Source organism: Budorcas taxicolor, chromosome 3 (assembly GCF_023091745.1).
Source record: "Budorcas taxicolor isolate Tak-1 chromosome 3, Takin1.1, whole genome shotgun sequence".
Lineage (NCBI taxonomy): Eukaryota > Metazoa > Chordata > Mammalia > Artiodactyla > Bovidae > Budorcas > Budorcas taxicolor.
This window is the reverse complement of record NC_068912.1, coordinates 79,663,617-79,792,584: the sequence shown is the minus strand read 5'-3', so window position 1 is coordinate 79,792,584 and position 128,968 is coordinate 79,663,617. Positions and strand designations below refer to the sequence as shown.

At 37.9% G+C, this 128,968-nt stretch overlaps 1 protein-coding gene and 1 pseudogene across 1 annotated transcript; both read left to right on the top strand.

The window, feature by feature from the left end:
• The first annotated feature begins 5,929 nt into the window (after positions 1 to 5,929).
• Positions 5,930 to 6,095, top strand: LOC128045911 (uncharacterized; annotated as a pseudogene).
• An 8,756-nt stretch (positions 6,096 to 14,851) lies between these two features.
• LEPR (leptin receptor) lies at positions 14,852 to 90,469 on the top strand. The gene is made up of 18 exons (XM_052637728.1): positions 14,852 to 14,891; positions 19,416 to 19,745; positions 21,870 to 21,993; positions 40,180 to 40,388; positions 45,853 to 45,998; positions 50,794 to 50,938; positions 57,285 to 57,575; positions 57,736 to 57,853; positions 60,701 to 60,900; positions 65,274 to 65,422; positions 66,508 to 66,667; positions 66,785 to 66,867; positions 70,611 to 70,827; positions 72,528 to 72,710; positions 74,119 to 74,214; positions 76,019 to 76,121; positions 76,972 to 77,047; positions 89,642 to 90,469. The coding sequence occupies exons 1-18, from the start codon at positions 14,852 to 14,854 to the stop codon at positions 90,467 to 90,469; spliced, it is 3,498 nt and encodes a 1,165-aa protein (XP_052493688.1).
• Positions 90,470 to 128,968: the final 38,499 nt, after the last annotated feature.

Below are 128,968 nucleotides of genomic sequence, written 5' to 3'. Positions count from 1 at the left end.
CTTCTCCTCCTGCCTTCAATCTTTCCCAGTATCAGGGTCTTTTCCAATGAGTCAGTTCTTCACATCAGGTGGCCAAAGAATTGGAGTTTCAGCCTCAGAATCAGTCCTTCCAATGAATATTCAGGACTGATTTCCTTTAGGATGGACTGGTTGGATCTCCTTGCAGTCCAAGGGACTCTCAAGAGTCTTCTCCAACACCACAGTTCAAGAGCATCAGTTCTTTGGCGCTCAGCTTTCCTTATAGTCCAGCTCTCACATCTATACATGACTACTGGAAAAACCATAGCTTTGACTAGACAGATCTTTGTCAGCAAAGTAATGTCTCTGCTTTTTATGTGCTATCTAGGTTAGTCATAGCTTTTCTTTCAAGGAGCAAGCGTCTTTAAATTTAGTGGCTGCAGTCATGTCTGCAGTGATTTTGGAGCCCAGGAATATAAAGTCTTTCTCTGTTTCCATGGTCTCCCCATCTATTTGCCATGAAGTGGTGGGACCAGATGCCATGGTCTTAGTTTGATTGTCTTGATTACTGTAGCTCTGAAGCAAAGTTTGAAATCAGAAGTGAATCCTCTAACTTTATTCTTTTTTTTCAATATTGTTTTAGCTATTCACTTGTGAATACATATGGATTTTAGAATCAGCTTGTCAATGTCGATACAAAATGTCACTATAAATTTGAAGGGATTATATTGAATCAAATTCAGAAGTATTGCCATCTCAATAAAAGTTCTTTCAGTCTATGAACATGGGGTGTTTTTCCATTTATTTAGGTATTCTTTAATTTATTTCAGTGATGTTTTATAGTATTCATTGTATAAATAATTGCACTTCTTTTGTTGAAAATGTTCTTAAGTATTTAATTCTTTCTGATGCTATAGGAAATGAAATTGTCTTTTAATTTTATCTCAGATTGTTCATTGCTAATGCACAAAAATAGAAATGATTTTTGTGTATTGATTTTGTATTCTGCAACCTTGCTGAACATATACAGAAATAGCAAGGATCTAACAGAAGCAGAAGAAGTTAAGAAAAGGTGGCAAGAATACACAGAAGAACTACACAGAAAAGGTCTTAATGATCTGAACAACATGATGGTGTAGTCACTCACCTAGAACCAGATATCCTGGAGTCTGAAGTCAAGTGGGCATTAGGAAGCATTACTGTGAACAAAGCTAGTGGAAGTGATGGAATTCTAAATGAGCTCTTTAAAATTCTAAAAGATGATGCTGTTAAAATGCTACACTCAGTATGTTAACAAATTGGAAAACTCAGCAGAGACCACAGAACTGGAAAAAGTCAGTTTTCATTCTAGTCTCAAAGAAGGGCAATGCCAAAGAATGTTCAGACTGTTGCACAATTGCACTCATTTCACATGCTAGCAAGGTAATGCTCAAAATCTTTCAAGCTGAGCTTCAGCAGTACATGAACCAAGAACTTACAGATGTACAAGCTGGATTTAGAAAAGACAAAGGAACCAGAGATCAAATTGCCAACATCTGTTGGATTATAGAAAAAGCAACGGAATTCCAGAAAAACATCTACATCTACTTCATGAACTACCTTATAGCCTTTGACTGTATGGATCACAACAAACTGGAAAATTCTGAAAGGGATGGGAATACCAGACCACCTGACCTGCCTCCTGAGAAATCTGTATGCAGGTCAAGAAGAAACAGAACTGGACATGGAAAAATGGACTGTTTCAAAATTGGGAAAGGTATATGTCAAGGCTGCATATTGTCACCCTGCTTATTTAGCTTACATGCAGAGTACCTCATATGAAATGCTGGGCTGGATGAATCACAAACTGAAATTAGGATTGCAAGGAGAACTATCGACAGTCTCAGATAGGCAAGTGATACCATTCTAATGGCAGAAAGTGAAGAGGAACTAAAGATCCTCTTGATGAGGGTGAAAGAGGAGAGTGAAAAAGCTGGTTTAAAACTCTACATTCAAAATACTAGGATTGTGGCATCTGGTCCCATCACTTCATGGCAAATAGATGGCAAAAAAGGAGATGCAGTGAGAGATTTTATTTTCTTGGGCTCCAGAATCACTGCAAATGGTAACTGCAGCTATGAAATAAAAGACAGTTGCTCTTTGGAAGAAAAGGTATGACAAATCTAGACAGTATATTATCAGCGTAGACATTACTTTTCAACAAAGATCCATCTAGTCAAAGCTATGGTTTTTCCAGTAGTCGTGTATGGATGTGAGAGTTGGACCATAAAGAAGACTGAGCGCTGAAGAATTGATGCTTTTGAATTATGGTGCTGGAGAAGACTCTTGAGAGTTCCCTGGACAGCAGATAGATCAAACCAGTCAATCCTAAAGGGAATCAACCCTGAATATTCACTGGAAGGACTGGTACTGAAGCTGCAGAACATTGGCCACCTGATGCCAAGAGCCAACTCATTGGAAAAGACCCTGATGCTGGGATAGATTGAGGGCAGGAAGTGAAGGGGCGACAAAGGATGAGTTGGTTTGATGACTCAATGGACATAAGTTTGAACAAACTCTGGGAAATAGTGAAGGACAAGAAGCCTAGAATGCTGTAATTCCTGGGGTTGCAAATAGTCAGACATGACTTAATGACTGAACAACAGAAATATTTTTTTGTGTGTGTGAATTCCTTAGTATTTTCTATGTGCAAGATCATGTCTTTTGAGAATAAAGATAGTTTTATTCTCTCTTTATAATTTAGTTGTTTTCTATTTCTTTTTCTTGCTCAATTGCCCTAGCTGAAACCTTGAATTGAATAGAAAGTGCAGGTGAATAACGTTATCTGATCCTGTTCACTTAGCAGGGAAGCAACCAGTCTTTTACCGTTAAGTATGATGTTAGCCGGGGCTTCCTTGGTGGTTGAGTGGTAAAGAATCTGCCTGCCAAGCAGGAGAAGTGGGTTCTATCCCTGGGTCAGGAAGATCCCTTAGAGAAAGAAATGGCAACCCACTCCAGTATTCTTGCCTGGGAAATTCCGTGGACAGAAGAGCCTGGTAGGCTACAGCCCAGGGGTTGCAAAGAGTTGAACATGACTTAGTTACTAAGCAACAGCAACAATAATGATGTTAACTACGGGTTATTCATATGCAGCTTTATCAAGCTGGAGAAGTTCTATGTCCTGTTGAATGTTTTTTGTCATGAAATCGCATTGGAATTTGTCAAATGCTTTTGCTATTGACTTGTCATGTCTTTTATTCTATTATTATGATTGATCGAACATTGATTTTCATATTTTAAATGAAACTTGCATTCCTGAGGTAAATCATATTTGATTACAGTGTATAATCCTTTTTATACATTGGAGGGTTTGGTTTGCTAGTATTTTTTACATCTATATTCATAAGAGATATTGGTCTGTAGTTTCTTTTATTGTGATGTCTTTGTCTAGTTTTGGTGTCAGAGTAATACTGGCCTCATATAAGAAGTTGGGAAGTGTTTAAAATACTTAGTATTATGTTTTTCACCAGCAATCTTGCTAAATTTTGTAACTAAGTTTAACAATTTACATATAGATACTTTGGGATTGTCCATTTTTATTGTCATTTGTGAATAATGGCAATTTTGTTTCTTTCTTTATAATCCTTTATCTTTTCCTACTTCTCTTTGTGCCTTGCTTAGGACCTCAGGTATAATGTTGTTTTGAAGTGCTCACAGAATAAATCATTTCACATTAAGAATGATGTTTCTTTCTGACTTTGAATTTTTCTCTCAATACTGCTTTATCTGCATGAAATTAACTTTTGAGATGCTTTTTTCATTATCATAAGTTTAAAATTTGATTATATCTTTTTTTGCCCTGTAGATTACCAAAAACAATTTTTATTGTCCTAATATATGGCCTTTGTGTAGTTATATTTTTGTTATTTTTTTCCTGCCTTAACTGTGGACAGAGAATGTGGTTTGTATCTGTGATTTTAGTCTTTGGATTTGTTTGTAATTTGCCTTATGTCTTTGTATGTGGTCAGTTTTTGTAAACACCCCACTGGTGATTAGAAATAATGTGCCATCTACAGTTGGAGGAGCTGAGTTCAATGTATGCCAAATTTGTTAATGTTTTGTTCCAGTGTCATTTGTTAATGCTATTTCAGTCTTAAATATCCTCACGTATTTATGTTTGCTGTTCTATTTTTTTGTTGCTATATATCAGTTGATATAAATTTTTTTTATCAGTTCAAATGCATGCACTTAAAAACTTAACTTTAGCACACAATCATTTTATTGTTTAGTCGCTAAGACTTGTCTGAGTCTTTTGCGACCCCATGGACTGTAGCCTGCCAGACTCCTCTGTACATAAGATTTCCCAGGTAAGAATACTGGAGTGGATTGCCATTTCATTCCCCATCTATTCATTCTTTAAGGAGAAAGTATTAAAAATTTCTACCATATGTATGGATATCTGTTGTTTTCCTTGCGGTACTCTGAGTTTTCACCGTATATCAATGTACTTTGAAGCTACATTGTAATAAGCATATGTTATTTTGAAGTTATACTATATGTATGCATTTAAAATTATTATATATTCCTGCTGAATGGAAACTTTAATTTGCAGTGATTCTCTTCACTTATATTTCTGTTTCTATAGGGTATTATTAAGGAGATGTTTTAAAATACATATTTATGTGTTTAACAACCTTTTTCAGTAGTTCTGACTTATTATTATCCTCATGCTTCCTGTTGGCTTTCAAATGAAAACCAGAAATATCCACTCTTGTAACTCTTAAATCCATATTTCTGAGCTTAAACATGTGATGAATGCCATTGTAACATTTTAAAGTGAGATTTCGTGTTTGTGAGACATATCAGACACAGAAATGCTGAATCTGTAGTAAAACATCAATGTCAAATTTAAGTGCTATGGACCCATAAGTTTAAAATCTTTTCCAGAATGCGAACACTCAATATGTCTAAGGTAGGCTATGTGAAATTTTTGTGGATATTGATTCTCACTGAATGAAAGTCAGCAAGTCACTTGTTATTTCATAGAACTGCTAGGCTAGATTCACCCCACTTATACAATTTTATGGTACCAAGAAAATGTCTTCTGAAGTGAATACAGGCCACTGTCAGTTAGTGTGGGACAGTATTTGCTTGGCTTTGGTGTCTTTAGGAGGTCTAGTTGACTGGGTTAAAGCTATGACTCTGCTTAGCATAGCATGGAGACTTGCTGAGGAGAGAATAGAGTTATGGGAACCATTGTCTGTGGACTATGGATGGTCTTTAAGGAGAGAGTCACACATGTGAGAACTATTTTAGTGAAAATTCCTAGTACCTGTGGTGGTGATGGTTTTAGTTCCTAAGTCATGTCTGACTCTTTTGTGACCCCATAAACTGTAGCCCATCAGTCTTCTCTGTCCATGGGATTTCCCAGGCAAGAATACTGGAATGGGTTGCCATTTCTTTCTCCAGGGAATTTTCCTGACCCAGGGATCAAACCCACATCTCCTGCATTGCAGGCAGATTCTTTACCGCTGAGCCACCAGGGAAACCCCTTCTGGTACCTATCAGTTCGGTCTCTCAGTTGTGTCCTACTGCTTTCAACCCCATGGACTGCAGCACGCCAGGCTTCCCTGTCCGTCACCAACTCCCAGAGCTTGCCCAAACTCATGTCCATCGAGTTGGTGATGCCATCCAAACATCTCATCCTCTGTCATCCCCATCTCCTCCTGCCTTCAATCTTTCCTAGCATCAAGGTCTTTTCCAAAGAGTCAGTTCTTCTCATCAGGTGGCCAAAGTATTGCACTTTCAGCTTCAGCATCAGTCCTTTCAGTGAATTTTCAGGACTGATTTTCTTTAGGATGGACTGGTTTGATCTCCTTGCAGTCCAAGGGACTCTCAAGAGTCTCCTCCAATACCACAGTTCAAAAGCATCCATTCTTGGGTGCTCAGCTTTCTTTATAGTCCAACTGTTACATCCATACATGACTACTGGATTGCTTCTTGGCCTTTTGGCTAAGATCAAGTGTAGTATCTGGTACCTATGGACCTCTTTAATTCAAACTAGGGTAATATGGACTAGTAAATAAAAATGACCCAGCTGGAGACACTCTAAAGGGGCATTGTGGCATTGATATTAATTTTAGTCTTTGCCAATTAGAAAATCCAGAAATAGCACATACCTAAAAATCTGTATATATATATGTGTGTGTGTGTGTGTATAATAGTGAGACAGATACAGAGAAAAGGAGGAGGGGAGGGAATGAAGAGAAGAGAAAGAGAGTAACTGACTCTACTCTTGAGCTAATAATTTCTATAAAGCTTATGGAAATATATAAGTGCTCTATCTGTTTATGCTAGATAATAGCTAAAGATGTGAGCCAAGTACAGATTCTCAGGAGCATCTATAATAGTATTATAATAGGCTTTAAAAATGTGAACTCATGTTCAAGAACAGCTGTTACCAAATAGCTATTTAGTGAAGGCATAGGACAACGTAGTTTTTCTCACAATTATGTTTTTTCATTTTACTTTAACTAGCAGCTGTCATTTGGGTGTCTCAACCTAGAAGATAATCAAACAATTGGATTTCTGTATGCACCAACAATATTTCTGAACCAAACTGGTTTCAGCATGAAGGAGATGAAAGAGAAAAAATAGTACACACAAATGTGTGTGTATGTGTTTATGCATAAATGCATAGAGAAAACATACTGATACATAATAATAAGCATAATAAGCACATACATAATAAGCACCTGATAATTGTAGTTGCTGTTAGGAGTGGGCTGCTGTGTCTTCCTCCAGGGTATCTTCTTGACCCAGGGATCAAACCCACATCTCTTAAGTCTCCTGCATTGACATATGGGTTCTTTACCACTAGCACCACCTGGGAAGCCCAGTTATATTGTTATCTGTTAGGATTATGACTACCCAGGAGGTAGTTGAGTATTTCTCTAATGACTGTATTTTATAGTAATACTGTTGGTTAGAGGTCTGCTCTGGGGAAGAGAAGCTTCTCACACAGGACAAACAGTATGTAAAAATGTTCTTTCTATAAAAAGTAGTCATCTGGGAAAATGGTTTCTTGGTCTTTTGACTAATACTATTCTGAACTTGCAAATCCGTTCTTACACAAGAGTTCCTATTGTCTTTTACCCATACCTTTGGCTGAACTTTGTTTTAACTTTTCAAAGGTTCTATAGGAAAACCTTTTTTAAAAATGATACTTATGATATGCTTCATATTTTTCCTCATTCTTCAAAGGGCAGTTAAATCCTCCTCTCTGGAATCTGTTATGAATTATCCTATTAAGGGTAATCTTCAGTTTCTACTAATGACCACTCTTTATGGTTGTAATTCTTTAAATCTAAGACATCTATTTCTGCTTTATTGGCTATGCCAAAGCCTTTGACTGTGTGGATCACAATAAACTGTGGAAAATTCTGAGAGAGATGGGAATACCAGAGCACCTGACCTGCCTCTTGAGAAATCTGTATGCAGGTCAGGAAGCAACATTTAGAACTGGACATGGAACAACAGACTGGTTCCAAATAGGAAAAGGAGTACGTCAAGGCTGTATATTGTCACCCTGCTTATTTAACGTCTCTGCAGAGTACATCATGAGAAATGTTGAACTGGAAGCAACACAAGCTGGAATCAAGATTGCCGGGAGAAATATCAATAACCTCATATATGAAGATGACACCACCCTTATGGCAGAAAGTGAAGAGGAACTAAAAAGCCTCCTGATGAAAGTGAAAGAGGAGAGTGAAAAAGTTGGCTTCAAGCTCAACATTCAGAAAATGAAGATCATGGCATCCAGTCCCATCACTTCATGGGAAATAGATGAGGAACCAGTGGAAACAGTGTCAGACTTTATTTTTTGGGGCTCCAAAATCACCGCAGATGGTGACTGCAGCCATGAAATTAAAAGACACTTACTCCTTGGAAGAAAAGTTATAACCAACCTAGATAGCATATTCAAAAGCAGAGACATTACTTTGCCGACTAAGATCCATCTAGTCAAGGCTATGGTTTTTCCTGTGGTCATATATGGATGTGAGAGTTGGACTGTGAAGAAAGCTGAGCACCGAAGAATTGACGCTTTTGACCTGTGGTGTTGGAGAAGACTCTTGAGAGTCCCTTGGACTGCAAGGAGATCCAACCAGTCCATTCTGAAGGAGATCAGCCCTGGGATTTCTTTGGAAGGACTGATGCTAAAGCTGAAACTCCAGTACTTTGGCCACCTCATGCAAAGAGTTGACTCATTGGAAAAGACTCTGATGCTGGGAGGGATTGGGGGCAGGAGGAGAAGGGGACAACAGAGGATGAGATGGCTGGATGGCATCACTGACTCAATGGATGTGAGTCTGAGTGAACTCCGGGAGGTGGTGATGGACAGGGAGGCCTGGCGTGCTGCAATTCATGGGGTCGCAAAGAGTCGGACACGACTGAGCGACTCAACTGAACTGAACTGAAGACATCGTGGATTTTTAAGATATACCACCATTTTTGTACAGCTAAGAAAGGAAAAACTCTGCCTATTTATTTTACAATGCTTTCTTATCATTTAGAATTTTAGTTTTATACCTACGGAAAGAACTTATTTACAATTATTTAGATAAAAATTTTTGTTTATATCATACCACTTTCATAAGGAAAATAAAAGTCAAAGAAATCCATTAAGGAATTCTTTTTCATATTCAGAATTTGGTTTTTTTGAGTCGCTTTTCAACTCAGTGTTGTTGATGTCAGTGTTTTCTTAAATGGTACCATTCCCTGGATTATCAAGACTATTTGTGATGTTGAACTTCATAAAAGAGTGATTCACCATGGTTTCTGAGATTTTCTGTTTGTCCATTTGAAAATTTTATGCTGACTCTATTTTGATCCTAGTAAAAGACGTCCACAAAAAGTTTTCAGACAATACTCAGGGCTCATATTCCTTCCTTACACAAAAGGTTTTTAAATAGTCTGTTGACTGAAATATTGGTGGCTAAAAATTGTCTAGTCTGTCATTAGGAAAGTGCTCCAGTTTGTATGTATGCAATCAGTGACAACTAGATCACAGCTGCTACCAAGCCATAAGTTATAAGATGACATTGATTTTAGCAAAGATCCTGCTGTGAGAGATGTTAAAATATTGTGAATCTTGGAAGAAATATGACACTACTCTTTCCCTTTGTATTTCTTGGAATTCAACTAATATTCCACATCTGTGAACCTTTAATTAGTTCCTAGGACTTTGTTAGTAGCTATTTTATTTGAAAACCAATAGCACCTTTTAATTTAATTAAAAAGACAATAAGTTTGCATGAAAATAATCCATGCACAAGTTACAGAAACTTACTGTAATAAAGCACAGCAGTCCCTTACCCCACTCCCTTCACTTTGTTATTCCTTGTTTTGAGAACAACTGACTTGAACCATTTTTGGTTTTAATTTTCCTTTGGCTGACTCTGTAAGGCTAAATAATATGCTTATACTGATGTTTTTTCTTTTCATTTATAACCTTTAAATAGATACCATGGTTGAGTTCAGTTCAGTTCAGTCACTCAGTCGTGTCCGACTCTTTGCGACCCCATGAATCACAGCATGCCAGGCCTCCCTGTCCATCACCAACTCCCAGAGTTCACTCAGACTCACATCCATTGAGTCAGTGATGCCATCCAGCCATCTCATCCTCTGTCGTCCCCTTCTCCTCCTGCCCCCAATCCCTCCCAGCATCAGAGTCTTTTCCAGTGAGTCAACTCTTTGCATGAGGTGGCCAAAGTACTGGAGTTTCAGCTTTAGCATCAGTCCTTCCAAAGAAATCCCAGGGCTGATCTCCTTCAGAATGGACTGGTTGGATCTCCTTGCAGTCCAAGGGACTCTCAAGAGTCTTCTCCAACACCACAGTTCAAAAGCATCAATTCTTCGGCGCTCAGCCTTCTTCACAGTCCGAATCTCACATCCTTACATGACCACAGGAAAAACCATAGCCTTGACTAGACGGACCTTAGTTGGCAAAGTAATGTCTCTGCTTTTGAATATGCTTTCTAGGTTGGTCATAACTTTCCTTCCAAGGAGTAAGTGTCTTTTAATTTCATGGCTGAAGTCACCATCTGCAGTGATTTTGGAGCCCCAAAAAATAAAGTCTGACACTGTTTCCCCATCTATTTCCCATGAAGTGATGGGACTGGATGCCATGATCTTCATTTTCTGAATGTTGAGCTTGAAGCCAACTTTTTCACTCTCCTCTTTCACTTTCATCAGGAGGCTTTTTAGTTCCTCTTCACTTTCTGCCATAAGGGTGGTGTCATCTTCATATATGAGGTTATTGATATTTCTCCCGGCAATCTTGATTCCAGCTTGTGTTGCTTCCAGTCCAGCGTTTCTCATGATGTACTCTGCATATAAGTTAAATAAGCAGGGTGACAATATACAGCCTTGACGTACTCCTTTTCCTATTTGGAACCAGTCTGTTGTTCCATGTCCAGTTCTAAATGTTGCTTCCTGACCTGCATACAGGTTTCTCAAGAGGCAGGTCAGGTGGTCTGGTATTCCCATCTCTTGCAGAATTTTCCACAGTTTATTGTGATCCACACAGTCAAAGGCTTTGGCATAGTCAATAAAGCAGAAATAAATGTTTTTCTGGAACTCTCTTGCTTTTTCCATGATCCAGCGGATGTTGGCAATTGGATCTCTGGTTCCTCTGCCTTTTCTAAAACCAGCTTGAACATCAGGAAGTTCACGGTTCACGTATTGCTGAAGCCTGGCTTGGAGAATTTTGGGCATTACTTTACTAGCATGTGAGATGAGTGCAATTGTGCAGTTGTTTGAGCATTCTTTGGCGTTGCCTTTCTTTGGGATTGGAATGAAAACTGACCTTTTCCAGTCCTGTGGCCACTGCTGAGTTTTCCAAATTTGCTGACATATTGAGGGCAGCACTTTCATAGCATCATCTTTCAGGATTTGAAATAGCTCAACTGGAATTCCATCACCTCCACTAGCTTTGTTCGTAGTGATGCTTTCTAAGGCCCACCTGACTGCACATTCCAGGATGTCTGGCTCTAGGTGAGTGATCACACCATCATGATTATCTGGGTCGTGCAGATCTGTTTTGTACAGTTCTTCTGTGTATTCTTGCCACCTTTTCTTAATATCTTCTGCTTCTGTTAGGTCCATACCATTTCTGTCCTTTATCGAGCCCATCTTTGCATGAAATATTCCCTTGGTATCTCTAATTTTCTTGAAGAGATCTCTAGTCTTTCCCATTCTGTTCTTTTCCTCTATTTCTTTGCATTGATCGCTGAGGAAGGCTTTCTTATCTCTTCTTGCTATTCTTTGGAACTCTGCATTCAGATGCTTATATCTTTCCTTTTCTCCTTTGCTTTTCACCTCTCTTCTTTTCATAGCTGTTTGTAAGGCCTCCCCAGACAGCCATTTTGCTTTTTTGCATTTCCTTTCCATGGGGATGGTCTTGATCCCTGTCTCCCGTACAATGTCACGAACCTCATTCCATAGTTCATCAGGCACTCTGTCTATCAGATCTAGTCCCTTAAATCTATTTCTCACTTCCACTGTATAATCATAAGGGATTTCATTTAGATCGTACCTGAATGGCCTAGTGGTTTTCCCTACTTTCTTCAATTTAAGTCTGAATTTGTTAATAAGGAGTTCATGATCTGAGCCACAGTCAGCTCCTGGTCTTGTTTTTGTTGACTGTATAGAGCTTCTCCATCTTTGGCTGCAATGAATATAATACCATGGTAGGAAGGAATTTATCTTAATAATTTCACCTTTCTCTCTCTCTCCTCCATTATAATTATATTAATTTTCTGACATCTTTTATTGGTTACGTTTAAATTCCACAATCTTTTTTTGTTTCATTCACTATAGATAGTTTCTCTTGACTCCTTACTTCAAGATGTTGGGCTATTTCCACCCTTTGCCTTCTCACCATGTGTCTTTTTATAATTATACCACCCCAATTTTTTTGTACTACTACAATTTTGACAACTGTACAGTGAGAATATTGATGATATATATGTTTAATATTTGTAATTAAGTCTTTCATTTGTGTCTATTGATTAGGCCAAAAAGTTGAAAAATCAATAAATAGCAGCATTAACTCTTTTAGAACTTTGTAAATTCTACTCATCACAGAACCAAGAAGAGTCCTAGAATCATGTTTTGCTCAATATGACTCCAAAGCCACCCAATGGAGACTATTCCTAGAATCAAGGTTAAACGGATCTTCCTTCTTTCAAATGGATTAATTCCAGCATTTGCTTAAAAGTGTGCCATATTTTATTTCAGTTAATATTTAGATCAGGACTTTTTATAAAGCTCTTTTCCAGCTAACTTATTTTTTTCTTCTGGAAGATTTATGAGTCTTATTTATTAATTCTTAATTTTCAGTGTTTTACTCATTCTCTTTATTTTTTGGAATCTATTCCATTCTCATTTTGAAGTCTATTTTGAACTCATATTCTTATTTGGACTAGTGGCTTCAATTTTAGATTGTGACTTTCTTTTTTCCCTTATGTAATTCTGATTTCTTGTTTTATTTTCCAATTTTTGCAGCTTCAGAATCGTGGTATGTTTTGAGTTGCCTTCCTTTATCCTGGCCTTTTCCTTTCAGGGGTCACCTGTACTCCATCTGCTATCTGGACAGGTCATTCTCAAGATTGCAGAGCCATCAACTGGCTGGTAGTCAAGCTTTTCAGGATCCTGAATCCCCAGTCCTTTCCTGGTTTACTCCTCATTTTGTTGGCATACATCATAAAGTTACTTCTGAGAAAGAGATTCACAGGATGTAAATTTTCTAAGTCATTTTGTTATTTAAAATTTATTTGTTTTGTTTGTATACTTTCCTGATTGGCTAATAGAATTTTAAACTGCAAATAATTTTCCATCAGTCATTACTAGATAGCTTTCTGTAATTCAGTGTTTTGAGATGCAACATTTGTTTTAATTAGATTCTCATTGCTTTGGTTATTTTTTTCTTCTCTGGAAGCTCTTCTTTTCTCTTCTGCAATTTTTAAATGATACGTTTAGAAATGGATGTTTGTTTTCCATTCTTTTTCCTTGGAATTTGCTGGGTTTTTTTTTTTTTCTAGTTTAAAGACTTAAGTCCCATCAGTTCTGGGAAATTTTCTTATATTATTTCACTTTTTATTTTCTCTTTAGTCTGTTTTTCTGGAAATGCTATTGGTTGGTTATGAATCACTTGATCTTATTCCCTACTCCCCACCTTGGGGAGGAATTAATTATGCAAATGTGTTTAAATAAAAAGTGGTTGTCTTATGTAAGGAAGAACAATCTGATCTGTTTGGTCACTTAACTCAGTGATTCAGTTGAATTAAAGTGAGTCAGATCAATTATTGGACTGAATTACTTAGTCACTAGTCAGCTCAGTCAAAACACTTAGTCTAGTGATATGTGTATTTGCAGCATACCCTGATTATGAAATTTCCTTTATGTTTATTCTGTGAGACAATGTTGTATCAGAAAGAGGTAGCATAAAAAAAGCTGGGAGAACTTTGTACACATTTAATACCATTAGATAATAAAGATGCCACACTGAATTGGTTTCTAGAAATCCTTAAGATATACATTGTGGGATCAAGTGTGTAAAGAACCAAAATTCTGGTGAAAACAAACAGATTTACCAGACTACAAAATGGTCGTACTCACCCATCTTTTTCCTAAGAGTCATTTAATTTGTGAACTAAACAAGCATGTTTTTCTGTTTGCTTGTCACGTGCTATCAGTTCTCAGATACAACTTACAAGACATGTTTCTCACTTAATACTTTATAATATTCTTTGTGATCAAGCTGTGATTTCTGTTTTAAACTAAAGCCTCTCAGAATCATAAGCAGCTCTGAAAGGGATTGTAGGGATGGTCCTTCAGTCTGATGAGGAAGCTGAGATCAAGAATACTGACGTCCAAAGTCTTACACCTGGTTAATCAAAAGAGCCTCAATTGGCATCCAAGACTTCTGATACCTAATTCACGGCTTTTTACCTCAGATTAATTTTCATGTAGTGAACTGAATCCCAAATATGAGATAATAAAAAAGACTGAAACACCAAAAGCCTTTAATGTTTCCTTATAAATCTAAGCTAAATATGTTTAAATTACACTCTCATTCGATTTCATGACATAGTAGTAAAAATAATCTTATTCGTGGTATATTTCAAATTGGATAGAATTCATGGGAAAGTTTGTCTCTGAAGTCATCCCTATCATCTGCATATATGAAGCCATCAAACTCTCCTTCAGTTACCGATATCTTGCTAATGTGAATATTGTGTGTGAGCTAAGTCACTTCAGTCGTGCCCGACTCTGCAACAGGGGTTTCCAAAACCATATTGCCAAAATTTCTCTTCATTGGAAATAAATAGACAGTTCATTACCTATACTGTAATCATTCAACTTTGTGGTATCATAATAAAGATAAAGACTTTAGGAAATGAAAGGAATTTAAGAATTGAGCACACACACACACACAAATGAAGAGTGTGATATTTATGATGTTAGGTCAGCTGTACATATTTAATTGGCATTGTAAGCTTTTTTGGTTTAGTTAAATATTCAGTCTCATCTATGATACCTGTCCTGGTTTGTCATGTCATGAAGGAACATTGCCATTTTTTTGATTAAGCCATATATGAATGTACTGCTTATGTTTTAACGGTAAAATAGCATGTGCATAGGAATGAACCTATAACTTACTATTTTACATTCATGTTAAATGCTGATACTGATCCAGAGTATTATTATCAGATTACAATTTGAAGAATTCTTAGTTTTAATCCTTTTCCTTTTATATTTTCCCATAGATGGCTTGTGTATATGTCATTTTTAAAAATTTGTGTGTGTACTGGTTTTAGATTTACTGTTTTTTAGGTGTACTTCTCTGAAGATGATTTGTCAAAAATTCTGTGTGGCTTTGTTACATTGGGGTAAGTTATTTGCTTTTAAAATGTCTATATATGAGGTAGAGATTTTACCCTTAGAGATGTTGTTACATTTATTGGCTGACTAAATTTCCCATTTCCAGTTAGGAATTCTCTTGCCCTTGATTAAAAATGCAAATCAAACAAAAATGGAAGTGTGAAAATGAAAACTCTTCCCAACCTCCTGGAAACAATATGATGGATATCCTTCCAGAAACATACCCTCCCCCAACCACACACACACACAGTCATATCTGCAGTCGCAAAAATAGAATTGGTTTGTCTATTCTGTATTTTTCTTTTTCCTGCTTAACAGTTTTCCAGTTTATCCTCATAACTTTTCTTGTTAGTGTTCATTAATATACTTATTTAATAATTGCATAACAATGAACTTTATGAATGTACCTTACGTTATAAACTTATTTGAACAATTCCCATTGTTAGACATTTCTTTTTCTGTAATAAATTATGCTACATTGAAATTCATATACATACGTCTTTGTGTATTTGGGAGAGTATTTCTATAGATTAGTTTCTGAAGAGGAAATTTCTATGTTGAGTAGTAAATACAAGTTTGAATTTGATAGGTACTGTGAAATCTCCTCCAAGCTCTTTGCCTTTTGCAGTCCAACATGAGTATGTAAGTGGTAGCTCAGTCAGTAAAGAATCTGCCTGCAATGCAGAAGGCCCAGGTTCGATCCCTGGGTCGTGAAGATCCCTGGAGAAGGGAATGGCTACCCACTCCAATATTTTTGCCTGGAGAATTCCATGGACAGAGGAGCCTGGTGGGCCACAGTCCATGGGGTCACAGAGTCGGACATGACTGATTAACACACATTTGATTGCATTCCTGCCAAAGATACGCATTATCATTCCTTTACTTGGAAATAAGGTATAATGACATTTAAATATTTTGATTTTATTTAGCAAATGTAGCATTATTAAATTACAAATATGTATATATCAGATGATTGTCAAAATTTTAATTCTATCTAGGACTGGTTTACTTGGTGATAATATTTAAAATAAATGGCTATCATATAGAATAACAGATTTATTCTAAAATGGAAAAGAAATGTCATTTAAATGGTATTCCCCATTATGATTCTGGTAAACAATGACAAGATAATGTTATAAGGGGATATTATCAAGGGATTGTGTATGCCTTGGGAATTCCCACCTTGACTACCACGAGATTATATTCAAAAATTAAATGTATACTAGTCTTCCTCTTACTTATTGCAGGAATATCCTGGAGAGAAAGCATTCTTTTAAGATCTTGTGTTTTAACTTTCTGTGAAACATAACAGGCTTCTGTTTGAAAGTGGTCACACAATACCAGTAACTTTTGAGTATATAGATATGGTTTTCTCAGGTCCACTTATACTTGGATTTTTTAAAAACAGTGAATACCATGGTACTGCATGGTCCAAGGTTAGTTGAATCTGCAGATGCAGAGAAGTTGTGTATACAGAGGAACTGTGTATAGGGAGGGACAACTACAAGTTAAATGCAAATTTTCCACTGCTTAGAGGGTCAATGGCCTGAACCCGTGCATTGTACTATTCTCAATGGTTTCTTACAGCATTCTAGAAATATTTTGATTTTTTTAAAACTCAAATCATCTAATTTAGATTGTGTTCCAAGTCTTTGAAATTAAAGTCAGGCTGTCTTTAAGAAAACCCCCTTTTTTCCCCCTAGCAACCATTACCTGTGTATCAATTGGTTCTGAGCATCTCTTTGGTTACTGTAGTCTTTAAAGGTGCCCTGAGAAGCTTTCTTATGACTCTTCTATCTTGCACATGCTATTGTTTGTCATTGTAGCCATCTATATAGCTACAGAAAATATCCAGGATAATTCCACTGTTACAGAATTCAGAAAAACTGGACCACAAAGGACTATCAAAGAAAGATAACACCCTCTCTTATATTTTCTAATTTTTATTAGGTTCCATGGTAATGTTTTACATTGGATTTTCGAACGGTTTGTGGTTTGGTCAAGTTTTGTGAATCAGAAGGTGTCTGGGGCCTTAATGTATAACATATGACAATACATATCATATGATAACATAAACTTATGCCTTCAGATGAATATTCTGGACTCCTTGCCATTTAGGGTTCATTTTTGGGGAAAGAAATATCATTTGCAAAGGAAGCATGTAAACAAAATAGAATCATCTTTTAATTAAGCTGATTCAGTAGTTACCATGTGACATTCATTATTACATTTTAATTTTCAAATACTTTGAGGTTTTTAGGCTAATTTCAGTTTAGTCAACTGAATCTTCCATGTGCAGCTAGAGAATATAATGTTTTTAATTAGCATTTATTGTTTTGTAAAATGAAAGAAACACCCTAATTTCTTTTTAGTGAGAAGTTCTAATTTCAGAAACATATTTTAGAAGGATTGAGTCCAAAGCATCACAATTGCAGTGATGATTCACTTTTGATGATGTTCAGTTCAGTTCAGTTCAGTCGCTTAGTCGTGTCCGAGTCTTTGCAACCCCATGAATTGCAGTACGCCAGGCCTCCCTGTTCATCACCAACTCCTGGAGTTCACTCAGACTCACTTCCATCGAGTCAGTGATGCCATCCAGCCATCTCATCCTCTGGCGTCCCCTCCTCCTCCTGCCCCCAATCCCTCCCAGCACCAGAGTCTTTTCCAATGAGTCAACCCTTCGCCTGAGGTGGCCAAAGTAGTGGAGTTTCAGCTTTAGCATCAGTCCTTCCAAAGAAATCCCAGGGCTGATCTCTTTGAGAATGGACTGGTTGGATCTCCTTGCAGTCCAAGGGACTCTCAAGAGTCTTCTGCAACACCACAGTTCAAAAGCATCAATTCTTCGGTGCTCAGCCTTCTTGACAGTCCAACTCTCACATCCATACATGACCACTGGAAAAACCATAGCCTTGACTAGATGGACCTTTATTGGCAAAGTAATGTCTCTGCTTTTCGATATGCTCTCTAGGTTGGTCATAAGTTTTCTTCCAAGGAGTAAGCGTCTTTTAATTTCATGGCTGCAATCACCATCTGCAGTGATTTTGAAGCCCCCAAAAATAAAGTCTGACACTGTTTCCACTGTTTCCCCATCTATTTGCCATGAAGTGGTGGGACCACATGCCATGATCTTAGTTTTCTGAATGTTGAGCTTGAAGCCAACTTTTTTACTCTCCTCTTTTTCACTTTCATCAAGAGGCTCTTTAGTTCTTCTTCACTTTCTGCCATAAGGGTGGTGTCATCTGTGTATCTGAGGTGATTGATATTTGTCCCGGCAATCTTGATTCCAGCTTGTGTTTCTTCCAGTTCAGCGTTTCTCATGATGTACTCTGCATATAAGTTAAATAAGCAGGGTGACAATATACAGCCTTGACGTACTCTTTTTCATATTTGGAACCAGTCTTTTGATGATGTTATGATACCTAATTGTTCAGTGTGGGAAAAATAAAATTAGTTCATGATAGTCATTTTTGCCTTAATTTTTATATCTGATACATATTTCTATTAATATTTATAGAATGCTCTAGAAACCAAAGTAAGAATCATTACTTGTGTATTTAAATATTTTTACATGTATTACTTTTGTAATTTAGAATAGCACTTTTGTGAACTGATTTTAATAATTTCTGTTTTCTTACATTTTAACATTTACCATAATCCTTCAAAGGTCTCACTCTATAGACTCCATGCAAAATTCTTAGAATTCTCATTCTGCATTGCTTTGTATATGAGGCAACACAATTGTTGGATGATTAGAATAACTTGTAAAAGAAAGAATTATGGAGAATTAATTATTTTATTTTCAAACAATTATTTAAAAAACAAGTATCACTTTTAAGGTTTTCTGGAAGGGTACAGGTTTATAAAATTGTTCTTAATTTTATGGGTGAGTGATACATTATCTTTAATCAGCAGTGAATGTTTCCTGTAAGAAGTCTGTCATTGTTCATCAATTATTAGAGGCTACTAAGGACATATCTTAATGATATTGTATATCTGGATAATCATAGGCATATTCAGGAAATCATCCAGCTGTTCTGATGTTGAAGACAAACCCTTTGTAAAATCATTCACTGAAAGTAGTGTTAACATTTTGGCATTATTCTCCTTAAGAAATATTAAAACATCACTTTAATGTTTGCTTATATAATTGCACATCCAGATGCCATTATGGTGGAAGTCCGTTAGAGTAATTTATTTATTTATTTATTTTTGGAAAAGGAAATTTAATTTAGCTGTAATTTACTTTCATTAAAATATAATTATGAGTTGTTAGATTAATAGGGTAAATTAAGTGTGAATTTCCCAAAAGGGTTGCTAAAGAGTCAGGTTATCTCCCCAAATAAATGTACCCTCTTAAGTATAACACATGGTTCAATGGAAGCACAGAGTTATGCATTAGGCACTGATTGAGCACTTAGAAAGTTTAATAATAACTTTTGAATACTGCATCATTTAATCTTAGATACTTCCTATTGATATCTTAATCAAAATGATTAATTGCTTTTTTCTGTGTCTTTTGAATGTCCTAACAGAATTTATTTATGTAACAACTGCATTTAACTTGGCATATCCAATTACTCCCTGGAAATTCAAGTTGTCTTGCATGCCATCAAATACAACATATGACTTCCTCTTTCCTCCTGGAATCTCAAAGAACACTTCAAATTTGAATGGACGTTCTGAGGCAGTTGTTGAAACTAAGCTGAATTCAAGTGGTAACTACTTATCTAACTTGTCATCAAGAACAACTTTCCACTGTTGCTTTTGGAGCGAGGAAGATAAAAACTGCTCTGTATATGCAGATGACATTGAAGGGAAGGCATTTGTTATAACAGTAAATTCTTTAGTTTTTCAACAAACAGGTAAGTATTTTAATGTTCCAAGCATTAGTTGTTACTTAACTATATTGGATAAAATATTTTCATTCTCTGAAACTTGTGTGAAATAGATGTCTCTGGATGTGATTCTGAGCAAATATTACCATTTTATATTAGTGATAAAATTAGGATTATCATATGACCAAACTAATAAGTCCCCAATTATTTTATGTCCCACGAAAATAAAAATGTAAATGGGGAATTTTTTAACCTTAAAATATATTTTTATAGTCTTCTAAATTTGCTTTAAAATAAAAAAGTATATCTTATTCTTTTTAAATAGATAAAATATCAAATGGTTGATAATCCTGTTGAATTAATTAAATTCTAAAACAAGGAATCTCAGTAGCCAATGCATATATTTTAAATCACTTTTTTTTTTGTTGTTTAAATGTAATGCATACTGAATGTATCTAGTGTAATTAATAATTTTACATCTGGAAATATAAACAACAAAATAATCTCCAAGCCTTCTGGAAGAGCTAAATAGAACAGAGACAATTGACTTAGCACCATAAACATCTGTAATATGAAAATAAAGGCATATATCAATATAGTACTCCTGTGTAGGGTTCATCATAATTTCTCAACCTCAAAATTTTTTACATTGTGGGCCAGGTAATTCTCGGTTATGGGGACTGGTTTGTGCGTTATACCAGTGACTCAGTGGTAAAGAATCCACCCACAGTGCAGGAGACACAGGAGCCAAGGATTTGATCCCTGGGTGGGGAAGATGCCCTGGAGAAGGAAATGACAACCGACTCCAGTGTTCTTGCCTGGAGAATCCCAGGGACAGAGGAGCCAGGAGGTCTACAGTCCATAGTGTCACAAAGAGTCGGGCATAACCAAGCTGCTAAGCTCAAGCACAGGATGTTTAGAAGCATCCCTGGCTTCTACCCAGTTGATGCCTGTAACACTCACTCAGCAGTTGTGACAATCAAAACGGATCTCCAGACTTTGCCACATGTCCCTTGTAGTGCCAAAGCACCACTGATTAGAGGGAAGAAATAGTTTGTTGAGATCAGGTTAGGAGTAAGGGTAAAGCATAACTGTGCAATAAGATCAGAGTTTTAAAACAAGTTAGAAGTAATACTTCCTAGTGTCTCTGTCTTTAGGCATTTAATTTTAAATGAAGCACTTTTTTTAATTTGTAAGGGAGCTTGACTTTACCATTCCAATGATTGTTGGATATATTAAGAATGGACTTAAAATGTGAAGGTCCTTGTGATTAGCCTTGAAATGATCAAAAAATGTTTTGCACTTTTTTCAGTTATCAAGTGAAATGATTATGATGCTGCAGATTTTAATTCATGTATAAATAAGGGCTATTAACTAGTTAGTTTAGTGAGTTTAACTTTGTGTAACTAAAGTTACTAGGTTAAGTGGTGGTTACTGAGGATTTCCATGTAATTTTCTGCCACATGGGCTATTTACTTCATAAGGCTCAATCTATGCAAAGTCACTACTAGCTAGAAATTCTCCAAATGGGAAAACATGTTAGTATTGCTTAAGATACTTTTGGTGTTGTATTAAATTAGTCATAATTTTTAGTTGTTGCTGTGCCTGCTTTCTAAATTATAAATCACCAATAGTTTATCATTATCAGGTGAATTTTTCAGTATACAGTGAAATATACTCTCATTATTTGTATGTGGGGCCTATAGTATTGTAATAACAAAAATTTAAGATATGCATCTTATTGGTGATTCCAGTGTGAATCACCATGCTTTACTGCTAAAGCAGACATAGAAATGCTACACTAAATTTGCTGTACTTTGATAGTTCATGTTCTCTTGTCTCTTGGAAAGTGAGGATGAACTGAACTAGGTGAGTTTTGGGGTCTTCTGTCCTACATAAGTGGTTCAAGATTTAAAAAAATTGGAGAAACAATAATTGAATTTAATTCTCTTACTTTATGAAGAAGGAAACTGAAGGCCAAAGGGACTAAATGGGCACAGACATATGACCAATTAGAGCTTGTTCTTTTTCTCTCAGAATGGACAGTGGTAGTTGTATCAGAACACTGGTAAATTTAATTTAGCCCTTCTCTTTCATTGGGCTGTTCAGAATGTTTTTTTTCAGATTTAATTTAGTTTATTTTTAATTCAGGTGCACACTGGAACATACAGTGCTGGATGAAAGAGGACTTGAAATTATTCATCTGTTATATTGAGTCATTATTTAAGAATCCTTTCAAGAATTATGACCTTAAGGTCCATCTTTTATATGTTCTGTAAGTACCAAATAAATAAATGTAGACATTCCCATGACACAGTTTTTTTTCTGAAATACAAGAGCGTGCATGTACAGAAGTAGATTATGAAAGCTCTCCTATCCCTGTAGTTCCTTTTATATCAGTGTGCATTTCTGTATTTTTTGTATGACTTTCTCCTCTATTAGGTTTTCTCTTTTCTCCTCATATTGGTTCAGGTAGCAAGACATTATAGATATGGATGGACATATATTTGCAAAGAAGTGTAAACTCAAATTCGGGAGTCTTAGGTATTTGACTGAAGAAAGGGGGAAAGTTTATATTTATTTTTCTGGTAGATTTTTCTCTCATATTTGATCTTTTTATTGTCTTGAAAATGTATGTGCTTAATATATGTTTGTGCTCGGTAGAGAGCCACAACAGTGGTTTCGAACAGTCATACTTACAACTCTTACAGTAAATAGGTCCTTCAAGTTTTTCTAATAATTCCAGTGATAATACCTACCACTCCTATTTGAATTAAAGTAAAATTATTTGGCTGTGCTGCATGGCATGTGGGATCTTAGGTTGGCAACCAGGGACTGCACCTTCAGCCCATGCAGTGGAAGCATGGAGTCTTAACCACTGGACATCCAGGAAAGTCCTTGAATTTTAACTCTTTAAAATTCTTTCTCATTTGTTGTTACTCACCTCCCTCAGTTCTGCTGTTATTGAGGTGCTATAAGTAAGGGGTAAATTGGGACCTCCCTGGTGGTCTAGTAGTTAAGACTCTGTGCTCCCAGTACAGGCAGCATGGGTTTGAGCCCTGATCAGAGAACAGAATAGTGCATCCTAAAAAAAAAAAAAAAAAAAAAATCAGGGACAATGTGCTAGAAACTGTCCATATAAAGATGAATAGAGACAGAAAGCAGAATGATGGCTGCCGGGGACTAGAGGAGGGGTAATGAAGAATTCTTGTTCTTGGGTATAGAGTTTCAGTTTGGGAAGATGACAAAAGTTCTGAAGGTGGATGGTAAGGATGGTTACCCAACAGTGTGAATGTACTTAGTGTCACTGAATTTTGTACACTTAAAATGGTCTATATTGTGTACATTTTACCACAGTGAAAAAATTTAAAGAACACAGATGTCAAAAAAAAGGATGTATTCAGACACTTTGGTAAATGTATGTTTTACTTCAACTTTTTAAAATAACTGAAATGGTTGATTTATGTATGTATTCTCACTATTTTGCCATATGTTGTCCTATGTATTTTTAGACTCTATTGTTGGGTAGATCTTCTTGCTATACTTTCCCATTAACCTGACACAACATCATTCTTGGTTTTGCCTCATGCTTTTAATTTGGAAAATGTATTCTGTCTTATATTTTAAAAGGATAGTTATAGTCTCTGCTCTTGAGCCATTCATAGGTTAGTGATTTGGACAGATATGTACAAATATGTCTCAAAATAGGGTTTGAGTTTTAGTGATTCCTGATGCGGGAGCACAAGACTGATGTGAGAGCATCCGGTGGGGAAGCCTAGTGTACTGGTGGGAAAAGAGAGGAGTGAAGGTTTCCCTAGGAGGGAGACAGCTGAGTTGAGATTTCAAGGATGAGTGAGCTAATAACCAAAATATGAAAGATTTCTTGTGTAAAGGTAAATGACAAATTTTAGAAGAAGCAAAGCTACTATCATCCTTATTTTTCTACTGATTATCAGACTGTAGTTAATATTTTGGAGAAGGCAATGGCACCCCACTCCAGTACTCTTGCCTGGAAAATCCCATGGACAGAGGAGCCTGGTAGGCTGCAGTCCATGGGGTCGCTAAGAGTCGGACAGGACTGAGCAACTTCACTTTCACTTTTCACTTTCATGCATTGGAGAAGGAAATGGCAACCCACTCCAGTATTCTTGCCTGGAGCATCCCAGGGATGGGGGAGCCTGATGGGCTGCCATCTGTGGGGTCGCAGAGAGTCAGACACGACTGAAGCGACTTAGCAGTAGCAGCAGTTAATATTTACAACTTACGTTAAACTGCTGGACTGATTTTTTCTTTTGGCCCTGCCACGTGGCTTGCAGGATCTTAGTTCCCTGCCCAGGGATCAGACCAGTGCCCTCTGCAGTGGAAATGCTGGTCTCTAACCCCTGGACCGCCAGGGGATTCCCTGAACTAATTTTTAAAGTCACCCTAGGAGTAGAACAGATACGACACCCCCTGCTGTCTCATCTGGACATTGAGTGTGATAATTTTCACCTCTGATGCTGGTCACTAGATAAGTCTAGAAGTCAAACCCCTGCTGCTTTAATAAGTGCAGTTCTCATTAGGGCCAGTGTCTTGAATGGGAGTGTCTGATTGGTGAGAATGTGCTGTATCTATCTGCCAGTGTTTCAGTCGAACAGAAGAGTAGTTTTTCCAGGCAGATGCTGGGGGCAGCTAGTAGATAAATGTCCACAACAGAAATGACTGGGTTGCAAATCTCAAGAGGCCCACGAAGCTTAGCTGAGTAGTGAAATGGGGAAGGTGGAGGAGTAATAGGCAGTGCACAGCCAAAGGAGAACATCTGAAGGATGGGACAGAATGAGCTTGCTTCTAGTTTATAGAAAATGACCCAGAGAGAGAAAAATTGAAGATATGGTAGAAGGGGACACATTGAATATTTGTGACAGAGAGTGAATAGTTGAGTAGGCAAGTTCCAGAAAAAGAGCACAGATGAAGGGTTGGTCTTAGAGCAAAGGAGACTCACCACAACTTCTGGGTCTTGAGCGAAGAAAGGAAGCATTGTGGTTGATGAGGATATATTTGACCTCTGGGGCATAAAGTTTCCTGCTTTATTTAACCAAAACACATTTTAGCTCAGAGAAACTAATTCCTTTACAATGAAGTACATTTTTGTGATGATCTGAATACTTTGGTGGTGATCAAAATCTCACTAGGTGCCATTCAAGAGAATTTCAAATATTATCAGTGAGGTAGGGTAATGTGCCCAGTTTGATAGCTCTATGACCATGTGTAAGGATTTATATTTCGTAATGTGTGGGCCATAGTTATGTCTGGAGGTCTGCATTCTATGAGAAGGATATTATATATGAATATATCAGAACATTTCAAAATTGCATAGTAAACTAGCGATAGCTGAGAATTTGAACTTTAGTCAGCTAAGTGGTCATTGGTCTGTTCATCTAAATGGACCCAGAAAAATGAGAAAATTATAATATTAAATAATTTTTCAACTTGCTAATATGATGACTTTAGTAGATTCTTTCAACCTTCTTTTATTTTGAACTCAGGTTTCTGAAAATATCAATATAGGAAAACCTGTCCTAACTGCATACCATTGGAGAAATGTCTTGGTTTTTTTTCTTTCCACTTATTAAAAGAAATAATTTTTATTATTTTTGGCCATACCATGTGGCATGTGGGATCTTTATTCGCCAGCTGAGGATTGAACCCTGGTCCCCTGCAGTGAATGTGTGGAGTCTTAACCACTGGATTGCCAGGGAATTCCCATTTGCCACTTTATTTGTACTCTTCACTGTATAATTTGGTTAATATGTCCATTTCACCAACTCTCACATGCTGTTTCTATCTTGAATGCTATTTTTGTGTATATCTTTGGACAATACATCTCCAAATAATTTAAATAAGACTCTTCAGCTCAGGAGGAAGAACTGGCCCATATAACAGATGAAACCTCTATGGAATAGAAACTCTATATTGATGATTACTATAGAAAAGTTTTTCATCAAAAGCACCTCCCCAAGGCATTAGAGAATTCACAAGAGAACTCTTTCAAATTCTTCCGTGTGTAAATAAGTTTAAAGGAAACTAAAATCTATTGTTTAAAAGGAATTTAAAGCCTTATAAATAAATCCCTTATGGGAAAGCATTGTTTGAACTCAGATATTAATGTTTGTCAGAGAATCCAAAGTAGAGCTACCACAGATATTTGCTATTTTGAAGTTTTCTCTTAAACCTAGGAAGGAAATCCTCTCCTTCCTTTGTGAAGTGCCTATGAGTACATCAGACTCTGAACTGAGTATAGGGAACACCGTTAAGCAACTCAGACTCAACCCTTGCCCTCTTGGACCTAATAGTAAAGATAAAGAACATAAGGTTGGAAAATGCTTTGATATAATACATATGGGGACTTGCAGACGCTAGAAGTATCTGTTTAGATTCTAAGAGGGGAGAGAAGAATGAACCAGAGAGAGTGAAGAGCATTTGCAATGAAACACAGTCAAATAAAGACATTTGAGAACTTGAAATTCCCAAATGTGTGGTTGGGATGCTGGGGAATGATGAGAAATCAAGGTGGATGAATAGGCAAGGGTCATGAGGGAGTCTGGACTTTCGTAACTGCTAACACCTCGTTTACTTTGTCTCTTGAAAGCTTTATTTTGACTCTTCTTGTTTTCACTACATCTAGTTCACCGATTCTCATGGATCTTGCCACTGCTGATAAGCTGGATCTCTTTTATAAGTTCAGTTTCAAGGATCCTACTCTTTGACCATCTCCCCCCCAACCCCTCATATTAGGCCTACTCCCTTTATTACCTCAGTCTCCTTCAGTCTAAGCCAAAGTGTTTCTACTATAATTCTCTCACAAGATCACACAGCTGTCTGGGAATCTTACTAGGGTTCACTCCATTAGATAAAAGCCCATAGAGCTCTTAGAAATAAGCTCTTCCCTGCCTTCCCTTTGATTTTTGCTCAGAAGCCATTTCTTAGTTCTAACATTGTTTGCCAGCTGGAGAGGCTGAGAATTTCACAACTCTCAAGTACTATTAAAAGTTCTTTTGTCTAACAGCCCTTTCTCAAGGACTATCTCTCCTCTTGCAGCAAGAAGAAACAAGAGGCACTTTCAACACTTGTTTGGAAATTGCCTGGAGAGAGATCACCAGTTCAATAGGCACCTTCTATTCTGTCCACTGAACCGCAGATGTGTTACGTAGCTTTCGGCCACAACATAAGGAAGATCCCATTTCCTCCAGTCACCAATCACATATTCCCCACTTCCTTTCATGTCCTCACTGGCAGTGTCCTTAAAATGTAGATATCTGCCAACAGTCTATTCCAGGTATTTCAGGCTTTCTCCACATGCATCTCCAAATACTTCTAGCCTCTCTGCATCACCTAGTTTGAAAGCCACACCCACATTTTTAGGTATTATAGCAGCACCCCACTTCCAGGTACTAGTATCTTCCTTGGCTATCTATGCCATATAATAAATTACCCCAAGTTTAGTGGCCTAAAACAAAAATCATTCATCATTTCATAGCTTCTATGGGTCCAGAACCCAGCTGCAACATCTGAAGACATCTGCCTCAATGTCTTTCACAAGGCTGCCATGCAGATGTCAGCTAGAACTGCAGTTATTTTAAGGTTCAGTTTTAGGAGGATCTGTTTGCAAGCTCACTCCCTCGGCTTCCAAGTTCTTTATTGACCACTGGTCAGAAAGCCTTTGTCTCTCCCTGGCTTTGACAGGAGGCCTCCCTCAGTTCTTTGTCTCATGGGTTCTCCATAGAGCACATCACAATATGGCAGCTGGCTTCTCTTAGAGCAAGCCTGAGAAACTCACTGATGATCTTGATTTTGGTTTTCATTGGGAAAATAAGAGTGGCGGTATGAGTTCATGTTTTTGCTTTTCTCACCAAAATCTATCAGCCTGCTGATGTCTGTGCCTGTGCAGTTTTCCTTATCATCTTTAACTGCTAACGTGTTCCAATATAAAATGAGCCCTTTCTTCTGTGTTTTGAGTCCCATCCCCTGTTGTCACTCAAGGAATTTGTTCTTGCAATTATTTCCTCTCGTTCTTGCATCATCAAGTTTTCCTCTCAGCCAATACATATGCTGCAATAACTCTCATTTACTTTTGAATTTATGTTTTAATTGGAGTATAATTACTTTACAATGGTTTGTTAGTTTCTGCTCTACAGCAATGTGAATAAGCTCTAATTATAAATATACCTCCTCCCTCTTAAGCCTTCCTCCCACCTCCCCATCTCAGAGGTCATTACAGAGCACTGAGCTGAGCTCCTTGCTATATAGCAGCTTCACACTAGCTATCTCTCTTACACATGATAGTGTATTTATGTCAATGTTGTTCTCTCAATTCATCCCACCCTCGCTTTCCCCTCCTGTGTCGACAAGTCCATTCTCTATGTCTGTCTCTATTCCTGCCCTACAGATAAGTTCATCAGTACCATTTTTCTAAATTCCATATATATGCAGTAATATACAATATTTATCTTTCTGTTTCTGACATACTTCACTCTGTATGACACACTCTGCTGCTGCTGCTGCTAAGTCGCTTCAGTTGTGTCTGACTCTGTGCGACCCCATAGACGGCAGCCCACCAGGCTCCCCCGTCCCTGGGATTCTCCAGGCAAGAACACTGAAGTGGGTTGCCATTTCCTTCTCCAATGACAGACTCTAGCATCATCTAAACCATCAAATGACTCAATTTCATTCCTTTATTCAAATACCTTGAATAGACTGTTGGCAGATATCTACATTTTAAGGACACTGCCAGTGAGGATATGAAAGGAAGTGGGGAATATGTGATTGGTGACTGGAGCAAAATTCAATTTTATGTATATATATATATGAAAGTGAAATATACACCAAATCAATAACCCCTATTTAAAACATAGATTTCCTTGATCACAAATTTCCACCAAGTAATTACCCAGTTTCACTACTGCCTTTAAAGAAAAGCAAGTTTTGAACTATGTGAATACAGTCTTCAGAACTTAATATAAAAAGGTCAACAAAAGTGGCTTCTGGCCATAAGGGAATAATATATTCTGGAATTACTCCGCTACTATAAACAATTAGAAAACCTGATAAAAGAATAAACATCTATTTTCAGATAATGGACAAAGTCAACACAGAACAGTGATTCCTGAGAGAAGGAAACAAAGCAAGTTATATATTATGAACGTTTTCTGGGGTGGAGACAACTTCCAGGACATGATACAAGATGGGGGAACTCAAACAGAACCCTACAATATTGCTGAACTGAGGAGACAAGAGTGAAGGGTTCAGAGTAAAACGGGGCTTGATTAATGGAGCAGAATACTCAAAGCAGAGAGGTACAGAGGATTTAGCATTCAGTTCAGTTCAGTTCAGTCGCTCAGTCGAGTCTGACTCTTTGCAAACCATGGACTGCAGCACGCCAGGCCTCCTTGTCTATCACCAACTCCCAGAGTTTACTCAAACTCATTTCCATTCAGTCGGTGATGCCATTTGACCTTTTCATCCTCTGTCATCCCCTTCTCCTCCTGCCTTCAATCTTCCCCAGCATCAGAGTCTTTTTAAATGAGTCAGTTCTTCATATTAGGTGGCCTAGGTATTGGAGTTTCAGGTTCAACATCAGTCCTTCCAATGAACATTCAGGACTGATTTCCTTTAGGATGGACTGTTTGGATCTCCTTGCAGTCCAAGGGAGTCTCAAGAGTCTTCTCTAACACCAAGTTCAAAAGGATCAGTTCTTCATCACTCAGCTTTCTTTATAGTCCAACTCTCACATCCATACATGACGACAGGAAAAACCATAGCCTTGGCTAGACAGACCTTTGTTGGCAAAGTAATGTCTCTGCTTTTTAATATGCTGTCTAGGTTGCTCATAACCTTTCTTCCAAGGAGTAAGCGTCTTTTAACTTCATGGCTGCAGTCACCATCTGCAGTGATTTTGGAACCTAAAAAAACAGTCTCTCATTGTTTCCCCATCTATGTGCTATGAAGTGATGGGACCAGATGCCATGATCTTAGTTTTCTGAATGTTGAGCTTTAAGCCAACTTTTTCACTCTCCTCTTTCACTTTCATCACGAGGCTCTTTAGTTCTTCTTCACTTTCTGCCATAAGGGTGGTGTCATCTGCATATCTGAGGTTATTGATATTTCTCCTGGCAATCTTGATTCCAGCTTGTGCTTCATCCAGCCCAACGTTTCTCATGATGTACTCTGCATTTAAGTTAATTAAGCAGGGTGACAATATACAGCCTTGGTGTACTCCTTTCCCTGTTTGGAACTAGTCTGCTGTTCCGTGTCCAGTTCTAACTGTTGCTTCCTGACCTGCATACAGATTTCTCAAAAGGCAGGTCAGGTGGTCTGGTATGCTCATCTCTTTCAGAATTTCCCACAGTTTGTGATGATCCACACAGTCAAAGGCTTTTGCATAGTCAATAAAGCAGAAATAGATGTTTTTCTGGAACTCTCTTGCTTTTTTGGTAATCCAACGGGTGTTGGCAATTTGATCTCTGGTTCCTCTGCCTTTTCTAAAACCAACTTGAACATCTGGAAGTTCATGGTTCACATATTGTTGAAGCCTGGCTTGAAGAATTTTGAGCATTACTTTACTAGCATGTGATATGAGTGCAATTGTGTGGTAGTTTGAGCATTCTTTGGGATTGCCTTTTTTTGGGAATTAGCATTAGGGTTGCCTTGATTCTATGGCTAAATACCAGTCCATCCATGATTTTGGGAAAGAAAACTTCTTGAAAAACAAGTTACTAGAACTGTAAGGTAAGAAATTCCCGAAAATCACACAGGGCCAGGAATAATTAGTTTCTTATAATGATATTTGGAGAGTCCTAGTTGAAAGGCAAAGGAGAAAAGGAAAGATATACCCCCTTGAATGCAGAGTTTCAAAGAATAGCAAGGAGAAATAAGAACGCCTACCTCAGTGATCAGTGAAAAGAAATAGAGGAAAACAATAGAATGGGAAAGACTAGAGATCTCTTCAAGAAAATTAGAGATACCAAGGGAACATTTCATGCAAAGATGGGCACAATAAAGGAGAGAAATTGTAAGAATCTAACAGAAGCAGAAGATATTAAGAAGAGGTGGCAAGAGTACACAGAAGAACTATACAAAAAAGATCTTCATGACCCAGATAACCATGATGGCGTGATCACTCACCTAGAGCCAGACATCCTGGAATGTGAAGTCAAGTGGGCCTTAGGAAGAATCACTATGGACAAAGCTAGTGGAGGTGATGAAATTCCAGTTGAGCTGTTTCAAATCCTAAAAGATGATACTGTGAAAGTGATGCACTTAACATGTCAGCCAATTTGGAAAACTCAGCAGTGGCCACAGGACTGGAAAAGGTCAGTTTTCATTCCAATCCCAAAAAAGAGCAATGCCAAAGAATGTTCAAACTACTGCACAATTACACTCATCTTACATGGTAGCAAAGTAATGCTCAAAATTCTCCAAGCCAGGCTTCAACAGTATGTGGACCATGAACTTCCTGATGTTCAAGCTGGTTTTAGAAAAGGCAGAGGAACCAGAGATCAAATTGCCAATATCCATTGGATCATCAAAAAAGCGAGAGTTCCAGAAAAATATCGACTTCTGCTTCATTGATTACACCAAAGTCTTTGTGTCAATCACAGCAAAGTGGCAAATTCTTCAGAAGATGGGAATACCAGACCACCTTACCTGCCTCCTGAGAAATCTGTATGCAGGTCAAGAAGTAACAGTTAGGCCCGGACATGGAAGAACAGACTGTTTCCAAATTTGGAAAGGAGTATGTTAAGGCTGTATTATTGTCACCCTCCTTATTTACCTTATATGCAGAGTACATCATGAGAAATGCCAGGCTGGATGAAACACAAGCTGGAATCATTTCTAGGAGAAATATCAGTAACCTCAGATACACAGATGACACCACCCTTATGGCAGAAAGTGAAGAAGAACTAAAGAACCTCTTGATGAAAGTGAAAGAAGAGAGTGAAAAAGCTGATTTAAAACTCAACATTCAGAAAACCAAAGTCATGGCATCTGGTTGCATCACTTCACAGCAAATTGATGGGGAAGCAATGAAACTTCCCCATCAAACAAACTTTATTTTCTTGGGCTCCAAAATCACTGCAAATGGTGACTGCAGCCATGAAATTAAAAGATGCTTTCTCCTTGGAAGAAAAGCTATGACCAACCTAGATAGCATATTAAAAAGAAGAGACATTACTTTGCTGACAAAGGTCTGTCTAGTCAAAGCTATGGTTTTTCCAGTAGTCATGCATGGATGTGAGATCTGGACCATAAAGAAAGCTGAGTGCTGAAGAATTGATGCTTTTGAACTGTGATGTTGGAGAAGACTCTTGAGAGTCTCTTGGACTGCAAGATCAAACCAGTCAACCCTAAAGGAAATCAGTCCTGAATATTTGTTGGAAAAACAGAAGCTGAAGCTGAAACACTAATACTTTGGCCACCTGATGCAAAGAACTGACTCAAAGGAAAGGACCCTGATGCTGGGAAAGATTGAAGGCAGGAGGAGAAAGGGATGACAGAGGATGAGATGGTTGGATGGCATCACTGACTCCATGGACATGAGTTTGAACAAGTTCAAGGGAGTTGGTGATGGACAGGGAAGCCTGGCATGATGCAGTCCATAAGGTTTGCAAAGAGTTGGACACGACTGAGCGACTGAACTGAACTGTTGAATACCAGCAGAAACCCCATAATATCCACAGTTTAAAATGGGTCCAGCCAGCCTGGATAAGAAGCCAATTTGGGGGAGAATTTATACATGTCTTTGTATGACTGAGTCTCTTCACTATTCATCTGAAACTATCACAACATTATTAATAGGCTATCCCCCAATACCCAAAATAAAAAGTTTAAAAAAAAGTGTGGCCAGATTAGTCCTAGAGTCAAGGCTGATCTACACTTCCCCCTAAAGAGCTTAAAGAGTTCACACTTAAGTCACCCAAATAACCAATTTCCAGAACAAAATTCAACATTCTATAAGAAAAAACAGCATGATCCAACACTCAAAAATGTAATATTCACCATATCTGGCATCCTGTGAAAAATCTACATATATGAAGGACAGGAAAAAGTAAACCCTAACCCAGAGAAAAAGAAAAAAATAGACAATAGATACAGACCCAGAAATGGCTGAGATGATAGAACCAGCAGATGGTTAGTATTAATATCCTCCATGTACTCAAGGATATAAAGAAAATATGAATATAATGAGAGAAATTGACAGTATAAAAAAGAACCAACTAAAATTTTGAGAGAAGAAAGATGCATTATTTGTAAAGTAAACAAGTGTGCTCAGTGTTAATTGAGAAACTTTAGACATAGTGTTTTTTAATCAAGAAGCTGTTATGCAAGCCACAATGCTAGGCTCTGTGAGTACTTCATTCTTTTGCTTGTACCTTTTTTCCTTTCCTTCCCCTTCCCTTTTTCCTTCCTTCTTTCCCATCAAGATGGACTCACAGATTATTAATTTATTTGATGAGCAATATAAATTATTATTTTATTTGATGAGCTATTCAGTTACTATTATTATTTATTTTTTTGCTCACACTGTCCAACATTTGCCGAGTTGGGGCTTATTTAAACTGGCTTCTGTGTCCTTTTGATGTTTTCCATCTATCTTTTTTTTTTTTTAATTTAAAAATAGGACTCCTTACTTTCTAACACTACAAGAAATTTCAGGTTTATTTTATGCTTTTCCTGCTCTGACACTGGAATCGGCCATTTCTCCAAGGAGCCCTGATTCCATTTTGTTGGAGAATGATGTTCACAAAGTGGTATCTGGGGGCTAGATGCTCACTGTTACTTGAGTGGCATTGTTTCTAGACCCCGTTAGCTACAGAGTTTCTTATATGTATGCATACACACAGTATACACACAATGTGCATAATACACATAATACTCAGAAATCTATATTTTTGTATCTCTCTGTATATTGATAACAAAAAAGCGTGTGTTCATACTGATATCTCTTGTTCTAGTTCAAAACTGCAGAATCTATTCTAGCAGTGCTTTTCTTTTCTTGTAACAATAGTGACTTCAGTCATGAAATTAAAGACACTTGCTCCTTGGAAGGAAAGCCATGACAAACCTAAACAGCATATTAAAAAATAAAGACATCACTTTGCCAATAAAGGTCCAGATAGTCAAAGCTATGATTTTTCCAGTAATCATGGATAGATGTGAGAGTTGGACCATAAACAAGGCTGAGTGCTGAAGAATTGATGCCTTTGAATTGTGTTCCTGGAGAATCTCTTGAGAGTCCCTTGGACAGCAAGGAGATCAAACGAGTCAATCCTAAAGGAAAGCAACCCTGAATACTCACTGAAAGGACTGATGCTGAAACTGAAGCTCCAATACTTTGGCCATCTGATGTGAAGAGCCAACTCATTGGAAAAGACTCAGGCTGGAAAAGATTGAGGGCAGGCAGAGAAGGTGAGCAACAGAAGATGAGATGGTTGGATGGCATCACCAACTTAATGCACATGAGTCTGAACAAACTCCAGGAGACAGTGAAGGACAGAGGAGCCTGGTGAGCTGCAGTCCATGGGGTCACAAAGAGCTGGACATGACTTAGTGACTGAACAACAACAAACAAGTTTTTCTAGAAGTGAGAAATCTTGCTTCCCTTCCCAACAATATATTACCTGGTTGCTTAGTCCTAAAATACACACAAAGTAATTTTGGAATAGCTGAGCCATACTACTGTAGGAAACAAAGAGGGTAACTAGGGTACAGTGTTTGTGTTGACTCCTTTTGTCTTTGCTAATGCTAAAGGTTGCATGATCCAAATACTGTGTAGTTAACTAGGATATCCGCTCCCCTTCCACTTCATGTGATTATGTTGTTAAGTTGATATATATTTAGGTCCCTTTGCTTTTGTTTGTATTCATTTTTTTTTTCTTCCTTCATCTCATCCTTGTTGATTTTCCATTTGTTTGGTAATATCATACAACTGACAAGTACTTTGTATTATACAGAATGCTTCTTAAATTTGTCTCCTTGATGAAATTTGTCAGCTTCTCACCTGGACCTAGTTCATGAGGTCTGGGCTGGGTTTGCATTTCTATCAAGTTCCAGATGCTGCTGATATTATTGGCTTGGGAACCATACTATGAGAACCTCTGATCGATGACAGTTACTAAAAACAGATTCCTTGGCCCCAGATATACTGAATTCCATGGAGGGTCCAGGAATCTAATTTTAACAAGGCTCCAGGTCATTTGTATGATGAAACCAGCCTGGGATGCTAACCTGTTTTTTAAAATTCCTTTTGATGGGTAAAGTAGATTTTTGGGAGCAACATTTGTATAGGTTATTAGTCTGAGTTTTAAAATGTGACTTGATTAAATTATTCACAGAAATAATGCTAAATTTTCCAGTTCATTTAATGGTTCACCAACTATGTTTTGCTCTCAGTTTATGTCACAGTAAAGAGCACTCATTTGGTGTTACTCCTATAATAATTTAATATAGATCTTTCTTAGAGAAGTTTTAAAATATTGATAGAAAAATTTTTGGGGTGAATAAGTAACATGACCAAAGGTCAGAGGATAGAATGTGCTTTCTATAAACCACTGTGACTAAAAGATGAAATTTCAGTACTAATTATATATCTAGCTTCTGAGTAGAAATATTGCCCGAATTGTGAAATTTGCAAAGAAATCAAGTTGTAAATTATTTGACAACTTTTTTTTATTATTTTCACTTGCAAGTATAGTTTACTCATATATAGAGGGATTAAATAAATAGTGGCACTAAATTTACATGTGTGAGTACTGGCAATGCATAAAATATTTTGCTGAATAAACATTTTTCAAGAATGTCAGAAATTCTTAAGTTTTGGTTATTTTAAGCCAATGTATTGCTTTCTTATTTTAAAAATTTGATTACCATTTTGATTTACACTACTTTGAAATTTTGATAATTTAAAAGTACTATCAAAATTTTAAAGTACCTTCTTTGAAATAATTTTATTTATTTATTTATTTTTGGCTGTACTGGGTCTTCCCTGCTATGTGTGGGCTTTCTCTAGTTCTGGTGATTATTTATTTTATGTTTGGCTGTATTGGGTCTTTGCTGCTATGTGTGGGCTTTCTCTAGTTCTGGTGATTATTTATTTTATGTTTGGCTATACCGGGTCTTTGCCACTATGTGTGGGCTTTCTCTAGTTGTGGTGATGAAGGCCTCTCTTGTAGGTCATGGGCTCTAGAGCGTGAGGGCTTCAGTAGTTGTGGCACACGGACTTAGTTGCCCCATGGGATGTAGAATCTTCCCAGATCGGGGATTGAACCCGTCCCCTACATTGGCAGGTGTATTCTTAACCACTCGACCACCAGGGAAGTCCTTGAAGTATCATTTGATGTATGTAAATACTTAAAACTTTAAAAAATCTTTTGGAAGGTAAAAGAAGTTCTTATGCTTACTTTGACAAGTAACAAGGCTGTATAGTCCAGCTTTCACACAAACTTGGAAAAACTTCTGCTCTAATAAATGTGAGAAATATATAGTGTTTTCCTCAAGGAAAAAATAATTCAAAATAATTCTGTAATTTTCTAATTTTGTGAATTTTTGAAATATTAACAATTCAGATTATAATTATTCTTTAGTTATGGCCATTAGAATCTTTACTAATCCCTTAAGTAAAATGATAATGGTAACAGTGAACTTATCTTTGATTATAAGGCATCTTGGATGTAATGAATTGAGTACTGAACATGGAAGCGTGAGACTTAAGATGAATTCCACTCCATGTTCTCCATGAGCCTCAGTTTTTTGCTTGTAAAATAGGTGATATTAGTTCCCTCATAAAGTAGTTTGAAAAATTGAAGTAGATAGTTATCCTCAAGGTGTTTTGTGTGCATTATAGATATGCTAAATAGTGAAATTTGATGGTATATTTAATGTGGCTTCTATATTTTGTATCTTTTTTTCATCAAGTAGTCACCAGTTCAGTTCAGTCGCCCAGTTGAGTCCGACTCTTTATGACCCCATGGACTGCAGCACACCGGGCCTCCCTGTCCATCACCAGCTCCCGGAGTTTACTCAAACTCATGTCCATTGAGTCGGTGTTGCCATCCAACCATCTCATTCTCTGTTGTCCCTTTCTCCTCCCGCCTTCAATCTTTCCCAGCATCAGGGTCTTTTCAAATGAATCAGGTGGTCAAAGTATTGGAGTTTTAGCTTCAACATCAGTCCTTCCAATGAATATTCAGGACTGATTTCCTTCAGGATGGACTGGTTGGATCTCCTTGTAGTCCAAGGGACTCTCAAGAGTCTTCTCCAACACCACAATTCAAAAGCATCTGTTCTTCAGCACTCAGCTTTCTTTATAGTCAAATTCTCACATCCATATATGACCACTGGAAAAACCATAGCCTTGACTAAACAGACCTTTGTTGGCTAAGTAATGTCTCTGTTTTTTAATATGCTGTCTAGGCAGGTCAAAACTTTTCTTCCAAGGAGTAAGCATCTTTTAACTTCATGGCTGCAGTCACCATCTGCAGTGATTTTGGAGCCCCCCAAAATAAAGTCAGCCACTGTTTCCCCATCTATTCACCATGAAGTGGTGGGACCAGATGCCATGATCTTCGTTTTCTGAATGTTGAGTTTTAAGCCAATTTTTTTACTCTCCTCTTTCACTTTCATCAAGAGGCTCTTTAGTTCTTCTTCACTTCCTGCCATAAGGGTGGTGTCATCTGTGTATCTGAGGTTGATATTTCTCCTGGCAATCTTGATTCCAGCTTGTGCTTCATCCAGCCCAGCGTGTCTCCTGATGTACTCTGCATATAAGTTAAATAAGCAGGGTGATGATACACAGCCTTGACATACTCCTTTTCCTATTTGGAACCAGTCTGTTGTTCCATGTCCAGTTCTAACTGTTGCCTCCTGACCTGCATACAGATTTCTCAAGTGGCAGGTCAGGTGGTCTGGTATACTGGTAGTTAGCAGTAGGGAGTATGAAATGTTTTTAGCCTGTAGCTGGGATAGAATCTTTTTTTTTAAAGGTGAAGATAATAAATATTTTAGGCTTTACTCTCCATTCTCTTTGTATCACAACCTTGTAGTCATAGTTACTAATGAATGAATTAGTAAATGAATGAGCATGACTGTGTTTATGGACACTGAAATGTGAATTTTATATAATTTCCATGATTGTAGGATATTCTTCCTTCTTTTTTTAAACCAGTAGATAATGTAAGAAATAATTCTTAGCTCATAGGCTGTACAAAAGCAATTGTATTTGGCTTGTGGGATACAGTTTCCTCACCCCTGAGTTTCATGAAGGGGTTATCTGTTGGAGTGATTTGGGAAATCACTTTGTGGAGATTTTTACTAAAAACCCTACAAATTATGAAATACTATGATACATATTATATAGTACATGTATTCTATAACACATAATTATATATCATTATTATGAATATATACTATGCATATTTTTGTGTGTACTGAAATGATAAAGTAAATGAAAATGAGATTGATTAAATAGAACACAGAAGTGAACTGTTAGAGAAACCACAGAGTTAATCTCTTTGGGAATCAGCCCTATTCTATAAATATTCACTGTATTTAGAAAAAAATGGCATTGGTGAGACCATCTAAAGTAAGAGTATAAGTCTAACTTTTCTTTTTGCTTTAAAAAAGAAAAAAATCACCAGAATTTCCTCTTAAAAATTAGTAGTGGGAAATATGTTTTCTGTTCAGTTCTTTTTTGCCTTAAAATTTGGAAGTTTTTCAGTTAAAGCATAATACAAGCTGCAAGCATATTTCTGACATAAAATACTGCAATTTATTTAATTTGTTCCATACTCTTTTGATAAAAGCTTTTATTTTAATATTTGAAAAACACATAAAAGCCATGGTGTGATAATTTTAAAAATCACATTTTGTTGGAATTGTTTAAAGGTTTAGGTGAAGTTGAAAGTACTAAGTCATTCTACCTTCAATTCAAAAGGGAATTTTATGAGTGTATAGCATTTTGAAGTTTGCAAAAACACTTTTTTTGGCACAGTATTTTTATTTTAAGGTAAAGTTTGCATATAATAAAATGCACCTTAAATATAAGGTTGATGAATTTTGAGAAGTATGCTCACCTATGTAACCAATATCTAAATCAAATACATTGCATTTCTCTAATAATTAATGATGTTGAACACCTTTTTGTGTGTTTTTTGGCCATGTGTATGTCTTCATTGGAGAAATGTCTGTCTAGATCTTCTTTCCATTTTTTGACTGACCCTTTTGTTATCTTTTTATCTTTCATAGTATCTTTCAAAGAACAGAAGTTTTTAATATTGATAAAAATCAAATTATCAATTTGTCATTTTGTGACTCGTGCTTTTGTGTTGCATCTAAGAAATTATTATTTAAAACAAGGTCACAAATTTTTTTCCCACATTTTTTTCTGATTCATAGCTTTAAATTCTGCATTTAGATTAATGATTTATTTTGAATTAATATTTGAATCTTATGTGATATGTGGAGTAAAGTTGAATTTTTGTGTGGAGGGGGGTGTATAGATATCCCACTGTTTCAGCACAATTTATTGAAAAGATTACTCTTTCTCCACAGAATTGCTTTTGCACCTTTGTAGAAAATTGATTGTCCATATAGGGGTTGGTTTCTTCTGTTCCATTAATCTATTTTTTTCTCTTTACGTTCATACTCCTTTGGCTTGATTATTATAGCTTATTAGCTGTGACTTCTTGATTTATTATTTTAGCGGTGGTTTTAGGATTTAGAATATAGGTCTTTAACTTAATATAGCCGAACTGATGTTATACCTCCAACTGACATTTCACCACTACATGTATAGTGGAAGAAATTTATAGTTGTATATTTACACATCTCCCCTTTCCCCAAGTTTGGTATTAATGTCATATATTTTATTTTTACCTATGTTATAAACCCCACACTTTATGGTTATTATTTTTGCTTTAATTAGTCAATAAATATTTATTCTTTAAATTAAATTTCATTTCTTTGTGTGGAACCAGACTTCTATTTGCTATCATTTTCTTTTTGTCTGAAGGACTTCCTTCAGCACTTTTTTTTCTAAAGGAAGCTTTTGCAAGTTTGATTGATGATAAATTCTTTCCATTTTGTTGTGTCTGTAAAAAGCCTTTATTGCATGTTTATTTTGAAAGTTATTTTTATTGAATATATGATTTTAAAATCACAATTTTTCTTTCAGTACTTCACTGTTGCCTCGTTGTCTTCTTGCTTATATTATTTCTAACTTGCTTTATTGATTCTAACTTATATTGATTGCTAACTTGTTTTAACCCTTATCTTTGTGTCTGTTATAATGTAGCTTTTTTCCCCCAGAAGCTCTTTAAGCTGGGTGTGCAGAACAGTTTACTTCAATTTGGATTTTGTGTCCTACATTTTAAACACATCTAGTGCTTTCGCATCTATGTTAATACTTAGCTCTTCTTTTCTCATATAGGCTTGACCTATTAGAAGAGTCACCTCTGCTCCCCAAGAAAGGCAGTTTTCAGATTGTTCACTGCAACTGCAGTTTTAATGAATGTTGTGAATGTCATGTGCCTGTGCCAACAGCCAAACTCAATAACACCCTTCTTATGTATTTGAAAATCACATCTGGTGGAGTAATTTTTCACTCACCTCCAATGTCAGCTCAGCCCATTAATGTTGGTAAGTTGTGCCTAAGAAAGATAATATCTTTAAACATCAGTCATTCAAACAGGCTGAAAATTGTTTACAAGATGTTTCATTAGCTTATCTCACTTTGACCGACACTGTAAGGATGATAAATGTAGTCCTAAGGGGTATTAAAAGCAGCTTCTAGAATGATTTAACAACAGTATAGATAGTTCTGCAATTGTAACAAATTCATTTTGAAAACAGTTTGATTTCTTTAAATCCTAGGTCAGTCTAATGGATATGTTTTCTTTGGTTATGACTTTTTCACATCTCAGATAACTATTTCTGAAAATGACTAAAAGCTCTTTTTTACCTGACTTTATGCCTTCAATAAATATTTTTTAGAGACTCGTGGGTATCAGTCACTGATCTAGGAGCTGGGGGAAGCAATGGTGAGTGAGACAAAGTTCCTGCCTCGCAAAGCAGGGGCAGACAATATTGGGCAGAGAAAGACAATGAAAACATACGCAAACTAATTGGCTGTACAAATCTGATTAGAAGAAAAACTTATATAATAGACAAGTGCCCACATTATTAGTGCAAAGATTCCCCAGATTTCTTTGATTAACTTGAATATATAATTATAAATATTCAGTGTATTCAGTTATATTGTTTAATGTGAATAATATAGATGAATGTTAAATTATTAATTTATTAACTCAGTTTTGTGTGTATGTGTTAAACTATATGTTACATATGATACATAATTTAATAGTGTTACTATTTTACATTTCCTGAAATAATTCTTGCAAATTCTTTATGTGCTTCTCTGCATCATTGTTTTTGCCATCACTGGAACCACTTTTTCAGATATCTGACACCATATTCCTTACAACTTCATCCTCACTTCTTTTTAAGTACTAAGGGTACAGCATTTTTTGAATCTACGTATGCTATCATATTTAACATTAGGACTTTTAAATAACTTGTCTTTTAGGGATATATTTGTGATTTCCACGTGATTACTATGATATCCAAGAAATTCAGTCATGATGTTATACCATAAGGAAAAAACAAAAAAAATATATAACATGTCATCATCTTCTCTTTTTAAAACCAGTTCTATCAAGTGATTTTTTCAGAGGTATTTAGAGCCAACATTGAATTAAGTTGTTTTTAAAAATAAAGTAGGTAAGATAAGGTGCTGTGATAGACTTTATAAGAAACTTTAAAAATTTTGTCGTATTTCAGATAATTTTTGGGAAAAAAAATCTCTTTTTTTTGTATTTGGGTATATGTGATTAAGATCTCAAAATTGAAAGAAATAAAACAAATTGTATGATAGAGAATTTCAGGTTTAAGGGTCTGTTATTTCAGCTATGGAAGTCCTCTTTTAGGAAATAGCATTTAAACTGAAAGAAAAAGAGATAACTATGCAAAAAAAATCCAGAACAAAAGGTGCTCTGAGCAGGAAGAACAGCACTCACAAAATTCCTGGGAGAGAAAGAGCTCAGAATTTGGAAGAACCAAAGACAAGAGCCTTTTGCTTGGAGTAATTAAGGTAGCAGAACATTCAGAGATGTGGTTAGAGAGTCATCTGCATCCAGGTCATACCACAGGCTATGGTTACAAAGTTTGGATTTTATTTTAATTGCAGTGTAAGCTTTTGTACCAGGAGAGTGATGTGATCAGACATGAGTGTGTGTGTGTGTGTGGGCACACGCAAGCACACATGTGTGCTCATGCACATGTTTAAAATGTATGCTCTATTGAAGAAGTAAACTTATGGGGAAGGGAAAAGGATACTTGCAAGAATGGGAGGAGTCAGATAGGCAGCTGCTAGAGTTGTCCAGTTGGCTTGGGGTTGTTATAGTGGAGAAGTAAAGAAATGTTCAGGCTTGGGATCTATTAGGAGATGGTGCTTCCCTTATACTCAGTTGGTAAAGAATCTGCCTGCAATGCAGGAGACCCCAGTTCAATTACAGGGTTGGGAAGATCCACTGGAGAAGGGATAGGCTACCCACTCCAGTATTCTTGGGCTTCCCTTGTGGCTCAGCTGGTAATGAGTCTGCCTGCAATGCTGGAGACCTGGATTCAATCCCTGGGTTGGGAAGGTCCCCTGGAGAAGGGAAAGGCTAGCCACTCCAGTATTGTGGTCTGGAGAATTCCATGGACTGTATAATCCATGAGGTTGCAAAGAGTCGGACACAACTGAGCGACTTTTACTTTCACTTTTCAGGAGATGGTGCAGACTGAAGTGGATTGGGTATGGAGTGTGAAGGACAGAGAGGAGTCAAGGGTGACACTTAGGCTTGGACCTGGTTAGTAGCAGAATAGCGTTACCAAATGGGGATATTGGAGATAATTAGGTGTGTGATGAATTATATTTGAGATGCTTATTAGAAATCAAAGAGATGTTGAGTAGGTAGTTAGATATATGATTCTAGAGTTCAGGGGACATATATATTTGGGAGTCTCTAGCATCAGATGTTTATGGGATTGTATGAGGTCACGCATTTAGAGTCCAGTGAGAGAAAGACTGAGAGGCAATTAGAGAGAAGAGGAGTAAAGGAATGTGACGGCTGGAAACCAGGTGGACAAAGTATTTCTACTTGTCCGCTACTCACAGAATAAGCAGTTGGGACACTGCTGAGAGATGGAGCAAAATGAATCAGACAGTTGACATTGGATTCAGCAAAGAGTAGTAACCTTGGTAAGAGTAGTTTCAGTGGACTAGCAAGAAGGAAGGCCTGATCAGAATAGATTGGTTAGGAAAATGGGATGCAAAATGGAGAGTAAGTAATGCCAGCTCTTTGGAGGAATTTTCCCCTGAAAGAAGCCAGTATGTGTGGTCTGGGACTGAGTACCTAGGGGATCCAGGGAAAGATTTATTTTTAGATTTCGAATACAAAGGGATATGTGTATGCGTATAAGAAATGTAAAATAGTTTATAATTTTATGATTTCACTTCTGTTTGGTGTCTGTTTTGTTTTCTATCTGTTTGGTCATGAATTTCACCTGTTACTTCTAGACTTTAGAGTTTAGCCATTCCTGCTTTAAAGTAACTAAAAGTTGTAGTATGTTGCAGAGAGTAAAACTTCATTCATTTTGACTTGAGGAAAAGGAAAAAACTATGACTGAATTCTTGAAATTATGAAATGTGGAAAATATTAATGTGCCATTATTTTTTGAAAATAAAATACACATCAGTAAATATTTCAATGTAATGATTTCTATGTTTATGAGTAATTCTTGTTAATCATAAAAATCTTGAAAGCATAGAGATGCACACAGAAGAAAAATGTATCATTTATTTTCTATTATTTTGCCATTTTTTTCTATTTTAATGCATATTTACACATATCCTTTTATTTGTTCAAATTTTAATGAATTCAAGTAAATAGGTTGCTTAATGGGCTTCCCTTTAAGCCCATTAAGATGGCTCAGATGGTAAAGAATCTGCAGTGTAGGGAGACCTGATTCAATCCCTGGGTTGGGAAGATCCGCTGGAGAAGGGAATGGCTACCCACTCCAGTATTCTGGTCTGGAGAATTCCAGGGACTGTATAGTCCATGGGGTCACAAAGAGTTGGACACGACTGAGCGACTAACACTTTCACTTTCACATTGCTTAATAAACTTTCAAAACTAGCAATATTAAACTTTTTCAACATTCTTCTCTAATATGATTTTAATGACTATAGATTACTTTTAAGGGTATGAACTATTATTTGTTCAATCAGTTCTTTATTGTAAGATGTTTGTGTTGTTTCTACAGATGATTTAAAGTTTGTTGTATGTTTTAAACTCCACAGACATAAATCTCCACATATGTATATACACAAATGCATATGCATACATAAAACACATAGACAAATAAACTCAAAAATTAGATGCTCCTTAGTTTAAATACACCATTAGGATAAGAACTCTATCTGCATTTCTGGTGACAAATCAACTCCTGCTAATGTTGTGTTTACTGCATGTAAATTGTGTATGCTATGGGTTATTTGAGTGGGTATGCCTTGATTTGTTGAATTTGAAAATTAATGTTTATTGTTTTATATACAGATTTACATGAATCTGCATGCTTATATGCATTGATTTTTTTTTTTTTTTAATTTTTATTTTTTTTTAATTTTAAAATCTTTAATTCTTACATGTGTTCCCAAACATGAACCCCCTTCCCACCTCCCTCCCCATAACATCTCTGTGGGTCATCCCCATGCACCAGCCCCAAGCATGCTGTATCCTGCATCAGACATAGACTAGCGATTCAATTCTTACATGATAGTATACATGATAGAATGCCACTCTCCCATATCATCCCACCCTCTCCCTCTCCCTCTGAGTCCAAAAGTCCGTTATAGACAGCTGCGTCTTTTTCCTGTCTTGCATACAGGGTCGTCATTGCCATCTTTCTAAATTCCGTATATATGTGTTAGTATGCTGTATTGGTGTTTTTCTTTCTGGCTTACTTCACTCTGTATAATCGGCTCCAGTTTCGTCCATCTCATCAGAACTGATTCAAATGAATTCTTTTTAACGGCTGAGTAATACTCCATTGTGTATATGTACCACAGCTTTCTTATCCATTCATCTGCTGATGGACATCTAGGTTGTTTCCATGTCCTGGCTATTATAAACAGTGCTGCGATGAACATTGGGGTACATGTGTCTCTTTCAATTCTGGTTTCCTCGGTGTGTATGCCCAGCAGTGGGATTGCTGGGTCATAAGGGAGTTCTATTTGCAATTTTTTAAGGAATCTCCACACTGTTCTCCATAGTGGCTGTACTAGTTTGCATTCCCACCAACAGTGTAGGAGGGTTCCCTTTTCTCCACACCCTCTCCAGCATTTATTGCTTGCAGATTTTTGGATCGCAGCCATTCTGACTGGTGTGAAGTGGTACCTCATTGTGGTTTTGATTTGCATTTCTCTGATAATGAGTGATGTTGAGCATCTTTTCATGTGTTTGTTAGCCATCCGTATGTCTTCTTTGGAGATGTGTCTATTTAGTTCTTTGGCCCATTTTTTGATTGGGTCATTTATTTTTCTGGAATTGAGCTGCATAAGTTGCTTGTATATTTTTGAGATTAGTTGTTTGTCAGTTGTTTTGCATACAAAATTTATATGCATTTTCCAAGTAGTGCTCTGCAAAATGCTTTTTCTCCTTGTCATTCACTAAAACAGTGGGTTTCATCAAGGGAGGCTTCAAATAAGTGTGGGAAAAGCTAGGTTCAATAAAGTTAAGCAGGGTTTTTTTTTTATAGCAGGAATTCACATTTGTCAAAATAACATAATTTTCTGATTTATAGTTTTTACCAAGTAGGGAGAAGGAATCGAAAATACATGGATTGCTATGGTAAGGTATAGTAGTAGAATATTTTGGTTCTGTAATTAGCCTTTGGATAAGGACTCCTTAAAGAATAGAATATGCTAAAAATTCATTTTGACTTCATTTTATGATTATCATGAAAATAACTTGACTTAAAAGTGTTCTCTTTTTTTTTTAAGTGAAGCCTGATCCACCATTAGGTTTGCATATGGAAATCACAGACACTGGTAGTTTAAAGATTTCGTGGTCCAGCCCAACATTGGTACCATTTCAACTTCAATATCAAGTGAAATATTCAGAGAATTCTACAAAAAATATGAAAAAAGTAAGTATATTTTAGTAAATAAAAAGAAAAGTTGAGAAGCAATTAAAGAAAAGGTGAGATGCCCTCCAAGTCCCATAGAAAATGCCTCTGCCTATCAAGTGTGTATACTGTTTTTGAGGAGATTCAGTCATTCTTCAATATCATACATTCAAGCTTTCATTCAAGATCAGCGAAAGAAATGAGTATGTATGCAAAATTTCTGCATCTTCTATAAAATGATTTTAGAAAAGTTGTTCAGTGTTACTAAATATCTCTTACATGTGGATCTGTGTTATATTTTGATAAGCATGACAAATTTCTCCTAGAATTAAAGTTCCTTTTCCAAAAGCTTAGTATATTAAATTAATTCTCTTTTTTTTCCCCCTTACTGTCCTTCTCCATCTCATTAACACAGACACAGACACAGACACAGACACACACACACACACACGACTAATGACTACAAGAAGTCCAGATACAGAACTATTGAATTCATAATCATAGTATTTTCACTTAAAGACCTTCTCTGGCTTTTGATTTTACATACCATCCTTATTTTTTCTTATTACTCAATATATTTGTTTACATGCAGTCCATGCATTTATACAGTATAGTCTGTGAAATCTTTTTTTCAGAAAGTGTTTTGCACCCAGTAGGTGCCAAGAACTCAGGATATACTAGTAGAACAGGAAACGCAAGTGGGAGAGGATGAGTTGTGTTATTAATTAGAGGGAGGGGAAGATCTCTTTAAGAAAGTGATATTTGAGCAGGGATTTGAAGGAGGTGGTGATACAGGGAAATTAGGGTCTAAATAGAGGAGATAGCAATTTAGAGGACCTTAGTTGGATGGGAAGTTGAGTGAGGTTAAGAGCAGTAGTGGAGGGGTAGGAGAGAAGGAGGAGTCGTGAAGAGCCTCATGGGTCATAACTTTGGCATTTTAATTTGTAAAACTAATTGTTTTATAACTTAGAGGTTAAAACTTATCTTTTTATATCTGGGCTAATTTTCTAAGACTTGCAATTTAGTCGCTCAGTTGTGTCTGACTCCTTGCGACCCCATGGAATACAGCATGCCAGGCCTCCCTGTCCATCATCAACTCCTGGAGCTTGATCAAATACATGTCCATCAAGTCGGTGGTGCCATCCAACCATCTCATACTCTGTCATCCTTGTCTCCTGCTGCCTTCAATCTTTCCCAGAATCAGGGTGTTTTCCAGTGAGTCAGTTCTTTGCATCAGGTGGCCAAAGTATTGGAGTTTGAGCTTCAGCATCAGTCCTTCCAATGAATATTTAGGACTGATTTCCTTTAGGATTGACTGGCTGAATCTCCTTGCAGTCCAAGGGACTCTCAAGAGTCTCCTCCAACACCACAGTTCAAAAGCACCAATTCTTCAGCACTCAGCTTTCTTTATAGTCCAACTCTCACATCCATATATGACTACTGGAAAAACCACAGGTTTGACTAGATGGACATTCGCCTGCAATGTAATGTCTCTCCTTTTCAATATGCTGTCTAGGTTGGTCATAGCTTTTCTTCCAGGGAGCAGCTGTCTTTTAATTTCATGGCTGTAGTCACCATCTGCAGTGATTTGGAGCCCCCCAAAATAAAGTCTCTTACTGTGTCCATTTTTTCCCCATCTATTTGCCATGAAGTGATGGGACCAGATGCCATGATCTTAGTTTTCTCAACGTTGAGCCTTAAGCCAACTTTTTCACTCTTCTCTTTCACTTTCATCAAGAGGCTTGTTAGTTCTTCTTCACTTTCTGCCGTAAGGGTAGCATCCTCTTCATATCTGAGGTTATTGATATTTCTCCTGGCGATCTTGATTCCAGCTTGTGCTTCTTCCAGCACTGCATTTTGCATGATGTACTCTGCACATAAGTTAAATAAGCAGGGTGACAGTATACAGCCTTGACGTATTCTTTGCCCTGTTTGGAACCAGTCTGTTGTTCCATGTCCATTTCTAACTGCTGCTTCTTGACCTGCATACAGCTTTCTCAGGAGGCAGGTAGGGTGGTCTGGTATTCCCATCTCTTGAAGAATTTTCCACAGTTTGTTGTGATCCACAGAGTCAAAGGCTTTGGCATAGTCAATAAAGCAGAAGTAGATTTTTTTTGAAACTCTCTTGCTTTTTCGATGATCCAACAGATGTTGGCAATTTGATCTCTGGTTCCTCTGCCCTTTCTGAATCCAGCTTGAACATCTGGGAGTTCGCGGTTCACATACTGTTGAAGTCTGGCTTGGAGAATTTTGAGCATTACTTTGCTAGCATGTGAGATGAGTGCAATTGTGCAATAGTTTGAACATTCTTGGCATTGCCCTTCTTTAGGATTGGAATGAAAATTGACCTTTTCCAGTCCTTTTCCAGCAGTGGCCACTGCTGAGTTTTCCAAATTTGCTGGCATATTGAATGTAGCACTTTAACAACATCATCTTTTAGGATTTGAAACAGCTCGACTAGAATTCCATCACCTCCACTAGGTTTGTTCGTAGTGATGCTTCCTAATGCCACTTGACTTCAGGATTTTAAATGTAGGCCATCTGATATTGTTTAATGTATCGCTGAGGCTTTTTGCCATTTTTAGTCTGTGTTGCCCCACAGTCGAATGGGCCAGGAAGTTCAATAATTTTGAAATACCTCATTGGTTGTTTTATGAAGTTACATCTCTTAGATGTTTTCACTCTGGTTTGTAAACTGTATTTTGTTTGACTGTAGCTGATCATCATGGAGAAGGAAATGGCAACCCACTCCAGTATTTTTGCCTAGAGAATTCCATGGACAGAGGAGCCTGGTAGGCTCCGGTCCATGGAGTTGCAAAGAGTCGGACACGACTGAGCAATTAACCCACACAGCTGATCATTAGACCAGGGTTCTTAAAATTAGTCATGCCCTCCTTCTGTGACCCATTGCTCTAGGAAGGTTTATAGCTCTGTGCCTACCCTGTGCATCATCTTTTTAAAAAATATTTAGTTATTTATTTGGCTGCATCAGGTCTTAACTGTAGCATGCAGGATTTTTGCTGTGTCATGTGGGATGTTCCCGGGGTCCAGCCCTGGTGGATCCAGGGTAATTCGAAGGGGAGACGGAATTGGCGTCCTAGGAAAAAAATTAATTACAGATATAAAGAGAGATTAGAAAGGAGTAGTGTAGTAGGAAGATTAGTGGAGAAAAAGAGGCTGAATAACTTGGTTTACTTGGAATACCAATCACCACCTACATAGGCCACAGGCGCCTTTCCATTCTCCCGAAGGAGAGGAGGCACTGAGGCCTCCCCGGTCCGATCTTAGAAGCCCAGGGAGAATTAGCAGGCTTGGTGAGTACCCACATTCCAGATGGGAATTCAGCCAGAAGGGGAAAGAAAGAACGACACGGGGGCATCAGTCTTTCCAGAAACTGATCCCATTTCTTTATTTTTCAGGTTTGCTTATATACTTTTTGTTATACATAGGGATGAACACAGAGGTCACGCGGGGGTCAGCAGACCTGACCCTTGTCAAAATCAGGTGCTTCATATAAATGTATACAAAGGTCTTATGGGTTTTACATCATCTTCTGGCCATGAGGCCTGCTGACATTTTATGGCCCTTTCTGATAACGGTCAGTCAACCGGAAAACTTATTTTTTCCAGGGGTGATTTTTTCTTAAACCAAGCGCCACCCTCCAAATAAAGTTGCATTTCTATAGGGTGAGAGTGTAGTGGGTTACAATCAAGAAAGGAATTTACTTAGCCTAAGGTTTAACATGATTAATCTTAAAGGTTAATATTTATCCTATATACTAGTTATATTCATTATAAGGGCAGGGAATATGGAGATTTAGCAGCAAATATTGGCTCAACAAATGAAAAACCCTTCACCAATATAATTTCTAATCAACCCACTGATACTATACTAATAATTTTGTAACTTCTCGAAAGAGTCTGTATTTAGAAAGTTTTAAAGCATCTTGTGCCTCTCACGGTTGGGAGGCTGCAAACAATCGCATGTGGCCGGATGAACCTGCTCAGGCAGGCTAGAGAACCTTCAGAGGAGTTTGTAAGTTGAAACAATCTTGTCACACTCAGGAATTTTTATTAACTGGAGCTGCAAGTTAACTCCTTCTCCGAGAGAGGTGGTGGGGATCAGCCCCCCGTAAAGTCAGAGGTATAGGTGAGAGCATAAAACAGTAAAGTAGGTAGACTCTGGTTTGGGGAGTAGATGCTCGGGAACAGGGGGTTTCCTGAGGCTCAATCCCGCCTTTGCATATGCCGAAGCCTCCTTCCTCATGACCTTTGCTGTGGGCGGAGTTCCTCACGCTGGCTCCCGGCAGGATCTTTCATTGTGCTGTGTGGGTTTAGTTGCTCCATAGAATGTGGGATCTTAGTTCCCCCACCAAGGATCAGACCTGTGTCCCCTGCATTGCAGGCAGGTTCTTAACCACTGGATGATTAAGGATGTCCCTCTGTGCATTGTAGTCTATTAATATCTTGTATGTTATTGATGTCAGCAAAGGCTTGAAGCTTCCCACTTAGCTTAGATTTTAGCTGTTCCTCAAAGTTTGAAAAGTCAGTATTCATTATCATTCAGTTAAAAATATATGCTGATTATCACTGTGGTTTTTTTCCCTTGAATTTACAGGCTTTTAAAAATACTATTGACTAATGTCAGTCAAACATTTGTTACTGGGTTATTGATCTCTCTTAAATTCCACTGTAGCCAGCTAACTCCTCTGTAAGATTTCAGTTCTTTGAAATTTGTAGAGACCTGCTTGTAATCAGTTTTGCTAAAGGTTTCACATCAACCTGATGCTCTGATGTTTTCAAATGATATTTAACAGGCTGATGAGATTGTCTCAGCTACATCTCTGCTAGTAGACAGCGTGCTTCCTGGGTCTTCATATGATGTGCAGGTGAGGAGCAAGAGATTGGATGGCCTAGGAATCTGGAGTGACTGGAGCGCCCTTCTTACCTTTACTACACAAGGTAGGTTTTGTAAGAGTCACTTCTGTTCACAGGGGAGTATGATTCCTGAATTGCCTTTGGCATATTATACTTGTCTTAAATTCTGTGGTGGTAACTCAAAAGGAGGAACACCGTATTAACTTCTAATTTAAACTTCGAGCAAGGTAATCCTTTAGCGAAAAGTTGTCTGAGAGCGCCCTCATTTATGTGCAGCCATAGCAATATCTTGCTGAATTACTCTTTCTTACTCAAAAGACAGAGTTGATATAAAAGTTCCAAATTTACAAATTCAGAACACTGCTTGTACTGATGTTTCCTGAATTTACACTTGAAAATCAGATGTATTTATTTGGTATACTTTTTAAATATTAAAGTTTTATTTGAATATTATATATGTTATATAATTAAGCAATTCTTTTCACTCCAGATGCTTGCTTTTCAAAGCTTTTACTTTCAGTTTTCATGTTTTAAAAATAATCTTTAACATCAGAAAACTGCAGTTTATTCACAGCTTCCTCATGGAGTTGAGGTGTAATGTTTTACATAGAGGCCCAGGAGTCTAATGGTGGTACCCCTGGCACAAGACAGGCTGTGAATGCAGGAAGGCAGTTCATAGTTCTTTGACTAGTTTTCAATCTATCAAATGTGCAAAACTATTCCCACTCAAACTCGCTCAGGTTGATAGTAGATATATGGAGAAAGCAAGTACCGTGTAAAACACTATACCATGTAAACGTGTAAAACATGTAAAACACTAAGCAGGCATATTTATTAATTGCATACTATTTACAAAGCATGGATTGTTAAAAAGTAAGTATCAGTAGTAGTTTTAAAGCACTGACTTTGGAGTCTGACAGAATTTTGTAGGAGTCCTGCCCACTCCCCCTTATTTGGAAAGTTTCTTAACCTCCCTATACCTCAATTTCCTTATCTATAGAATAAGGTATTTTTATATGGATAGAATGAAATGATGCCCATAAAGTGCTTACTGCAGTGCCTGACTCTTAGTAAGCACTTGTGAAGTAGTGGATCATAGTTTATAAATATCAAGCTTGTAAATTGACAAACTCAATATTCAGAATTTCAGCGTCTAATGAAATTTAGAGGCGGACATGATACATATCTAATTGCTTAGCACAAATAACACTGTGAGAAGAGCTAACGTAAGTGCTAAGCATTAGAAGGGATTAATTCTCACTTGAAAAGTCAAGAACTGTGAGTGAACAGACTTAGAAGATAGGGACTTCTCATCTCTATTCCTCAAATAATTATTGAGTATCACAATGTATGTTATAGGATGCTGAAAATTCAACTTTTGTTCTATCTTGAATTATATATCATTGATTAATAGGTCTTAATGACCAGCTGTGAAATACATAGAGTGGAATGAATTAACAGCATCAAATTTCAATGAATGTCCTGTGGAGGTTTTTATACAGTGGGATTGGGTGAAGTGGGTGGTGGGGTAGGGAAGTTGACAAGGGAGGTGGAGGCAGCAGCCCCTGCTCCCATTCTGAATGGCCGATAACTTGTACCTTTATTTTGCTGTCTGGTGAAATGTTTCTCTTCCACAAGAAAATGGCTTCATTCTTTGCTGTTTTTCTTAATAAGATCTGAGAACCTACCCTTGCTGAAGAAAAGGGAAATTCTAAAAGAATCATGATTGTTTTAAAGTTTTCTGATGTTCAAGTTATACGTTTGTACCTTCCTAGTATAATGATTCTTAGCAATGTTATGTACTCAGTTGGATTAAATGAAATCTTTGATCCAGAATAATATAATAGCTACTTGTATTACATTTCATACAAGATTTTATTTTGGGTTGTTCAACTTAGATTCTTAGACCTTCCGATGGACATATGTTTAGTTCTATTTTGCTTTATGCAAAACCCTTTTATACTTCGGTTTCTTTCCTAGTTCATATCAGTATCTGTAGGATTAAATTTGCTTGGTTTACTAATATATCATATTTTTATGCTTTTATAATAAACCAGATATTTTAATATACACTATAAAACACATACGTACACATGTATATGCCCTTCCAAAGGCAAATATTATGTGTTTTGTTTACATGAAGGTAATAAAGGTATGTTTTGTTTAAAAGAAGCATTGCTAATTTATTTGCTTGTGTGGTATCCAATAATTGTTGTTCTTCAGTCACTGAAGAAATTCCTTGGTGGCTCAGATGGTAAAGCGTCTGCCTGCAGTGTAGGAGACCTCGGTTTGATCCCCGGGTCGGGAAGATCCTCTTGAGAAGGAAATGGCAACCCACTCCTGTACTCTTGCCTGGAAAATTCCATGGACAGAGGAGCCTGGTAGGCTACAGTCCATGGGATCACAAAGAGTTAGACACAACTTAGCAAAATCACTTTGTGCTGCATGACTCACTTTGCGTCACCAAGTCATGTCCGACTCTTTGTGACTCCAGGGACTGCAGCACTCTAGGCTTCCCTGTCCTTCACTATCTCCCAGAGTTTGGTCAAATTCATGTTCGTAGAGTTAGTGATACTATCCAATCCTCTCATTCTCTGCCACCTGCTTCTTTTGCTTTCATTCTTTCCCAGCATCTTTTCCAGTGAATTAGCTATTCTCATCAGGTACCCGAAGTACAGGGGCTTCAACTTCAACATCAGTCCTTCCAGTGCATATTCAGAGTCAAGGGATTTCCTTTAGGATTTACTGGTTTTATCTTCTTCCTGTCCAAGGGTCTCTCAAGAGTCTTCTCCAGCACCACAGTTCAAAAACATCAATTCTTTGGTGCTCAGCCTTCTTGATGGTCCAACTCTCACATCCGTACATGACTACGGAAAAATTATAGCTTTGACTATATGGACCTTTGTCGGCAAAGTGATGTCTTTGCTTTTTAATGTGCCGTCTAGGTTGTCATTATCTTCCAAGGACCAAGTGTCTTTTAATTTCTTGGTTGCATTCACCGTCTGCAGTGATTTTGGAGACCAAGAAACGATATTACCATTAATAGCTGGCCTTTTAGTTATTCAACACAGATGTGTCCCTTTAGTGACTGTAGACATTCCAAACAGAAAAATCTGAAAATGAGGAATGAATGCAGACAGTGAGTAAACAGCTACCTCAAAGGCCAGGATTTGTTGATGTAGCAGTGAGTATGAGCTTACTAATGTAACAAATGTGGATAGTTCAGATACCATGAGTGATACCATTTGGTTATCAAGGGAAAGACGAAACTTGTCAAATAGAAAGTAGGTTAGGACACCGGTAGAGAGGAGGAGAGCTTATACAGTTTAGCATCTCCCAAGCACATTTTTCTATTCCAGTATTATCTGCTGTAATGATGTAATATGTATTAAATCACAAATAAAAGGTAGAAGTAGATTGAGAACTCCTTCTTGAATAATAATAATATTGACAATTATAGGGTGCTTCCCGTGTTTCAGGCACTACGTGCTTTGCACATACTAACATTTTATTCTTTCAATGACCTGTGGGATAAGTACTGTTATCCCTCTTTTATAAACAAAGAAATTGAGAATTAGATAGGCTTAAGTACTTGTAACAGCTGATATAATTACAAAATAGCCTAACTCCAAAGTTCATGTTTATAACCACTAGTAAGGCAATTAAGTGCATAATGTATAATTAGACAAGATTTCTGGTAGCCCTAAAAATTGACCCTCAAAGCTAGTAAGCAGTTAATTTAATTATATAGAGCATTTTATTGGAATACCTCATTTTCTTCATGATTCCTGGTAAATGAGGTTTTAGCATTGCTTAGGTTTCTTGGTTTAGGTTTGCTGAGTTATGCTGGCTGCAATGTCTGCACTCTATAGTGCTGACCATACGTGAGGCTCATTTCCTGAAAGCTGTGCAACAGCAAAGGATGTCTCCAAACTCGGGGACTTCCTCTTCCTGTGTGAAGAGATTCGAATCCTTCTCCCTGAAGTCTAGTTACTTAATAGGATTAGGTTCACAACCATTGTTCACTGTCCAGCAAACAGAAATATTCCATGAGATTGAGGCGTTAATTTGTTTAGAATGTGTTATCACACCTGTTTTATTATTTCCAAACACTTAAAGGTTACTTGATGTAAATATTGCTGCAGACAGAACACTAATTCTCAGGGCCTTTGTAACTGCTACATTTTATTCATTAGTGCATTTAAGCTGTACCCATAGTTAATGAAGCATTGACTATTCCTAGTCAAGGAATTGGTATTGATTCTTTTAAAGTGAATTTAATAGGTTCTTTCTCTACAGCTGCTGGGAGATGTTTTTCAAGGAAAACCCAAGACCTTCCCAGAACTTATGAATATTGCAATTTACATACTAGAAACAATTTTAGAAGTGCTAAATTCCTGTAGTAACTTTATTAACTGCATTCTTGTTGCTGTGAAAAAAGAGGAGAAACAGATGTTAGATAATATCTACATTTCTTGTGCAGCTCTTATACCAGGTTAGAGAAAATACTTTTTTCTTAAAGAAAAATAGGTAATCTGCTCCAAGAATTTAAAAATCTATTTTATGGAGCTATGATAAAGACACACATTTTAAAAATAATTTATCTAAAATGTTTGATTCATGATTTATGTTCTTTTGAGTAATTTACTAATACTTGTCAATAGAATTTCCTTTTTAAATAGAATTCATTAATGCAGATCCTATAAAGGTATTGATATTTGGTCATGGAAAGAAAAATCATTATTGTTGTCTTAATTTACAAACTGTTGTGTAGTAGTGTCTCACATGAGAATAAAAGGTAGATATATTTATATTATTTTGAAAATTAAATAGTCGGCACATATCAATTTCAATACATTTGTTCAATGCAATTTTTATAGATCATCAGGTTTTTAATAACTTGTTTTTTAAGGTACTTTAGCATTTAATTACATGAAAATGCTATGACTTTAATCGTGTTTTTCAATTAAGTCTTAGTTAGGCTTCAATTTCAAAGTGAAATGCTTTGAGCTTTTTATTATCTTTCAAATTAAAGCTTCAATTTAATTTTGGAAATCTTATTTGTACTCTTTTTTAAAAAAACTGAATTGAGACTTTTGAGGCAGTTGGTAATGAGGTGGGTGGTAAGTAATTACCTGAGTGCCGCCCTAGGTGAGATTCATAAATATAAGGACTAACTTCTGTCCAGTAATTTCATGCTATGAAGTTTTTTCCTGTTTATACTTGACTGTAGACATAGCAAATGCAAATATCTTCTATGGATTGTAAATGTTAAGACATTGGAGTTTAGCATGCTGTTACAGAAAAGAGAAAAATAATAAGAACTAATCAAAGTTTTTGGATTTGTTTTGAGGGTAATTCAAAGGATATATAGGGAAACAGATATTCCATCAGCAGAAAACAGCTTACCTTAAATTTTACAACCGAAATATACTGTTTTCGTAATGCACTGTGGCAGAAATAATTTGTTCCTGTGTAAACATTCATTTATTCTGTTTCTAATTTAAAAAATAGAGACTTAACTATGGCTTCCCAGGTGGCGCAATGGTAAAGAATCCACCTGCCAATGCAGGAGACATGGGTTTGATTCCTGGATCAGGAATATAAGTGGCAACCCGCTCCAGTCCTCTTGGCTGGAGAATTCCATGGACAAAGGAGCCTGCAACAGTCCATTGGGTCACAGAGTCGGAGATGACTGAGTACACAAAGAAAAAGAAAATGTTTCCAATAATGGGAGACAAAAATAGTACTATGGAATAGTGTACAGGTGTCAAGAATGATATTTTGGAGAAATATTGATTCCCCTTGTCCTCAGCCACACGGCACTGGCACTAAATAACTTAAAATGATGTTACAGGACAGTATTTGCAGTTTTGCCTGCCTTGTTTACTGGTGCATCCTTGATTTTACATTTCCTAACAAGTTTTCTTATTTAAAGCTTATTTCTCTACTTGCTTACTTAAAATCTTCATGTATCCAAATAAGAGAAGGGCCATCACCATTTATTCTTCAGGATTTTGCTTTGTAGGGATTTGATTTGAGAACCTGCCCAAGGTTCGCTGATTCTGAAAGGAGTCTGATAGAAGACATGCCATGGTAGAATTAGCCTATATTTCATTTTCACTAATTTTCTGCCTATCAGCAAGTGACAGTTATTCACTAAAATATATTTTATAATGAATAAATCTCTGTTCTTAGAAAATTCTGAAGACATTTATGGACACTCAAGTCATTTGAGAATGAGAATGCTTGGGATGCTTACTAACTATACATGAATGGACAGCTATAGTTCTGCAGTCTCTCAGCACACTCATTTTATTTGGGGCAGTATAATCCTGAATGCCTGGTGAATCCTTTTTACATGGTATCAATTGCTTATGTGATGTTTTCTTTCTTGATCTTATATCATATCTTTCTTCCCCCATTACAGATGTCATATATTTTCCACCTAAAATTCTGACAGCGGTTGGGTCTAACATTTCTTTTCACTGTATCTATAAAAATGAAAAGAAGATTATTTCCTCAAAAAAGATTGTTTGGTGGTTGAATTTAGCTGAGAAAATTCCTCAAAGCCAGTATGATGTTGTGGATGACCATATTAGCAAAGTTACTTTTCCCAACTTGAATGCAACCAAACCCCGAGGAAAGTTCACCTATGATGCAGTGTACTGCTGCAATGAGCAAGAGTGCCACCATCGCTATGCTGAGTTATACGTGATTGGTAAGAATCCCAGGCTTGTCTTTTTTTTTCCCATGAGATATGTTTTTATTATGGACTCCATCTTAGAGTCCCATTGAAGATGCTAAGGAAATTTTATTTTCATTAAAAAAATGTTTTGGTGTTTTTGCTTTATAGTAATATTTTAATGTGTTTTAAATAGATGTCAATATCAATATATCATGTGAAACTGATGGGTACTTAACTAAAATGACTTGCAGATGGTCACCCAATGCAATCCAATCACTTGCAGGAAGCAATTTGCAGCTGAGGTATCATAGGTATGTATTATTTTTGTTATTTTATTTTTCTGTGGATATGGCAAGATAAACATTTCTTATAAAAATGTCATGATAGTGATACCCTTGTAGGTTTATTCCTGAAAGAGGAAAGTAGAATATACTTAATTAGGAAATTTTTGAGGAGTTAAATAAATTGGTGATTCTTGAAAATATTCATACACAAAAAGTTGTAATTTGTTTTTATGTCAGATTATTTTTTTCTGATGATCAGTTAATTCTCCACAATTGCATTTAATGTGGAGAAACAATTAATATGTAGTTAATGAATGAAATCCCCAAAACTAATGTCTATACATTTTTAATTTGACTTGGAGAATTGACTAGAGGAAACTATGAAGGATTATAGAAGCCTTATATCATTTGCTGAAGATTAAGATTTTAGAAAAAAATTGGAGGTAGTGGCACAGAGATTGTGAGAGACAATATGAATGGTTTTTATAAATAGGTCAGATTATTTTTTTAATTGAACTATAGTTGATTTACAATGTTGTGCTAGTTTTCAGGTGTGCTGCAAAATGATTCAGTTATGTGTGTCTATATGTGTGTGTGTGTGTATCTATTCTTTTTCAGATTCTTTTCATTATAGGTTATTATCAGATACTGAATATAGTTCTCTGTGCTATATAGTAAATCCTTGTTGTTTATCTGTTTTATAAATAGTAGTATGTATCTGTTAATCCCAAACTCCTAAATTATTTATTTCTTCCTTCCTTTCCCTTTTGGTAACCATAACTTTGTTTACTTCACAATGATTAAACTATTCTAGTAGAGTAATTTCATTTGTTTTTTACCCTGCTCTGTTTTAAAAAGAATTTAAGTTTATTGTCTTCCTACAGTATTCTCCTTCTCTCTATAAATGCTTTTATCTTAAATGTGTTTTAGGACAAGATAGACATATTTAAATTTTTATCATACTCTTTAGTAATTTTCAGGAACGTGTACTGCTCTTAAACACCCTGTCTCCATTTGTATCAGGACTTCCAGTTTTATATCTTGTGCTCATTTATTCTTAAAATCTAAAGTTTCTACTTGAAAAACAAGTCCATTTTCTCAAATAATGTGTTCTGATCTGTTCCTACTGCTACCAATCTATTCTTACATAGTATTAGAAAAAACAGGGCAATTTCTTCATCTCTCATGTGGGAATAATAGCTGTCTTCATCTCACCTGATATGAGTACTATAAAATGGTACGAGGAGGGAGGTGGGAGGGGGGGTTCAGGATTGGGAACACGTGTACACCCATGGCGGATTCATGTTGATGTATGGCAACACCAATACAATATTGTAAAGTAATTAGCCTCCAATTAAAATAAATAAATTTAAATTAAAAATAAATGAATAGAATGTTCACTGTATACCACATTACTTTTGTAATCTCTTTACTTTCTTTCCATGACATTTTCAGTGGTGTTTGTAGATTACTGTTCTCTAAGCATTTTGAGTCATTTATCTTCCTAGTATTTTCAGAAGAACCATGAAACTAGCTGCATGCTTGGTCAAGATTTTTAATCTCTTTAAGCTTCATTTTCCTTATCTGTACAATGGAACAAATAATAGGACTTGAAGGGTTTCTGCGAGAATAATATTTTAATTATAATTAAGTGATATGATTTCTTCTGGTAAACATTCAATAAATGTTTGTATCTATCATGATGATACTGATGCTAATCTTTGAATTGCAAGTGGACTGTTAATGTGCTTCTGTACAAGATGATGACTCCTCACACCACTTTTCTCATCTAACCTCACCCATCACAGTCTTTCACATACACACACACATACACAAACTCACACATGGTTATAATTTTGAGGAAATAGGAAGAAAAAGGTGTCACAAAAAATGGAAAATAAGAGACAAAAATACAGATTTTCCATTTTCATGTAACCTCCTTACTCCCATTCTTAAGGAAATAGTAACTGCTACTTTTAGCACTTAACTACTATATTTAAAGCAAATAATGGCAGAAGAGTTATTTGAAAGAAGAGGTGAAATGCTTTATATTCTCTAATGTGTTGATTGGGATGTGGTGATAAAAATACTTTCTTAATTTTCTTTTCTGAGAAAATAAGTGATATACCTGACTATATGCCTGCATGCTCAGTCGTGTCCAACTCTTTGCAACCTCATGGACTGTAGCCCATCAGGCTCCTCTGTCCATGGGATTCTTTAGGCGAGAATACTGGAGTGGGTGCCATTTCCTTCTCCAGGGGATCTTCCCAACTCAGGGGCTGAACCCATGTCTCCTCTGCATGGCCAGGTGAATTCTTTACCACTGGGTCACTTGGGAAGCTCACCTGACTATACGATCCATATGTAAGTCAAGAATTGGTATTATTTTAATTATATTGCTTTGAACGAGAATATATTAGGGCAATGTCAATTAAGATATAATTTACTATCAATTATGTTTTCAATTTGTGGTAGAATTTAACGTGCAAGGAATTTACCTTCCTTTCCATCTCAGGAATGTCCCATTACCACTTATGATCTTTATTTTAAAAATCGATCACTGAGCTATATTAGCATAGCTTCCAAAGTGGTGTAAGTCCTATCTCTAATTGGATCCTTCTCTCCTTATTAGAAAATTGTCATTTACTTCAATTGCATACTGACTTACTGTCAAGTGAAATATTTAATAAGCATTTTCTACTTTTATGGAAAGATTGTAATATAGCTGGGAATTCAGAAATACCTTTTCAATAAGAAGAACTTCTTTTAGATGGAGCAAAAACTGTCTGTTTTAAACAACAAAGAAGTCTTCTCAGATATCTTATTGCTTTCATCATTGCTGTATACTTATTGATTGTTTTTGTATCTTTTAAGGAGCAGCCTGTACTGTTCTGATGTTCCATCTATTCATCCTGTATCTGAACCCAAAGATTGCCACTTGCAGAGAGATGGTTTTTATGAATGCATATTTCAGCCAATCTTTCTATTATCTGGTTATACAATGTGGATTAGAATTAATCACACGTTGGGCTCACTGGACTCTCCACCAGTTTGTGTCATTCCTGATTCTGTGGGTACGTCAAAAACTATATGTATGTCTTCATTTTTATTAGCAGATTTGGATTCAGACTGATTCAGGGTAACAGTTGAATTTTGCTATTTTCTGATCACACTAGATTAAAAAATTATTTTCTGATCACACTAGATTAAAAAAATTATTTTCTTATTCGCAGTGGAATTGAAAAGAAAATCAGCCTTAGACAATTTTACAATTTTTATTTTACTTGTAGCACAATTTTTTAACAATAGGGATATGTTTAGCACATAATTTGCTGAGTTATATTGGTTACTGGGTTTAAAATTTGGTACTAATATTATTCTAAATAATACACTATTTTATGTTTTTTTCTCAATATACATATGGCAGCATCTGATGTTTTTAATTTAAAAGTTTAATTTGGATATTCTGATGGTTTTTGCAATCTGAGTAGCATAACTCAAAGCTTAAATTTGTAAGGCTGGGTAGGAAGCAGAAGGATTCAAAATAACTCAAGTGAAATAAAGAGAAAATAATCAAGATGATGACATCCATTATAGTATTTTAAAAAGATATTTTGATTTCAAAGGACAAAGAGAACCCTTGGAAATTTGGTGTATTGCTCCAAGTATCACTGTGAAATCTTTGAAAAATGGCCCATTTATGATTGTCTGGCAAAGACAGAAGAGTATCTTTTGATGATGTATACTATTTTGTTGGGAAATTATACCAAAAATTAATGTTGGTCCATTGTATTTTTAGATAATTAATACATATCTGACTTCAAATCTAAATTTTATTAGATATAGGATGAAACAGTTGTAATCAAAAAAGTTTTCTGTCAATATGAAGTCCCAATTAATTGATCTGCCCTCTTCAGGTCCCTCACTAGTTTGGTTCCATTTTAAGTGATTTTATTGTAAGGAGTACTTCTCTGATACTAAATATTCTAGGGTAGCAAAGAATTCTTCTATACCCCTCCCCACAAACATGCACAGATACACCCTCGCATCTATTATGTGACAACTGCAACATGGATTCAGTTTGATATCTGAATAATTTTTGATGTTACTCTTTTCAGTACTAATATAAGGCATTTAAGTTGGACTTAGACCATCCCCGTGGAAAAGAAATGCAACAAAGCAAAATGGCTGTCTGGGGAGGCCTTACAAATAGCTATGAAAGAAGAGAGGTGAAAAGCAAAGGAGAAAAGGAAAGATATAAGCATCTGAATGCAGAGTTCCAAAGAATAGCAAGAAGAGATAAGAAAGCCTTCTTCAGCGATCAATGCAAAGAAATAGAGGAAAAGAACAGAATGGGAAAGACTAGAGATCTCTTCAAGAAAATTAGAGATACCAAGGGAACATTTCATGCAAGGATGGGCTCGATAAAGGACAGAAATGGTACGGACCTAACAGAAGCAGAAGCTGTTAAGAAGAGGTGGCAAGAATACATGGAAGAACTGTACAAAAAAGATCTTCACGACCGAGATAATCACGATGGTGTGATCACTCATCTAGAGCCAGACATCCTGGAATGTGAAGTCAAGTGGGCCTTAGAAAGCATCACTATGAACAAAGCTAGTGGAGGTGATGGAATTTCAGTGGAGCTATTTCAAATCCTGAAAAATGATGCTGTGAAAGTGCTGAACTCAATATGCCAGCAAATTTGGAAAACGCAGCAATGGCCAGAGGACTGAAAAATGTCAGTTTTCATTCCAATCCCAAAGAAAGGCGATGCCAAAGAATGCTCAAACTACCGAACAATTGTACTCATCTCACATGCTAGTAAAGTAATGCTCAGAATTCTCCAAGCCAGGCTTCAACAATATGTGAACTGTGAACTTCCTGATGTTCAAGTTGGTTTTAGAAAAGGCAGAGAAACCAGAGATCCAATTGCCAACATCCACTGGATCATGGAAAAAGCAAGAGAGTTCCAGAAAAAAATTTATTTCTGCTTTATTGACTATGCCAAAGCCTTTGACTGTGTGGATCACAATAAACTGTGGAAAATTCTGAGAGAGATGGGAATACCAGACCACCTGACCTGCCTCTTGAGAAATCTGTATGCAGGTCAGGAAGCAACATTTAGAACTGGACATGGAACAACAGACTGGTTCCAAATAGGGAAAGGAGTACGTCAAGGCTGTATATTGTCACCCTGCTTATTTAACTCATATGCAGAGTACATCATGAGAAACGCTGGACTGGAAGCAACACAAGCTGGAATCAAGATTGCCGGGAGAAATATCAATAACCTCATATATGAAGATGACACCACCCTTATGGCAGAAAGTGAAGAGGAACTAAAAAGCCTCCTGATGAAAGTGAAAGAGGAGAGTGAAAAAGTTGGCCTAAAACTCAACATTCAGAAAACTAAGATCATGGCATCTGGTCCCATCACTTCATGGAAAATAAATGGGGAACCAGTGGAAACAGTGTCAGACTTTATTTTTTTAGCTCCAAAATCACTGCAGATGGTGACTGCAGCCATGAAATTAAAAGACGCTTCCTCCTTGGAAGAAAAGTTATGACCAACCTAGATAGTATATTCAAAAGCAGAGACATTACTTTGCCGACTAAAGTCCGTCTAGTCAAGGCTATGGCTTTACCTGTGGTCATATATGGATGTGAGAGTTGGACTGTGAAGAAGGCTGAGCGCCGAAGAATTGATGCTTTTGAACTGTGGTGTTGGAGAAGACTCTTGAGAGTCCCTTGGACTGCAAGGAGATCCAGCCAGTCCATTCTGAAGGAGATCAACCCTGGCATTTCTTTGGAAGGAATGATGCTAAAGCTGAAACTCCAGTACTTTGGCCACCTCATGAGAAGAGTTGACGCATTGGAAAAGACTCTGATGCTGGGAGGGATTGGGAGCAGGAGGAGAAGGGGACGACAGAGGATGAGATAGCTGGATGGCATCACGGACTCGATGGACGTGAGTCTGAGTGAACTCCAGGAGTTGGTGATGGACAGGGAGGCCTGGCGTGCTGCAATTCATGGGGTCTCAAAGAGTCGGACACGACTGAGCCACTGAACTGAACTGAACTGATATTGCTTACTATATACTAGAAGACACTGTGAAAATTCAACTTTGTGAATGACAGCTTCTCCCTTTACTACCTTTGTTAACTTCTAGCTGCTTAAATGCTCCGAGACTATTTAATCACCTATAAAATGTAGAAAACTCCTTCTACTTCCCTGAGGTCAGTATTCTGGGGATCACATAAACTATTGTACTTCAAATCTTTCCTTGTACAAACTAGGCGTTCATGGAGTATATAGATGTGATATCCACATGATTCAGTCAAGTGAAATCATAGATTTAATGCCTTAGGATCTTTTGGAAGCTCATACTTCTTTTCTTGAGGAGGAATTATTTATACCTTCTCAAGAGGTGAAAAATACGTCATCATACTGGTTGGTGAAGAATATCTTCTTGGCATATGAGGAACTGAATAAGCATGAGATAGAGTAATAATAAAAAAAAGCTTAGGAGTTTTGGTCATCCACAATCTGAAGAAGTATCGTTGATGAAGTCTGGAGCTTCAAATGTTCACACTATTGTGGTTATGCTTTGAGATATTAGTCCCCAAATACATTGAGTTTAAGTAATGTCTTTTACTATTTTTTAAAAAAGCTCTTGCCGTCTGGTTCTGTTTGCCTTTGTTTCTACCTTTAAAAAACTTATTTTCCTCAGACTGTAGAGAACCAAGGCTTTACTCTGCAAGACTACCTCTGACCTTAACCTAGAAATACCTTTTAACAAACAGTAGAGAAGTTTGAAACCACATGTGTGGAAATGGATGCACTGTATAGTTTTTTGCGTTTAATTAAAGTTCTATATAGAAGAGTTTGCTATTAAATTTCTTATGTGTTCAGTATGGTATCTTTTGCATGCAGAGACAATAGCTCCATTTCTAATCAGGTCTTACTATTAATTTGTAGAGTGACATGGACAATGAATTGACCTTTTTTCAATCAATAGCTCTATTTGCAAAATAGACATAATCTTTTTCTTATGTATCACATAAAGTTGTAGGGAATAAAATGAGACAATGAATGAGAAAATTCTGAGAAAGTGAGAAAGAGATGTTGCTTTATAAATACAAGTTATGGAAGATTATTGTTGCTAAGTTGTATCTGACTCTTTATAACCATATGGACTATAACCTGCCAGGCTCCTCTGTCCATGGCATTTCCCAGGCAAGATACTGAAGTGGGTTGCCATTTCCTTCTCCAGAGTATCTTCCTGACCCAGGGACTGAACTTGCATCTCCTGCTTGGCAGGTGGATTCTTTACCACTGAGCCTCCTGGGAAGCGCAATGGAAGATTATAAAATCCTAATAACATTTAAAAACATTGTTACTGTTTAAATTACTGTTACATAATACTTTAAATTTTTTTTTCTAGTGAAACCACTGCCTCCATCCAGTGTGAAAGCAGAAATTACTGTAAAATTTGGATTATTGAAAATATCTTGGGAAAAGCCGGTCTTTCCAGAGAATAATCTTCAGTTCCAGATTCGCTATGGTTTAAGTGGAAAACAAGTACAATGGAAGGTATTTTTTTCCTGGAAATTTCTTCAGCTTGCCTCACTAAATATTATTTCTTATAACTGTTTAAGAATTGCATAAGATTTATTTTGCTGGCATAAACTACATCCTCCTGTATTCTGTAGTTCTTTTTGTTAAATTTTTGTTGTTGTTCAGTCACTCAGTCATGTCCAACTCTTTGCGATCCCACTGACTGCAGCACAGTCAGGCTTCCCTGTCCTCTACTATCTCCTGGAGTTTGCCTAAGTTCTATCCATTGAGCTGCTAACCCTTTCAAGGAATGAAATGTCCTGTGATTGATCATTGCCCAAGGTGTGTTTTATAGAACATTGATCCCGTAAAATGTTTCTTGAACAAAGATCACATTAAATAAAGTTTAGGAAACCTTGCATCACTATATGTCCCTAGTGTAGCATCATGATACTTTGCATGTTAAAGGTTTGGAGAAGTCCTGAATTTAAGAAACATTTGTGACTTTATTTCATCCTGTTTCTCAAACTCATTTTACCAAGGAATCTTTTTTCCTCTAACACACATATTCAATGGGACACATTTTGGAAGCTGCTTTTATCAAACAAGCAGAATGACACCCACAGTGGCAAGTGAATATATGATACCTTTTTGTTTTGGCTTTCTGAAAGCACCCTGCAAAACCTAGAAATAGCAGGAGCTCCCATTATGTCTAAATTACAGTGATTTCAGCTGAATGTGACAGTTTACCTACTTATTGAAGAGACTGAATATCAGACAGGCCCTATAGAGTATGCCCTATCTAACCACTAGGTTAAAATTATTAAAAGTCTGTGGACAGAGGTTAGCACTAGGGTAAGAGGGTGATTGGGAAGTGAGGTTGCAAGAGAACTCTTGTCCTAGTCTTGTCATGAGGTGGAAATTACAGGATGGCTAAGGCAATCCTTAACTTGAAGGAACTCACATTGTGAGCCTAGTAAATTTCTAAAGTCAGAAAACACAAAGTCAGTTCTCTCTTAGTTTTGGAATAGTGTTAGAGTTTAAAATAAAATGCACCTCAGGGTCTTTTAGCTACATATGTGTTAGTAATGATCAATCTAATGATTTGACTTGTTTTACAGATGTTTGAGGTGTATGATGCAAAATTAAAATCTGCCAGTCTCCCAGTGCCAGACCTCTGTGCAGTCTATACTGTCCAGGTGCGCTGTAAGAGGCTAGATGGACTGGGATATTGGAGTAATTGGAGTACTCCAGCCCACACAGTTGTCGTGGATGTGAAAGGTCTGTAGAGATTTTGTGAATGTGTCTTAAAAATGCCTAAGTACGTGCTTCAAATATGACTGAAAGATAATCCTTCTAAGATCATATGTACAAGTTGGGCTCCTTGTCATTTTGCAGTTCCTATCAGAGGACCTGAATTTTGGAGAATAATTAGTGAAGACACCACTAAAAAAGAGAGAAATGTCACTTTGCTTTGGAAGGTATTCCTGATTTTTATGTTATTTAAAGTTTTACTTCTATATCCTGAAAGATTTACTTCATTGTAAAAAGATTTATTCAGTAATGCCATCTTTTGTAAACTCTGCAATCCCAAATTTATTTCCGTTTGAAGATGTCGATTACAGAGAGCCGAGATGAAGAGTGGAGGAAGCACTGGTCTGGGGTTTGGAGACTTTAATTCTGTTTTTGGCTTGACATGGTGTAGTTAATCAGTGTTATTTTGACAGTCACTTAGACCTTTCACCCTCAGTTTCCTCATCTCTATCAACATAAGATTGGGCTGAATAATATCTAGTGTTCTTTCAAGTCCAAAAATTGCATTAGTGTTTAACCCTAACCAGAGTAAACATGGCCTTCCCTACATACCTCAAGGACGTTGAGATTGTTCTTTCTGTATGATGGCAAATATACAACAGATATTTCCAAAAACAATGAGTATAGGACTTGGCAATTTTGAAAGCATTCTTTCTCCCAAATGAATTGATTTCTGTCCCAAGTGAATGTATTTTTTTGTTGTTAGAGTTTTCAGGGGATACAAACATTCAGTCCTTACAAACATCATTTGTCATTAGGGAAATCCATACTAGAGCAAACAGTGAGATATACTACATACTTTTGGGGATGGTTAAAATCCAAAAAACTCATAATAAATTGCTGACTAGAATGTGAAGCAGTGGGAACTTTTATTCTTTGCTGGCGGTAATGCAAAATTGTACAACCACTTTGGAATATAGTTTGGTAGATTCTTATAAAAAACTTTGGTACTTTCATATAATGGAATGATGCGTGCGTGTGCTAAGTCTCTACAGTCCTGTCTGACTCTTTGTAACGCTGTGGACTGTAGCCCACCAGGTTCCTCTGTTCATGGGATTCTCTGGAAAAGAACGAGTTGAGTGGGTTGCCATGCCCTCCTCCAGGGGATCTTCCTGACCCAGGGATCAAACCTGCATTTTTTACCACTGGCAGGCGGGTTCTTTACCGCTAGTGCTGCCTGGCAATAATCAGTGATAAAAAGAATATAAAGCCCCAAAAGGTATGGATGAGTCTTAAATGAATGTTGCTAAGTGCTAGAAGCCTGTGTAAAGGGCTACATTATGATTCTACTTGGATGACATTCAAGAAAAGATAGATGTAACTATAGAGACAGCAAAAAGATCAATGGTTTCCAGGTGTTTGGTTGATGGGGAAAGGTTTGAATGGGTGAAGAACAGGGGGTTTTTTATGATGGTGAAACTATTTGGTATAATATGGTCCTAGTGAGTACACGCTGGTGCTGCTGCTAAGTCGCTTCAGTTATGTCCGACTCTGTGTGACCCCATAGACGGCAGCCTTGTGTATTTCTCAAAATTCATAAAACCTTATAGCATAAAGAGAAAACTTTAATGTATGCAAATTAAAGATAAATCATTGGAGGTTGGAGAATCCTAGGATGGAGTTCAGGCTGCAACGAGAGAATCTAACAGTACTACAAGTATATGAAACAACCTTACTGAAGGAGTTGGGCAAAAAAGGTCCAGGCCTAGGCAACCTTTTTAATGAGTAGATTCTTAGGAATAAAGTCAAAAGGAACTGTGCATAATCACTGTATTCTAGTTGGTAAAGTCATTTTTCTCACAAGGTATGGGTTAACAGTTTTGGTATCATTAGATATATAAATTGGAATTGAACAATTAAGTATTGGATGATGGGTGGTAAGAAGGACTCAAGTTTGTTACTGTTTAATTGATTATAGATAAGCAAAGAATGATCCATGTGGTAATGGATTAGGGTATGAACTCATGTTTAGCTTAATATGGATACAGATAGATTCACCTAGAAATTTTCAGTGGGAAGAACCTCCAACCAAGAATACTCAGCAAGACTCTTGTTCAGATTTGATGGAGAAATCAAAAGCTTTCCAGGCAAGCAAAAGTTAAGAGAATTCAGGACTATCAAGTCAACTTTATAACGAATGATAAAAGAGGTTCTCTAGGTAGGAATCACAAGTGAAGGGAAAGACCTACACAAAATAAACCCTAAACAATTAAGAAAATGGTAATAGATCATACATATCAATAATTACCTTAATGTAAATGGATTAAATGCACCAACCAAAAGACAAACTGGCTGGGCGGATGAAAACATATGCATGCATACACTTCCACTTACCATATCACTCTACTTAACCCCCTAAATTGTATGTAATTATTTTATATTGTTAGGTTAATTATGTTTCCATTACAACCTGTAATCATAGTTCTCTTTTATCTTTTGTCTGGCTATTGATTGAGAAATTTTCATAGATATGTGTATATATAGATATAGTACACACACATATGCATTTCCTTAATCTGTCAACTGAGAAAGCCATATTCTGGTAGTAAGCAACACTCTCAGATTTGTTTCTAATACTCTTCTCCAATAAAGAAACTAAGGCTCTGTGAAAAAATGCTTGGTAATAGGTCTGGGGCAGGAAATATACAAGATGAGCCTAGAGTAACTTGCAGGTCTAGAAAGTAAGGAAGTTTATCATCAATTTTATTTGAGGGTTACAAAAGTAAACATTTGTATATGAAAACTGACAGATTGTTTAAAAACAAAATGCAACATTTGTATGATTTTTCATTTATTTCTTGCTGTGCTGTGCTTAGTCGCTCAGTGGTGTCCAACTCTTTGTGACCCCATGGACTGTAGCCTGCCAGGCTCCTCTGTCCATGGGGATTCTCCAGGCAAGGAGTGGGTTGCCATGCCTTCCTCCAGGGGACTTTCCCAACCCAGGGTTTGAAGCCAGGTCTCCCATGTTGCAGGCGGATACTTTACCGTCTGAACCACCAGGGAAGCCCTTGTTTCTTGCAGTGGCTGCTAATATCTTCTCACCACCTACCCAGGTTCTTCTAAGACCTGCAGGGATATAGTTATGTGTGTTTGTATTTATGTTTCTCAATTTTTGACTTAGAAGAAGAATCTCAATGACAAAAAAATGAGAAGCACTGCTCTAGTCTGTTGTATAGTGTCAAGCATTCTAAAGGTTGACAAGGTATTAGTAGCACTTAAATCTTACCTGAAACAGGTGAAGGTGATGGGGAAAGTGGGATGTAATGTTAATGCTCTGTAGGATGGAAGGATAGAATTGTACTAAGAATGCATTTTACACTGGTATCTCGGTGACCTGGTAAGATTTTTTTTAACTACAGGACAGACGTTCTGGGGTGCCTTGTACACTGTCCTGATGCTCTCTGTGACTTGTAGTGTCAGCATGTCATGGGAAGGAAAAAAATGACCAGTCTTACTAAGATTGATAGAAGTGGTGATTAATTTCTTTTCAGCTCTTTCTCATTGCTGCTTTACAGAAACAGAGGGTTATTCCTTTTTTTTTTCTTTTTAGATGAAGAAACTGTCAACTCCCTATTAGTCTTTCTTTTCTCTAAAATTAGAGTGAAACTTCCTGGGAGAAAAGTATCCTATTTATATCCAAACTTCATTATCTTCAAATGATTTATTCTCTGAGTCTTAAAGAAAAAACAAAAGCCATAAGGAGAAAACAAGTTTCCCATGTTCCATAGTCACCCAGACAGCTTCAGGGAGACTGTCAGAGCAGCCCACAATTCAGCCTTGAATTCATCAGGGCTTGCTCTGGTCTGGCCCCTGCCTACCAAAGGGAAATGTTTAATCAGAGTTCCAGGAGCTCGGCTGGTATAAAAAGCACTGTAGCCCTTCAGCTAATCAACTTTTATGTTTACTGTAGCCCCTGATGAAAAATGACTCATTGTGCAGTGTAAGAAGATATGTGGTAAAACATCATACTTCCCACAATGGAACGTGGCTGGAAGATGTGGGAAATCACACTAAACTCACTTTCCTTTGGACAGAGCAAGCACATTCTGTTATGGTTCTGGCCATCAATTCAATTGGTGCTTCTTCTGCAAATTTTAATTTAACATTATCACGGTCTATCAGCAAAGGTAAGAAAAGGTATAGGGTATTAAACCTGTGCTCCTTTTAATATTTAATCTTTCAAACCCCTCCCATTCTAAATGATCTTCCAAGAAGCCTACGATTCTCTGAATCAGTCTCTTTTTTACCTTTTATCTCTGTTTTGTCTAAAAAATAGTGTAAGAGTATATCCTGATTATGTGATGTGGTCTTGGGTTTTCATATGGTAGGACATTGTTGAAATAGTACTATAATAAATGTGAATGTTCTGATAAATCTAAAACTTAAAAATTCTGGGCCAGTGCGGGTTGTAGGTGAATGAATCTCTCTCTCTCTTTATATACGTGTATACATATGCATATAGTGTGTCCATATATATACACACACATATATTACTAGGTAAAATACACATGTGTGTGTCATATATACTACATATATATATATGTGATAGTATAACATTAGATAGGTACAAGTAATTGCTTAGATTTGAAAATAACTTGTATTTCATTTAATATGTGATGAACCCTCTTTTATTAATTTTGATATATTTGATTAATCAAGGAATTAAGAACAACTTTATATAGGATCTTGTATCTTGTATAGTATATTCAAAGTACAATTTTTAATGAAAAATTCAAATTTCACTTCCCTCTACTAATCATGTACCTTCCTGAAATATTTGCTTATTGCTTTACTTAGATGTGTCCTATCCTATTTTTTAGTTCTCAGAATACTTTCTACCTTTTCTATGGTATCTTATATCCTGCCTTGTATTGTGATTACTTGTGTACATATAGTGTAAATTTTATGTAAGTTTCACAACATTTGCACTGTATTTTACACTAAAAATATTCTCAATCAATATGTTCTATTAATAGAAATACTTGTTTAATGCTTCACTATGCTAGATGTTAGAAATTCCAATGTGGGTAAAATTATAATGATCTCACAGAGTTCAATAGATGACTTTAATCAAATAATCATATAAGTTAATGCCTATTTACAAACTGAGATGCATGTTCCTAGGGAAGGAATATAATTTTATAAAAGAAAAAAAATAAGAGCCTAAACTAGTATTGAGGGTCTAAGAAGTTTTCTTGAGGATGCGGTATAGAAATTGAACTTCCATGAAAGGTGGGAAGAAGAGCTCCCTTGAGAGAGGAACAGTCTGACCAAAAATCCTGCGGTCCAGGAGAGGACGTGAAGGAGGACATCAGGGGCATGTGTTTGTGTGTGTGCGTGCGCACTCAGAAAAGCCGACAGATGTGCTGAGACATGGCCCTTAGGGCATTGTAGGCATGATGAGAATTTTGCTCTCACTTGTGGAAGTCTGGAGGCTTTGAAGTGGGACTCTGTGCAGAAGGTGTTAAAATGATCAGTTTTGTGCTTTGAAAGCATGATTCCATCAGTGGGAGAGAAGAGTTGGGGGGAATTAGGATGATTAATAGGCTTGTACATTACTACAGAAGAGAACATCTTTGACCATGTCCAAAAATCTCTTTTTTGGATTTTAGGTAGAATCTTATTTATCAATAGCATATATTTCCACATCTGTCTGCTTATATGACTTCTGTGATATAAAAATAATTGCCATGTTTTATATTTATTTGTGTAAATACCTGCTTTCTCTTCCTTCTTCCTTTTTCACTAAGTTTTCTGTTCCTAAAGACAATTTGGAGATGTTCATTAATTTTGAAGTTAAAAATAAATTTCCTTCTTTTCCCCTCAGTAAATATCGTGCAGTCCCTCAGTGCTTACCCTTTAAACAGCACTTGTGTAATTCTTTCCTGGATGCTGTCACCCAGTGATTACAATCTGATGTATTTTATTCTTGAGTGGAAAATTCTTAATGAAGACAGTGAAATTAAATGGCTTAGAATCCCTTCCTCTGTTAAGAAGTATTATGTCCATGGTAAGCTTACTGTATTTTGATAAGTTTTTCCTATGGGTTAATATGACCCTACAGATTATTAATTCAAATAACACAGTTAATGAAAACTTCAAAAATATAGATAATACATCTTATTACCTTTAATTCTGTCACCTTGTCACCAGCATTTAATTCTATTTCATTTGTTTTTCACTTAAATATCTATAGTTGTAATCATATTGTATCATTTATAACTTTTCTTCTGGTTGGTTCCTTTGATATATCACAAACATGTTTCTATTTTATCCCCAATCCTGTAACCATTGTTAATGATTATACAGCATTTTACTACAAAGTATACTTAACCATTTATTTATTTGAGGACATTTATGTTGCTTCCAGTTTAACCTTTTTTAAAAAAAAATGAGTTTTAACAGCTTTTGATATCTACTGCCAAATTGTTTTCCCAAATTGTATACCAACTTATGATGTCACTAGCAATGAGTGGGAGGGCCAGGCTGAAGGTCTGATTAATAATTTCCCAAAAGTAGACCAGTTACCCTGTAAGGTGAATAAAGTACAAAATGTAAGTGCACAGTACAGAATCTCCAAGTCTGAGTAAGCTTTAAACAGGGAAGCTAAGGATTGCCATAGTACTATTTACAATGTCATCCTAAAGGCTCATACTTTTCATTCCAAAGACCCTAGAATTGAGCATCAGAGTAAAGAGAAACAAATGACTGATGGAGAACTAAATTCAGTTCATTATTGCTATTATTGTCCAGGTGGTTACTCTGTGCTTCAGAGGGATTTATCTCTTGTGGAGTAATATTTGTGTGTCATTAGCATTTGTGAAAATGATAGATCACCAATAGATCCGTTTTGAGCTTTGCTATGGAGATGGTCATCTTCCATAGATCTAGACACCTGGATATGTACAAAGATTCCTGGTCCCCATTCCCAAGTTCTTTACATAGGATCTCCTAAGACTTTAATCTCCCAACTCCCTTGAATAGGGAAGCTGAGTAAACTGAATTCCTATGGAAAGGGAATATTGCTGGCTTTGATCTCGTGGGAAAAGAGGTAGAGCAGAGTGTCCAGGAAAGGGAAATGGAACAGCTCATACAGCCCGAACTTGAACAAACTGACTGTCGCTGGAACATGCCTTTGAAAAATTGAAATTTTCTATCTCTGGGTAGGAGTTTTAAAACATTATTTGGAAAATTATTGGTGTTACTAGGAGAGTTTAGAGTGCTCAGATTGTCTTTGAAACTCCCCAGGTATATTTCAGCCCATAGATAGCAGTCATCAGTTTTCAATCCAGTTTCAATCCATAAATCATCAATTTTATATGCATGAAAATATGAGTCACTTAAAATTTTTATATAGATTTCACTCATTAATATTAATTCAGTAGGGATGACTTTTTAAAATATTTTTTTCTCCTCAGATCATTTTATCCCCATTGAGAAGTATCAGTTCAGTCTATACCCAATATTTACGGAAGGAGTAGGGAAACCGAAGATAATTAATAGTTTTACTCAAGGTAAAAATTTTTACTTTTAGTTTCCTTCTACACAGATATGTGGTTTCTTCCTTAGTTAGCAACAATGCTGCCATCTGATTATTCTGTTTCTGATGGAATCATGGAAGAGCCCAGAGTCTTCTGTAGAGGTGTCATAGGTGACTGTGTTAAGGGTATATGGTTCCAAGGTGTCATTAAGAATAATCAGGCATGATATTGTGTTCCTGTATTGGTAAGTAACACTTTCAGTCTCATATTGGGTAGAAAGTTGATTGTTGTTTGGTCGCCTAGTTGTCTCTAACTCTTTGCAACCCCATGGACTGCATCACGCCAGGCTTCCCTGTCCTTCACTGTCTCCCAAAGTTTGCTCAAACTCATGTCCACTGACTCAGTGATGCCATCCAATCATCTCATCCTGTTACCCCCTTCTCCTCTTGCTGTCAATCTTTCCCAGCGTCAGAGTCTTTTCTAATGAGTCTGCTCTTCACATCATAAAGTTGATGGAAACAAAAATGGAAATACCCACCTATGCCACAAAATATAGCATCATAAAGGTTAATTGAAACAATATTAATTTGCTGCACAATTAATATAAACACACCTACCCCAAACAATAAGCTTTGACATACTTATGGAGTCTTTAAATTTTCAACATCTTCTAAAGGAAAATTTTTCTGAAAATAAAACTGGAGAGACAGGTATAGAAAAAAATTCACTGGGTGTCATATTTCTGATTCATCTTACTGTACTTGGAGTGGGAAGATTTTGATTTTACTATTATTTTTCAAGTTGTTTTAAATCGAAGCGACCCAATAATGAAGTTTCAAGAAAGAAATATTTTACTTGGTTTTAGAAGTAAAATAATTATATATAACTTCATTCATGTACTGTTCAACAAATATATATTGAACAGTGTTCTAAGCATTGGGGATTGAATATTGAACATAAGTCTGTGTCCTAAATGGAGCTTAAACTCCATACTCAAATGACAGACAATAAACAAATAATATAGTGTCATATAGAAATAAGTATATGAAATTAAAATAAAAGTAAAATGAAGGGATAGAGTTAAAATGTGGTACTTCAGTGTGTGTGTGAGTCGCTCAATCATATCCTACTCTTTGTGACCCCATGGACTGTAGCCTACAAGGCTCCTCTGTCCATGGAATTTTCCAGGCAAGAATACTGGAGTGGGTTGCCATTTCCTTCTCCAAGGGATCTTCCCAATTCAGGAATTGAATCCATGTCTACCCACACTGCAGGCATATTCTTTACTGTCTGAGCAGTAATGATGGCCAAAAATGATGGTCTTTTTCTTTAAGAAGGTGATAAGTCCTGCAAGGACAAAGGGGAAGAACATTTGAACAAGGGGACAGCAAGTGCAAAGACCCTGAAGAGTGAGCATGCTTGGTGGTCCAAGAAGCAACAAAGAAGTCAATGTGTCTGAAGTGAGCAAGATAGAAGTTGATGGGTCTTGTAGAATGCCTTCTCCAGAAGCAGATGACTGGCGCAGAGAGCCATCATAACAACTTCAATTGACACTTTGATTCATATAATTGAAAAGTGATCAGATGGAGAGAGCTGGCAAATAAATGTTTTTGAGAAAATGTTTTGCTACATTACGAGAAGCATAATTTACTGCATTACGAGAAGCATAGTTCTGAACAAAGTAGTAATTATTTTACGATCAAAGCTTTCTGATTTTGGTATCTTTAAAGGTCATTCAGATTGATGATGAAATCAGAAAAAAAGGTCTTATGATTTTTGATACAGAAAGATACTACTTCCTCAAGACTCTGAGTTGTGTGAATTTTTTCTTTTTCAGATGATGAAAAACACCAGCATGATGCAGATCTGTATGTAATCGTGCCAATAATAATCTCCTCCTCAATCTTATTGCTTGGAACGTTGTCAGTATCGCATCAAAGGTATTGTGTGTGGTGTTAAAAATCTCAAGCATATTTAAACCATTTTAAACCCAAATCAGAAACACTAAAACATGCTAAATACTTTATATGTATTCAGTATACAATAAGATGGCACAAGAAGAAAAAGGATTCCTTATTTCAGGAATCCACACTGCATTTTGCTAGCACACATAAGCCTCAGGGAAGAAATTAGATTTTTAACAAATGTATATACATTCATGAAATAATAAGCTTATAACAGAAAAGCCTAGGCAGTGTATTCTTAGAGGTGACAGGAATGGCTATCAGAATTGTAAATCTAGGTTGAGGACGTTCAGTTGCGAAAATTTATCTGGAACAGTCAATTCACTTATGGTTAGTAGACATTCTGCTTTTTAAATTTTAGCACTGTGTGGCTCCATTCTGTCTCATTTGAACTGCTTGAATGGTTCTTTATGTGCCCAATCACTCTGTGCTGAGAGGTCTAGACCATTGAGGTTATTTCACATGTGGCAAATCTCTACAGAAATTTTTGTCTTCTAGCAGTGAAGAGGGAAAAGTGATTTTAGAATCTAATTTATCTTCCAATCAAGTGAGCTGATGGGGCCTGTGCAAAGTATTTAGCACAGGGCTAGGCATACAGTTTTCAATAAATGTTAGCTATTTTTAAAATTAATATTATAGTGATCATTAGCTTTGGTCTAGACATAAGGTTGGTAGAAATCTTCCTGTGATAGCATATGAAAGTAAATTTGATCCTACTGTGGCATAACCAGTCTGGTAGACTTAGTTTCTAGTTGTTCGCTTATTAACTGTTAACATTTTCAGTGTGAATGTTCTCTAATTCTAATGCCTTGTTTATCCTTTGTAGAATGAAAAAGTTGTTTTGGGAAGATGTTCCAAACCCCAAGAACTGTTCCTGGGCACAAGGACTTAATTTTCAGAAGGTCCTTTTTTCAATTTTTTTTTTAACACCAAGTATATAATATTTCATTTTAGATGCTGTATATCTTTTAGAACTTCAAACATTTTTAAGGTTCAAAACTTTTTTTTTAAGGATAAGGTTTAAATTTTATTTTATTCAATTCATCTTAATATGAATTTGTCTAATTTGTTATTTATTTTCATGGATAGGAAGATGCAGGGATTTGAAACCAGGACAAAACAAAATTCAATAGAAAGTTTATCATCTGAATTAACAATATACATACCTTTCTTCTGTGTCATAGTATATCATAAAACAAATATTAGAATGTTAGGGTCAAATCTGATGGAGAACAAATATTTGTATATACTTTTGGGTATAAATTGATTGTCCTTTGGAAAAGGCTGGAATCAATATTTTTAACCCTTGTAATTATCTTCATAATTACTTAAATCAATTAAAAACTACATAATCTTTTCCTGAAAGACCACAATCTGAAAATGCAATTATCATAGTAAAGCTTACATTTATGAAGACAGTTCCTTTCAAGCTACTTAGGAAACAATTAGTCAACTCTAATAATTTGCACTTATGTCTATAATAGATTTTCTCAGAAAACTCTAGAATTTAACAAATATATCATTAATTTCCCAAGTTTTCCTTGAAGCAGGGTTGGCTTTCTACCTGGGAAAATAGAATTCAGTTTTTATGGCAAAATATCTAAATGGTATTTTGAACAATAATCATATGGGGGTTATTCAGTCTCAATAATTGTGTCATTGTAGTTACTGTTACACGTCTTCAGTGGTTTCTTTTTAGCTACAAGATCAAGTATAGTCCTTTTAAGCTGGTTCTCAATGACTTCTCTCTACAATCTGTTATCAACTTATATATTCCATTTTTCCTGTCCATGGGCCTTAGTCATGCTGACACTATTTCTCTCATCTCTACAGACCCCTCTACATCAGTGAAGAGTTTGCTCTAAGCTCTTCTTTCCCCAAACGTTCTGTGAACAAATGTAGTTCAGAAGAAATTCTGCCCCCTCTAAGTTTCCAGAGCATTTCATTATTTATTGTGAAGTATGTTCTGAGTTCTAGGGCTGTATTTTAAGACCACATGTATTATTGAGCTCCTCTTGCTAAATGCGAAATACTAAAGTCAAGGTTAACAAAAGAATTAACAAAATGCTGATATCTTATCATATGTCCATTTACTTATGTGCAGATCATTGAAATACATATTCTTACATTCATTAAGATTTTTATTTCAATTGTTGGTATCTTAGTTTCCTCTTCTGTAAAATGAGGTTTAATAGAACTTAACTCATTGAATTGTTTCAGGGAGTAAAGAAGATGATACTTCCAAATAGTAGTGTCTCAATAAATTATCATTATATTGCATATTTACATGTTTTACATTGTTATTCTTTCAGTTACCCCACGGAATAAGTATTAGCATCTCCATTTATAGAAGGAAAAAACCTAAAGCTTATACTGGTTATGTAACTTGTTTTAGAGTCTGACTTAGTTTACTAATTTGTCTAATTTTTAAGCCTATTCTATTAGTAATTGTTCTTTCTGGCTTTCCTTTTTTTTTGACCATGACCCTTGATGAGAAATACGCTTTACCTTGCAACCTAGTAAATGTATAGATATAAATAATATGCATTTGCAGTGCCCTCTATCTTCAAAATTTTATTTCATTAAAAAAATACAGGTTACAACCCTCTAACTTCATTCACATACTAATGAATATGATTTGCAGTAACAAAATCACTGCTCTACAGTTTACCAATGAACAAGTGAGTGAACAAGATAAGTAATATTGTGGGCCAAACAATGCAAGCAACTAAATTGTCATCTTTCAGCAGAAGAGATGGTGTTTTATCTTCAGACACGGTAGCACTGTAGTTTCACATACTTACATGCATACATTATCTTTACAGAAACTTCACTTTGCCTGGATCTAACCAGCCCCAGACCCATACACTTCTCAGCTATGCCCTTACTATAAGCCACAGAATCTCCTTTCATTAAAACAGACCTGATGACTTTTTCAATTAGTAAAATATTTATTCCTCTTCTTTCTCTTCCATTATGAATTCTTACAGTGACATTTATTGTAGTAATAGTGACGTTTCAGCCGTGTATATTTATTTGTCATTCATTCATTCCTTTGTTCAACAAGCACATAATGAGAGTGAGTATTTACATGTACGTCTAGGATGTTGCTAGGCTCTGGGAAAACAGTTTTTAAGATATCGTTCTTACCATCTAGGCAGTGACAGGGGAGGTCATAGAGGAATGACTGGTTAAAAGCAGTATAGAATGAGCTTGTCTTCTTTTCTCTCTCTAAAATTGTTTATTCATTTATAATTCAATCATTAATTCATTCCATGCATTTATTCAAGGGATATTTATTGAATACTTATTCTAATGCCAGTCACTCATCTAGGCCTTGGGGTTAAAATGGTGGGAAAATACAAACTCTTGGGGTGTACAGTCTATGGGAAAGATAAGATTAATCAGTTTATAACTTAAATGACTATATGTGTTATATATAATATATATTATGATAACATTACAAACACTAATAATGAGAAACATGTTTTGAAATAAAGGGACCCAGTGTGCTGAGTGTATTATGTGGGATGGGGGTGGTGAGTGAGTGAATGTAAGAAAGTGACAGTTGAGCTAAGATCTGAAAGATGAACAGTGATCAAGTATGATTTGTGGGGGAGGGTAAGAGCCCAGGAAAGACCACCTGTGAAAACAAAGCCCTGTGGTAGGAAGGACCTTAGCACATTCACAAACTGAAAATAGGGAGGTTAAAAGACAAAGAGTAAAAAGGAGACTATTTTCTCCTCAATATTTATTGAGGTTTTTTTCTTTGAATATGAGAGGAATTTTGTAAAAAAAAAATTGAAGTGCTTATCTAACTAAAAATGTAAACACTTCACCTTGTCAGTATATATAAATTCTGGAAATAACAATCCTACTGTCTCAGAGAAGCTGAAACACTCAGTCTTCAAAACGGTAAGCTCTGAAATCTCTATGAACTACCAGGAATAATGGCTTCTAAGTGTTTACCAGGGCAGGGAAATGGTCCGGCCCACCTCAGCAAAATGTAGTTTGACCCTGCATCAAGTTTTTCCATTTTCCAGAAAATGCTGGACACAAAAGAATGTAGACTGAGTCAGTGACTCTAGCCTACACGCTACCTCGCTGTGTCATGTAGCTCCCTGAAGAGGAGCGTCATGCCGGAGCAGATCGCCTGGCAGACGTGTGCAACAGACAGGAATATCCCACATGTCCCCAGGTTCTGGTAAACTGAGAAAGTGTGAAGAATCTCTAAGTAGGGTGGGTGAATGACATTATTTGTAAGACTGAGATTTTTTTTTTTACTTTTAAAAATATTAGACTTTAAAATCTTGTAAGATATTCTTTAAGCATAACTAGCCCTCAAGGTACTCAGTTTATTACTTGGCTTAACAGGTACTCAGGAATAAATCAGTTTTTGGAATGTATCAGGAATATTTGAAGAGTAAAGAAGAATGAAATTTCAAAGGTTTTACTAATGATAAAAATCTAATCTTCTAAAATTCAATAACTTCTTAAAATCTCACCTTCTACTTTAATCTCCTAACTAAAAGTACTTTTTGGGGGACAAATAATACAGTATAATTCACATTATATTTCTAAAGAGGACAAGACAATTTACTATCTGCTCCAAACTTTCATATTCATATTATTTTATTTAATTTCATCATAGACCTAATAGCTTTATATTTTCTGATTACAAAACTGAGGCACAGAGTGGTTCAGCAGCTTGTCTTGATCAGACAGCCTGTAGGTGTGAAAACCTTGGTTAAGCTCAGGTTCATTGTACTCACATTGATACCCTTCCCATCAAGTCCATATTAACAATGGATTGCTTAATATACTTAATGCCACTAAATTGTGCACTTAAAAATAGTAGAAATAATAATTTTTATGTATATCTTAACACAAAAAAGTTGGCAAAGAATCCGAAGAGATATTTCTGCAAAGAAGATGTACAAATAGTCAATAAGGAAAAAATGAATATATGTTCAGTGTGATTAGGAAAAGTTTAGGGAAATGTAAACCAAAAGCACAAGATAGCACTTTATGCTAGCTACGATGGTATAATAAAAACAACAGGTAATAAGTGTTGGTGAGAATGTGGAGAGATTGGAACTTTCCTGTACTGCCAGCATGAACGTTAAAATGGTGCAGCCATTTGCTCTTAATTTTTCTGGCAGGTCACCTTTATATTTCTAAAAATAAGATACTTATGCCATTATGAGAGGTAAATATTTTGTGATTTCTGGCTGTAATGGGGACTTACTTATACACATACTTCTTTGCCCCTTCTTCCCTCATGCTATTTCCATATCATATTGTTAGTCACTTTTTTTTCAGTTCCTTCAGTAATCGGTCTATAATCTCAGGATAGTCTTCTAGAACTCCATTTGTTATTCCATGAAATAGAGACTGTTTCTTAGAACACCCCCCTTTATTAAAATGAAGACATTAGTACTCTTACCTTTCTTTCCATGTCTCTCTCCACTTCCCAATCTTTGTCAGCTGTAACTTTACATTTTCACTTAAGTCAGGGTTGATAGCATGTTCTGTGCTATAATTTGTCTGGAGTTAATTTAAAAATATAAAAACCCAATAAACTGTATTTTCATTGTTATGAGTTTATAAATATTGTTCCTTGCAGAACCAAGTAATATAATGTGATTATATTACCACACTTTGTGGTTCCAATGACACAAAATAGTTAAAAAATATATTTTAGAAACACTCCATCATGTTGATCTGAATTTTGTCAAATTTTAGTTGGCCTCATTTTAAATTTTTATGTTTTGTTTTGTGTTTGTTTTGCTTTTTGTAGAGCTTCTAATTGCTTCTTAATTTTTTTTTAACCTTCTGGATGCTGTTATTGTATGTGCATCTTCACTGGAGACCTGTTCCCCAGGCACTCTGTCCAGGAAATCCTCTGTCCTCCTACTGTGATCTGGATTAGGCCTTTTCTGCTGCGATTCATGGGGTCGCAAAGAGTTGGACACGACTGAGCGACTGAACTGAACTGAACTGAACATTACTACAAGCCATCCCTCTGAATTTTCCCTTAACTGGTTTCTAGTTGGGGGATGCAATGCAGGAGACCCTGGTTTGATTTTGGTGTCAGGAAGATCCCCTGGAGAAGGGAAAGCTGGTTTCTAGTGGAAAACTGTTCTCTAGACACTTTTTCTTCCTCTTTTTTGATTAACTACCTCCTTACATAACCTGCCAGGAAATGTTGTGTAAGTAGAAGTCTCTCCAAGCCTGAAATTCTTTTTATTATGCCTTCCTTTATTGATATTTTGGTTGAATAGCAAGTTCTAGGTTGACAAGCCTTTCCAGTAAAACTTTGAGACAATTCCTGCCTTATCCACCAACATCTGGTATCGCTTCTGAGAAGTCCAGTGCCACTCTGAGTTTTACTCCTCATTGGTATCATGCAGTTTTCTTGCTTTTAATATATTATCCCTGTTATTGATGTTCTAAAATTTTAGTGATAGGTCTAAACCTATTTAGGAATATTCTTTTTCATTTAACTTGGTTCTTGTTTAAAGAAACTTTTGATTCCAATCTCCTGTCAATTCTAAGAAATTATATTTTTTTTTTGACAACTTCCTCTCCTCTTATTTCTTTGGATCTCATTCTAGAATATATATTAGGTGGATGTTGGACCCTCTGCGTAGATCTATACTTCTTATCTCTTCTCTAATATATCTGTTTCTTTGTCTTTTTTTTATGTTTGAGACCTTGCCATACCCTGTTCCTTCAGTGCCTCTATTGAACATTTGCTCTTTATAGTTGTAAATCTCCAACTATTCATTTCCAGTGTATCCTGTTCTGACTTTATGCATGCAATATTTTCTTACAAAAAATAACAATCCAGAGGATCATTCTTTGTTTTAAAAATTCTCTTTTCTTCTATTCCTTGAACTCTCTGTTTCTGCTAGGATCATATTCTCCTCCTGTTTATCTTGGCTTTTTAAAAAATCTCACACTTTCCACACATATGTGGTAATCCTTTGTTTTTCTTTCATATTTAAGAAAGGGACTGCTGCCCTGAATGGGTTAGGAAGGGCTCTGCTAGATGAGGAAAGACATGCTCATAGACACCAATACTCCTCAGCTGCTGGATTCCTCCTCAGATAATTTTCAATTACTTTTAAGAACAAATCTTCAATTTGAGTGTGGGGGGTATGAAGCCTTTTCCATGTGTAGTAGAGGGAGTAGAGGAGCCCCACTCCAGGTAAAGAATTTCCTGTTTTCAGGCAAAGGTCTCATTTCTTCCTGTGTTTTTACCTGCCTTTTCTTCACCCCTCCCCCCATCTCCACTATATCAGTTCAGTCGGTTCAGTCACTCAGTCGTGTCCAACTCTTTGTGACCTCATGGACTGCAGCACTCCAGGCTTCCCTGTCTGTCACCAACTCCTGGAGCTTGCTCAAACTCATGTCCATCGAGTCAGTGATGCCATCAGCCATCTCATCCTCTGTCACACCCTTCTCCTCCTGCCTTCAATCCTTCCCAACATCAGGGTCTTTCCCAATGAATCAGTTCTTTGTATCAGGTGGCCAAAGTATTGGAGTTTCAGCTTCAACGTCAGTCCTTCCAATGAATATTCAGGACTCATTTCCTTTAGGATTGACTGGTTGGATCTCCTTGCAGTCCAAGGGACTTTCAAGAGTCTTCTCCAACACCACAAATCAAAAGCATCAATTCTTTAGCGCTCAGCTTTCTTTATGGTCGAACTCTCACATCCGTACATGATTACTGGAAAAACCATAGCTTTGACTAGAAGGACCTCTGTTGGCAAAGTAACATGTTTGCTTTTTAATATGCTGTCTAGGTTGGGCATAGCTTTTCTTCCAAGAAGCAAGTGTCTTTTAATTTCATGGCTGCAGTCACTATCTGCAGTGATTTTGGAGCCCAAGAAAATGAAGTCTGACACTGTTTCCATGGTCTCCCCATCTATTTGCCATGAAGTGATGGGACCGGATGCCGTGATCTTCGTTCTTTTGAATGTTGTGCTTTAAGCCAACTTTTTCACTCTCCTCTTTCACTTTCATCAAGAGGCTTTTGAGTTCCTCTTTGCTTTCTGCCATAAGGGTGGTGTCATCTGCATATCTGAGGTTATTGATATATGATCTCCACTATATGCAACAGGGCAAACTGTCTTTCTCTTCAGCTAGGGCTTCCCTGGTGGCTCAGCTGGTAAAGAATCCACTTGCAATGTGGGAGACCTGGGTTCAATCCCTGGGTTGGGAAGATCCCCTGGAGAAGGGAAAGGCTAGCCACTACAGTATTCCTGCCTGAAGAATTCCATGGACTGTATAGTCCACGAGGTCGCAAAGAGTCGGACATGACTGAGCAGCTTTCACTTTCACTTTTCACTTTCTCCCCGATCTCCACTATATGCAGCAGGGCAAACTGTCTTTCTCTTCAGCTAAAGCCCACCCTGGAGGTATTCCAGTCTGCATCTCATCTCTTTTGGTCTACTACGCTCCTCCGCTTGTTTTCCATCTATTAGAAATTTGAAATCTCATTCCCTCTTAACCTTCTCAGATTGTCTCATTTGATTTATTCATGCCCTTTCATTCTAACAGACCCTCTACAGAGATAAGAAAGAAACATGCATGCTCAAACTGCCATCTTGCACCACAATACTTTCCTACACCATTTCTCACAATACTTTAAAAACCAGAATCTTTAACAGCATTGCAATCAATTATACTTCAATAAAATAAATGAAACAAATCAAAGTCTTTTTTAAAGTTCTGAAATAGGTTAAAAATAAAAATAAAAAACAAAGGTTGAAATTCTTGTAGGAAAACATATTGCAGTAAGTCAATAGCCTTGTTTTGCTTCTAATTCAAAACTTTTTTTAACCTCTTTCTTTAGGATTTTGTCTAATCTGTTAGTTTCTTCCTCTAAATCCAAACCATCTACATTTGAGGTGTCTGTGTGTGATCTAACCCTGCTCCTTTGTTGTCTACATTTATGACTATTTCCACGAAGTGTACTCCCACTTAACCACCTAAATACTTTGGAGTGTTTAAACTAAAATCAAATGGATTTTTTTTTCTTTTGAGTCAAAGACTATCCTAGATTACACCACCTGTTCTAGTTCTCAAAAGAAAAAGCTTAGTAACTCATAAACTCCTAATACCGTTCTCATGGATCTGAGGCAGATTGTCCCTGAAACTACTAGAACAGCCTTGCAGAAGTGTCAAAGAGCTCATGTAGTCCCCTAAAACATGATTTCCATTTTCTCTATTTTCTTGTCCTTCTTTATATCTATATATGTGCCCTTGGGTCATAATGAACCAGAAGAGATGATAAATTAATCAGCTCAAATCTATCACAGCAAATAGAAAAAGCAAAAGAAGGAACATGTTCTCCTCCCTAATTATGTTTAAAATATCTTTTCATCTTCCACTGTATTATAGACATTGCTGGATTAGAGAAACATTCAGAATCCTCACTCTACTTTGGTTAGCTGTGCAACTTTAAGCCTTGATCACTCCGTCTATAAAAAAGGGAGAAGTGTGGACCAGATGATTTCTTAGAACTTTTTTTCTAGATTAAAAAAACCATGATAATTTTATTCTTCTTTACTATTTCAAGTCTTCTCTATTTTAATTGAAAAAATTATTTTCAGAGATATATTACTTTACTCTTTCTTGTTCCAAATTCTCAATATTTGCTCTTTTTCTTCCCCTTGCTTTTAATTTTCTCAGCTCTTAGTTCTTCTTTGCTTCTATTTATTCTATTATTCCTCTATAGATTTTCTTTTCTGGGATCACTAAGGCTATCCTTAGATATTAAGGCATGCATTAAGAAAATCATAGGGACCATCTTAGTTCAAAATGTTATCTTTTCTTAAAAACATGCATTACTGTAGTTTAACACAAGAATTTATGATCCACTACCCATGCCTGACAGAACATCTTTTTGATTTCTTTTATCTTTTGCTTTCTGAGTGGTTTTTTATTTTGCTTCCTTATTTTGTTTTATTTTATCTGAACAGAGAACGGACATTCTTTGAAGTCTAATCATGATCACTTCCGATGAATCCAATCTGCCAGCTTCCCAACATTCTATAGAGTATTAGAAGATTTTTACATTTTGAAGAAGGGGAGACAATCTAAAAAAAATTGGTGAAACTATTGAGAACTAAAATATGGTGGATTATGTTGATTTAGAACTTAAAATAGATGGGTAAATTTGGAATTCAAGACATTGATCTCAGTCCAGTTCAGTTTGGATGTATGATTACTTCTCAGGTCATCTCAAAAGTAGTATTTATATCTGGCTTTTGATTTGTCCTTTGTTTGGTTATAAAACATTGAAAAATATGACTGTTGCTCTCAGCACATATCTATTAGATATCATCAAATTTATAGTAGATAATGCTGTAACTGCAAATACAATGACTCTAAATATAAAATGTAGCAAAAGTTTTTAGTTTACATTTTATGTCCAAAAATTTCCATTTTATATCCTTTTATAAACACTTCAGCCTATAAATTGAACCATTTGGGTATTCTTTATAATGTCTTGGAGATCTTATATATATCTAACTCTGATCCATATGGGAATTTTCATTTTAGCCTTGAAAATGGCCTAAATGCTAACTTCGATTTCAGTTCAAAGACAGTTTGTTCTGGTCAAAGGCCAGTAGAAGTTACAGTTCATTTTGGGATGACCTGACATATCCAGATCAGGCTGACCAGATAAGAAAACACATCAGCTTCCAATTCGGCATCTTTGTGAAATTCTTTACTCAATTTAGTTTATTTACAATGAGCCACCCAAAGCTTCTAGCAGGCAGGGAAGTGGGCGGTGATGCAAAAAGGGAGGCTCTCTAGAGCTTTTAGTAATAGCTCAAAGCAAACCCAGGACTTTCCTGCCTGAAAAAAAAGACCCCCACTAATGCCATAAATTACCTTGTGTGCTGTGCTGCTCACATTATAAATAAACCAAAGCCTCTGCTTGATTAACCCAAATAATATTTAAATTTAGGATACATATGCATCACTTACTTTTGGATTTCATTTACAGTTTGATTTGAATGTTAAAAAAAAAAAAACTAAAAATCAGGAAGAAAGTGTCCTTTCCCCACTTCATTGACTTTTAAAACGTCATTGGAATTTAAAATTGAAGTGTGAAAATATGAAAGGATATTAATTCTTTCTAGCTGAGTACATATTTAATATGCTCTCAGACTGTTCTAAAATCTTGAAATATTAGATGTATATGGTAATTGAAATGATTTTTTTAATAAACATACTCTTAATAAGTGTTTGTGACCCATTGAAAAGATATACTTTAATAATATATGGATATGTGTTTGTTGTTGTTGTCCTCCATTATTAGTGAACTCTTTCATCAAATGCATTTGAAGAAGTAAATTATTTGGTATAACAGATTAATTACCAATTATGAAGTTTTAGAGGGCATGAAATATGTCAAACATGTCATTTGAAGAACATCTGTGAGTTTGCATGTTATGTCCTATTCTTATTTTTGTTTTCAATGTTAATAGTATGTAGTTCCTTTATTTGTAGATCTTAATTTCTTGGTTCATTTAAATTTTAAGAAAATCAATACATATATAGTAGTAACCTTAAGAAAAAATAAAATGAGCAAAAATTTTTTGAAGGAAATGATATAAATTTAATTATGTATTTCAGAAAGAAAACAAGAAGAGGAATAGTTTTCTCTTTACACGTTGTGTTCATAGAAAAATAGAAAACTTTGTGTTAATACAGTATTTGTTATTATGTAGTATTTTAATCTCTGTATAAATCTATTCCATTATATTTGGTGTATTTATTCCTTTATGGTTATAATCACCCATATATTTCATTGAGTTCAACATTATGTTAAATGAATTGTCTTTTTATATGGAATATATTTGCCATTATGAATGTTGATTATATTGTTATTTCAAGCAATATATCTGAATTCATTCTATTAGTTAAGAATTATAAAATTCAAAATTTTAATTATATGTATAGCATAAAATTGAACACATTTTCTATAGTACTTCATTTAGTTGTGTTAATTTTTCAATCTGCTGTGTCTACCGTTTTGTTTATTTTTCATTTATATTTTCAATATGTTTACATTGTATGAGTTGAGCTTTTTTGCACATAGATGCTTGCTTGTAGCTGCTTAGCAGGGTTTGTTGTTGTAATGTAACCACTGTTCTTATAAAAATACGATGTGCATTTGTTTTGCATCTTTGTCTTCATTCCACGTGTCCTATAGTTTATATTTTTATGTGAAGTTATTTATAAGGAATGGTTATTTAAAAGTCTGTGATCGTCTCTTTCACCTTAATTGTTTTCAACAAACAGATATTCTTAGTTCTTATTTTCTGATAGTCATAAACAGATTTTTAGTATGATGTGAGGTAGATAAGATCACATATAGTTTACCTTCATGTCATATATTATGTCATGGAGTAGTCATTTTAGCTATCTGTAGCCAAGTTGTATTGCTCCTTTGATTTTTTAAAGAATTTGTTTATTCACTTTTGTCTATGCTGTGTCTTCACTGTTGTGTGGGTTTTCTCTGGTTGTGGTGAGCAGGGGCTGCTCTCTAGTTGTGGCCCAGGATTTCCCGTTGCGGCGGCTTCTCTTACTGCAGAACATGCGCTCTAGGGTGAGAGAGCTTCAGCAGTTGCATAGTTGTGGCTCCCGGGCTCTAGAGTGCAGGCTCACTAGTTGTGGCCCAAGGGCTTAGCTGCTCCACAGCACGTGGGATCTCTGTGGATCAGGGATGGAACCTGTGTCTCCTGAACTGGCACGTGGATTCTTTACCACTGCACCACCAAGGAAGCCCCACTCATTCGATTTTGTATCAATCTACTTTTTAAACGTGATGTAAGAGATTTCAGTTTGTGGAAGTGTAATTTACTATACAATATTAGAAATTCTTCTAGAGATAACACTTTCGAATTTCAGTGTTCTCAGTCACATCTGACTCTTTGAAACCTCATGGACTGTAGCCTGTCAGGCTCCTGTGTCCATGGGATTTTCCAGGCAAGAATACTGGATCCCGTTCTCCAGGGGATCTTTCTGACCCAGGAATCGAACCCACGTATATTGTGTCTCCTGCATTGGCAGGCGTTTTCTTTACCACCAGCACCACCTGGGAGGCCATGCACTTTCAGGTACTATCTAATGTATTCCTTGTACAAAGCTACAAGGTATATATTGAACACAGTTTTACAGATGAGGAAACTGAAAGGCAGAGAGGTTAATGTACTTGTTCATGATCATAGAAACGGAAGGACTCAAATTTAAGTCTTTCTCATGCTTGTTTTAAACAGTATCTTATACTACCTGTCCCTTACGATTTTTGATCTATTTATTTCAGTCCAAAATCAATTAGTTTATGGTTGATTTATGTCCTTTCATATTAACTTTCACACTTCCATTTCTTCCATGATATCATAGTGAAGCAAAACAAAACAAAACAGAAATTAATACAATTGAGGATTTAAATGTGTCTTTTCTTTTAGCCAGAAACGTTTGAGCATCTTTTTATCAAGCATACAGAATCAGCGACCTTTGGTCCTCTTCTTTTGGAGCCTGAAACCATTTCAGAAGATATCAGTGTCGATACATCATGGAAAAATAAAGATGAGATGGTGCCAACAACTACAGATGCTCTGCTTTTGACGACTCCAGATCTTGGAAAGGGTTCTATTTGTATTAGTGACCAGTGCAGCAGTGCTCAGTTCTCTGAGGCTGAGAGCACAGACATAACCTGTGAGGATGGAAGCAGGAGACAGCCCTCTGTTAAATATGCCACCCTGCTCGGCAGCTCTAAATCAGGTGAAGCCGAGGAGGAGCAAGGGCTTATAAACAGCTCAGCCAGCAAGTGCTTCTTGAGCAACCATTCTCCACCAAAGGAGTCTTCCTCTAAGAGATCATGGGAAATAGAAACCCAGGCATTTTTTATATTGTCAGATCAGCATCCCAATATAATTTCACCACATCTTCCATTCTCAGAAGGCCTGGATGAACTTTTGAAACTTGAGGGAAATTTCCCTGAGGAAAATAATAATGAAAGGCCTGTCTATTATTTAGGAGTCACTTCAATCAAAAAGAGAAAGAGTGATGTGTTTTTGACCAATGAGTCAAGAGTGTTGTCCCCATTCCCAGCCCACTGTTTATTCACTGACATCAGAATCCTCCAGGACAGTTGCTCACACCTTGTAGAAAATAACTTTAACTTAGGAACTTCTGGTCAGAAGACTTTTGTATCTTACATGCCTCAATTTCAGACTTGTTCCACTCAGACTCAGAAAATAATGGAAAACAAGATGTGTGACCTAACTGTCTAATTTCATTCCAGAAACATCTAAGATTTATGATGTAATTGAGTCATATGAAGGTTAATATATTTCACCATTGGTTAGGAGAGTACAAAAGAAAACAGAGTTAAATTTGAAAATGATTGTTCCAGAACTAATGGTAGCTATACTCACTCAAGTAATATAGACAAAGGGTGTGAGAAAGCCTTCAAGAGCCTAACAATGTAGACTGACTCTTCTAATGATTTTGCTAGTCAGCTACAGGGGGACAGTCTCCAGAGACATTTGTCTACCTAGCCATAAACCCAACAGTAGTATATTTGGGGACATTGATCATATGTAGAAGGAGCTAATCATCTGAATTACATTCACATCTGAAAGACTTCACACTAACACTTCTGAAAATGTTAACCTTGAGTTGTCTTTACTGTGTGCTCATTTACACACACACACACACATACAATCATACCCAATAGGCATCCTTGTGCATTTTAAAAGTACGTGATGTATTTGTATTTTGTGATGTTAGACTGTGTGATTTGAAAGTGTTTTTATTTAACAGACTTTCCTTGAGCACTTACTCTGTGATCCACACTCAGCTAAACGTTGTAGATAAATAGAGGATATTGCCCTGGGCTAGGGGATATACTTGTGAAGATACATAAGAAATCAGTCTTTATGTATCAAATCTAAGATCTGTACCACAGAATGAAACTACCTATTAGAATGATGATATGCACAGGTATTTTGATAGCAACACGTATTTATGAAAATATACTGTCTGCCTTAACTTTCCTTTGGCTTCCCTGATAGGTTGGTTGGTAAAGAATCCGCCTGCAATGTGGGAGACCTGGGTTCGATCCCTGGGTTGGGAAGATCCCCTGGAGAAGGGAAAGGCTACCCACTCCAGTGTTCTGGCCTGGAGAATTCATGAACTCTATAGTCCATGGGGTCGCAAAAAGTTAGACATGACTGAGTGACTTTCACTTCACTAACACTTCTTTATAAAGATGTTGACATGCTCACTTTCTCATACAGTTAGGTAGTTAAATATTACTGTATGTGACTCTGGAGTCCTTGTCTTCCTCATTCCCACTTGCATATACACTAGTTTTTGCTCCTTTACTGAGCAGTTCAGTTCAGTTCAGTCGCTCAGTCGTGTCTGACTCTTTGCGACCCCATGAATCGCAGCACGCCAGGCCTCCCTGTCCATCACCATCTCCTGGAGTTCACTCAGACTCAGTCCATCGAGTCCGTGATGCCATCCAGCTATCTCATCCTCGGTCGTCCCCTTCTCCTCCTGCCCCCAATCTCTCCCAGCATCAGAGTCTTTTCCAATGAGTCAACTCTTCACATGAGGTGTTCAAAGTACTGGAGCTTCAGCTTTAGCATCATTCCTTCCAAAGAAATCCCAGGGTTGATCTCCTTCAGAATGGACTGACTGGATCTCCTTGCAGTCCAAGGGACCCTCAAGAGTCTTCTCCAACCCCACAGTTCAAACGCATCAATTCTTTGGTGCTCAGCTTTCTTCACAGTCCAACTCTCACATCCATACATGACCACAGGAAAAACCATAGCCTTGACTAGATGGACCTTAGTCGGCAAAGTAATGTCTCTGCTTTTGAATATACTATCTAGGTTGGTCATAACTTTTCTTCCAGGAGTAAGCGTCTTTTAATTTCATGGCTGCAGTCACCATCTGCAGTGATTTTGGAGCCCCAAAAAATAAAGTCTGACACTGTTTCCACTGGTTCCCCATCTATTTGCCATGAAGTGATGGGACCAGATGCCATGATCTTAGTTTTCTGAATGTTGAGCTTTATGCCAACTTTTTCACTCTCCTCTTTCATTTTCATCAAGAGGCTTTTTCGCTCCTCTTCACTTTCTGCCATAAGGGTGGTGTCATCTGCATATCTGAGGTTATTGATATTTCTCCCGACAATCTTGATTCCAGCTTGTGTTTCTTCCAGTCCAGCATTTCTCATGATGTACTCTGCATATGAGTTAAATAAGCAGGGTGACAATATACAGCCTTGACGTACTCCTTTCCCTATTTGGAACCAGTCTGTTGTTCCATGTCTAGTTCTAACTGTTGCTTCCTGACCTGCATACAGATTACTCAAGAGGCAGGTCAGGTGGTCTGGTATTCCCATCTCTCTCAGAATTTTCCACAGTTTATTGTGATCCACACAGTCAAAGGCTTTGGCATAGTCAATAAAGCAGAAATAAATGTTTTTCTGGAACTCTCTTGCTTTTTCAATGATCCAGCAGATGGTGGCAATTTGATCTCTGGTTCCTCTGCCTTTTCAAAAACCAGCTTGAACATCAGGGAGTTCATGGTTCACGTATTGCTGAAGGCTGGCTTGGAGAATTTTGAGCATTACTTTACTAGCGTGTGAGATGAGTGCAATTGTGCATTAGTTTGAGCATTCTTTGGCATTGCCTTTCTTTGGGATTGGAATGAAAACTGATGTTTTCCAGTCCTGTGGCCACTGCTGTGTTTTCCAAATTTGCTGGCATATTGAGTGCAGCACTTTCACAGCATCGTCTTTCAGGATTTGAAACAGCTCAACTGGAATTGCATTACCTCCACTAGCCTTGTTCGTAGTGATGCTTTCTAAGGCCCACTTGACTTCATATTCCAAGATGCCTGGCTCTAGATTAGTGATAAAATCATCATGATTATCTGGGTCGTGAAGATCTTTTTTGTACAGTTCTTCTGTGTATTCTTGCCACCTCTTCTTAATATCTTCTGCTTCTGTTAAGTCCATACCATTTCTGTCCTTTATCGAGCCCATCTTTGCATGAAATGTTCCCTTGGTATCTCTAATTTTCTTCAAGAGATCTCTAGTCTTTCCCATTCTGTTGTTTTCCTCTATTTCTTTTCATTGATCCCTGAGGAAGGCTTTCTTATCTCTTCTTGCTATTCTTTGGAACTCTGCATTCAGATGCTTATGTCTTTTCTTTTCTCCTTTGCTTTTCGCCTCTCTTCTTTTCACAGCTATTTGTAAGGCCTCCCCAGACAACCACTTTGCTTTTTTGCATTTCTTTTCCATGGGGATGGTCTTGATCCGTGTCTCCTGTACAGTGTCACGAACCTCAGTCCATAGTTCATCAGGCACCCTATCTATCAGATCTAGACCCTTAAATCTATTTCTCACTTCCACTGTATAATCATAAGGGATTTGATTTAGGTCATACCTGAATGGTCTAGCAGTTTTCCCTACTTTCTTCAATTTGAGTCTGAATTTGGCAATAAGGAGTTCATGATCTGAGCCACAGTCAGCTCCTGGTCTTGTTTTTGTTGACTGTATAGAGCTTCTCCATCTTTGGCTGCAAAGAATATAATCAATCTGATTTCGGTGTTGACCATCTGGTGATGTCCATGTGTAGAGTCTTCTCTTGTGTTGTTGGAAGAGGGTGTTTGTGTTGTTGGAAGAGGGTGCAATTTCTTGGCAAAACTCTATTAGTCTTTGCCCTACTTCATTCCGCATTCCAAGGCCAAATTTGCCTGTTACTCCAGGTGTTTCTTGACTTCCTACTTTTGCATTCCAGTCTCCTATAATGAAAAGGACATCTTTTGGGGTGTTAGTTCTAAAAGGTCTTGTAGGTCTTCATAAAACCATTCAACTTCAGTTTCTTCAGCATTACTGGTTGGGGCATAGACTTGAATAACTGTGATATTGAATGGTTTGCCTTGGAGACGAACAGAGATCATTCTGTTGTTTTTGAGACTGCATCCAAATACTGCATTTCGGACTCTTTTGTTGACCATGATGGCTACTCCATTTCTTCTGAGGGATTCCTGCCCGCAGTAGTAGATGTAATGGTCATCTGAGTTAAATTCACCCATTCCAGTCCATTTTAGTTCGCTGATTCCTAGAATGTCGACGTTCACCCTTGCCATCTCTTGTTTGACCACTTCCAATTTGCCTTGATTCATGGACCTGACATTCCAGGTTCCTATGCGATAGTGCTCTTTACAGCATCAGATCTTGCTTCTATCACCAGTCACATCCACAACTGGGTATTGTTTTTGCTTTGGCTCCATCCCTTCATTCTTTCTGGAGTTATTTCTCCACTGATCTCCAGTAGCATGTTGGGCACCTAATGACCTGGGGAGTTCCTCTTTTGGTATCCTATCCTTTTGCTATGCTAATACTTTCCTTGCTGCTGTGCTGTGCTTAGTCGCTCAGTCGTGTCCGACTCTTTGCGATCCCATGGAATGCATCCTACCAGGCTTTTCTGTCCATGGGGATTCTCCAGGCAAGAATACTGGAGTGGGTTGCCATACCTTCCACCAGGCGATCTTTGTAACCCAGGGGTCAAACCCAGGTCTCCCACATTGCAAGGTGGATTCTTTACCAGCTGAGCTAACAGGGAAGCCCCAATACTTTCCTTACTTTAGGTAAATTAATTATTGAAATAATTGTATGAAAAATGTTCTACTATTACATTCCTTTTAAAAATTAGAAGATTAAGTAAGTTTCCCCAAGATCACAGGTAGTGGAATTCAATTATAAACCCAGAAATTTTTAAGCTAGTGATTATGCTTTTAACCCATACCTTACATTGTCATCCATTAAAAAAAAGATCTGACCTGTAATCTAATAAAATTTCTTAAGTAGAATTCAGACTTAAATTGAAGAAAGTAGGGAAGACCACTAGACCATTCAGGTATGACCTAAATCAAATCCCTTATGATTATACAATGGAAGTGACAAATAGATTCAAGGGATTAGATCTGATAGAGTGCCTGAAGAACTATGGATATAGGTTCACAACATTGTACAGGAGGCAGTGATCAAGACCATCCAAAGAAAAACAAATTCAAAAAGGCAAAATGGTTTCTGCAAAGACCTTACAAATAGCTATGAAAAGAAGAGATGCAAAAGGCAAAAGAGAAAAGGAAAGATATCCCCATTTGAATGAACAAGGAGAGATAAGAAAGCCTTCTTCAGTGATCAATGCAAAGAAATAGAGGAAAACAACAGAATGGGAAAGACTAGAGATCTCTTCAAGAAAGTTAGAGATACCAAGGGAACATTTCATGCAAAGATGGGCTCGATAAAGGACAGAAATGGTACGGACCTAACAGAAGCAGAAGATATTAAGAAGAGGTGGCAAGAATACACAGAAGAACTGTACAAAAAAAGAGCTTCATGACCCGGATAATCATGATGGTGTGATCACTAATCTAGAGCCAGACATCCTGGAATGTGAAGTCAAGTGGGCCTTAGAAAGAATCACTATGAACAAAGCTAGTGGAGGTGATGGAATTCCAGTTGAGCTATTTCAAATCCTGAAAGATGATGCTATGAAAGTGCTGCACTCAATATGCCAGCAAATTTGAAAAATTCACCAGTGGCCACAGGACTGGAAAAAGGTCAGTTTTCAACCAATCCCAAAGAAAGGCAATGCCAAAGAATGTTCAAACTATCCCACAATTGCACTCATCTCATATGCTAGCAAAGTAATGCTCAAAATTCTCCAAGCCAGGCTTCAACAGTATGTGAACTGTGAACTTCCAGATGTTCAAGCTGGATTTAGAAAAGGCAGAGGAACCAGAGATCAAATTGCCACCATCTGCTGGATCATTGAAAAAGCAAGAGAGTTCCAGAAAAACATCTACTTCTGTTTTATTGATTACACCAAAGCCTTTGATTGTGTAGATCACAACAAACTGTGGACAATTCTGAAAGAGATGGGAATACCAGACCACCTGACCTGCCTCCTAGAAATCTGTATGCAGGTCAAGAAGCAACAGTTAGAACTGGACATGGGACAAAAGACTGGTTCCAAATTGGGAAAGGAGTATGTTAAGGCTGTATATTGTCACCCTGCTAACTTAACTTATATGCAGAGTACATCATGTGAAATGCTAGGCTTAATGAATCACAATCTGGGATCAAGATTGCCCAAAGAAACATCTATAACCTCAGATATGCAGATGATACCACCCTTATCAGAAAGGGTGAGGCAGAAAGTGAAGAGGAACTAAAGAGCCTCTTGATGAAAGTGAAAAAAGAGTAAAAAAGCTGACTTAAAACTCAATATTCACAAAAGATCATGGCATCTGGTCCCATCACTCCATGACAAATAGATGGGGAAACAATGGAAACAGTGACAAACTTTATTTTCTTGGGCTCCAAAATCACTGCAGATGGTGACTGCAGCCATGAAATTAAAAGACACTTGCTTCTTGGAAAAAAAGCTATGACTAACCTAGACAATATATTAAAAAGCAGAGACATTACTTTGCCATTAAAGTTCTGTCTAGTCAAAGCTATGGTTTTTCCAGTAGTCATGTATGAATGTGAGAGTTGGACTGTAAAGAAAGCTGAGTGCCAAAGAACTGATGCTTTTGAACTGTGGTGTTGGAGAAGACTCTTGAGAGTCCCTTGGACTGCAAGGAGATCCAACCAGTCAATCCTAAAGGAAATGAGTCCTGAATATGCATTGGAAGGACTGATGTTGAAGCTGAAACTCCAATTATTTGGCCACCTGATGCAAAGAACTGACTCACTGGAAAAGACCCTGATGCTGGGGACGATTGAAGGCAGGAGGAAAAGGGAATGACAGATGATGAGATGGTTGGATGGCTTCACTGACTTTATGGACATGTGTCTGAGCAAGCTCCAGGAGTTGGTGATGGACAGGGAAGCCTGGCCGTGGTACAGTCCATAGGATTGCAGAGTCAGACATGGCTGAGCAACTGAACTGAACTGTTAATATTGGATAAAAATTAAGTGAGAATTACACAGATGTTGTCTTTGCCTTTAAAGACTTTAATGTTTATTTTTTATTCCAGTTCTTGGTATGGCAAAACAACAACAACAACAAAAATCCCAAAGAAAACATATTGAGCAATAAACTAAGAAGCCTGCAGAGACAGTTGTTCAATGACAGTAAGAATTTCCAGATTATCAGTATCATCAAAATAAATACTTCAGTCCGCAAAAATATCCCCGTGGGCTGTTAAACATCACTATAAGTGAAAGTCACTCAGTCGTGTCTGACTTTTTGTGATCCCATAAACTATACAGTCCATGGAATTCTCCAGTCCAGAATACTGGAGTGGGTAGCCTATCCCTTTTCCAGTGGATCTTCCCAACCCAGGAACTGAACTGGGGTCTCCTGCATTGCAGGTGGATTCCTTACCAGCTGAGCCACCAGGGAAGCGCTGGTAGTCCATGTATAGTCCACGGGGTCATAAAGAGTCAGACACAGCTGAGCAACTTTCACTTTCAAACATCACTAGTTCGTACTTAAACTGAGAGAGGATTCTGCTGATTTACTATTACCAAAAATAAAATTCTACCCCCTTCTCTATTCCGATTGTGGCCATATGAAATGAGTGGTTCTAAAGTGTGACAAAGATCTCAGACCCCAGTTGATAGTTTTTCACACATTTCATGATCATTTGCCAACCTGTAATCAATAAAGCTGTTTCATGTCATAAGTACTGTTGAGATATCTCAGGATCTCACAGACTCAACCAATGACTCTTACGAGAGAAAGGTAGAGGGCCTGTATCAACTCACTGAATGAGTAATTTGGTACAAAGATAAAGAGAGAAAATTTTTTTCAATGATTTTTAATTGGTTTACTGTTTCAGAAACAGAATTATTACATGTATGGTAATTTTGGTAAAATTAACCATTATTTTTAATACTTCTCATAGAATATACATATATTAAAAATTACATTTTGCCCCATTCTGCGTGTAAGTAGAGATTAAATACCAATCAAGTCTACGGAGACATGACATCCTCTCATTCTCTCCAGAACAATAAGAAGAGAAACTGATAAATGTTCTCAGCCTGTGGTTTTGCCACGTGTGTGTGTACGCTGTAGTGAATTCAAAAGTCCTGGGACCACTGTAGTGCTGTAGGTCTGAGTTAAAGGAACTTGGTGACAGCACATTAACTCGAGATCACTGATTCTATTCTGGTGCAGCTTCAGTTCCCCAAACAAAAGCACTTTAGAAACTGAAATTCCAAGGGAGCCTCCTTGAAGGGGTGCAGCTTGGCCTATTGTTATATATAGATTTAGATTAGATCATACTTACATGTGGGAAACAATCTGCCTGCCAATGCAGGAGTTGCAAGGGACGAGGATTTGGTCCAGGTCAGTAGATACCCTGGAGAAGGAACTGGCAACCCACTCCGGTATTCTTGCCTGGAGAACTCCGTGGACAGAGGAGCCTGGCAGGTTACAGTCCATGGGGCTGCAAAAAGTCAGACATGACTGAAGCCCAGCATGTTACATGTGCTAAATATAACCTGTTATATATATGCAGACTGTAGATTGTGCTGTCACTTTAGTCGCTTTAGCACCACGTGGGAAGCCCAGATTATAGATTAGATCATATTTATTGTCAAGGCTCTAATTTTCATTTTCAAAAGTTCATTTCAATCTACATATAAAAAGAGTTGACTCATTGGAAAAGACTCTGATGCTGGGAGGGATCGGGGGCAGGAGGAGAAGGGGACGACCGAGGATGAGATGGCTGGATGGCATCACGGATTCGATGGACGTGAGTCTTAGTGAACTCCGGGAGTTGGTGATGGACAGGGAGGCCTGGCGTGCTGTGACTCATGGGGTCGCAAAGAGTCGGACACGACTGAGCGACTGAACTGAACTGAACTGATTACTGTATATTACTGGGTCTTTATGAAAGTTACCACTCAGATGAAAATTTTTAATGTTTTGTATTTGTTTGATTAGATATTCTCTGTTTCTTTGCAAACATTCTGTAAAAAGAATTTTTAAGGGAGAGAGGAGCTGAAGTATAGGTTTGGACTTTTAAACTTAGGATAGATCTCGAATTTTGAGTACTTCATTTAAAGGCCTAAAATTTCAACACAAGCTGTGAATCCGTCTCCAAATCTGAACTTCAGGAAAATAAACTCAGAAATTAATAATTTGAGCTAACAGATTAAGCCGTTTTGTTTGAAGATAAATCATTTGTCAGGGTTAATAAGATTATAGATCTCCTAGGTTAAAACCCCCAAAAACAAAGAAGAGGAAAAGACGAGGTATATTTACAAGTGTGAATTGTGCCTGTGCGCAGGTGCTGTCATGTCTCACTCTCTGTGACCCCAGGGACTGTAGTCCACCGAGCGCCTCTGTCCATGGAATTCTCTGGGCAAGAATACTGGAGCAGGTTGCCATTTCTTTCTCCAGGGGCTCTTTCTGACCCAGGGATCAAACCTGAGTCTCCTGCATTGACAGGCAGGTTCTTTAACACTAGCGCCACCTGGGAAGCCCAATGAGTATGAGTGAGTGCTAAGTCACTTCAGTCGTGTCCGACTCCGTGTGACCCCATGGACTGTAGCCTGCCAGGTTCCTCTGTCCGTGCAGTTATCCAGGCAAGAATACTGGAGTGGGTTGCCATTTCCTTCTCCAGGGAATCTTCCCCACCCTGTGTCTCTTATGTCTCCTGCATTGGCAGGCGGGTTCTTTACCACTGTCACCACCTGGGAAGCCCCAATCAGTATGCATAGAAGCCTCCTATTGGAGCCCTCTGTTCCCATTTAGAGGTTACATGGTGGCAAGAGGAATAGGGACAGAGGTCTTTTATTTTTAAACCTAGTCTCCAGTAGCAAAAAGACTTGGACGAAATTCCCAAACCACTCGGTGATCCTGGACCGAAAATAATGTTTTATGATAGTAAGCATGACATTCTTCTACCTCCTCTTACTCATTTCCAATAAAATCAACTCCCTCTTTCCAAATATCAAACATATGATCATATTCTCTTAGGAATATCCATTTTAACTTCTCAAAAGTTGAATGGGAAGGTAAACTTTCTCCACAAATTGATACCAGATCCAAAGTTACTTTGGTTGCACAGTATAGAGATGAGGCAGTAAGAGTTATGCCCGCAGGGCTCATGTGGGCTTTGGCAACATGCTAAATGAATTGAGACATATTGCAACCATATGTCACGTAGACATAGCTGAAAAAAAAGACCTCTCCAGATTAGCTCCTGTAGTTTTTAAAAGATACATGCTCTACTTGTCATCTTTCAAGGGTCATCTTGATAGTTACAGACTCTTTTAAAGTATTTACTATTGAGAAAACACATTCTCCAAATTTTAAAACACAAGATTAAAATTGTCCACTCTATTATAATGAGAAGAAGCGCATTGGAGAAAAAAATTAAATGTAGTCACCAAAAATATGAAGAATTGTTTGTAAAAGGAAACTAGGTAAGTCAGTAGATTTACTCCTTCTTGAACAATTGTTTAAAACAAAAAAGTGTTCCTACACCTCATTATGATGTTGGGCAAGCAGCTTAGAACACAAAAGACTGAATTAAAACTGAAGTATTGTTGCATACATTTGTATGAGCATCAAGAAATGGTTTCCATGGGTTTTTATATTGAATGAATTATTTTTATACAAAGTTTATCAATATTTATTGTGGAAAGATGCTGATGTCTGTTTTTAAAAATTAAATATACTTAAGATGTATGGGATTAAATTCAATTTTGTCGGGATCTTTGATAAGATATTTTAAATAACATGTCCATTCAAAATGTCTGAACTGAGAAATAATTTGGGAGATATTTAATTTTATAGTGTAATACTTATATTGTAGATATTGTCAAATTTGTCATTATGTATTTGGCATGCAGTTAACACTTTCTCTTTATTCACAGTTGGTATGTTAATAAATGTTATAAACATAAGTGCTGAGATGTGCATCACCAGTTCTATACAATTTAATTGTCCTGTTTCACCTTTTTGTCCCTAAATTCATAAAAAAAGATGTGTAAATTATGACTGTGAATTTTTCATCACTGTGAATCATAGTGTTGAAATTGATGTGAGATCAAATATGAAAAATGGAAAGTGAAAATAGAATTCTCATGATTTAAGTTATTTTAGGATTATTTTGTCTATTACATGAATACTACTTTCAGCAAAATTTGGAAAACATGAAGAAATAATCCTTGTAGTTTATGTGAATAGGCAGTATATTATTTTTATTCATTGTTAGCATTTGCATTTTAAAATTCTTACAAACATGCTTTGCCTTTAGGGATTTGAAAACGTTTCAGATCCAAGCATTTCTCTTTATGGTTATTCTCTCTGTATTCTTGATATATCCCCCACACCAAATTCTTGCTGGCATTATAGCCACTTACATGAAAAATTACTCATTTTAAGCAGCAAGAGCTCTTTACTTTGACTCTTTGTTTCCTTAAGAAATCTTAATATACAGTGATTTGTAATGTTAGTTTCATCACTTATCTTTCTGGCAATTTGAGTTTTGGGGCTAGTATTTGGGCTACTATTCATGTGTTCTCTTTCTTGCTTAATTTTAAAATGTAAATAAAACAAACACATACAAAAAATTTCAAACAGTACCAAGAAATATAAAATAAAAAGTGTTGTCTCCTTCCACTCTCAATCTTTATTTTCTATTCCTCAAAATAACCTGTTATTATTATACCACATACTTCTAAAATTTTATATAATTGGGATCATATTCTGCTTGTTGTTATAAAATTACCCTTTTCCTTAATATTTCTTGGTGATATTTCCATCTAAATACAAACATACTTCATTATTTTGATGTTCGTGTAGTATTCCATTATATCAAAATACAGTTATTTAAGTAAACAGTTCAAAACTGGTGAATATTTAGGTTGTTTCCTTTACTTTTGGGGGCAACATTGAAGTGAGCATTCTTGTTTTTAAAAAAAAAAAACAGATTTATTTATTTGTCTGTGTGGGGGTCTTAGTTGCTCCATGGCTTATGGGATCTTAGTTCCCCAACCAGGGGTTGAACCTGCATCCCTGCATTACGAGGCAGACTCTCAATCACTGGACCACCAGCGAAGTCCCTGAAATGAGCATTCTTATACGTGATTATATCTTGGCATACTTTTTCAAATATACTGTTAAGACTCTTGGTTATAAGTGTAAGAAACCAACTGTAACTGTCTGAAGTACCTTTTTGCTATTTTAATTTTAACTTGATGAATGAAATTGAGCATATTTTCATGTTTATAAGCCATTTGTTTTTCTCTACCTTCCTATTCATTGCCTAATTTTCTATTGTTATAATTTTATTGCTTTCTCATCATTTTTTCATATATGTGATCCAAATTTTCATAATTGAAATATGATTTATGTACTGTAAAATACACATCTTCATTGTAAGCTTAATGAATTTTCACACATTTTCCCTAGTAAATACCTGAGTAAAATAGATAACACACTGCCAAATAATGGTTGGAAAAATTTACATTGCTCTTTTGGTGCTTTATATACCAATTCCTAGTCAACATTGATATCATCAGCTTTTAATTTTAGTCATTCTGATGGTTGTGTAATGGTTTCTTATGGTTTTAGTTTGCAATGTGTAATGATTTGCAAGTCCCTCTCCTACTGTTTTTGCTATTTTGTCATACATTTTATTTCTGTGTATTTCATAAACATCTAAAATATTGTTATATTGATGCCTTAGGCAGTACCTCATCTTTTAAATTTCCCCTTTGTAGTGTTTGTTTGGAGCAGGCAATGGCACCTCACTCCAGTACTCTTGCCTGGAAACTTCCATGGGTGGAGGAGCCTGGTAGGCTGCAGTCCATGGGGTCACTGAGGGTCGGACACGACTGAGCGACTTCACTTTCACTTTTCATTTTCATGCATTGGAGAAGGAAATGGCAGCCCACTCTGGTGTTCTTGCCTGGAGAATCCCAGGGACGGGGAAGCCTGGTGGGCTGCCGTCTATGGGGTCGCACAGAGTCAGACACTACTGAAGCGACTTAGCAGCAGCAGTGTTTGTTTATTACTTCTTTCTTCTTTCTGTTTCCATCTGGGATAATTTTCGTTCATCCTAAAGAACTTTATTGTACTCTGAATCAATTGTGACAAGGCGTTGTTTGGGAAGATCTATATTTTATCTTCAATTTTAATAGATATTTTTTCTGACTATTTAATTCTAAGTTGGCAGCATTTTCCATCTTTGTAAGTTGTCATTTTGCTGTCTTCTGGTATGCATGGGTGTTGTTGAGAAGTTAGCCATCATTTAAATTGTTATTTTTCTTAAAGTAATACGTCTTTTTGTTTGCTTGCTTGCTTTTAAGATTGTTCTCCTTATCTTCTGTTTTTAGAAGTTTGACTATTATATGTCCAGATGTGCTTTCTTTTTGCCTTGTCCAGGTTGGTATTCATTGAGCTTTTTCAGTGTAAGGGTTGGGGTGTGTGTGTGTGTGCGTGCGCATGCACGTCCACATGTGTGCTCAGTTTTGTCTGACTCTTTGTGACCCCGTGGACTGAAGTCCACTAAGCTCCTGTGTCCATGGAATTTTCCAGGCAAGAATACTGGAGTGGATTGCCATTTCCTTCTCCAGTGGATCTTCCTGATCCAGGGATCGAACTTGTGTCTCCTGCATTGACAAGTGTGTTTATTACTAGTTGAGCCACCAGGGAAGCCCATGTGTGTATATATGTCTTGTGCAGTGGCAGGCAGGTTTTTTACTGCTAGTGCCACCTGGGAAACCCTTTTATACCTTGAAGATTTCATTAATTTTTGTCCAGCATTAGATGTCTTGCGGGTGGCGGAGTGTCTATTTGTTCGAGACTCTCTAGTCTATCCTCCTGTTCAAAACAGAATCCCCACTTCCACTTTATATAATATTTTATGTGGTTTTGGACCCCATCTGATTACTTTAAAGTGTTTTATATCTGAGTGGGAGAAGCTCTTTGATTTCAAAATAGTTATGTGAATTTAAGGAGACAAGTATTCATTTTAAAAGGAAATAACCTTAGCCAGATATATCTTCTATGGCATGTTTTCCAATTATTCTGGGAATAATGGAACTGCAAAAGAATCACTTTATAAACCTTACTATTTCAGACCTAATGTAAATCTCCCATACTCAAGAAGTTTTTATATGCAAGAATCTTTCCGAGTCATTTGTAGTGAGGTGGATGAGCCTAGAGTCAATCATACAGAGTGAAGTAAGTCAGAAAGAGAAAAACAAATATTTTGTGTTAGTGCATATATGGAATCTAGAAAAACGATACTGATGAACCTATTTTCAGGGCAGAAATAGAGATGCAGACATAGAAAACAGACTTGTGGACATGAGGTGAGGGGAAGGAGAAGGTGGGGTGAATCCAGAGGGTAGCACTGACATATTTACACTAGCATATACAGAATAGAGAGGTGATGGGAAGTTGCTGGACAGCCCAGGGAGCCCAGCTTGGAGTGCTGTGATGACCTAGAAAGGCGGGATGGGGGCAGTGGGAGGGAGGCTCATGAGGGAGGAGATAAATTCACATAGAGAGCAGTTTCACGTTGTTGTCCAGCAGAAACTAACACAACACTGTAGAGCAATTACCCTCCAACAATCTTTCCTACTTACTTCTTTCGTTTGCTCCAACTGCGTGTAAAATCTTTCATCTCTGCAAAATTGGTGTTGTTTGAATGAATGGAGATACTTGAGATTTAATTTTGAAAAATTACATTCTTAGCTACCTGAGGACTGAGTCCCTGGCCTCTAAGCCTGCCGCTTTTTATTTCCCACTGATGATCCAGGAGCAACCACCTATCCAGTCAACTACTTCTGCTTGAGATTGGTGCTGGCACCGGAACTGGGAACCTGTCAGAGACAAGGCAGCTCCTGGGGATGCTTATTTCACGATCTTTGTCCCAACAGTGGAGCAGGTTGTCTTTCAGATACCTCTTTTTCTGAATACGCTCTTCTCTGTATTCCATTGTCTGAATAACAGGGTGACAGTTTGACTGGTTTGCTAGTTTCCAGCAGTCCTGTTAGGCAGTCCTTTGTGCTTGTATGCATGTTGCATTTAGTTACGTGTCCACCACTGATACAATCATTGGGTATCAGTGTGAAAAGAATTACCTGTTGCTTCTTCCCGAGGGCAGGGATAGGACAAGGCTTAAAAGTAGAAGGTCACTTTGAATGCTGTGCACACTAAATCTCTCTGCCCACTTACGCATAACATTATCACACCTTTTACAGTTCCTAATATCAAGTGAAAGGATGACTCTATCTAACAAATGAGGTTATTTAAAGAAGAAAACGCTGAAAGGAAATGAAAGCTTGGTGAAGTGGAAGAGAGGTGCACAGCAGGCAGTTATTCTTTCTAAGTTGGGAGGTGCGGGTCTGCAGTCTGGGGCACTTGAAGTGAGAAATGTCCATTAATTTCTCCAGGGCAACTGTCCATTAATTTCTCCAGGGCAACTGGACCGTCAGAGTACTTGCAGCAAATTGACTGCCTCAAATTCCCTAAATAGTCTCCTTTCAGTAACTTCACCAACATGTGCTCAGCACTGTCTGGTACAAGGCTTTCTGCCCGGCATGCTCTGGTCATGAAAGCTGAGCAGAGAAAGTGCTCCCAGCTGAGATGTACAGCTGGACTGAACAGCTCCATCAGGTGTGTAGGCCAGGCCTGCTGGAGAATAAGGGCATTAGCAGCGAGGTTATAGAGAGTATAGCATAGCAGAAGAGAGAGAATATTTAGAGAGAATAATCAGGCCTGGAAGGAAGACATTCATGATGTGTAGTACCTGAAAGTATAGAAATGCAGGTCAGCCATTTTACCCTTAACTTCATCAGAAATGATTCTAAAAAATTCCATAGGAGAAAATTAGTTTTCTAAAACTAAAAATTCCTTACAGACATGTAATGTTAATCTTACTTCAAATAGCTGATGTATTATATATCATTGTATTATGTATTATGATCATTACTTTTGAAATCTTACCCAGCAAAAGGCCTTCATCTTAACCACCAGGAGGCATATGCCCAGGAATTTGCAAATTAAAAAATGAAGCCTTTAGCTTTATAGTAATGGCAAAATATTAGCTGGAGCTAAAGTGTAGCTCTGAATGACTTCGTCTGAATTAGGCTAAGATGGTGTTTGTTGCTGCTCTATTCCAGCTGGGGTATGCATCAGCTTTCTAGACAACTCACTTGTACCTCTTGTGTCTACCTTAGGAGCTGGCTAACTAGGTGAGTATTATGACTCATGGCTGGGAAACAGAGAGGCCGATTCAGTGTCCATGCCCTCTGTCTAAAGTGACTGGTGCGGGTAGTTTTTAATCCTAAATGGAAAGTATAACTATTCATTTTGCATAATAACACCAATTCTGCAAAGACTGAAAAGTTTACACACGGTTAGGATAAACTAAAATTCTAAGTAGGAAAGATTATAGCATATACAAATTTGTTGAGCTTGGGAGCTTTGTATTAGATTTGAAAAACTGAGGTTGATAAAGTGACTCTTGCAGCTTTAATATTCTCGGGATATTGAAAAATGTAAAATATTTAGATTATATCTTTTTTCCAAGGGTTTTTTGCAGTCAAATAATGATGTATTCATTCCTTTCTTCCAAAGCTTTGCTATACTAAAAGCAGCCAATATCAACCAAGGGTGTTCTCTCTACTTAGAACTGTTAAAGGTGAAGATAAAGCTATAATACACACCTGGACATTTACAAATGGACTGGAAATTAGATGATATCTGGGAATTATTGTTCAGTGTTCTTAGGTTATATAGGAAAATGTCTTCACTCTCAGAAGAGGTATATTGACATTTTAGGATGAAATGTCAAAATGACTACAACTTACTTTCAAATGATTGTGTATATATGTATCAGTTCAGTTCAGTTCAGTTGCTCAGTCATGTTCGACTCTTTGCGACCCCATGAATCACAGCACACCAGGCCTCCCTGTCCATCACCAACTCCCGGAGTTTACTCAAACTCATGTCCATCAAGTCTATGATGCCATCCAGCCATCTCATCCTCGGTCGTCCCCTTCTCCTCCTGCCCCCAGTGCCTCCCAGCATCAGGGTCTTTTCCAGTGAATCAACTGTTCACACGAGGTGGCCGAGTATCGGAATTTCAGCTTCAGCATCAGTCCTTCCAATGAACACCCAGGACTGATCTCCTTTAGAATGGACTGGTTGTATCTCCTTGCAGTCCAAGGGACTCTCAAGAGTCTTCTGCAACACCACAGTTCAAAAGCATCAATTCTTTGGTGCTCAGCTTTCTTCACAGTCCAACTCTCACATCCATACATGACCACTGGAAAATCCATAGCCTTGACTAGATGGACCTTTGTTGGCAAAGTAATGTCTCTGCTTTTCAATATGCTATCTAGGTTGGTCATAACTTTCCTTCCAAGGAGTAAACGTCTTTTAATTTCATGGCTGCAGTCACCATCTGCAGTGATTTTGGAGCCCCCAAAAATAAAGTCTGACACTGTTTCCACTGGTTCCCCATCTATTTGCCATGAAGTGATGGGACCAGATGCCATGATCTTCGTTTTCTGAATGTTGAGCTTTAAGCCAACTTTTTCACTCTCCTCTTTCACTTTCATCAAGAGGCTTTTGAGTTCCTCTTCACTTTCTGCCATAAGGGTGGTGTCGTCTGCATATCTGAGGTTATTGATATTTCTCCCGGCAATTTTGATTCCAGCTTGTGCTTCTTCCAGCCCAGCGTTTCTCATGATGTACTCTGCATATAAGTTAAATAAGCAGGGTGACAATATACAGCCTTGACGTACTCCTTTTCCTATTTGGAAACAGTGTTGTTCCATGTCCAGTTCTAACTGTTGCTTTCTGACCTGCATTGCATATAGATTTCTCAAGAGGCAGGTCAGGTGGCCTGGTATTCCCATCTCTTTCAGAATTTTTCACAGTTTATTGTGATCCACACAGTCAAAGGCTTTGGCATAGTCAATAAAGCAGAAATAGATGTTTTTCTGGAACTCTCTTGCTTTTTGGATGATCCATCGGATGTTGGCAGTTTGATCTCTGGTTCCTCTGCCTTTTCTAAAACCATGCATACATGTATATAGTCTCCTTAAGCATACACATCATTTAAAATGTAGAAAAATGTAAACAGTTACTGAATCTAGGTGGTGGATTTGTGGTGGTGGTGGTGGTTTAGTTGCTTAGTCATGTCCTACTCTTGTGACCCCATGGATTGTGCCTTGCCAGGCTTCTCTGTCCATGGAATTTCCCAGGCAAGAATACTGGAGTGGGTTGCCATTTCCTTCTTCAGGGGATCTTCCTGACCCAGCGACTGAACCCACAGACCTCCTTTTACTGCACTGCAGGCAGATTTTTACTGCTGAGATACCAGGCAAGCGCTGGCGGATTTGTGTGCATTTTATCATTCTTTCAACTCTCTATTTGAAATTTTTATAATAAAATGTTGAAAGAGAAACATATTTTAAAAAGAAGATGCTTTTTAAAGCCAGAAGATGCTGGCTAATAACCTTATTAATGAGCATATTGTGAACGTAACATACCTTGTCTTCCCAGTAATTCCCTGAATTCCTTATTCCACAGCCATGTACTTATTAAAACTAAGTTATGTCTAAAGTTCATTAGTCCAGGGAATCAGAAAGATATATATTGCTCAGACGAAGAGGTTACATTTCAGCTTTGACTTCCTAAATAAAAAATAAAATTTTAAACACTGTGGCCAAAACCAGAGTCTGGGAATCCGAACATCATCCAAAAGAATCATGCTTTGTTGGTGGGGATAAAGTGCTATATGCAAAGAGTCATAGCTTAGAGGGTTAATATTAGAGATTATTTTTAATTCATACAGAAAGAGGTTTTGCCTCATCTTTAGGGTGGGTGAAATAAGTTGGAAGTTTCTCTTATTAAAAAAAAAAAACTAGAAATGCTCATTAACTATGATAAATATCTTTTAAAATGTATGACTAATCCCACAATAATGAAAGCATATTTTCATGGGCTTAAAACAAATAGGAACTGAAAACCAGAGCCATAAGCCCCTAAACTTCTGTTCCTGATTCTCTGTACTATTTGCTGGTCAAAGTAATACAGGAGCTTGGGCTTCAGTACTTTCTTAGGGGCAAATGAGATACCAGGCCTTTATTCAGTTGGTGGTTAAGATTGTAAAATGTCTGCCTACAACGCAGGAGACCTGGGTTCAACCCCTGCATCAGGAAGATCTCCTGGAGAAGGAAATGGCACCCCACTCCAGTACTCTTGCCTGGAAAATCCCCTGGATAGAGGAACCTGGTAGGCTTTAGTCCATGGGGTTGCAAAGAGTCAGACACGACTGAGTGACTTTGCTTTCTTTCTTTCTATTCAGTTCAGTTCAGTCGTCAGTCATGTCTGACTCTTAGCAACGCTATGGACTGCAGCACACCGGGCTTCCCTGTCCATCACCAACTCCCAGAGCTTGCCTAAACTCATGTCCATCGAGTCGGTGATGGCATCCAACCATCTCATCCTGTCGTTCCCTTTTCCTCCTGCCTTCAGTCTTCCCCAGCAATCAGGCCTTTGCGAAATATATATTTAGAATTAAGTTCAGATTCCTTGAAGGACTCCACCCCTAGTCAAATTATTAGATAAAATCTTGCTATCACCAGTGGGAGAAGAACTGTAACCTTATCCATTTTTCCTGAGATCTGAGTGGAAAAGATATCTTCCCTGACAATTTATAACCAGAGTTCTGTCATCACACAAATTTGGGAAATAAATTTCCACCCTTTGCAAGGTCTGGAACCAACAAGTCAAGATGTTAATATACATGTGTGTGCATGCTAAGTTGCTTCAATCATGTCTGACCCTTGGCGACCCTATGGACTAACCTGTCAGGCTTCCCTGACTATGGAATTCTCCAGGCAAGAGCACTGAAGTGGGTTACCATGCCCTCCTCCAGGGGATCTTCCTGAACCATGGATCAAATTATGTCTCTTATATCTCCTGTATTGGCAGGCCAGTTCTTTACCACTAGCACCACATGGGAAGCCCCTAATATACATGTGGTCCTGTGTAATATTCTCACCAGAATCCAATTCTAAACTGCTTAAGACACAGACTCCACAGGATCACATAGATTTAAATCAGCCAAACATGAATTCACAGTCCAGCATTATGAAGCACATGAGAAAACAGCCTTCCAAGAATAGGAGAGAAAAGACAAACATCAAAATTGGGCCATTCTTAGATTCCCAAGCATCTCCAGGAAACCCTGGGTCATGAAGATCCCCTGGAGGAGGAAATGGCAAGCTACTCCAGTATTCTTGCCTAGAGAATCTCTGTGGACAGAGGAGCCTGGCAGGCCATGGTCCATAAGGTCACAAAGAGGCAAACATGACAGAAACGACTTAGCACACATGCTCGCACACCACTTGTGTTAAGTGCTGCCCCCTAGTCTCTTCCACACCCGTATCTATTCTGAAGTCAGGAAACCAATTCCATGGCATTGTACTGCATGGTGATTTTCATTCCCAGAGTACAGTCGCCACTGAGTGCTTCAAGGATGCAGGTGCCCCTCCTGAGGACTCGGTTAGTGTACTGAGGACCCTCAAGTCCTCTGTGGAGGGTGTGACAAGAGATGGCTGAACAGGTCACCCATAAAAGATCCATTCCAACCCATCCATTCCTCTGAGATGCTCATCTCCTTTTTCAAAAGGATGTCAAGAAAGTAACAGCCAAACTGTTACCATCCTGAGTCCCAAGATCTGAGGGGCTGGAGTCCTCACCAGAGACCGTGTGTGTGAGAGAGACAGACAGACAGAGAGAGGGAATTAGCTGCTTTGAGAGGAACAGTGGGGTCACTGAGGAACACAGAAAGCTGAGGCCTTGCAGCCTCTATCAGGGAGGGAGCTGGGGAATAGCCACCTCAACATTGCTCTCCTCACCTCCCTCCACTTTCCTCCAAGAGTTTCAACCAGCCAAACCCAACCTGAGAAAGAGAGCTTGGAGCCCTGTTGCTGCAGTCCTACATCTCAGCCTTCTGGAGCAAAGTGAAGCGTGGATAAGAGGGGAGCATGGATGAGGAAAGGCAGAGAGATGTTTGTATCTTCTCTTCAGAAAAGAAGTATCTTTGTAGTTAGTGTATTTGTTGAAGAAAAAGGTTACATTTCTTCCAGCATGGCAATAATGTATAAATGTTAAAGCAAGCCGCACTAGTATTTTTTGCTCTTCCTGACTGAAACCATACTCACAGAAATCTAGTCAATCTAATCACGCTAGGACCACAGCCTTGTCTAACTCAATGAAACCAAGCCAGCCCGCGGGGCAACCCAAGACGGGTGGGTCATGGTGGAGAAGTCTGACGGAATGTGGTCCACTGGAGAGGGGAATGGCAAACCACTTCAGTATTTTTGCGTTGAGAACCCCATGAACAGTATGAAAAGGCAAAATGACGGACAGGGAGGCCTGGCGTGGAGTTGGACACAACTGAGCGATTGAACTGAACTGAAAGAAAGCTAAAGAAGAACACGAATAAGGAAGATACATCAAGATCGAGAGGTCAGATAAATTAAGCTGGGTAAGAACACATTAGAGGCACACTGTCAGAACATCAACAATCTGGTTCTCACTCAAGACCTGTCAACCTGAAATGCTCTACCCTGTTCAGGGGTCACTGCCTCACTTCAGGAAGGTCTCTGCTCAGATTGATTTCCTCTCCTCAGAGAGACCATCCAAAACCAAACCACTAAGCTATGCCTTTTCAAGTCGTTTTTCTTTTTTAAAATAAAATCATCCTTTAAATTTTAGTAATATTTATTTTGCTTACTTGTTATAACCTGGATATTTCATTAAAATACAAGCTGATACAGGTGTAGTGCCGGGAGCCAGCATAAGGAATCCCGCCTGTGACAAGGTCATGAGGAAGGAAGCCTGACAAAACACAAGGACGTGATTAGGCTTCAGGGGTTCCCCTTGGAATTTCCAGAGCATCACCCCCCCAAAAATAAGAATCTGCCTGCTTTTCCACTCTTCTGATATTCTCTGGAAAAAGTCAAATCAGGGCTTTAGCCTTCTGCATTTGAAAGGGATGTTTCAGTTAAACCCCCTCTGATAACTATCTAGCTTGCCTAACAGGTTCCCCCGGACCTCTTACAGATTGTCAATTGCTTACAGCCCCCCAACCATGAGAGGCACAAAGCTTAAAGCATCTTAAAGATACAGAGCCTTTTCTAAAGAGTTAAAAATCATATTGGCAGAGGGTTTTCACTGTTGACTCAATGACTACTGCCAGGCCTCCATATTCTTTATCTTTTAGGCACCTGGGAGGATGTTAATCAATGTAAACGGGATATGGAAAAAGATATATAGTAGTTTTGATGTTAGTAACACTAGACTTTTGAGTTAATTACTTTTCTTTTGTTATAAATCACTGTACTCTTTTTCACTTGTTATAAGTTGCTGTATCTTTGCTATGTAAGAAGGTAACTTTATTTAGTGCTTTCTGAGAGTGGCACCAGACTTTGGGAAGATCAACACAAATAAGTCTTCTGGTTGACAAACCCTTATCAGAAAAAAGGCTGTAAAATGTTAATTGGCCCTTTTGGCCGGAAGATGATGTAAATTACCTAAGACTTGTGTATACAACTAGGTATGCAGAGAGAAAAGCCTGGTTTTGATAAGAGTCTGGGCTGCTAACACTGCATCATTTTGTATTACCCATTGATCTCTATGTACAATCAAAAAGGTATGAAAGGCCTTTCTAGACAATAGAGGCTGGGGCCAGTCGCTGGACTGGTTTCCCCTGTGTCTCCTCTCTAATTTCTGGCTGAATTCCCATCTGGGGCGTGGAGGCTCACCATGTATACTTACTTGTCCCGGCTTTTAAGATCCACGTGAGGGGGAGCCTAAGGCGGGGCACCCCCCGATATTCAAGAGGACGCCGGTGGCCTAACGTAGATGGTGCAAGCTCCTTGTCTGGAACTTTATTGGCTTCCCACATAAACCAAGTTATTCAGCCTTCTTTCTCCACTTAATTTTCCTACTACATTATTTCTCCCTAATCTAATCTTATATTCTTATATTAATAAACAAATAAGTTTTCCTTGCCTACACCGTCCATGCTTCGAATTTTCCTGGATCCACCAGGGCTGGAAATTCTATATGCATAACGCCTAAAACAGTGCATGAAACAATGTACACCCACCATTTTTTACCCTCAGTACATACATATTGAACTGCTAGAAGCCTAACCATTATTTTAGCATCATCGGAATCCTCATCACATATCAAGACAGGCACTTTTCTAAGTCAGTCTTTTTCTTGGTGTTATTTTCTACCCATCATGGTGTCTGCTTAATAGCTCAAAGTGGCACAACTCAAACAAAATTTAGAGAGTAACTATGAATAAAGCTAGTGGAGGTGATGGAATTCCAGTTGAGCTATTTCAAATCCTAAAAGATGATGCTGTGAAAGTGCTGCACTGAATATACCAGCAAATTTGGAAAACTCAGCAGTGGCCACAGGACTGGAAAACGTTAGTTTTTGTTCCAATCTGAAAGAAAGGCAATGCCAAAGAATGCTCAAACTACTGCACAATTGCACTCATCTTACATGATAGCACAGTAATGCTCAAAATTCTCCAAGTCAGGCTCAACAATATGTGAACCATGAACTTTCAAATGTTCAAGCTTAATTTAGAAAAGGCAGAGGAACCAGAGAACAAATTGCCAACATCCACTGGATCATCAAAAAAGAGAGTTCCAGAAAAACATTTACTTATTCTTTATTGACTATGCCAAAGCCTTTGACTGTGTGGGTCACAATAAACTGTGGACAATTCTGAAAGAGATGGGAATGCCAGACCACCTGACCTGCATTCTGAGAAATCTATGCAGGTCAAGAAGAAACAGTTAGAACCAGACATGGAACAATAGACTGTTTCCAAATCAGGAAAGGAGTATGTCAAGGCTGTATACTGTCACCCTGCTTATTTAACTTGTATGCAGAGTATATCATGAGAAATGCTGGACTGGATGAAGCACAAGCTGGAATCAAGCTTGCCAGGAGAAATATCAATAACCTCAGATATGCAGATGATACCACCCTTATGGCAGAAAGTGAAGAGGAACTAAAGAGCCTCTTGATGAAAGTGATAGAGGAGAGTGAAAAAGCTGGCTTAAAACTCAACATTATGAAAACTAAGATCATAGCATCTGGTCCCATCACTTCATGGCAAATAGATGGGGAAACAGTGGAAACAGTGACAGACTTTATTTTGGGGGGCTCCAAAATCACTGCAGATGGTGATTGCAGCCATGAAATTAAAAGACTCTTGCTCCTTGGAAGAAAAGTTTTGACCTACCTAGACAGCCTATTAAAAAGCAGAGACATTACTTTGCCAATGAGGCTCTGTCTAGTCAAAGCTATGATTTTTCCAGTAGTCATGTATGGATGTGAGAGTTGGACCATAAAGAAAGCTGAGCACCGAAGAATTGATGCTTTTGAACTGTGGTTTTGGAGAAGACTCTTGAGAGTCCCTTGGAGAAGACTCTTGAGAGTCCCTTGGACAGCAAGGAGACCCAACCAGTCCATTCTGAAGGAAGTCAGTCCTGAATATTCATTGGAAGGACTGATGCTGAAGCTGAAACTCCAATACTTTAGCCACCTGATGGGAATAACTGATTGACTGGAAAAGACCCTAATGCTGGGAAAGATTGAAGGCAAGAGGAGAAGGGGATGACAGAAGATAAGATGGTTGGATGGCATCACCGATTCAATGGACATGAGTTTGAGTAAACTCCGAGAGTTGGTGATGGACAGGGAGGCCTGGCGTGCTGCAGTCTTTGGGGTGGCAAAGAGTCGGACACAACTGAATGACTGAACTGAACTGAATAGCTTACATAAATTTGACCAGTTCCTTGAAAGACACAAATTACTTAATTAGTCAAAAAGAAATAGTTAACCTGACCAGTTCTGTATCTATTAAAGAAATGGAATTTTTCATTAAAAGTGTTCCCAAAAGAAAACTCTAGGCCCAGATGTTTCCACTGATGAATTCTGCCAACTTAAAGACAGATATAATACCAATTCTCCACAATCTCTTCCAAAATTAAAAAGAGGAAGCAATATTTGCTGACTCATTTTTATGAAGCTAAAAATGCCCCAATACTGAAACAAAAGACATTGCAAGCAAAACAAACAAACTACAGTCCCAAATATCAACATAAACTCTTCAAGAAAATAGAAACAAATCAAATGTATTGTGTTTGTACCGTCAGGGTCTGTGATAGTATGTGTTACCCAGTAAGGCTTTGGTAACTTTTTATTGAATGTCATTTGTTCAGTCACTCAGTCGTGTCCAACTCTTTGCTACCCCATGGACTGCAGCATGCCACGCTTCCCTGTCCTTCATTGTCTCCTAGAGTTTGCTCAAACTCATGTCCGTTGAGTTGATGATGCCATCCAACCATCTCGTCCTCTGTGTCCCCTTCTCCTCCTGCCTTCAGTCTTTCCCAGCATCAGGGTCTTTTCCAATTACTTGGCTCTTAGCGTCAGGTGGCCAAAGTATTGGAGCTTCAGCTACGGCATCAGTTCTTCCAATGAATATCCAGGGATGATTTCATTTAGGATTGACTGGTTGGATCTCCTTGCTGTCCAAGGGACTCTCAAGAGTCTTCTCCAGCAGCACAATTCAAAAGCATCAGTTCTTCAGAGCTCAGCTTTCTTTACGGTCCAACTCTCATTGCTAGTGCTAGTGTTAGTTGCTCAGTCATGTCTGACTCTTCGTGACCCCATGGACTGTATGGACTGTAGCCTGTCGGGTTCCTCCGTCCATGGAATTCTCCAGGCAAGGATACTGGAGTGGGTTTCCATTTCCTTCTCCAGGGGATCTTCCAAAGCCAGGGATAGAACCTGGGTCTCCTGCATTGTAAGCAGATTCTTTACTGTGTGAGCCACCAGGGAAGTCAACTCTCATTGGATGTCATTGAACAAGACAGTTTGATGTATTGACATGCTTGCATTACATGGCAGGGTTAAAAATAAATTAACAAGGAAAATACTGGTTTAGAATCATTTTCTCTAACTCTTTTAGACTATTTTAAATGACACCTCTCCGTGTAATAGGTAATCTCTTTACTTACCGTGCCTCTCTGTGGTCTTGGCTAGAGCATCATAGCAGGGTACTTACTGAGAACTTCCCATGGGGCTGGTGGTGTGCTGGTGATTTATCTCTGTTCTTATTTTAATCCTTGTAATGGTAAAATCCCCAGTGAGAAAATAAATGTAACTTTTCCGATTAAAAACTAGTAAGTGGTTGAATTAAAAAAAAAAAAAGGAATCCAAACCTAAAGATATATAAAGATCGAAAACATTGTCAAATAATGTGATTCTCATAGGAAAGATCTGTCCTGGAATGCGAAAATTAGAATAGTGGTGGATGAGGACATAGGATCCCCGTAACTCCAAATCTCCAAAGAGTTAGGAGACTGTCATGGGCAAGACAACTGCAGTAGGCTTCATCAAGTTATCCATGAGGCGAAAAAAGTAGCAAACAATAAAAAAATATACATATATGATGGTTCCAACCCCTGACTTTCCCAGATTCTGCCAGCAGCCCTCCTGATTTGAGTTGTGCTCTGCTGCCGCCTGCTGCTCATCTATGGGAAGGCAGACGGAAACTTCACACGTGGTTCTCGCTCTGCTGTCATCATTACCAGCCCAGCATTACAAAGTGACTGCAGCGTCACCGTCACCTGCAGCTGTTCTCAAGGGGATGGTTTTGAAATCCTTGGCTTGTTTCTATTTATCAGGTGTTTCTGAAAAGCTCTGAGTGAAGGGTTTGTTGTTTAGTCCCTAAGTCGTGTCTGACTCTTCTGTGACCCTCTGAACTGTAGCCCGCCAGGCTAGTCTGTCCACGGGATTTCCCAGCCAGAATACTGTAGTGGGTTGCCATTTCCTTTTCCAGGGCATCTTCCTGACCCAGGGACTGAACCTGCGTTTCCTGCATTGGTGGGTGGATTCTTTACCACTGAGCCACCAGGGAGACCCTCTTAGTAAAGACCTCTCCCCAAAGGACCTCTCCCCTCTCCCTGCTCCATCCCAAAGTTCCGGTCTTCAAACAAGGTGCAGGCCTCTCCCCTGGGTCCCCTGAACCTTTGATATACAAGATGCTTCACCCAGCAGTGTCTGACTGGCGCATTGGAAAATAGTGGACATTTCCCAAGTAAGAGTTCTTCCTTCTTCTCCCTGCCCCTCCCACCACCCAACAAAAGAAATGGATAGCCCTTGCAGTCCTCCCCATTTAGAGCACACTTAGAGCCTGAAATAGACCCAGGAATTTGGAGCGTTCTGGCTGGCATCTAGGACTCCCTTGGCTGAAAGTATCTGCCAGAGAAGAGAGACTCACCCCATTGGAGGTGCATGCACTACCGGAGAGTCTGCAGGCAGCTGACCTGGTTATGCCAGGACTTCAGCTGGGAGGGTTGTTGAGGTCAGCAGGGGACTCAGACTCCAGATTGTGCAGTAGGACTGAAAAACATCCATTAGTCACTTTAGAAGACTGCCTATTATTTTTTTCCACCTAAATCTGGGAAACATTATGAAAGAATGTGTGAATGCATATATTCACACATATAGAAAGAATGTAACATGTCTAATAAAAGACCAAATATCAACAGTACTTATTCGACAAGACAAGGTGATTAGATTATTATTTTCCCTTACTGTATTTTATAGGTTTTTTCCCCCTAAGGTGAACATTTATTACTGGTGTAACATTTTTTAACCTACCAAAAAAAAAAAAAGAATACTTTTTAATCAGTGACCCAGGTACCTTGGACATTTTGCTGTGGGTAGGATGGATACATGTCTCCCAGGCAGGAGATGGGAAAGCAGAAAAGAAAAGGCATTTCTGGGGAGTTCCTTGGTGACCTAGTGGTTAGGATTCTGAGCTTTCTCTGGATTGCCAGGGCTCAGGTTCAATTCCTGGTCTGGGAAGTGAGATCTGGCAAACCAGTGCAGTGACCAAAAGGAAGGGAAAAAAAAAGGCAACCCTTTTTGCTGATTGCAGCTCACTCACATCAGCAGTTTGACGACAGCAGACTGTGATTCAGCATTTCTTGTGGGACCACCAGTTTGGCTTGGATGTCAGGTTGCTGGGTCTGGAATCCAGAGAGTTGGCACTACTCTGTGTCACCACCTGTTTTCATTCCCGCTTCACCCATGATTTTCTACCACTTCCTCTGTTCCTGGCCCTCCCTGCTTGTGGGAATCGTTCTGTCCTCACTATGACACCTCTTGCCACTGTCCGGTAAAATGATCACGAACAAGTGGCTGGAGACAGGCATTGTTCACTCAATATTAAGTGAAGGGAGAGAGAGAGAAGGGACAACAAGGACTTGATTTTTTTTTTTTTTTTTTTTTTGCCATTGGAGATGTTGTGAATATCAGAGTTTAAGACTTAATAACCTATACAGTTTAACATGAACTGAGAGGGGCTAAAATCTAGGCTTTCCCTATTAGTAAGTGGAACACCACATGAATGAAATCAAACCCAACTTCTCACTCACAATGAGATCTTTTGTTCTCTTCTTCTTTCTGAAAACAGGGCCATCACCCTTCCAGAAACCTAAACGTAAAATCTGAAGGCTATATTCGCCCCTTTTCCCCATCTAAACAAGGGTTCAGTCTTGAAGATTCTGTCTCCAGGATGTTCGTATCTTCCCTCTTGCCCACTGTGGTTTCCCTGCTCCATCCCAAAGCCTCTGCTCACCCTGTAGCACTGGCCTCTGAAGACCTTTCATGCTCCCAGTCTGCCCTGGTCCACTCCATCTGACTAACAAGAGGGCCAGTTTTCACCATGCAGCCAAAAGCATTCTCAAGTAGGAGTACTGAAGAATGTCACCTGCCACACCAGTAAACAAGATGCTGCGGCCATCAAGCCATCAGCCACTTCAGACACCCCAGACTGCGCCCTGAGGGGTTGAAGGATGAAGGAAGGCAGGATACTGGCCCTATTAAAGGTGTACCTCAAAGGAATAATTTCAGTAAGCCTGAGACCAGTCTCTAGCATTCTCCCATACATAGAAATGCACTATATTCGTTAACTGGAGATGCCTTATTTAATTAACAGTAACCTTTTTATGTTCCTGTGTTTTTGCTTTTGCAAAATCTCCTTTATATTCTGACTCTTCCCTTAGCTCTTTATAGCAGCCCCTCAGAGCTATCTGAGAGGATGCCTTCTGGATTTAAGTCCTCAGAAGTCTGCCAAATAAAATATAATACTCAAGTTTTAGGTTGTGTATTTTTTTTTCAGTGGACACCCAGTACTAAACAAATACAATCTGAATTTCGAAGCTGGGCATAGAAATCCCTCCACAACTCAGTCACAGGCTTATCCTCTGCACTTCCCTCCTTGTAACGTTGTTGTTGTTCAGTTGCTGACTGTTTGCAACCGCATGGACCGCAGCATGCTGTGCTTCCCTGTCCTTCACTGTCTCCCGGAGCTTGCTCAAACTCATGTCCATTGAGTTGGTGATCCCATCCAACCGTCTCGTCCACCATCGTCCCATTCTCTTCCTGCCTTCAGTCTTTCCCAGAGTCAGGTTCTTTTCCAATAACTCATCTCTTTGCATCAGGTGGACAAAGTACTGGAACTTCAGCTTCAGCCTCAGTCTTTCCAATGAATATTCAGGATTGATTTCCTTTAGGATTGACTGGTTTGATATCCTTGCTGCCCAAGAGACTTGTAACTTAGCAGCCAAATTTAATGATTATGTTCCAGCCACTCAACTTGACACTGGGTCTGTGGACATGAGTGAGACACAGTGAACCCCCATCAGTAGCATCAAGTCCCATTAGAGAAGCAGCCGCAGTGTAATGAGCTTTGTAGAGGGATGCCCAAGGCTAGGATGGACAGCATCAGGCTAGGGGCAAGTAAGGAATGGAGTTAGCTTCTCAGCTGGAGTGGGTAAAGAGGCTGGGGAATCCGTGGACATTTCAGGCGGAGGCAGCAGCTACATAGATGCGTGGCCTTGCAAGAATACATGGCAGGTTTAGAACGACTAAAGCAGTTTAGAATCCCAGCTGCTTTGCTACTAGGTTTTACCAGTAGGAGGCACTAGAAAGAGCTGGAGAGTGAGAGAAGCGGTAAGCTGATGTCTCCTGTTGTCCTTGTTTCTCAAGAGTCGTGGACAGTTGGCTCCAGCCTTTCCATGCCCCTTGGGTTCCAGCAGCTGCTGGGTAGTGACCCCTTTAACAGTGAGTGAACCAGTCCCACTAGTCCTTCATCAGATGAGCCTTAAAATTCCTTGATAATTAGTTCAAGCCGCTGCTGGATTCTCCTTCCTTGGTGGTCTGTGTGCCAGCTTTGCAGAGCTTCCTCTAAGAAGTCTAAATTCCAGGCTCTCAGAACTCCTCCTGCAAGCTCTCTGGTCCTGGAATCATCATAGGTTCCCCAGTTCAAGGAGGAGCTGTGGTTTGCTTCCTGCATTTCTTACTTTCTGATTATCGTCCTGTTCCCCTCTATACTCTCAGTCTGCCAGTGCTTGAGTGATCACTCCTGGTACTAAGTTCCTGCTCCTTAAGAAACTTCATGTGTCCCATTTTTATATCATGTTTATGACTATTTCTCTGTAGGGAAAAGTGGATCTTTGAAGGCACTTAGGCGGAAAACTGACTCTTTGATGCAGACCTTTTTTTATTCTGTCTTTGGCAGAATTTGACTCTGTTGATGGGCTTCCCAGGTTGCGCTAGTGGTAAAGAACCCGCCAGCCAATGCAGGAGACGTCAGTGATGTAGAGTCAATCCCTGGGTCCCTGAAGGGAAGACTCCCCTGGAGAAGGGCATGGCAGCCCACTCCAGTATCCTTGCCTGGAGAATCCTATGGACAGAGGAGCCTGGTGGCCTACGGCTCTGTTGATAACTTTTCCTTCATTTAAACGTTACATTATCTTGGCTTCTATCCTGTCATACTCTCATGGTTCCTCAATAGTTTGATCCTCAATAGTTTGGATCCAGATGGCAATGGATGAAACTGGGTTTGACTTTGTTACTTCCAGTGATTCAAGTGGGTTATGGTGCATTTGTCCTCCCAACCTTAAGTTCTGCTGGGAGAGGTCCCGATTCGCACACGAGTGGGAGATTCCTCTTCCGTGACATGCCTGTGCACGGTTCTCTGAATTGGAGGCTGTGGCTACCACCTTGCAACTGTGGGCTCCTTGTGCACATAACCCATCCAGTAAATAAAAGATTTACTCTGTTGATTGTCACAGTGGATCCTGATCACCATGAGGGGCCAGTATTGCTGCTACATAGTAGGTTGTGGACACAAAGGAGTATGTTTGAATTCAGAGAATTCATTGAATTCATTCAAGCCTCTAGATCAGAACAAAAAGTTTTCCTGCAGGGGCAGATAGTAGTCATTTTCAGCTTTGCAGACAACTATTTAACTCTACTGATGTAGCAGTCATAGACAAGTCATAAATAGACGAGCATGGCTGTGTTCCAAAAAACAAAGTTGGTTACAAAAACGGGCAGCTGGCCTGTGTTTTGGCCTACAGTTTGCTGACTTCTGCTCCTAGATTTAACCTCAAGTAAGTGAGTGACTAACACACACATACAACCAAAAATGAGAGTGCATAGAGGAAGATGTCAAATGGTACCATGAAGTTAGCATCAGCCAAATCCAGAATGTGGGCAATTTCACAAAACAAATGACATGTTTTCTTCAACAGATACATGATATGAAAACAAAAGAGGAAGAATCTCTCTATATTAAAATCTAACAACATGTTAATAAAATTCAATATGTGGAACTTCAATTATAAAAAAATATTTTTTTAGATTATCAGGAAAAATCAAACATAAGTTGGGAATTACATGAAGAACTGAAAAAATTTTACTGGTATGGTATTGATATGTGGCATATATAGTGAGGCTGCTGCTGCTGCTGCTGCTGCTGCTGCTGCTGCGTCGCTTCAGTTGTGTCCGACTCTGTGTGACCCCATAGATGGCAGCCTACCAAGCTCCTCTGTCCCTGGGATTCTCCAGGCAAGAATACGGAATGGGTTGCCATTTCCTTCTCCAATGCATGCATGCATGCTAAGTCACTTCAGTCATGTCTGACTCTATGTGACCCTATGGACAGCAGCCCACCAAGCTCCTCTGTCCACAGGATTCTCTAGGCAAGAATACTGGAGTGGGTTGCCATTTCCTTCTCCAATATAGTGAGGCACTTATAGTGAAATAATGCAACATCTGGGATTTGCTTTAGGGAAAAGGAAAAGTGTGTGTGTGTGTGTGTGTGTGTGTGTACTGTGGGAGGGCCTAGGTATTGGTGAAATAATAATAATGGCAAAATGTTGATATTAGTTGAAACTGGTTGATGCACACCTGAGGTTTCCTTATATTATTTTCTCTGCTTTCCGACTGTATGAAAATTTTCATAAGATTTTAAAAAACAGCAAAAATAACTTATATTGAATGAAAATGTTGAAGATATTTCCATGCCAAATTTCCTGTCACTTTGCACAAATATTATTTAGGTGCACACCAAGTGAAGAAAAATATTAGGTCCTCCCTTCTTCAACTACACAACATTCTCAGTTTTCCTAAATGTAGTTGGCTTCTAATCTAAGTCTTTGGGTAAATAATTTATTCTACTAAGTCATAATTTCCACAAGGAATTCTTTAATCTTTCTTTGAAGCTAAAGTATGTCTGCTGAATATGTAATAAGAGGACATGATAAATGATATTTTCCCCCTTCCCTGAGTCTCTCAGTGAAAAATTTAGGGAAAGAAAATGTTCATTCATTTGCTTTTTTCCATTTGAACCTCGGATACACACCCTTTTCTCTGTTCCACACTCCAGACATCCAGTTGTTTTACAGTTGGCTGGTTCCAACATTAACCTTACAGGCCTAGTCCCTAAAAGCATTTGAGCTTGGAGCATTCTGTGACATCTCCTTTCGTATCTATAAAGTATTTATCTGTCCTTGCTGAGCTAGCATGTGAAGTTCCATCTCTTGTGTAAAGTTTCATCTCTTGCTATAATGTCATCTTTTGATTAGGGAGAGTCTTCAACTTTACCTTCCCTCCCCCATCTTTTTTAAAGTTAATTTTTATTGGAGTACAGTTGCTTTACAATGATGTGTTAGTTTCTAATGCACAGCAGAATGAAACAGTTATTCATATACTTATATCCACTCCTTTTTAGATTCCTTTCCCATATAGGTCACCACAGAATAGTGAGTAGAGTTCCCTGTCCCCTTCCCCCCAGCCCCTTTTTTTAGTGTATTGTATTGACTTTTAAGCTTTTAACACCCACGATGGAGATAATAAACCCCCAGGCCTATGGATTTTTCAAGGACATATCCTGTGGAAAGTCTAGCCTTAAAGGTTTTAACCTTATTCATTATTCAAAGCCAACAAAGACAGAGAAAAAAACACTATTAATTAGAAAGTTGGGGCTGGGCTGAGGAGTTTAACCCTCCCTGAATATCCTCTGGAGGGACTGTCTGCTGAAGGAGATTGGGAGTCCAGGTGGGGAGAAGCATAGCCCTCCCTATCTTGAACCTTTAAACTTACCCCACACAGAACCTCAGACCCAACATCAGTTCTTCTTGGCTTAGCAAGGCAGCTTCTTAACTCTGAAGCCTCTCTGCTTACCTTCTATGACCTGCTCAATCCTGGCTGGAAGACAAAAGGCCTTCATTTAACCCAAAAAGGGTGAACATTTTAAAAAATTCATTTGCCCAGAGGGAGACACCTTTGTTCAATTTTGTAGGACCGTCCTAAAGCCAAAAGGTCTAGCTTACCCAGAGCTTATGAAAATAATCAAGGCCTGAGGAATAAAACATACAGGCTTTAAAATACACAAAGAAAACTGCAAAATTAAAATGAATAAATGAATTATTAAATGTCTTCTCAAGAAAAGTTCACCACTGACCTGAAAAATCTTACATATATATTAAATGTAATATGGGATGTGGGTGTATTGTAATATGCTTAGTATTTGAAAGATGGGCTCTTCAAAAGTAAGATCTCAGGGCCTTGAAAGGCTAGAAAACAGCCTTATAGGACACAGCAGCACTGGGGGTCCTACTTCTCTGGAGACAGCATGGATTCCATTCCAGCCCCTCAGGAATCAGAACAGTGACTGGCCTCAGAGCACACTCCAAGTGAGATTTTACTCTGTCCTGGAGTTTTGCTGTCTTCCACTCTTAGTGTGACCCTGTCTTCCCCTTTCTGAGTCTCCATTTCCTCCTCAAGGAAGTAGAGGAGGTTCAGAAGGAAGTCAGGGCCCTGGGTTCAGGAAGACAAACTGTTTTAATGTCAGAGTTCAAAACAGTTCTACAACCAGAGGAAGTAATCTAGAGCAGAAGACTCCTCCACTCCCACAAGGAGCGTCAAGGAGCAAATCTCCTTCTCACCGCTCTGAATCTTAAAATCCACCTCACTGGACATTAAGTCCATTAAGCTCTGGGTTTCTAGCGCAAATGAATTGTCTTGGCTAAAATTGGTTTAAAGTTCTGCACAGGACTCTAGCCAGGAGACTTGAATCATAATCCCAAAGTGATATTCTGGTTTCATTTGTCATCTCAACGAGTGGCTACCAGGTGGTGTCTTGGTGAAAGAAAAAGGATAGAGCAGCATTTGAAAACAGCCTGTACTTTTAAATATCTCACTTAACAAACCAATGGTAACCAAACACCTACACTCTGCCAGGTTCCTTGTTGCTCCTGTCCCTGCTTTTCCCAAGGCACCAAACATCTCCTTCCTCAGCCCTTTATTTCCAATCCAAGTGTTTAACACATCAGTTCAGACTGTATCTGAAGGAACAATGGAAAAAGACTGAAGTACCTGCTAGAGTATGCTTGTATGGAGTTCACCTTTGGGTATGTCTCCATTTCATGGAGGCAGTGGGAATAAGATGGGTCTTAGAATCCAAGAGGGTGTGGGGAAAATGCCTGCTTTCCAAGTTATCTGCTGCAGGATAACGTAGGTCACTTAATCTTCATGAGTTCCAATTTCATTCTTTAAAAACAGTGATAATTACAATAATAACTACCTAGACAGTATTTGTTATTGACTATGCCAAAGGTCCGTCTAGTCAAGGCTATGGCGTTTCCTGTGGTCATGTATGGATGTGAGATTTGGACTATGAAGAAGGCTGAGTGCTGAAGAATTGATGCTTTTGAACTGTGGTGTTGGAGAAGACTCTTGAGAGTCCCTTGGACTGCAAGGAGATCCAACTGGTCCATTCTGAAGGAGATCAGCCCTGGGATTTCTTTGGAGGGACTGATGCTGAAGCTGAAACTCCAGTACTTTGACCACCTCATGCGAAGAGTTGACTCATTGGAAAAGACTCTGATGCTGGGAGGGATTAGGGGCAGGAGGAGAAGGGGACGACAAAGGATGAGATGGCTGGATGGCATCACTGACTTGATGGACATGAGTCTGAGCGAACTCTTGGAGTTGGTGATGGACAGGGAGGCCTGGCTTGCTGTGATTCATGGGGTCGCAAAGAGTCGGACATGACCGAGTGACTGAACTGAACTGAACTTAACTGATGCCAAAGCCTTTGACTGTGTGGACCACAATAAACTGTGGAAAATTCTGAAAGACATGGGAATACCAGACCACCTGACCTGCTTCTTGAAGAAACCTATATGCAGGTCAGGAAGCAACAGTTAGAACTGGACATGGAACAACAGACTGTTTCCAAATAGGAAAAGGAGTACGTCAAGGCTGTATATTGTCACCCTGCTTATTTAACTTCTATGCAGAGTACATCATGAGAAATGCTGGACTGGAAGAAACACAAGCTGGAATCAAGATTGCCGGGAGAAATATCAATAACCACAGATATGCAGATGACACCACCCTTATGGCAGAAAGTGAAGAGGAACTAAAAAGCCTCTTGATGAAAGTGAAAGAGGAGAGTGAAAAAGTTGGCTTAAAGCTCAACATTCAGAAAACGAAGATCATAGCATCCGGTCCCATCACTTCATGGGAAATAGATGGAGAAACAGTGGAAACAGTGTCAGACTTTATTTTTGGGGGCTCCAAAATCACTACAGATGGTGATTGCAGCCATGAGATTAAAAGATGCTTACTCCTTGGAAGGAAAGTTATGACCAACCTAGATAGCATATTAAAAAGCAGAGACATTACTTTGCCAACAAAGGTCTGTCTAGTCAAGGCTATGGATTTTCCAGTGGTCATGTATGGATGTGAGAGTTGGACTGTGAAGAAGGCTGAGTGCCGAAGAATTGATGCTTTTGAACTGTGGTGTTGGAGAAGACTCTTGAGAGTCCCTTGGACTGCAAGGAAATCCAGCCAGTCCATTCTAAAGGAGATCAGTCCTGGGTGTTCATTGGAAGGACTGATGCTAAAGCTGAAACTCCAATACTTTGGCTACCTCATGCAAAGAGTTGACTCATTGGAAAAGACTCTGATGCTGGGAGGGATTGGGGGCAGGAGGAGAAGGGGACGACAGAGGATGAGATGGCTGGATGGCATCACCAACTCGATGGACGTGAGTTTGAGTGAACTCTGGGAGTTGGTGATGGACAGGGAGGCCTGGCATGCTGTGATTCATGGGGTTGCAAAGATTTGGACACGCCTGAGTGACTGAACTGAACTGAGACAGTATTTAGGGAACTAAATAACATATGTAGGCAAATTTCTGGCTCATTATAGGTTCTTAACAAACATTAGATTCTTCCCATCCTTCCAACCTCCAGTATGGTCTCACTGTATATTTACCTTGGGCTGTAAAAGTGCTTTTTATTGAAAAACCCAAACTGACTTAATTCTGATGTTACTAAACTCAGTTTCAGCTGCTCATGCTTGCAAGCCAATACTTGAGAGAGAAGTGTTGGTTAGAAAGGAAAGTTTGCTTTGTTCAGGAGACTAGCAACCTGGGGAAAGGGGGACTCGTGTTCATTTTCGTACACATACTACCAGTGGCCAGTGAACAGAAATAAGGCAGACAGTATTGTTATCACTAATGGGAATGGACTGGGGGAGACGAAAATGAATTGCCAAATAGAAGGAATATTGTGTTGACTAAAAAATATAGTTACAACCTGAAGGTAGAGGGTTATTTTATTTGGTGGAAATGTTTAGCACTCTGAGGGCCTGGGAGACAGCATCTCAGTAGCTCTGAGAAAACTGTTCCAAAGCAGTGGGATGGGTAGCCAGGGTATATACAAGTTTGCAACAAAGGGAGCAGGAAGTCTGAACATCCAAGATTAGATACCAAGTTAAAGAATTTAGCATTCTATTTGTGAGAAAATGCAAGACTCTGGGCTCCCTGAATTCACTCCTTTCATGTGTACCTCAGCTTGTTGTTGTTCAGTCACTCAGTCGTGTCTGACTCTTCGTCACCCCATGGATTGCAGCATGCCAGGCTTCCCTGTCCTTCACCATCTCCTGGAGCTTGCTCAAACTCATGTCCATTGAGTCAGTGACGCCATCCAACTATCTCGTCCTCTATTGTCCCCTTCTCTTCCTGCCTTCAGTCTTTCCCAGCATTGGGTTTTTTTCCAGTGAGTCAGCTCTTCACATCAAGTGGCTCAGCTGCTGCTGCTACTGCTAAGTCACTTCAGTCATGTCCAACTCTCTGCGACCCCATGGATGGCAGCCCACCAGGCTACTCTGTCCCTGGGATTCTCCAGGCAAGAACACTGGAGTGGGTTGCCATTTCCTTCTGCAATGCATGAAAGTGAATAGTGAAAGTGAAGTTGCTCAGTCCTGTCCGACTCCCAGCAACCCCATGGACTGCAGCCTACCAGGCTCCTCCATCCATAGGATTTTCCAGGCAAGAGTACTGGAGTAGGGTGCCATTGCCTTCTCTGAGTGGCCCAGCTATCAGGGGCCAAATCCTGTTTCCTTGTTCATAAGGAATGACAGATGGCTGCTTCTTGCATTCCTCCAGCTCCTCAGCAATCAATGTGGGGGTGGGGTTGGGGGGGCGGCGGTGGCAGCATCTGTTGGATCTCAGTTTTGGGAGCCGTCATTCACTTTTGGAGGCCAGAAATCCCTGATGACTGTGATATTTCTTGCTTATTGATATGGCAGGAGATATTTTCATTTCACAATTGTTTTATGAAAAATATACATGATCAATATCTAAAATAGATAGTTAATAAGGACATACTCTACAGTATAGCGAACTCTACTCAATACTCTGTAGTGACATATATTGAGAAAGGATCTTAAAAAAGAGAGGATATGTTTATATGTATAACTGATTCATTTGCTATATAGCAGAAACTAGCCCAACGTTATAAATCAGCTCTTCTCTAATAAAAACTGAAAAAGTATATATGACCAGAAATACCACCAAACATTTGTATCATTTATCTCACCTTTGGATTTCACTAGATGTGGAATTAATTGCTGTATCCCCAGTTAAGTATGCATTCAGATTTCACTCACAAAATTTCCACTTTCCAGCAAGTGTCTGCATTATTATTACCAAAAGGGACACCCAGGAAATTCCCCTATTTCTAACCCAATTTTTCTAAAGGGTATCTTTGAAACCATGCAGGACCCTCCTGGGTACAAATTCTTCTTGCATCTCCCATTTCTTGCTTGCAGAAAAAAGAGTTCTGCTTCCTGGATATTCCCAGAGTATCAAAGGGCAGATTTAAAGAGTTTCAAAAAAGAAAAGAAAGGGAATGCAGAAACAAAGGAGCAACCATCGAGAAACAATAGTGTAGCAGTAAAACATGATCCTAGTTTCTCCTCAAGGGATATACATAACAATATCTTTGAGTT

Excerpts from the sequence above, each read along its gene's own strand:
- LEPR (XM_052637728.1), top strand. The coding sequence starts at position 14,852 with ATGATTTGTCAAAAATTCTGTGTGGCTTTGTTACATTGGG. Across the intron at positions 14,892-19,415 it reads TGTGGCTTTGTTACATTGGG|AATTTATTTATGTAACAACT; the intron begins GTAAGTTATTTG and ends ATGTCCTAACAG. Across the intron at positions 70,828-72,527 it reads ATCACGGTCTATCAGCAAAG|TAAATATCGTGCAGTCCCTC; the intron begins GTAAGAAAAGGT and ends TTTTCCCCTCAG.